The sequence below is a fragment of the Necator americanus genome, chromosome II (assembly GCF_031761385.1).
Source record: "Necator americanus strain Aroian chromosome II, whole genome shotgun sequence".
Classification (NCBI taxonomy): Eukaryota; Metazoa; Nematoda; class Chromadorea; order Rhabditida; family Ancylostomatidae; genus Necator; species Necator americanus.
The window spans coordinates 5,436,350-5,580,528 of NC_087372.1; the positions used below are offsets into that span (position 1 = coordinate 5,436,350).

Consider the following 144,179-nt stretch of genomic DNA (forward strand, 5'->3'; position numbering starts at 1 on the left):
TCGTAGATAAAAGTGCGCCAAAACGCCCGAAGCCGAAAATGGACGGAATCATCCCCCTCTCCATAATCTACTATGCCGTACACGAATACTCCACCTAAAATCTGCACCTCCTGAGATTCATGGGGTGATGACTTTAAGTAAATTGTTACCAACTCTACAAAAACTATTGTCTAGAGATTATGTATTATCACTAGGATAAATTCAAGAAGAGTTATAAGATCATATGTGTTATACTTTTTATAGTTAGGTTTGTTTATAAGAGCAACCTGAGTAAAATACTTTACTTTTGTATAGCAAATGTGTTGCGTGCATTTTTGAAACATATTTTAATAAACTCTATGATGTTTCTAATAATAACTATATAAAGAGTGTTAATAAACGTGAAATCAGACGAGAATATCAGCTTTATGACCTTGTATGGATGTCATATCTCAAGCTGTATTTGTATCTTTAACAGAGCAGGTGTTTAATTTTTATTGCAGCTTTGGCGGGTTTAAAAAGCTTTGAAGTAAATTCGGAACTCTTTTCTGAAGGAGGGAATGACGCTCATTGATTCAATTAATATATATTTAATACAAGAGGTATTAGAGGCATCTGTAATGAGTCCAAAAACTGCGCATAGTAAGCCTTTCTTAGCAAGAATTCAGTGATTTCACTACGATTTGAAGCACGTTAGTTGTGCACAATCACGCAAAAAAAAGTGTGACAGCAGAAAATTTATACAACAAAAATTAAGACAGTCGAGGCGCCCTAGCAAAAAAAAACGAACGAAAAAACTAATGGAAAAGGATTTGCTAAGATTGTCCATACATGATGATACGAAAAAAAAAACTGCAAAAAGCAAGAAGAAAAGAATATTTCCACACGCGGTAGAGAAACTTCACCAATCTTCAGAAGCTTATTACTGTTATAGAAATAAACAAGACGGAAATAAATGGTAAATGGAACACAGATTAGCGTATAGGACTTCTTAGAATTAAAAGGAACTGTTAAAGCAATCACACACATTGCGAATACCTGCAAACATTGATGCGTGTGCAACCCACACAATGAATTGCGGGGATCAACCGATGTATCGACCGTATTGTATCGATGTATTTATAATTGATCGACGCCGCAAAGATCAAATTCTGCGTTCACAAGGAACGCTTTTAAACCATCGGTAATCGTGGTCTAGTTTCTCCTCTCTCTTTATTCCACCAAAGAAAAATAAAGTGACTATATGAGAAAACAAGAAAAAAAACTTGGTGAAGACTTAACATAAGGATCCAATTTAATAAATCGCAAAATGTGGATGTCAATAGATTAGTTATTTGAGGTTCCGCTTAAAACCTAACGAACCCTTCCAGAAATACGAAGAGACATCCACCTCACAGTAAACGAAGAAAAATATCAAGATGTTTTGGCAGGTATTCTCTCAATCTCCAACTCAGAGATATTTTTTTCACTTGTTTCCTTTCAGGGATTCATTCAAGAGATGTTCTTTCCGAATGATTTGATATGGGGAAATTTTCTTAGCCAGTTGATAGACACGAAGTTATGGTGGTTCGTGTCAGGAACGTTAATGTGGGAGTTGGCACATACATTTGATGGGTACCACTTTGTACTTCAAAAAGACTGTAAAAAACAGTGTATATGGTAATGTTGTATTATTTGGACTTACTTTTCTAATTTTCGACGAGAAAATACGAAATTCGCTGAGGCACTCATGCACTTTCGTTGCTCGTCGATCACCCAGTCATTTCGATCGCTCATCCACCACTTCCGCCCATGCTAGAATTGTCATTAGGGTCGTCAAGAAGTAGCTGCTGATGTCTGAATATAGCACAAATTTGATATGTCTCTTCACTCGCTTTGCGTTCGTTTATTTATTGTTATTTCATCATTTTTCTCCATAAAATGCAGCTGAGTAAATTATAAACTATAGGTGGAGTATTCGAATACGGGATGGGAGACTATGGAGAAGAGGGTGATTTCGTCCATTTCTTCCTAATTGCCGTAAAAAAACGGCCCGCAAGATGCGGCGTCGCACAAGGCTGGCGCGCTCCAATCGAACTCCCTGTAGAAAATAGTGCTCCAGAACGCTTGAAGCCGTATCTTCCGGGCAGTTTTTCACGGCAATTAGGAAGAAATGGACGGAATCACCCCCCCTCTTCATAGTCTCCCATCCCGTACACGAATACTCCACCTGAAATCCATACCACCTCAGATTCGTGGAGTGATGCCTTTAACAAAAGTCAGTGCCTCAATTGTGTATTGGAGTTTGGATATATCTCTATGTAAGGCAGCACGAATCTGACGAAGTGGTGAGCGAGTTCATGCAAAAGCCAGAGAAGGAGTTATAGATTGTGGGATAAGGGATGTTTCTGGTCATTTCTTCCTAATCGTCCTAAAAAAAAGGAACCGCTTTAGTTCCTACGAGGTACGTTAGAACGCTTCTCTACGCACACGTTTCTATTCCCTCACCAACCTATTCAGTGGTTTCACTGGAATAGGCAGTCGAGGAAAACTCACTGGGTTTCGACCGCACCGCAGCTGGATGGCGCGTACACAACTGAGGAGCGTTGCAACTGTAATCGTCGCGAAAACCCGAGTTCCATGCCTTTTTTTTATTACAATTAGGGAGCCTAGAGATGAGCGGAACCACCCCTGATCGCGCAATCCACGACCCCGTATAGAGTTTGTCCATCGGAAATCCATACCACGTCCAATACGTGAGGTGATGCCTATGAACTCTTGAACTGGATTTTGGAAGACTCACTGCCGAGTTTAGAAGGGCAAAGTGCTATCCCTATGGGGATGCGCTTGCGCGTTTGACATTACCTTACAACCTTTTGAGTACGAATCAAGCCTTACAGTGACCTGCGGAAGCTAACCGATGTGTCCAGTCAGAGATTTTATCCTTGCAGACTCATCTGGTATCAATTTATTGACTCCAGAAGAATGAAGGATTCGTTGACACTAGGGATGTTTCGAAACAACGATCGATCGTGCAGTAGCAGCGGAACCTCTCACCAAATGTGCTACACCCACATTTACTCACAAGTTCTACTTATTCGGGGCGGGTGTAGCGGAGTCGCCAAGAGGTTTCGCTGTCTGCACTGTCGATCCGAGGCTCGAACCCGCCCTTGTGCTCACCAAGCCTTTCATCCTTCGAAAAATTGGTAGTGGACTTGCCTAGGAGGACAAAAACACTGACTTCACAGATCTCTAGCCCCCGCAAGTGATTGTATAGGCTAGTTACACGTTCGTAAACCTCAAACGATTCTGGATTTAAGTGAACGTAGTGGTGTAACCAATCCCAAGCGGATTGGTTAACGGCAGACGACTTATTCTTTATTTACTCATTCCAAAATAACACGCATACCTTCAGCTGAAATACTTTGCTCTGCTTTGTTTCGAAGAAAAATAGCAGCCTGAGTCTGTGAGCAACCCCATTTAAAATAGAGGCGACATCTTTAAGAGAGAATGTGATTTTAAAAAATTTTTCTATTGATGCACTCGTATCGGCACAAGAAAACTAAATAATATTCCAGTGGTTACCATGGGATTACCATGTTTCATTGAATTAATTTCGAGGGAAATGAAAACTACAAGAAGTCATTTAGAAATTTAGTTCAGCTCAAGAACTGCACCACAATAGGAACCGTGAGTCATGTCAGTTGCCAAGGCCGCGACAGGATCGTATCAATCTCCCTACTCTAGGAAAAAACCCCAAAAGTCGAAATCAATTTAAATGTGCTCAATATTGCTTGAAATAAGAGAATCCCCTCATTGTATTTCGTTTTGAAATTTTTATTCGCTACCTTCACTTCACAAATACTAAACAAATATAGTGTTTTGTGCTAAATAATCCCTCTAGAATATTTTAACGCATTCAGAATCATTAAATGTTTATGAAACAGTGTTATACCGTATACCGGCCCTATACAGTGACTTGTGGTAGCCAGTTGATGAGTAAAGTCAACATTTTTATCCACCCGGACAAGTAAACCACCACATTCCTTGACCCTTGAAAGATGAAAAGTTAGGCGGACCTGTAGCGGTTTCGAACTATCAACCGCACAACTGCAGCGCAGCCTCGTGTCACTACGCTACATGCGTTATTAAAAGATAAAAGGCGGGGTGTTTGGTGTTAATCAATCCGCTTTAGCTTAAACCAGTACAGTTGATACTTTGGACGAATTCATCTGGAATATTCAATTCATCTTCCAAATTATTTCGTTAAATCATGGAAAATTCCGTCCCATTTTCTCAAGAAGAAAAACTGAAAAAAGTCTCTAATAAAGATACGGCTCTAAACTCTCCTCTGCAATTTTGCATACGTTCGAAATAAAAATTAAATTCGTCTCTTCTGAAGACAGATGTTTTCGCTTAAATTTATTGAACAGAAGAATGTAATTATTTACGCAGAACTTAAAGCTCGAACTTAGAAAGAGCTTTTATTTAGCACTGGATTACGTCAAGTACTAAGCTGCTAAAAATAAGGTTGATTTCTGACTGCACAATGTTTTCAATAATTTTTTCTTTGTTTATCTCCTATAATTGCCTTAAGCGGAAACCATTTATCGTTTCATCTATATTTTCACCTGCGAATGAGCAATACTTCCATACAAGTCAAAAGCTACGGTAAACTTTAAAGTTTTTCCTCCATTCCTATATAAACACCCTTCTGAATTAGCAGTAATCGGAAAGCATGTTATATTCTGACAATTTTACCGATTTTTTCCGAAGTCAAATGTATTTGTCAGCCACTTTTGATTTTCAGGAAAAAAAAGTCTGAGAGGGGAAAGAGCTAACTTCAGATAGAACTAAATTCCAGGAGCATAGAGTATGTAGGCGTAAATCGAATGCAGTTGTTCGAGCTCATGTTGAATAATTTGTTTTTCTTTTTATAACTCTTAAATTGCCTTTAAAAGAGACGATTTAAAAAACGAATCAAAATTCAGAATCGTTTTGCGGAAGCGCAGTGCTCACTCCTCACCAAAGAGTTCCTCACATCCATTCATGTCGTCACACTTAATTCTATAATTCAGTAATCAATTGTTGTAAGTGATTCAGACAATTAGACAACAAAATTTCTTTCCTTCAAACAATTGGGTCATTCCACAGATAATGTAGAGTATTCATTAACTCCAGATTAATTTTTTTTTTGTGAAGAACAAGTGAATTTTGAGAAAAGCGAACATTGAAATTCTAAAACGAAAAAATTCTAGAAAATCGAAAGTAGAAAATAGAAATAAATAAAAGTCTAGGGAATAAGGAAGACTACAATGTAAATCCAAAAAATTTTTGCTTGTCTTGATTTTCGGATGTAAAAGAAGTGTAGAATACTGTAGTATTACGAATCGCATTCGTTACACGATGGTTACGATCCATATATAAGCGTGATCCATATATATCGTGTGGTATGCTATAGTTTTACTATATTTTTTTAAATAGTAACCTTAGTACCAGAAAAATGCACCTATAATATTAAAATGGCGAATGTTTTACTGTACTATGTAGCTAATTTCCATTCATGTACAATTTGATAGTCTATTTAAATTAGTTTTTTTTTTCTCTAAATTTAATTTCATAGTCTTCGTAGCAGTGCCTCTTCAGTTAACATACATCATTTAAAAAATTATTATTTCATGTACTTCAGATTTATTTCTTGTGTCCTTTCTTCTCATGGTGCAACATGATGAAACACGCATTTACGTCGGGCTACTGATGTTAATTGTAAGTGAAAGATTTTCAAAAATAATACATACATCCAGAATAATACCTTAAATTCCAGATTGGAATCTTTGGAAGTATGGTGAACGTTCATAATGTTATTTTTATGTATTACTGTAGAGATTTTAGTTCCTCCTATGGCTATCTATGTATAGCACGAGGAATTTGCAATATTTTGAATTTGTTTCTGTTTGTTTTCTACACTGCTCCAACTACTATTTTGTGGGTGTTTTTTTTCAAATAATTCTATTTAGACTTCTAATTTGTATATAATCCAAAAAAAAGAACGTATCTTAAAGTCAGAACCATCGATAATATTACTCGTACTGATTAATAGAAGAAAACTACAGTATCCTAATACTTTACGGTCTTAGAGCCCATAATAATGATGCATTGGATCGTTCGTAAATTATCACTCTTTCAAGAAAGCAATTAAATAAATGAGTAGAATGAGATAACAACTTAGTAGCAACTAAATAAATAACTAAATAATATAAATAAACAACTAATAGAAATCGAAACGCGTATGGATTTATTTGCATGAATTAATAAGTATATTCGAATAGAAGGATAAAATGTTACTAACATAAAAGGATAAGGATAAAATAGGACGAGTGTAGCGCAGTCGGTAAGAGGTTACTCTGCCAGCACAATCGATCGGAGGTTGGAATCCGCCGTAGTGCTCACCAAGCCTTTCATCCCTCCGAGGTCGATAAATTGGTACCAGACTCGTCTGAGAGGAGAAAAACACTGACTTGAAGGTATAACCCCACGAATCTGAGGTGGTGCAGATTTCAGGTGGAGTATTCTTATAATGGATAGTAGATTATGGAGAAGAGGGTGATTCCGCCCATTTTTTCCTAATTACCGTAAAAAAACGGCCCGGACGATGCGGCGCCGCACAAGACTGGCGCGCTCCAGTCGAACTCCTTGTAGAAAATAGTGCGCCAGAACGCCTGAAGCCGTGTCTTTCGGACCGGTTTTTACCGCATTAAGAAGAAATGGACGGAATCACCCCCTCTCCATAATCTTCTATCCCGTATACAAATACTCCACCTGGAATCCGTACCACCTCCAATTCCTGGAGTGATGCCTTTAACGCCAGACACCTTATCCTTTATCCTACATATTCAAATAATAATTAATATTTAGCAACCTTTTCCCACCAGAAGATAATGTTGGAAGAATCGCAGAGTTAGTGGTGGGTATTCCATATGCTGCTATTCCTGTTATACAGTTAGGCGCTGCATATAACCGTGTGATCGCAATCTATTTACCGTTCAGCTACGATAAGCTTTGCAACAAGAGATTAGCATTGGTTAGTCCTGTTATATCCCCTATTAGTATCTATGGTAGTAGATTGTAGCATTTTTTTCTTACAAAAATTCCAATCGCTATAATTAAGATGACGATCGGATTGGGATTATGTTATGGCACATTCATTACTTTACACGAAATATTTGGTGAGATTTTAATTCAATGGTTTTTTTTTTCTCATTTAGCCCAGATTAAACAAAATCCTTAAAGACAGCAGCGTTCACGGCTTAAAATAGTTTTCTGATTTATCCACACTAATATTCTTATATACCAGAGATGTTCAACCGTAAGAAGGGTTGAATTAAAGAAAGCAAATTACCCAATTAATGCGCTTCCAATTGTTTATTTATTCTCTTCCTCCCTTCCCGCAAAACAGCGCACGTACAAACATAACATTATTGTGATTGAAGTGTTGAAGCCGTTTATTATTACAATTTTTTCTCGTAAGCAACAAACAATTATGTTTTTCTTCCGTTATTTTTCTATATTCATTCGCAAACTTCCTCTGGGAGGAAATTGTTGCATTTCTTGTTGTAACCAGTTGCTTGCTGAATTTTATCCTACAATATTCTGAGAAATAAAGCAGGAAATTTCGTGAAATAACGGGAAAAAGGATAATAATAATAATGAAACGCAAAAGTGGTGGCGGCCAGCTTTTAGCCATCAGCAGCCAACTGGTTACAGGATCCTAGTTCGAGGATCTATCGATAGCTATGAAACTGCACAAGAATCAAATAAATAAACCAGTGTTAAAATTCTACTGAAATTCTTCCTAGTCCTATGGTATCCTTAGCAATTCTTACCTATAAATACAGAGGATAAAATCAAACACTCTTTCTTTTTAGTGTGAGCGTTGTCCTTATGTGTTTGTCCATAGTTTTAGCAAAAAAAAATCCTAAATATTCAGCAAAATGCCGCTTTGTATACAATCCAAATATTTTATCATGGAATTATCTGGATTGCAAGCGCCAAGTGCTAGAGCTCAAGTTCATATATCCAGTAGTGATAATGGCAGCGATGACGATATTGATGAATTTGTTCACAGCTACACGAGTACTCGTCGAGGTAATTATTAAACTATTTATTAATGTAATCTTTGGCTAAAATTCTACGACATTCTTGTCCAGAGTCACCAATAAAATCAACGGGATTTTGCGAAAAAAAAATATTAGTTAGAAACTTGAGAAAAATAAATAAATCTACAGTATTCAATCCTTTTTTCGCAAATATTTCTTCTGTAATATACTGGCACAGGGAAAATTGTGCAGCAAACTTTGAAAATAATACATTTCCAGAGAATACGAAAAAAATCCACTTCACAGCAGAAGAAAAAGAATATCAAATTATTTTGGCAGGTATTTCCTCTTCGTCTCTCGTTAACCCCAAGGAATCTTTTCAAAGATAGCACTCATTTTATTTCAGGGATTCATTCAAGAAATGTTTTTCGCAAATGATTTGCTATGGCAAGATTTTCTTAGCAATCTTATGGGGACGAGATTGTGGTGGTTCGTGTCAAGTACATTGATGTGGGAGCTAGCGCATACATGTGATGGGTACTACTTTTTCGTTTGAGAAAAAAAGATCCATAAAAACAGAGTATACTAGTATTTTTTTGAAAAATTTAGACTTGCCTTTCTAATCTTCGACGAGAGAATGCGAAAGTCATTGTGGAACGTATGCACTCGGCGACTTTATCGTAAATCCCAACATTTCACAGCGAAGAATACCACATTTGTTGAAACTACCCGAAATCGTACGCAATGATCTAGACATCGTTCAAATCAGATATTTCATTTTTTCCCCAAAAATAGATAATAAATCTTTCTTTTTCTTGTTCTTATGATGACTTCACCTACCTAAATATCGGGACTGACTATGTAGCTCTTCACAATGGTTTACAAATACTACTTTTCTTGTTCCAATTGTTTTGACCTCATACATTTATAGACCTCCTGTGAATAACGATCGCCTACGAATTTAAGAGTCGATCTGGTGAATCGCAAATGGTCCTGAGCCGATTCTCACTGAAACATTATTTAAAATGAATCGATGATTCTAATTATCCTGTGCAACGGGACTGCTTAAGATGGTCATGAAAAAAGTACGGTATGCCCCAGAATTTCCTCGAAATTAACACATTGGGGTTACTTGAAGTGCTAATTACAAGTATAACATTTATCTTGTTTTAAAAAGAGCCACTCTTTCCAATCAATCCAATTTTACATGACTGAGCCTTTTTTTTTATCTTTTTGCCTTAGATCTAATGATGGGAGTGAAGCGGTAATAAAGTACAGATCCTACTTCGATATGATATTGAGGGATTTATACAAAGTTGTTTCCAGAGTGTGAGTTTACTATAATTATCGAACTCACGGAAAGATTTTCAAAGAAAATCCAAATCAATGGTGAAGAAATTTGACGTTATCGTTTCTCAGACATTCCCACTACCGTAAAGAGTAAAAATAAAGTGTTTGGCGTGACTAGTCGATGTGTCACTCAGTGTTTTTATCCTCCCAAACAGGTCCGGGACCAATTTATCGACCCCAAAGGGATGAAGGGCTTGGTGAGCACTAAGGGGGATTCGAAAATTCGATCAATCGTACAGACATCGGAACCACTTACCGACTGCGCTACACCCTTACTCAAAGACAAATCCGGCACCAATTTACCGAACCCGAACGGATGAAAGAGGCCTTTGTTGGCCCAAGCCGATTTCGAACCATCGATAGATCATGCAGATACAGCGCGAACTCCCAATCAACTGCGCTACATTCACCCTCTCACATTTATCTACCCTACTTCCACAAATTTAATTTTGTTATCGTTGCCTTAAATAACTCTAGTTTTCAGTGGTAGATTATTTAGTGAGTTTTGTATGGCGATACTGAATGTCGACTTTCCCTACCGTAACCTTCGAGAACGAGAGACGCTACAAAATTTATGTGAGTTTCGGAATCAGCGGGTCAAATCACACCCATACTTCTCACAGATTTTATTCAGTTTTCTAACATTTCATATAATTCCTATATCTAATTAATTCTGGTAATTGACGGTCTACACCAGTGATTATTCTTCTTACTTCTAACGGATCCAGCCTCTAATATCCTATATATCTCCTAGTAAACTGACGGCTTACACCATTAATGTACCGTATTCCAAATTAAAACAATGAAATTTTAGAGACGTTTATTAACGACCATTGCAAACGGCGATATCCACAACATATATGCATCTGTTTTAAATTATATGAACAAAACAAAAAGGCTCTGGGAGAATACCAAATATCGGCAAAAGCCGAAACAGTGTGAGCATTATGAATCGAGTGTTTGATTTTTAGGAAAACTACGATTCAAACAAAACAATCCATAATCATATTCAATCCATAACGCCCATACAAGACAGTCTATCTATCACAGAACGAGAGATAGTGGTGAGAGTAATTACTTCGAATATGGACAAACTGATGGCTTTCGAGCTTATCCACCCATTGGCCGTTCGCTCGCTACCTGGGCCGCTCATTTTGTGGTCAAAATTCTTAGTAACCAGGAGAGAAATTTGAGTCACGATGAAACGAGTCGAACATTGCTGTCAGAAGGCGCTTAACAGTATTCCAACTAACGCATATCGACTTGAAGCATTGAGCAAAAGCAAATGCGAGGGAACGAAAAAAAATCTACAGCAAAACGGGGAACTTTCAATAGGAAAAAGAGATGAGAGAACAGAGAACTGAAAAAAAAAAATAATGGAACAGAACGACCAGTATGAATTCAGTAATGAACATTTCTTAGTGCAAAAATAGCCGTAATAACATGACAACAACTTCGAAAATTTGAGAAACGCCACGACAAGGACGTTTTATGTGGATGCGTTAGTAATAAATAGAATGAATCATAAAGGAATACTGTGAATGGGAGGATGAAGTGAACAAAGCGAGAAAAAAATTCGTGTTAAAGCCACAAAACCACTATTATCAACATGTACATGTGGAAAACGAGAGATAGAGAGAAAAAAAAACAGTCAGCCGGGATCACGTCGACGCGGGAACGACAAGGACAAGGAACGAATGAATGACGAAGAAGACAACGAAAAAAAATACCTGCACATCGGGGAAGACAGACTCTTCGGAAATATATGATACAAATAATTGAATATGCTGAGCATCAAAGTGCAGCTACTACGACTAAACGAAGAAACCATCGTCATGTCGTGTTGGCCGAATGGTTGCCGATCGAATCGGCAATGTGGTGGTATCTGGTGCACGACTAAGTGTTCGTGTGCCTTGTAGTTGACCCAAAGCACTTCGAATTCGTTGATATTCTTCCGAAATCAATCCTAGAATACGAAATGATCTTAAATACAGAAAGAAAATACAAACATGGAAAAAAAAACAGAAGAAAAAAGAGACAATTCAAGTTGTAAAACTTTAGGTCGAATAAAACTATCGTAAAGCTACTACAACAGAAGTGTAACGAACAATTTCTACTTACTATGATTACAATAGTATCTATAATATCTGTAATAATCACATATTTATAATTTAATATGATATATCTTCTCTATAATTTTTACAAGTTGCCATAGAACATACTGAACACCAAACAAAGTCCTAATCTACCATGGCACTAATATTTTTAGATTCTGTGCACAAACATATCATTTTTCATGACTATCTAAATAGTAAGGTCTACACCATGACTGTTTAACTAGCTTTCTTGCAAAAAGCTTGAAAAGAGATCCAACGATTACCTTTTTCTTGCAAAAAATATTTTAGGGACCGATGGTATTTTCGTTATCACAAATCAGATCTAATAAGGCACTAACATCACTACGGAATGCTAAATATAAGCGTTAGAAATGCTAAATATAAGCTCACCAATAGCCAGCATATCCAAATGGCTCCTTCGGGATAGGTCGGTGACCGTGAAGATGCCTTCCTTGTTCAGCTTCTCAATACAGTGACTCATATTTATGGACCGCATGAACTCATCCAAGGTGGGAAGCGATGACGGCAGCACGTTCGTCAACATTGGTCCACCTGGTGAGTTCGTTGGCTGCCCGAATGTGCTGGTGTTGATGCTGAAACAAAAATACAGCCATCATATGTACATGAGGAATTGTAGACAGAAAACGTACTTTGCTGTCGAAGTTGCGTGTCTTCCTGCGGTAAACGCAACGTTATCTATATGGACGAGGTCTGGATTTCGGGTGTATTTCTCGAGAATCGCGAGAATCTGCGCGAACGTAGGCCGCTCGTGACGATCCAATCGCCAACACCAGAGCATAAGGCGATGCAAAGCTACTGGGCAGTCCATAGGAGGTGGTAATCGATAGCCTAGCATGATCTCGCTGATGACCTTAAAAGAACAAAGCGGAATATCCGACCGGATAAAAATATTAAATTATAAAGTACAAGATAGAACTAAAAGAATAACTAACTAAAAAAACCCAATTTCAACCAACCTTCTGATTCGTCCAGTCCCAATAAGGCCGTTCTCCGAATGAGCAAACTTCCCACACAAGTACACCAAAACTCCAAACATCAGACGCTGCTGTGAATTTCCGATGAGTAATAGCCTCAGGCGATGTCCATCGGACTGGGATCTAAACAAAGCTTTAATATATAAGGATTTAATCACGAAATAATTCAGCAACGTTTACCTTTCCGCCATTCGTTGTGTATTCCTGTTCAGCTGAGTCGTCCACACCACGTGATAGTCCAAAATCAGCTATTTTACAATTAAATTCGGCATCGACAAGTACATTTCTAGCAGCAAGGTCCTGAACGAATATTAGGTCCAATACTGAACACTTTTTGCTGTGATCATGAAAATCTCTTGGTTTCGAACTTACTCTGTGGACATATCCTTTATCAGTCAAGTATTTCATGCCTGCCGCTATTCCTCGCAACATGTCGATTATTCTCGGCCATCCTAACTCCTCTCCACGAGCATCCTTACCGCGGAGGAAATGGTCCAAAGAACCATTCGACATATATTCAGTAACTGTAAACATTTAAGTACACAAATTTGGTCCTTACAAAAGCAAATAAACACAACAAAGTCACATGGAATTCCAAAAAAACTCACCAATCATCACTGGTTCCGAACGAGTGACCACTCCGATCAATCGAATCACATTTTGATGTGCGAATTGACCCATAATCGATGCCTCTAGTAAAAAGTCTGCCTTTGCCTTCGCGCTACTGCCCGGTTTCAATGTTTTGATCGCAACCACATCGATCTAAATCAACCCTTATCCAATACTATATTAACGTAAGTTTTATGAATATTTTTATATTATTTTATTTTTATATTTTGAGTTTTATGAATAAAAATTTTCAAAATTCAAACCAAACCACCATTGTATCATTAAATTCAAAGGGAGAACGGGTCTCACCTCGTTGTCAAAGATGCTGTTAGCAATTCCTCCACTTAGCATGTTCCTCTTAAGTCCTCCTTTGCAAACATCACCAAATTCTCCACCTCCGATCACTTCCGTAATGAACACTGCTGCAGGATCGATATCAAAGGTGAACTCCGCAAGTGCCTGGAAATTGGGTCTTTCACGAAAAAAAAAACTTTTGTTACAACTACAACTATAAAGTCAATGCAATTATGCAGAGCAACATGTATGGAAACGAGATCCACAAAAGTAATTGAAAAGGTTGTTCAAAAAAATCGACTAAATGAGAATGGACTGCCAAAATCTACCTGGTTCGGATCCTCATACGCAGTCGGGTCAACGTATGGTTTGAAAGCTGCCGCTGCCGCTCCAGTCACACCACTACCGTAGTACGGAGGCGGCTGCGAAACAGAACTTCCACCGTATGACGGAATTAATGGTGCATTCACTGAAATTGTAGCATTAGCTAGGAATTAATAAAAAATAAAATCCGGGGGAAATGAGTGTCTGCATGACTCGGTCACAAATATTAGCCATTCCAAGCACAGGTATGACACACTAACAGGGGAGTCACAGGAAGCTTCAGCTGATAACTTACGTTTTCCCGAACGGAACGCATCCGTGAATTGTCGATTTCCAGAACTGTAGTCGGGTGTCATCGTGTCTGTAATGATAAGAAGCACGGGTCAACACAGTACGAAAGCCAAAACAGCGAAAGCTCGGACGCAGACACATGATCTCTCCTTGCTTCCTCGTAAAAAAAGTGAGCAAGAAAACGTCACAGGAAGCTTTTTATCACACACTTTTCAAGTGATCCCATTGTTTTTAAAGAAGAAGAGATGGCTCGGATTTGAGTACCAACCTTGTTTGTAGGTGTCCAACACGTCCAAATCGCTCATCTGTTTTCGGTTATGCGTTTTACGACGACATAAAATGAAGAGAAATCCAAGAACTAGGACAAATAGCACCATCGCCATTAGCACCACCCAGCCGGGCAATGCTCCTAGTGGAGTTGTTTCAGGTCCTTGATGTTGTTGTACCTAGAAGAGAAAAGGGTCTTCTAAGTAAAATTCATACAAAGCCTGATATGTGTCTACAGAAAAACCGCAAGAAATAGAAATAGACTCACAATTCCACGTCCAAGCTCGTACCACAGAGGATCACTCCACTCACCCCATCCATCAACATAAACTCGGACCTGAAGGAAGAGAGAAATCTCAATCTGAATCGAAAAATGTCATCTCAGCATGAAATTACCTACCCGAAAACGATACGGAGCTCCAGGGCTCATATTTAGCGAAGTATGGTACGTATGTTCGGTTACGGCCACGACCGCCTTTCCAATTTTTGGCTCCATTTCAATCTGAACAGCGAATTTAGGAGGAGATGAGTTTGTCGAAGTGAACGAAGCACTCACTTCATATTTAACCCTCTTTGTCACCGCCGGCGCCAACCAAGCAAGAGTTATTCCATCTTTCTGTTCACTTTCTACACGTAGACCACTCACAACGTATCGAGTCAAAGGTGCTGTGCGAATATCCACAACCCGATACGCGGGAGTCTCGGAAAATTTTGAAACCTAAAAAGCAAAAGTATGAGGTATTTAACACAAGCTCAACTAACCAATGGATCTTTGTCTAGCTTACACTATTCTTTGCGAAAATGTTGAACGAGTACTCCGTATCTGGTTTCAATCCTGACAACCTGAGAGTCCTTGATATCAACTTTTTGTCAGCAGGAGTTGCGGTAACGGTGGAGCAATCACCACGTGAGCATTCCCACTCGTACCAAACCTCCTGGAAATAGAAATGTAAAAGGTGCACGAGAAAAAACACAGATAGTGTGAAAATCGAGAAAGAAAAGTGAATATAAACTTACTCTTCGACCACCCAATGACGAGGGCTCGTCCCATTCCAGAACAGCTGAGGATTGGTCAATGTCTTTGACGTGAAGATGGGATGGATGGTTTGGACCCTCTGAATTTACGTTTCCATTGGATTTATGACAAAATCCTATAACGACGATATGGAACATTGCAATAATCACTTACGTGTACATGCTCGGTCAGCCGATTCGTTCTCAGCCCTGTAGAATCCAGGACGGCATGTGCAGTGAAGACTTCCTGGCCTCGTTGCCTCTGAGTTCGCTGGGCACTTCTGACATGATGCATTTCCTCGATCGGTTTTGTAGCTTCCAACGGGACATTCTGAAAGCAAATATGCTCAGTAGACATTCAAATCCTAACAATTCCTCGTTAAGCCCTACTCATCGGATATCCTGACCTTATATTTACGAGCGATGCCCAGCCGCATCGTCACACAAGAACCATCAAATACTTTATGACGGTAATTAATTTTGGCACTCGAGTGCAACACCGGGACGCCGCAAATAACGGATACGGGTGTCTTCAGGTGGCAACCACCTGCTGCATACTGTATCGGAGCGCTTCGACTCTACGCGGCAAACCAGTTCGTGATGTATTTGACGACAGAAACCAAGGCAGATGTGATGGCGGTGTTTCATTTGGCTGAGTAACCAAATCAGACTTCGAGGTTCTTTAAAAATCCAAAATGAACGCGTAGAAAAAGAAAAAATTCTAGATGTCCTGTGTCTTCCTCTACTTAAACTCTTACACTCTATAACTATACCTTCCTGATCCTATAAATCCATACTTTCACAAATCATGCATATTCTTCCCTTCTCACCATTTTTTTTTTCGTAAATTTCCTCAGTTGCGCTGGAATTTTTCGATTGCTGGATCATGAACACGAAATGAACACTTTATATTATACTTCTCCGATCATAATCCTCTCCGAAGTGATGGATGCACTGTCACAGCACACAAATACTACTCGCACCCTCTTGACTATTGTTGATGCCGCCAACCACAACGGACACTGGAGACGTCCGAAAGAAATGCAAACGATAGCTTTCCAAACACAGTAGCAGCTGACCGCGACCTCACCGACACCCTACAGCCTTTCTTCTCAAATAACAAACAGATTCGTGGCGCGGCAAAAGAGCGCTGATGTGGCGTTAAGCGGATTTTCCACCAAAAAGAATACACAATGTCAGCGCATGAAAGGGGACCGCCAGCGTGTGATATTCGTTGAACCCCGACGTTCCCTCATATGCAATCATCTGATTCATAAACACTTTCCTCCGCAACTTCGCATTTTCACACGACGACTAGCATTGCGCGAGAATCATTGGCCGCATTTCCGGACAACTAATGCGTAAATTTTTCAAAGTAAACAACGATCGAAAGTAATTCGGACCCAATTCGCCGCCGCTCCGTACTGCTCTTGAATACGAACGAATGTCAGGCCATCCTCAAATAGGAACTCATTACGCGGGTCGACTTTACACGAGTGTTCAGAGGCAATATGCTGTGACCTTGCTCAATCAGTGGACTAATCATCTCTCCACAATTCAATTATATGTGATAAATCATGCGAGTTTCGTGAGGCGTCGGGGGGCGATATAGGGATCGTAAATCTCCGCTCGCGTCTACTCTCATATCAAACACACCTGGCGGTGTATCTTTCATGTAAGGCAATCACCTCGCTCTATTGCGCACATGAGAATCACTGGCCAAACTCGCTATCAAAGCGGTACCACCAAAAAGAGGGACGCCGAGCAAGGGTGTTGGCGACTCGATGTCGATGATGTAACTGACACGAAAGATAAGGGTGCTAAGTACCTAGCATAAGTATCTTCACATTTCCATAGGAGGTTCACAAAAAAAAATCTGATATTTGCCATAAACATCTTTCTACCATGAAAACCTTGAAAATCTACAAAGTATAGCGGAGGTGAAAGGGTTCTGCGAATTGCTAAACCGTATTATTATAACCGTATTATAAGGTATTGAACTAGTTTGATACCCTAGATGAACCATCTTGTGGTTCCTCAAAACTTTCTCCCTGAACGTTACGGTTTAGCTATTCGCAGAACCCTTTTACCTCCGCTATACTTTGTAGATTTTCAGGGTTTTCAAGGCCGAAAAATGTTTATGGAAAATATCGGATTTTTTTTGTGAACCTCTTATGGCGGCAGCGCCGTTAACACGAGCAATTTGCAATTTTTAAGTGTTTAGTTGAGGTACCGGTACTTATTTTAAGATGTATTTTAATTAAGAAAAACCTAAAGTTATTGTTATTATTTATTTCTTTTCTGAGCTTGTACGGTCCTTTACGTATCGATAGATTCAAGATTGCATCGAAAATAGGAAATCATTCCTTAAATAATGTTCCAGGCGAACTATAAGGATGAACGCGCATATTGCAGTGCTCAGTCAGTTTACAAAAATCGTAAACAACAACACCCAAATGTTTGAATCTACCACTCTAACCCATATTCTCCACCATCTAATTAATTGACGGCGCAACAAAAGCAACATTGCCAGCTGAACCATCATATCGTGCGTGTGTATGCCGATTCACGCCTCGCTTCAGCCGGTAAACGCAACCCCGTATGAAACACCTGTCGACCGGTCTTCTATTCTTCTCGTACGACCTTCTGTTCCTTCAAAAACATTACGGAAGCATTGCGGTTGGCATTGAAATCATCGCCATTGGTGGAAGCAGATTTGATCAAAGCGAACCGCAGATAGTAAATGTCGGCTGGTATCTTAGACTAAGGATCCGCTCCGGGCCACATCTGAAAAACCACACGCAGAGCGGCAAAGCACTTTCTCTATGGGCGTCGGTTGGTCCGTGCCATTGCCATCGCTCGTAAAGCTGCTGCTCATCGTCTCTCCAAAGTGTTCTCTGGAGAGAATCGGTCGTTCGCTGCCAAATTACTCTCTATCCAGTTGATTGGAAAAAGCACTGGTGTGCATTCGTCGTAAATGCTCTGCGACTCCCAGAAAAAAAAAAACTCCGCCGTCTATCGAGAGGATATTCTCACAATCCCTCGGGCCATCCTATCCATCGAAACTTTACGCACTGAAATAAACTGCTCGATGATAATGACCACTATGCAGTCATTGCGTCAAAACCTTCGCCGCCTCATCGCAGACACTCTGACCGCGTTGCTCATTTGTCATGACGCATCTGAAAGAATGCCGCCGCAATACGAAAGATGTGCATCTTACGGGAAACGATCAGCGGATATATACTACCTGACGCATCCATCACATATCACATTATCCTCGTTATGAATAGGGAGTACATAAAGAGCTGATATCAGGCATGAAGTTATTCTGTATCATCATTTCATGACCTAGTTCCGGAAATGGATAAATAAAGAGTTCAAAGATAAGGATAAGGACTAGGATAAATAATGAATAGGGCAACTGACTGGGAACCATAACTAAATTTCACTACTGCTTTCCGTATAAACCCCCGTCCTCTCCCTTAATTTTACTAAAAATAATCAAGTTTACTAAAGAAAAAATCGAGGATCCACCAAGACCTAACCGCGTTCCGGAAATTACTGAGAATTAAAAACCAACGAATACTTCAAATACCTATAAACCCCCTACAAACCATTCCGTTCCGTCATAGTTCCGTTGTATTGTTCTCAGCTACGCTAAACCGGTAATGTGGATGAGATCAGAAAAACGTTGAGGAATGTAGATGACGATATAGATAGACGAGATGTCGATAAAAAATTAGATCACGCTAGTAGGACGAAAACGACAGTGTCTTATGTCAGAATGACCGTGTTCGATTAGCTAATCTAGTCTAGTCGTAGATTATTTGTACGATGAATTTACTACTTCACAAAATGTGATGTGATCCGTAGATTTTCGTCTGTGTCATCTAGCCATCCACCTTTCGATTGAAAGTCGCAAATTAGCACATCTATCCGGACTAACTCGCTTAGCTAAATGGATCAGCTCCGGCTGCAATTACGAGCGACGTTAACGCTTGTGTATGTGTGTGTACGCTTCGCACCTGCCTCATCGCCTAACGCAGCTCTAAACCTCTTACGTCGCCGACCGACCGACCGATTTCCAGCATCACAAACCGACATGCACAAACAATATTCGAATTTGATGATGCGGTCCCTCGTTTCGTTCATGATAATCGCATCATGCAATTAAGCTCCCATCCACGAGTCCTAAGTTGCAAATCGTCTCCTCGCACGATGAAACGTCGTCCATCAAATGAAATGATGTGGGAAACATATATAGGCAACTATATGCTGGTTATATAGATGATAACTGAGAATCATTAATTTCTTACACATTATTTTTCATCGCTATATGTCGTCTAATTTCAATTTCTTATAAATACGCATAAGACACCAGACTAAAACGCTTCAATACGATTCAACACCTAACTTCTGGCCTCCTAAGAAGCGTTTTCGGATTAACGAGCTCTGCGCAAAGTTTTGAGTGCCCTCTATAACAATGGTTATGTCCCAGAAACGCGTGCCAATGCTCAGTAGTTACCTAAATTCCAGATCTAATAGGTCGTACACCATTTCGAGAGGATTTTATAGTTAGTCAAAAATTCACAATAATACACGCAGAAAAATACTGATTTTTTATTTCGTTGCAGCGATGAGAAGATTACGACCTAACTACAATCCTAATGTTTCGAAAATTCCTACAATCTTCCAATTTTGGAACTCTAAAATTCATTTTGAAATTGTTCAGAGAAAAAATTCTTCTATTAAAACAGGTAATTTTGGAGAGGAATAAAAAAGCAGTCTTATTAGTTTGTGGTAATTCATTCCAGACACAAAAGACCTAACAAGCATACAAATTTCACTCAGTGATTGCAATTCTTGCATTTAATTCTTGCAATTTAGTCAATTATATTTTTTAAGTCAATTTTATAAAATATAACCATTATTATTGAGGAGAACCCCGCAGAAAGATTCTGGACAAAGTTCGACACTTTGGTAAAATCTCATCATAGAACTCGCGAATTTTTACGATGTTCAACAGGAAATAAAACTGGTTGTACCTTATAACGTCTAATGTGATGGATAGGAAAAAGTTCAGAGAAATCCGATCGAAAAGATAATATCCCGTAATTTCAATGTTTCAGCAGGAAATCCCCCAACAACCACCGAAACTTTCGATGCGAAATGTTTTCTTTCGATAGCAAGGTCGAAGTAGATACTTATCTTGTTCGATAGCAGGAAAAAAAAACCTACCCCCACTTTTGCCCCCTCAATGATGCCAAAAAGAACCTGAATAGGGTTCCTTACCAAGAACAACTCGACACGCTTCAGTAACTCCCGATTACCACCCCTAGCGACAGTTGTATAATCAACGCAGTCGCGTGTTTTCTTCTCAGCCGCTGTAATTAGCCGCGCTGCTTTATGATGATCTCCGTATGTTGCGGTCGTTCGGTCATGCTTAGGTCCTTTCGGCTTCCATTAAGGCACACCGCACATGGACCCACTCCCATCTTTTGACGGACTCTATATGTGACCTCTTCGTCGAGTCCATTACTATGCCAAGACGTGCAATTTACCTATGTGTTATTAGAGAAGATTATCACATTTCTCCATTCCGATGACCTTTTCATAGAAAGGGCCGCCAAAGTGCGGCATCCACATTAGGAATTGAAACTACAATACCCCATTACCAACTACGAACAATGGCATTAGGACGGATCGCACTTCGTAATTCCCATAAGGGAAATTGGATTACAAAGGATGTCTAGGACAAACAAAGTATTTCATAAAAACAAGGCCAAAATTAGAAAAAAAGGTGGATCACTTAGCCTTTTCAAGAATGCTAATCCAAAAACCAGTGAAGTAAAAAAAGGAAATAGGCCAAAAAGGAAAAGGAAAATCCTTACCGATGCATTTGTCCTCTTCCTTGAAGGAGTCAGTAGTGTACCCCGGCTTACAGGCGCACTCTCCAATCAGATGATTCCATCGTCCAGACGATGTACAGAAGCCAGTTGGAGCTTCTGGAAAAGGATGCGATTACTCTTAGGAACATCTAGTTGAACTTTTTCGCTGTCCACTAACCACTATGTGTCGGTACAGCGTTCGCTACACATTTCCCCGTTACTTTCACCATTTCCTCTCGGGAGTGCGAGGTTACTGTCACGGGATATTTGGTGAACTTTGTTACTGTAGCATCACATACCACATAGTACACCTGTAAATAAACCACACTATCGCAAACATTTCATTGACTGTTACTATCGCAAACATTTCATTGACTGTTCCTAAGGTGTTGATCCTAAGTGCACTGGATTAACCTCCACAAACACACCGGATATTCGTAATCCGAAGGTCAATCCGCCAAGATGTTCCCAATATTAATGTCCGTGTGTGTATGTGTGCCTAGTATGCAACGATTATGAGCACAGTTGTCAATCAAGCCACCATTGTTGCGCTATGGCTCGCATGTCTTATGTGTCATCGTTCCCGGTTATTTATGTACGACTTAAGGATCAAATCACAGCGATTATTTAGGAAGATCCAGGGGAATCTGAATGGGTTACACAGGCGCAGATTATCCAAATCAGTTTTTTTATAAGTTCCAGTTCGTAGTCGACAAATAGTGTTTTTCACAGATTTCACTTCAACCTCTTTCTTTAGGAGTTCTTCTAATGAGAATGTAGATGGATCCGTGGGCCTTTATTCTGGTAATTTGAATTTTAAAAAAATCCTGTTTTGATAAATGTTTTAGGTCAATTTATGTACATATTGTATTTTGCTCGACGCTGGAATACTCAACCACTCATCCCACGATGAATGATCATGTATTTTGCTTCGTAGCAATTTTTTTTGTGCCAAATCCAACCAGAACAGCTTCGTGAATCCACTTAGTTCCACAGATTCGATCAACATTTACTGGTTTTCCACGAAACCGTGACCGACGAGATAAATTCAGTGAGTAAAAGCAGCCAATCCACCACATACATCACTCTCCCACTACCGCCACCTTCGAATCGTTTATCCACTTTAAAGACTGTCACTCATCCCGATGACCAGCAATCGTATATCATTTTAGAACATGTCGTAATCGTGCTCGTGAAAATGGAAAGCGTACGTCGGTGCGAGAGAAACACGGGGATTACAGACCCGATGTGGCAGCAGTATACACGTCAATCACACACACTCTCTCCATTACGTCCAGACTTAAACACGTACTCCCTCATTCATGTACACCATGGAGAGAGGGAGAGACCAATCACATAATGTCCATCTCCGCTGTCACTGACATCAAGTGCTGTTTTCCGGAAAGCAATGACTCCCTCAAGAGGAAATGTGTGTATAGAAGGTGGAGATCTCATGCAGATCGGAGAAAAGGCTGGATGTAAGTAAGAATCCTCTCGACTTCCCTTTGAGAAACGCGAACAATAGGGAGGAAAGAAAAAATATTCACACAAACAAACAACAAACTCTTGGATGCCGAGATTTAATAAGCGCAGAACAGCTTGTCAACTCAATCTGGGATTTTTTTTTGTTTGTTTTGAAGCTCCTAATAACGATGTTTTATCACAAATTTGTTGTTTTCAACAGTTGAAAGAGTTGTAGTCGTCACGATTATCCCGAAGTAATAATACCAAAAAACTAGTATTTCTTTCCAGTTAGCTTGACACATTAGATAAATTAGAACTGAGAACTTCACAAACTGGCTAATCTTAGAGGATTCCAGACTTCAATGGGTTCCAGACCAGTCCAAGAACATTTCGGTAAGGATTAATTCAGCTAAGTATGTTTTTTTGACTTGTTTTTTCCAAGTCACCATATTTTTTATCACATCTTTACAGTATCTTTATTTCTTATTTCCTTAGAAAAAACCAGCAAACCCAAAAATCCCTCGAAAACAAGAAAAACCACCGTAAAACTTCCTCTTCTTGTCCTAAGAAAAACTTCAGATTCCCATTCCTTGTGAGGAAAGACGTTGCAGTTCAATGACCTCGTCGTCCGACGAAGAACACGTTGATTGAAATTCACACCGTAACTATAGGCCGGGAATGTGTTTTATCCATAGGGCTCCCTGCCGATCGCAACAATGACAATTTAGGTTGCGTTACGCAATTCTATTGCCTACGTCTCCGTATGCAACGGTAGTGATCGAAAGAAAACGAGTTAATGACGATTCTAACTTCAACATTTGGCCTTTTTGACATATGCAATACGAATCGGGCAAGAAATAGATCTCGAAGCGTCTTTTTCCACAAAGTTCAAATGTCCTCATTGCCAGATGTGCGCGACCTCGATGTCGTTTGCGGTTCTGCTAATCCCCATTTACTGCCACGTCTGAACCCATTCAGTATTCATTATCGTTCTGATTGTTTGATGCCTGTACGTGTTGTGCGTGTTGCAATACGTGATGCGCTCGTAAATATACATTCAAAATGTCGCTCGCTTCGTTCACGAACAACATGTGCCAAGATGTGCATGTGACATTGAACGTCATACGTAGAATCCGCGGCGACAGCCACTAGACGTCGACCTGGACGCCGTTTTATTATCATGACCGATAATAAAACTCGACAGTCTTGGATGTCGCATCAAGAATCAAGAAGAACGCTATACAAGATTTTCATCATCCTTGTAGCGCCATAACTATGGACTTCCGAAGTTTCAACAAATTTGAAAGTTTCAAGTCTGACTGAAGGATCCATGAGCTCTTTTTCTTCGCCAAAGGAAAACCGCTGGTGAAAAAAGAGCTACACTCACATCACCATCATCTAACCACATCCTAACAAATTCCTAAGAGAATGTTGGATTTACAAGCGATTCCACAATTCTAAAAGTATTTCCAGAGAGAAATGTTCTTCACTTAAAGATATTAAGGCAAGAACAAGCCTCATTCAAAAAAACATTCCAATAGTTTCTCAGGTTAACCCGTTCCCAATATGTAACGGCTAATTAATTACCCGATAATTAAAAACTACCGTAATAAAGCGAATAAACGCTGGGTTCTCCTGATGGATCAAAAAAGAACTTAATTTTCCGTAATCTTTAGAATTCTTTGAACTTCGCGTTCGAGTTGACCGGTCACGTGACAAAAAAGTTTTTCTTCCAGAAAATACTTATAAAACACTACAATTAGAGCATATTAGTCGATGTAGCCATAAGCCTATCATTTCATTACTTCGTAGATTGTATCGTATTTAGGTCAAGAATTTAGCACATGAACCAAGGAAATTCAAAAAATAACAACTTGATAGTTAAGGATTCGAAAAATATTGAAGTAAAGTGGACATTCTTCCACAAAAAAAAAAACGCGTGGTCGTCCATAAATATAAGGAAATTAATTAGTTCTTGTTTCAGGGTGAGGTTAAGTTGAGAAATTGCTGGGATGAGAAAATTAAGAAAGTTCATTGAACGACACGTGTCCTTACCAATCAACCAATAAGAAATTAACACATTATTGCATTTAAACCATACGGTATAGACGCAATCATGCAGATGTCACAGCATTGTCACCGCCCATTCATCTCGCTCTTCAACAGTTAACTGCCAAAAGTATGTGGATGGGTGTGTGTGAAGTACACAGTCAAACATAGCCTAGCAGCAGGTGATCATTGTCACTCTCACCTGTTTACTATTGCGTAATGTGTTTTTGCAGCGTTGAAGCATGCTGTGACATTGACTTGCATGTATGTCATAACTCTTCGTCTGACCCTAGAAAACGTCTCGTCAAATAGTCGTCGTCGCGACTCTCGTCTCGTGTGTGGCGATCTCGGGCGGCGACAATCGCTGCTGACCCTTTACGTCCGGGGGAAAGCCGTCAGCAAACATCCGCCAAGCGACGCCTCGTAGCGCGCGCGTCCACTCGGAGGTGTTAAATGACCTTCTAATGAATAGAACACTCTACACCAAACATCTACACATACACGAATACAGGTCAACAAAACTAGATCAACATCAAGCTCTTCCCTTGTTCCGAATGTTATACTGTCGCCTACAAACAATCCCATCAAATAGTCTACACCTACGTCTACATCACAATAGTGGTGTTGTGTACTAGTGTGGTGGCAGGTGTGCAGTGCAGTAATCAAGACGTCCCTCACGTCGGGTTGTGACAAGAAGAAATCACCGAGAAATACTAACTTGACGAAATTGGCAGTTACAGGGTCAAGAAGATGGTCACTTAGGAGTTACATTTTTTTTTCTACTGCTCAACCGTTCAGTTCTAGTTATTCTACAACCAATCTTATCGCGATGTAACGTTGATTATGACTTTTCTATCATTTCTACTTTGTTTTCATTGATTATATTTTTGTTTATAATTATTTTTCTACTTTTACTATTATTATTCTTATTTTTCCTATTATTTTTCTGGAGTAGTTGTTCTTAAAATGCGGCTTTAAACAATGGAATGACTCTCCTGGCCATATAGAAGTTCTACCAATCTCAGTGCCTTTAAGTAGTTCAGTTCTCAATAGTTCGAAGCCAGCCACCCGGAAACGCCTAGAAATTCCAAACTCTCCGGAGCCGTTCCCACGAACGTTACATGCTGACCTCAACAAATCCCATAAACACCACGTGAAAAGAGCGCAACTAATCCCGCTGGACCTGGCCCTTTAACCCGAATGCCACGCGGAGGTACGTAAATGACCGCCATACTTAGTAGTCCACCAGCACTTCACTCAAACACGACTCAATTCGTTACCACTCCAGTCATCTCCTACACTCGTACTCGTCTCCTCAACTGCCAATCCTTGTGTCCCCAATTTCATTAGACAACGTACACATGAATTGCATAGCGCGTCCAAAATGAAACATCCTTCCATCAAATAGCAATAAAAGCCGAGATGCGCATGTAAATACGAGTACGTCCACATATTGTGTCATTTCAGCTTCTAGTGAAGTGAAGACACACTGGACCACCTCGAGAGAACTCATCAACGGCGAGATTGTCTCCAATTATTTCTCGACAACGGGAACCCAACGGACAGGTGAAAAGCGCTTTTTCGAGCGCACACATCGCGGTCTCTTAATCCGAAGGGCAAATTTCTTAAGAAAACAGAGGGCTCAAAATCGCTCTTAATCACGTTTTTGCTTCGCGAATTGGTTCCTTCAGTAGGATTTTGCTGGAATTAATCCGCTGCTTTAGAGAGATAAATTTAGCATTTCCAATGCTGATAGAGAGCAGATGGAGAGCAACAACTAAGGGCGCCTAAAATCCGTAGAATCCTTTATCCCCTGACTGATCAGACCAGTGTTTTTATTGACACTGATCTAATGAAAATTGAATTAGAATTTATCATCGGCTGGCCCCCGCAAGTCGTTGTTCAGGCCAAACTCAACGATTTTCTTCCTTCCAAAACCTCAACGAATTGCTAATTGCAGTAAAAAAACGCGTTGGCGCATCCCAAGCGGATGATACGCCAGTGACTTTATCCTCTATCCTTTTTCAATCAGATCAACTTTTTAGAGTGAAAAAGCCGGCTAGAAGTAGGAACTTTCAACAACGGGGCGCATTTAAACCTGAATTTGGATCCCTCTATGTAGTTTCCAACGAATCTCATCTTCCACAAGGTCTTCTTTAAAATATTGTTGTCCTTTTACTTCAAAAGACTGCTGATTAATCGTAGCACTCATCGCTGCTGCGTTAGGTTGCCGCTATCGCAGAGGGTGCAGCGGAGTCGGGCAGCTCTTGCAGCTCATACGATGCCGGCAGCGATTTGTCAAGTATGTTATGGTATGCTAATGAGAACATAACGTGACAGACAGCGGAGCATGGACGATGGATCCCAATGTCATGATTACTGCGCGATTCGCGCACAAGATATGCGTAGTCGGGGAAACAATTCCGAGCCGATTAGGGACACTGATCTCATAATGACGTATGTTGCATGGACGGTGTAGATGGGAACTGATTGCCATCATATAACAATTATCTGCATGTCAAATAGGTAATTATCCTAATTAGCAAAGAAAAAAAAACACTCACAGTGATGGTGAGAAGCGATACGCACACACCATTCTCTTCGAATCCAAATCTGACAAATTTGGTTGACGGTTGTAATGCTACCGCTTGAGTCGTTTCCGAAATCACTGCCGACGTATCTTTGGTGAGAACAGAAACCGGAGACCTTCAATAAATCGAAATTTGAAAAAAAAAGTGTAAGACTCTCCGAAGAAGAAAAAAAATCGTCTGCAACCTCACATACCAGGTAGAAATTGTTCGATTAAACGTTTCTTTGTCCACATCGTTCACTTTTCGTTCGTACTGTTTCACATGCAAATTGAACGTTTCTTTGCATGATTTCGGATCATGATACTGATCGCATGATCGTGTGTTGTAGAGGACGTTTATGTACAAACTAAAAATAGTACCGTCCACTTCAACTTTCCATCGAAAGTCCTCCACGGAAGTAAGATTTGGTCATACAGCAGATACTGTACAAACATCTTCAACAAAGAAGACAAGTTTACTCACATGTTTGCTGTTTCCGTCGGAATGAAAGGAGTAAAAACCCAGTTCCCTGGATTCGCAACATGAAAGCTACATGCTACGTAGGCGCGTTCGTTTGATTTCTCGTCCAAACCACGCCAAGACTCTTCTGTCCACTAAAAAAAGTGCTATAGAGACTTTGTGTTTACAACGAATACGGAGCTATTTTGCAACAAAACTGCAATCAAATAGAACCGAAAAAAACTGAATTGAAAAACCAAGATTCGTATGAGAAAAATGGGCGCTGGTTTTTTTTTTCTTTTCCTCTCAAAATAGAGGCAGTACTGAAGTGCAACAGAAGGGAAAAAAAACATTCTAACTGGCCACCAAGGGAGCAATTACAGAAGGATAAAAAAAACGACATTGGAAGTTGAGGATAATAAATGTTTCGTGTTCCACATATACTAACGTGGTTTCCAGAAGAAAAAAAAGAACCGATGTTAGCCATCGGACAGCAATCGCCGAACCAGTGCAAGAACAACGCTAGCTGATCCGTTTAATTGGTTTTTGATTGCGTTGCACAATTAAAGCGAATAGATGAGGAGAACTAGAAAACTAAGATGTACTTCTATGGAAAACACGTTCAAGTGCTTCTAGTAGTGGAGATAATCCAGGAGAGAAAGAAAAAACATCCCGAAAAACTTGTGCAATTTACTGGCAGAGCCTAGTTCTCAGAAAAAGAAAACTTGTGCACCAATCTTCTGCCTTGGAGACACTTCCGCTTCCAGGTTTCTTTCTTAGGGCGCATAAGAAAGAACTGACCTTTGTAAGGGAGGAAAATGCAGAGGGAAATGAAGGAAATCTAGTATGACGCGATGATACCTTAGCAAAAAGGAAAAAAAAAATTAGGTTTGGGAATTTCACAAAGTCCCGTTACTGAGCAAATCAACGGGACAAAGCTCATAGATTCATTACACCAATGATTCCCACACCAACCACCTTTGGATTCGTCGTGACTCGTACAGTGTATGACATTTTGGTAACGGATAACACAGCTGGAGTAATCTATCACAAGCCCTCTGCTACCAGATGGCCTTCTCAGTACTTTGCGCGCGCGCGCCAAAGAGCTCCTCCGATGAATGCACGATTTCACCCCTGCTGGTTCCCATGTCCACTTAGGCGGCAGTGCACGTTCTTCGCATTATCTCCTCTGCAATCTCGCCGTCCTCGACCACACTACACATCTTCCCTCTTACCTTTCGCGCATCCTTAATCACTTCACCACTTCGTAGCATGTATAAAGAAATTATTGGATGAGCACCCAGAGAAGCAATCAGCAGAAACTTATTGACGATGAAAAGCAGAATGGAAAATACAACTAATAAGAATAGTATGGAAGGGAGCTCATTAAATAACAAATCCAGGAAAAAAAGTCCGATGAATGCTCTGCCGAAACCAAAAACTGTACTCAAAAAAAAAAAAAAAAAAAAAAAAAACTGGCTCCTGATACCGCCGGGACTCTCGGTAAGATCCCAACATTAGCGACTACAAAGTAATATCTAACCAACGCGAGAGGCCGGAGACGAAATATGTACATGCATATTTTTTTCGTTATTGATGATTTTTTCCCATTTCCGATGATTTTGATTTCCATTCAAACATTTGCGATCGCACAAAAACTGCAGAATCGCATTATCCCAGAAGAATACAATTAAAGGTCAGTTGAGATGACAAAAATGTTTTACAAAGGCAAAGGTTCTACCATCAATAAAAAATCCTACCAAGAATCTTTTTTGTAATGTAAAACCCAGTCAGAACCCCTTCAAAACACTGCAACTTTTCCCTTCGTGGAAGTAGTTTTCACTGGGAACAATATGGAAGTATGTCACGCAATGTGTGAAACACGCGTGCTCGTACCCATACTTTCCTCCCAAATTACGTGCGTTGCTCAGAGCTCGCGGATGCCTCTCATCGTCGCTCTAATTGAATTTCAACGTCTTCTATTAGCATGTGCCAAATTAAACAATGCTTCTAGTGCGGGACCTTCGAAGGAAAGGGGATCCACCTCAAGGAATTCTTTCGTCATAGACTGGAATCAAGCAATCAGTGCAGTTCTAGTGTGTAGCCAACGGATTAGTGGGTGAGGGAAAAGAAGGATGAGAGACTTGAGTAGAGTACACAGCCACGGTGGGCTTGATCGGCTGCAAATAAGGTGCGGAGACAGGTTGGCCACCAAAAAAAGCATATCCATTCTTTGCAATGGAAAACCTATCGCGCTGATGATTTTCACAGCGCCTTCTTTTAGATAAAGTTCCATATTCTGAGTGGTTGAGTGATTCTACGCAATCGTTCTCTCCCTCTGGTTCTCCTCATCAGATCACGTTCCTCATAAAACGTGCGTCAAGGTTAGACGGCTCGTTCGTATCGGATCAACATTTACCAAAAACATACAAATGAAGTACTGACAAAGACGACAACTACGTATACGCAGCGACAAATTGGCCAGATAATATTACTCCCGTCGAGCAGAAAACGTTCTATAAACTCACACCATTTACCTTGACCTTGCAAATTACTAAGCGGATAGGAATTTCAAATGCAAGACATTCTTCAATGTTTTCTGTATAGAGGTGTGATTTTAGTCGACGACCTTTCAACCATTCAATGGACACATTTTTGAGAGATGATTGACATTATGAGCGCTATATCCGATAGCAATCCGATTCAGAATTCTCCTCTCGAAAAAGACAATTCCCCTAGCTGTCCGCAGTAATAGGCAAAAAGAGAAGTCTACGCAAGAATAAGGCAACATATAACAAGCACCTGGTGTCATGCGACGCGCCGGCGCCTACTAAACGACCAACACGCTAACCTAAAATTCTAGAACCACTGGATCTGTCTAATCTAGATCGACGTATTCATTAGACGAAACTATGAAACACTAGAATTCCCTAGTAGTAGCCAATTGTCAAGCAGTCCATGAGGAAAAAAAACAAATGGAAACGTTTTCAGTAAAGTAAGTAAGGAACTCGTAAAGTTGAGTATTCGAGAGTGCTCAATCTTAACCCATTCTTATATGCCCTCCCACCTCCACCCTCCATCACCTCATTTTACCTTTGACCATTGCGCAGCTGGCGTTGAGCAGAGGATGTGATGAGCAGAAGCGTGAAATCTGAACCATCATGCTTGGCGTGCCAGTCAATGACCATCTTGACCGCACAGCACTCGACAGCGATAAACTGACCATCGTCGTAATAAGATACCCAAATACTTCAACTCACTGCCGAATCATAACAGATTCACAGCTTTCGAGTAAACATTCTGCTAAAAGTTTCCGGTAGAAACGTTTCAGCGAATATCTTCAGAAGAATTTCTAATTTGCAGCTGTACCACCACGAAATGACCATATTGCGTCCAATTACGAGCATAATTGTATTACGACAAGACCCATGGGTACGAATGACCAAGACAAAGAGCACAACAAGAACTAGCTAACTTTTCAGAATCCAGAGGTGGAGCAAAATTCGATGAAGTACCCCCAAAAAGCTCTAAATCTTCCGACACTCGAAAGGCGCAAACATAATCATGGTTTGTCGCTGGCACTGACCCTAGGGACCAACGCTACCACCGCAAATTTCCCGATAGAAAATCGAAAATGGGGATAAAGAGAGAACAAGGAGTGACAAATAAGAATACGTAAACTTATATAACAGAAAACAGTATGATAGCAAGATAAATACACTTTAAGAAAAAACTCACGCCATCAGCATCTCCTCGCAACGACAGTTGGTCCCATTTGAGATCTGTGGTAGCGGATCTTGTATCCATGAGTATCACTAAAAACTACATTGTTAGGATAAAAACATTTTCTTTAAATCTTTCTAATGCTCATAATATTGTGAAAACCTTCGTATAGAGGGTTACACTAAAACGACTGTTCGATGTTTACTTCTGACGGGATCTCAACAGGCGGTACTCCTTTTTGAATTCCTTCATAATCCCCTGAACTCAGCATGGCGTCAATCTTTTCGAGCAGTGTGTCCTCAGTCACTGCCAAGAGGTACTTGACGTCACGAAACTCGGCCGTGGGCATAAAACCATGCGCCGACACTCGACATGATGCGGTCACTTAGCAGGATTTGTAGACAATACTCAAGTCGCCTAATCGTTTCACACGTCTACCACTTCAAGTAGACGCCAAAAGAGTCACTAACGCAAAAGCATCCCGTGCAATTGTCGAGCCATTCATTCCGTCAGAAAATGAAGTCCGCCCGCCGAATATACCCGAGCCTAGCGCACAGGCCAATGGCTAATGCTCCGCGCAATGATTTCAGACTACCACATTTCAAATGTGAGAACGGCGAAACGGCTTGCAGTGAACTTTATGCAGAACGGGTAATGTGACAACAGTGGAATGCTAAAGGAATTCTTTGGGGATATGAACGGCCAAACTTCGAGAGATTTGAACATTACTAGCAGTGGAAAGTTTTAAAACTAAAAAATAAAAGTAAATCTTAGTAAAAAAAAAGATGAGCTGAAGTCCTACATAGTGAAGTAGCGCTTGAAATCATCTACAGAAAAATATTTCTTCTTAAATACTTATGATTTTAGAAAATTACGATGGAAAATGGTGTTTTCATGAAGACACATTCCTAGTTCGCATTCATGTTGTCAACAGCTACGACCAGCTAGACATATATTTAAAAAAAGCAAGCATATCCCAGAATAAACAATAGGAAAAGTACATAAAACTGGCTTTTCAGTTTTCTTTTTAATGAACGGCATATTATATCAACGCATTCTCCAATGTCACCGTTTCTAATTATACTCAATGGTTTCTCCATCTTAAATCGGCAATATTCCCACAATTGGATACAAACATATTAGTCAAATCTTTGTACCTGTTTAAGAAGTGGTCGCCTATGTTCTAATTGTAACTATTGTTAATATTTACAAAAAATTTCGAACCACTAGGTTAGTTACAACCTTATTGCACTTATTATTAGTTGTCGGAGTATCTCAAAAATTCGGTCCAATCCCGCGCTGACCACTTCCCCTCGCTCTGCCGTTTCGCACCTCTTCCGCCATCGTTTCGTGTGACCCGTGATTGAGTGATTTTCGAGGGGATCGCTACGCTTAGCACTACACACTTTACTATTCGAACACATGGTCAAGCTCTCATAGCCCTATAATACACAGCTTAACGTCAAGTATCTAGGCAATGAAGAGAGGGAGAGAATCGGAATGGGCCACTCCATTGCTTCAATGCCGTACCTCATCACATTTCCCTCTCACACTATTCCATTTTGAGGAAATTTTATGGACAGCTATCGAACTACTCTAACCGAGAGAGATGCGTTTCTCCCCTTTACGCAATAATGCACGCATGGACGCAACGAAAGGAAAGAAAGTGAGCTAAAACACAACTGGTACTAAACCAAAAAAAGCAAACAAAAAAAGAATCCAAGAAGAAGTATTTTAGGAGATAGTATTTTTGGTGGAATGCTGAAAATTCCGTTTTTGCTTCTCCCGAACTCTCTCTCCTCTTATCCTAATCCATTCTAAACTCTCCGTGCGATCATATCTGGTAGTAGTCGTAGTCGAACGTAGTGAACGACCGTCCCGTGGTTGATTAGTGAAGCGATTACGTGAACCGAAGTGACAGCTACAGGCGGCCGCCTATAGCTCCGCATAACCTACACGGGTAGTGGCAACCTTTTCATGTTGATCAACATTGCTGGGTCCGCTGCACTGGTCGAGGCCGCCGAAACTTTCATTGGAGGATACATATTTCCCCTCCTGAATAATCAATCAAAAATTTAACCTCATAGGTGTGCGTGTTTTCGAGAGGAATACGTTACGAAAAAAGACTTTGCACACGAAGATGTGTAAAAAGTGTTGAAAAAAAGTGCTTGAATTAGTGCAAATTTTCAAGGACATCTGGAAGGTTTACAGCAGCGGAAACTTTGCTCGCACCTTGCAACGCCCGAATAGTCGCAGAACTTTGCACGAAAATTTACCGTCTCAATGAATTATTCACATCAGACTAAGTTTCTAATATGTACTTCGAACTAAATGCCACTAAACCCTCCCGGCATCAAAATTCATTAAGAACTGTGAACAAGAAAATTTTCCAGGAACTCTATCAGATCGAGGCACTTCAAGTTAAAGAAGAAGTAGCCTTCAGAACAACTGTCAAAGTGAATTCTACAAAATACAGTTGCTAGAAAACCAGACACTAGTGCTCACATATTTTGTAAGTTTGTGTTCCAACAAAAAAAAGATGGAAGCAGAGATATGCCGTTTAATTTCAAATATATTTGATGCAAAGCGGTAAAAAGAAGACCTATTGATGAAAAATTTCTTTCCCAAAAACATATGTGCCATCGACGTCCAGTCAACAACATCAATGTCAACTCCGCAACTACTCGCTACAATCTACTAATTTCCTCAATAACAATCACGTATATGTATGCCAATGCAGTCACCGTGACGCTCGGAAAGATGAGCATGGCTAATGACTAGGTTCGACTAGACACAGGTCGCGCACTAATGCGTATATTCTTTTGTTTCGGCCACATTGCCTTAGTCTCCACGGGCCATTCCTCACTCATGCATATGCTAAAATTTTGCGTTCGCACTGCGCTTAGGGTCCCGTTCATCATTTCAGGAACTCATCGCCGATATATCATCGTGAGGCGCGAAATGTATGTGAGTGGAACGCTTTTGCACATCCTCGAAAAAGAAACTTACACAGGTCTTCCCTGGTGATAAAGTAAGGGGTCATTAAGCATTAGAGGAATTGTCTATGCAAACCAATCCTGATTCTACCGGTTGCGGTAATGGAGTAAAAATTTTAATGCATAATCAGACCTCTACGATTATCTAAACGCTAGGCACAATGGTTGCTGTGGTTGCTTCAAAAACTGCTGGTGAGCTTCTTTACAGCAGCTCTTAGATAAACTGGTTTGCTATAGTTCTCAAAAGTCGTCTTCTGCTTTAAAATCACTTTTTTTTGAACCACAGTAATCGCTAGTAGTTTACAGTACTCAATGAAACCCATATGATGAGAAGTCTAACAATTTCTATGTGGAGTGGGACTTAAAAATTGACGATCAATTGATCAATCGATCAAAACAGTCAATTTTGAGGAGGAATCGAAAGTAATGGAACAGATGTTCCTGTCACTTACGGATTCCCTCTTCAAACAATGTCATATCGATATCGCTTCCTTTCGAAAATCTTAAAGTGAACTGGTGTTCGCTAGGTAGATGTGTTTGTCTGTTGGTATTGCCAGCGCCATCCATCCTATTTTACACCTCCAGTTGAGGTGAGAGCGACAGTTGTGGCCTATCGAATATCACTCGCCAATCAAAATCGCAGCATTCCCCTACGCACACCTGATCTATTCCCCGTTCACATGCATCATCAATCAAATCCAAGAACAATACGAGAACTATGAAGGTGAAATTCATTGTGTCATTGACTTGATCATTTCATTTCATTGCCACCACAACTAAAACGACACCTAATAACCGAGCTGGCGCCAAGAAAATTGCCTTGGACCTTCGGAAGAATATACACACACACAATGCCACAAATAGCCGTCATTAATTTGAATGCTATATCTCTAAGAGGCCGTGACCATTCGACCACCACCAAAATGTCAATCTTAAGGATGATGTGATGATAGAGAGGGACAGGGACACAGTAACAAGCCTATAGGTAAATACATGCACATTACGCAATTAGCACTAACATGAGCATATTGATTGAATAGCTGTCATACTTAGAAAACTGTTATGTAATGAATAGAAAGAGAGGAAAGAAGAAAAACACGAAAAAACTAAACTACATAAACGTAAACAAAAATATCTCACCTTGAGTGCCTGAACATGGTAGGAATATTGAGGACAAAAGGCTTAAAAGCCCCAAAAGCCTCATAACTACAGAAATAATAGGAATAATCTCGTTGAGCAAACTAGCAATAAAGCATATCCCGCAATTCGAAGAGGAGCACAAAACGTCACACGTTACGATTTCGTTCCCTGGATTGCTGGATTGTTTCTAAAAGAAAAAAAAACAATGACCGAAATTAATATTTTCGAATGAGTGGCCGACGAGACGAGATAAATACGAGATTAATTAACGTTTATGAAAAAAATATGACGGAAAGATAATGTTTCAATACTGTGTTGTTGAGGAGGTGACAACGAAGATATTTCACCAAAAAGACGGCACACACAGGACGTCGAGGTCTCTCCTAAACAAGGCGGAGCCGAGACGGCGCGGACCCCGGATGGGTCGACAACCCCGCCCATCTCAAAAGACCGTTGGTTACGTTCAGCAATCCATTAGGAGACAAATAAGGATGGAGAAGAAACGTGCACTGAAATTGCATGCACTACGAACGTTACATCAGGATCTTAATGAGATGTATAAACAAAGGGAAAAGGAAAAAGATACGAGAATTGAAGTGAAGAGGAAACGGATAGAAATACTAGGAAGAAAACAGTTCGTATTGCCTAACACATGCTCCATATACCTATTCCTACAATCGTACAAAACATTACCTTTTCATTTGTATTCCATCTGTCACTCAGACTAAAAGTGCATTAAAATTAAATAAACATGCACGAAAAGTGCAATTAATTTCGCTTGTGGGAAAGAAAGACTGAACAGAACAGATGTTGAAACGAACCGAGGACGGACATCGAAAAGGAAGCGCAAAAAAAAGACAAAAACAAAGAAAAAGTAAGCTCGGAAACAGAGATAAAAAGCAAGAGCAAGAATAAAAGCAACAACAACTGATCGTTCGATCCTAGTTTTTCTTTGTGCGCTCCTCAAGCTCAAAAGCAACGGTTTGAAAGTAATCGAAATCCCGACACTTTGGAGCAAATCACTGATGAAGATGGATGAACGTGAACTGAACTTGTAATGAGAAAAATGAGAAGAAAAAAGATGAAGAAAAAGCCACTGTTTCCTTCACGACGTAAAAGAAAAACAATGGATTAAAAACAAATAAAATGATCCAGTGTTCTCCACTGGAAATAGACTTAAGTCTGAAACGAGTAAAACAATCTGAGCGTGGATCATTGCTGGACAGAGTGCCGAAAACGAATCACTGCGCCAAGATCAAAGTGTGCAACAGATAATCAATCGATGATCTACATATGTTCAACTAAACTCATACGATCCATTCATTTCAGGGGATTTTAGCGAATGTTAGCCAATTTTGTGCACTCCTCAAACTGTTCCCAAGTCTAGGTATCAACAAAATAATCTTTGGATTTTGTTACACTTGAGCAGTAGCGTAGTGACGGAAGCGTCCTCCTCGTTATTCCCTAACTATATCACAATAAAAAGGGATTTAATGTCGTAAAGTATTCATTCGTATTTATAATGCGAGCGAGCGAGGATTGAGGTATCGGACATAGTATAACAGAGCCCTATTAAACATGATAAAGCAATAAGCCGGTTGTTGAACGCATAAAACGTTCTCTCACACACCGGAGCACGTAATTCGACAATAAGTGTAAGAAATGAGGAACGCTATGAGATGAATAGATCATACACGTGCAAGGTACGTGCATCGAACGGTACGAACCAAGCACTGAAAGAAGTGTACTATTAGAGGCACCAGAAAGATATGTCGTTTTCTTGTCAAATTAGAAAAAAAAGCAGAAAAAATATGTAGTTTTGATTGATCTCCTTAAGCTGCAGCCAAGATTGGTATTGATCTACTTTATTAACAAGTTAAACCAATCTTGGCTACAGCTCAAGCAAATCAATCAATTAAATCATGCCAAGATTCAAGGATAGTCGAACATGGGCACTAATTAGAAACAAAATACCTACTTGTTACGTTATTTGTTATTTGTTTTTATTCTTTGTCAATGTCATTGTAATCACCCTCCTGTTATCTGTTGGAGGCAAATTTTTATTCCGGATCTATAGAATCAGGAATTTAATGGCGAAAAAATTGAATGTGCTAAAACCACATTACTTTTAGTCATACGGACAATGAACTACACACTTACCTATCGTAAGACTTGAATTAATATCATATGCATTAGATTCGGGACAAAATCTCCTTCAGCAACATGTAGCTTAGCACTTTTCACAACTACACTTCAAACTTTTACACTTTTGTAAGTAAAACTTCTCAATAGCTTGAAACATAGCAATAAAATGAACAATTACGGACTATAATAAATACAAACTATCTCTCAAACAATTAATTCGCTTCAGAATGCTAATTTCAAAAAAATAGAATACAGCAATATAAAAGCAACCAGCAGGTGAATTCTCCAAAAGAGTTTTCCCATTGTGTGTCTCATTCGTAGTTTGATTAGATTGAATTCTTCCAAAAAAAAAAAAAAAACAAGGATCACTGTAACAAAACTACTATAGAATCGTTAAGGATAGCAACAACACATTTTTCGTTCTTCCGCTCTTTTTTTTTCTTTCATGTTCCTTCACTGAAAACTAATATTATATTGATTACTCCCACATATAATGAATTTTAATATATTTGGACAGAATTTTGATACATATATATTATGTTTTGACTGATATTTTGATTATATTTTGACTTATATATAGAAATATAACAGAGATTTTACTATATAATTGTAGAAACACCCAGACAATAAGATAACAACTTATAAAAAACGTACCTTGCGCTACTACAGGCTGACGCATTACGTACCGTTATGCGACTGGTTCACCAACGGAGCATTTATTAATTACCGTGTCCTCGAGAAAAAGAAACCATGCCGAAACAATCACCTACATTTCATTGTGGTAACACATTTAATTCACGAGGAATAAATGCACCGGATCTGACCGACCCGAAACGAATCGAGTTCCAAGCCATTCGAAATGTCGACTGAAGAAAAACGCCGAAACCGAGTTACACGAAATGTCGAGCACTCTTTTAAATACTGGTCGAATGCAATGTACACGAAAGAAGAACAAGAATTCAAATTAAGCATCTCTGCAATGGTTTTCTTCTTCAAAAACTAATGCAGTGAATTTTCCCAGACTAACTCGGTCTACGCGTTACAAATTTATTCAGGACGAAGTTTTCCTAAGTCGTCTACCTGAGTTCTGGTCCATCGTGGATCGGATATATATTAGCTGCATTTAGGCACACTGTATTTCGACTAAAACAGCAATGATCACTCATGACAATATCTCCGTTGCCATGTAATACTATTCCTAGGAAATACTGTAGTTTAAAAAGAGAGTACTTTGTTTCTGCATAATTCTATTTGGTCTTGGAAGGCTGACGCGTCGCGCCTTCTTAATTGAACATATTCGGCGCCGACTATGTTTCATTGCGTATTATCCTACCTTATTCTTAATGAAGAGTGGACAATGCAGAGGTTCTTCGGATCTCCCCACTCAGGATTGTTCGAAATCATGTGCCGGGTTATCATATGGAAAGTACCCATTTGTAGGGTAATTTGTTGCTTTTCTTCTAATCGTGTTGCCCTCAAATGGAGTACCACTTGTAGCAAAAGAAAAAATACCCATTCGCTTTTGCTGAGGATCTGATAACGTGGTGGCTTACAAGCTCAGCTTGTCGTGGAGACTTGTCAGTTTGTTTTTCTACGGGGGCTGTTACTTAGTATAGATTAGAGGATATCAAGGCTTGACACAAGGAGAGAGGAGTCAGAGGTAAACGCATAGCATCAGAAACCTCGAGCCATCTTGAGGTCTTCGGTAAAAAAAAGGCTGACGAAACGGTCATGTCATAGATAAAAAATCGTCAAGAATTAAATTTTTAAAAAATAAAAAATTATTATCTCCGTGGCAAAATAGGAAAATATAGATTCAATACCGTGTAAATCTTCAACCGCCTTTCTTACAGTTCCTGACAAATTAATAGATCCAGGATGAAAACACACGAATCCTATGTACTGTGCTCCTAGAAAACAATGAAAAGAGGTAGGATTTAAGGTTATACCCCAGAAAGCTTTCATTCCCTTACCAGTTAAACTGAATTTGAAATAGAAAATCGACTACTTTCTATATAGATTCCAAATCAAATCAGTTACAACTCACCTTCATCAATATTAAGAAACGCTCAAGTATTGCTGTGAAATATCGCATAGGGTCACTCGCTAGATCGACTATATCTCCACCTAGGGTCCTGGAAGGATACTTCACAGCTAGAAGTTCATTCAGACGCACACATCAGTACGCCATTGTGAGCAGAGAAATTTTTACGAACATTCAGCAATTCTAAAAGATAAAGGCATCGACATCGAAACACCTTAGAAAAGCGCTGATTCAACGAGTTCCCTATCATTAAAGGTAATCCGGATTTATATTTTAAAAAAAAAGACGAAAAAGAAATTAAAAAGGCAAGATCACTTCCTAACAAGAAAAAGGAGAAGTTGTGCGCTCTTTGACAATGCTTGGAACTGTCACCGAGATGATGATTCTGCGGGGAAAGCCTGATCTGGGGTGTGATATCTATTTGGCCAACTGTTTTCCCTGCAGGACCAAAGGACGAAGCAAACACCAATAGGTGGTTCGTTGCTTTTTGTTTTGATTTGTTTACTGGGAAATTGCGATCATCTTTTCAAGCGCTTTGTATTCGAGGTGTAAAAGCTGAAAAAGCGTCGACGTCGGGAAATGATATCATTTTGTCGGAGGCCGGGAAGAATGAGTAAACACAGTATGTTTCACCTCTCGTGTATATCCACACACCTTTCATTAAATAAAGAAAAATGCTAGCACATGTAACGCGAAACTCTCGCACGCGTTTCCTTGCGTTTTACAAAATCGTTCCGGGAAAAATTCGCACATGACCACCCGGCGCACTTGAAAGCGGCGATGGTCATGCGAAAATCGCTGCCTCTCACGCATGTCTCAATCGCTAATTACCGATTCCACGATCGCTCGTGCCTTTAGGTAAAAACATTAGAATGTCGCAGGACCTCTGCTTTAACGCACACTTATTCGACTAGGAAATTTTCCACCTATCAAGGTGATTTAAGTTACACGACAAGGATGAGAAAAATTATAATTAAAAACATTAGTTCACGTCCTTCTCGGAGATGATTCATTCGTGGACAACGAATAGGGAAAAAAAAAAACATCCGACGACATTATTTTCCGCGACGGAAAGTTCGTAAAATGAAACATGTTGATTCCAAAAATTACGTGCTTTAGATCCTAAATTAAAACCGTAATGTTCGATCGGATCGGCAGTTATGAAAATGTCATCGACATTAAACGACAGTTGACTAGTCAGTCACCATCAAGGTTGCCCCGTACTATCACTGTGACTCATTCGACCTCGATGTATGGAAAGGTCTCGGAGGACGAGAATGAGCACGGAGACTATAAAGAAACCAAATTCTTTTTTTTTTTCATAAGCTGACCATAAGAATATAAAAATAACGGAAGTATTCATCTCATATTGAGCTAATCAACGAAAAAAAAACACTAACATGAAGTTAAAGGGATGAGGAGTGCGCTCTTTTTTCGTTGCAGGACCCGGACACGAAGAAATTGTTCCTCTGTGTCCGAATACATATTTGATTTGTTTCTATGTTGTTATTGTTGTGTTTTTTGTGTTTTTCTTCTTCCCAGAGCTTTACCAGAACACACATTCTTTGAAGTGTTGACGTGTTCCAAGAACTCACGAAAGAAACACATTGAAATCCATAGAATGGCTGATTCCACCGCTTCTTCCCTGCGGCTTTTGGAGGAATCCAGAGGAATTTCCCTGTCCAGGAGTTCTACTGAAATACGTCAGGCAGTTTCCATCTTAAGGAAGAAAAAAACCCGTCCTATTATCCTCTCTGTGACATCTTCCATACCAGAGAAAAAAAAGTCGCCCACCACACACTCTGCACTTGTTTCGTTTATTGCTAGCCGTTCTACTCCTTATCTATCGCTGAGTACAATTTACAGTCTCCCTACAGTATATGATTAACTGAGGTTTACGATCAGCCCACGATCAGATCATGGAGCTAATGTCGATTATCTAACACCAGTATCATCATGACCATTACTATCAGCACTACTATCACCATTACTGTAACGCGATTTTATTTAGTGTGATCACGTAACGCTTACGATAACATGCTCGTCCTGTACGCAATATCACGTTGTAACTTATGCGTGAGAGATTAGGTTAGATATGGAACTGTCCAGATTTATGACTCCTCGATGCTTAGTGGTCAACAAACTGAACAAATAGTTCGTAAGTGTTTCCGTGGTCATCGTGTTTGTGAGAGTTGGTTGGTTGGTCAAGTGCCCCATCCCGTAGATGTCTTCGCTCGGTAAAATCTTGGATTTTTCCCCCTTCCTAGTTTAAAACAGATTTTTTGGAAACACTGGATGATATTATATGCTGTGAGTACAAAAACGTCTTGAAAAAATCAAACACGGAAACGGTAGTGCCGCAAGTACGTAATGCAGACTCATCTAAGTACTAGTAGAGAAACAAGCCACGAGCGATGCAAGAAATGCTGACGACTACAAACTCTACGTGTACTGCGCTACTTCCGTTGAATTCTCTGCTAAGGGATGCTGGATTGGTGCATTGGCCTCTATTAATTGAGAAAAAAGTAGTAAATCTGCCATATTAGTACTTCTTCTTTACAATTTTATCCTAGAAAATACGGAAAAAAAAACAAGGGAAATTCAGAAAAATTCGAGAGTTTCAGTCGGAAACAGAAATGGAAATGGGAAAAGAGGATATTACAAACTTTTAAAATCTTGAGGAATCCTTCAGTAATAAAAATTTCTATGTGGATCAATCCAGGAATAAGGGAAGGAGTAAATGAGGGAGATTCCTTCTAATACTACCGACCGATGAATAAGCTTAAGGAAAATATTCCCGTTTCTTCACGATTATTCAAGGATTTAACCCGAACCGCTCGCTACTGGATGGTTCCAATTCCTCAATGAGCAGGATTTGATTTTTGTAGATGTTTTTTTTACGCCTTAGTGTCCCATAGAATAGTCCAGAAAAAAACATTAGTTGATGGATTTCGAACAGCTCATCGCTATTAGCCGAACAGAATAACCAGCGCGAAAATCTGCAGAATAGAACTACCAATGGTTGAAATAGCTCCATGGATGATAAAGTTACTATTACTTCTGCAAAAGTTGAGAAAATTCTAGAGAAAACTAGGAAACTTCTCCATGTTCCTTTTCTCTTCATTAGGAAAGCGTCTTTAAGAGATTCAGAAATTAGATTAAATTAAATCTTTATTATTTTTTATTTTTTATTTTTTTCTTTTTTATTTTTATTATTTTATTAAATTTTTATTATATATTCACTTTCTCTGGCTAGAATTAAAATTTTACGGAATGTCTAGATTCGGTACATTCTATTTAATAATCTAATTATGCAGATTCAAATAATTTAGAAGAGTAAAAATTTGGTACGAGGGATTGAAACTAACAGTTTCCCGAAAGATCTGCTCATATCTACCTCTTGCCGCCAGTACATAAATCTGGTTAGTCCAGTTTTGGTATATTATTAACCTCTGCCATAACTCAGACCTTACGTGATTACTAAGTTCTTGGATACGAGAGCTGTACGGATCAAGTGAGAGTTGCATAGCCGTGGAACATACCAATTAAATCAAAGATTCAATATAGAGCAGACTTTTGAACGAATTAAATAAGTTCAGGGCACTTATTCGAATAATCGAATGATCAAACCAGCACCCAAAAAAAAGACCAAAGAGAAAGATGTCAGATTTTTTTCTGTTTGAACAAAGATTCAAAGTAAAGTGTGAGTGAGATTCGGATGGTGGGATAAACAGAGAATTTGAGGAATAATTTTAAACGCTGAAATTATGTGGAGTAAATTAGTGTAAAGTACAGCAAGCAAACACCGAGAAGAGCATATCATGAGGAGTCGTTACCTTTGAAGGGAAGTTCGCAAACTCATAAAATACCCCCATCATCAAAGGATTCGGCCGCCGCCGTGATAGGCTAAGAAATCAACCGACAGGTCATTACATCATCGTGCACTTGTGTTGATAAGAAGAGCGGACACATTCTGGGAGGTCGCGTACGTGGATGGTGGTTTGGCGGTGATGGTGGTGGTGGTGATGGTGGACGGAGAAAAATTGCACCAAGAGGTAGTCCTGATTAGTAGTCTTCCGGAAACAATTCCGATAAAATACAGCGGACCTGGCTCAGTGTCAAAGCACAAGCATCAACATTGTTTCTAAACATGTAGTTGCTTTCCTCACCACGTACACGAAGGAGACAGTGCTTTTAATCCTCAAAAACTAGAAGTTGTTGGGAGAAAAAAAAATCCCGTAAAACCCACATTTCCCCGCCCGTAAAACGATGTGGGTGGTTGAATTTTTCGGCAGACGAGAAAAAAATCTCCTTAAGCACCTTTAAATTTCACGCCAATCACCACCCTTAGAGAAATGTCGTCGAGGACACGTAAATCACCCCGAAAGAATTCCCGTTAATCGGGAAGAAAAAAAATGAGAGAGAAATGTGTAGAATGCTTGAGAAAACCACACTCGATCTACATATGTGTGCAACGTTACACAAACAATCCCTTTACCATATCTTTTTTGTGCTCACGCAAAATTACACATAAACATATGTTTCCTCAGAGAGACGAGGAAGGAGAAGAAGAGGGAGAGTTGTAAATTCGTTTAAAGTGGTTTTCTCGTTTTTCTTCACCGGATCGTTATTAGCGTTAATGATCCCTGAGCGTGCGCATTATGAGTGCGCCGGCAATAATCCGGTGAACTTTAAGGATTTCCGTCGATTCTTCGGACGGATGGATGCACGTATACGGGTCAGAATTTCCCCTCAAAACACAGCGGTCAGGTTTATATGAGTAAGGATATTTTCTTCAAGTATTACTGCCCGGTAGGCCCTAGGAGCCTGGAATTTTCAGCGCTCCAGCTTCACTTCTCTCGCCACACTGCCAGACAGCTGCTTCCGGGTCCGACGTATGTATTATTAAACAGAAAATTTCCAAAAAATAAAGTGAAAAATATGGAATATAGGCTTGTTGACATCAGGAAGCATATTAGTATCAAAATTTAGAAACATAAAACATCCATAAAAATTAAATAATTATTAGTTACAAAAATTAGTTACGTAATTATGTTCGAATGTAGCCCACCCTGTATTTGTGTAAAGTAAGTTTGATTTATTACAATGTCACTGTTGGTGCAAATTAAATTGATTCTCTTAAATTCATTCACTTTTTTTAGCAACTGAGAATAACAGAGGGGATTTTTAGGGAATTTTCACAGATAAGTACTACAGAATAAAAAGTCCTTCGGAAAAACTGTAGGGAAAGCGAATTCCGAAAGCAGTGGGTTTTTTTTTCTCTACCAGAAAAATTTGCAAAAATCTCAACCCAATAGTCACCTAAAAATGGAGCAACGTCTTCACCTACACCTCTAACCTATCAAGTCCTTAAAAATAAATTTAACAATAAAATTATCCAATCAATTATAGTCCTCGTGTGTAGTGCACTTTTTTGTGCATAATCCGTCGCATGCCCCAACTCTTTACCCTCAGGCAGTGTCCACCCATGCCACCAAAGTCGAATTTATCAGGGGCACTTTAAATTGCTTATCCTGAAGCGGGGAAAAGTACGTGAATTAGTGGAAGTATTTTGTACCAGTGGAAGTTCGACTGGAGCGCGCCAGCCTTCTGCGGCGCCGCATCTTCCGGGCCGTTTTTCACGGCAATTAGAAAGAAATGGACGGAATCACCCCAACCCCACCCCCCCCCCCCCCCCTCTCCATAGTCTCCCATCCCGTATACGAATACTCCACCTGAAATCTGCACCACCTCGGATTTGTGGGGTGATGCCTTTAACCGCAGTCAGTGATCACCCATACTATGATGATCCAGGTACCAAGGCCCTCGTCCCCATTGACCATTTTAAATTGTCTGTGGAGCGGGAAAAATTACGTTAAAATTTGTGGAAGTGGATATTTATTTTCCATACGTAGTCCATTATGAAAATAACGAGAAGAACATTAGAAATTTAGCCTTGAAACCCAACAGAATTAAATAGAATTTTAATTTAATTCGTGTTGTTGTCAAAACACCATGCAGCTGGATTTTTTCGCTGCGATTCTCATGCGAAGCATTTTTGAAAATTGCCAATTATTCAGCTGGAACTCTTTCGAAAACTTCTATTTTTCTGGTCCTAGATAGTTTTTGGAAACAGAAGGAGTAGAAAACGATTTTTGTTAAATGAAAAAAATTCTCAGCGAGCCTGTTGTGATGTACAAAAAAAAGGATCAAGATAGTTCAAAAGTTCTTGTGTCTTAAGACGTAGGCATACATCTGTTTATATTTTTTTATGTGTTTTCCTATTGTTTTTTTCTGTATTTAGGCCACCCATTTTTCGTACGGAAGTTGACCTCCGTTGTGTTAACAGTACAATAATACAATACAAACTACACTGAAATATTATATATTATAATATTATAGTTAATATTAATATTAGTAGAATTTGGAAGCATTCTGGTTAATTCTATAATTCTATAAATATACTAATAATAATAACTACACTACATACTAGTAATAATAAAAAAAAACTAGGAAGGACCAACTTGTGCAGTTAAGAATATTTTTAATAGTTGTAAACTATATAAGTACGAAACATGTTTTTTTATTTAAAAAAAAGAGCTTAAGAAATGTTAAGGTGGCAATTTTTCAACGAAAAGCGTAGCCAATTCTTGCGATTCTTTTATTTTCTATTTTTTTGGATTAAAATTCATCTACCAAACTTTCTAATGCGATATATTATCAAGGAAATGTCTCCAGATAGTAGGTTAACGAAATGCGGCAACTTTTTGATCCCAGGAAACTTCTTGTACCCCGCAGCACCGGTGATAAGCGCGCGGCGGTTGCAAAAGACACCCGTTTCGGTGCGGATCTTATCAAACCACCGCCACCACCGACCACAAATCATTCCATGCCATGGGAAAAGCGGTATTGTAATCTTACATAGTAATAAATCTTCGGAAAGTTTTTTTTCGCTTGCTCCAAGCACGCTCACTTCCCAACGGAATTTCAGATAACGGACGTAACGATACCCGGAAGGCACGTCAATTCCTGAGAAAATTTCGGATGACGCCCCGCAACGATTGGTCAGGCCAGGCGGCACGTATCAAAGGCGACAATAATTGCGTTTCGGCTACGAGGGCAGCCGTTGTCGGACAAGCTGCGCTACGATCGTAAAGCGGTACGTGAAACAACCACTAAATCTTATTAATCGAAAACATCGAACATTGTCCGGTCGCTTAATTGCCGGAGGTCAGATGTTTCTTCAACGGGAAATGTGCACACGAAGCTGTTAACATTCTAGGCATAAATTCAACTTCTTGACAGATGTTTTAACGATAGAAAGAAGCCTTAGAGGTATTCAGAGGAGTAGAAGCTTCACCAATTGAAAAAAACACCCCCTTACCCCATAGACTCATTATCTATGAGAAGAAGATTCCACCCTTCGTGCGGCGAACTTCAGATCCCCTAATTTTTCGTTCTTAATATTAATATTGCGAGCACACAAAAGCGGAGCTCAGTTTGAAAGCTTAAAAAACCATATTTCGGGATTACTCGTAGAAATATATTGCTTCACGTTCGCTTTTGCGTTCCTCAGTGGCGTTTAACTCAAATGAGGAGTCTAGAAAGACGGATTTGGAGAACTAAGCAAAACTGACGATTCTTATTTTTTTGAAAGAAATAGCAGATCACCGTAGAACTGAAGAGAAAGCACCTGGAAGAATGTCCAGTGATATTTCTCAGAGTTACGTGACTGTTTGTTCCGTTGTAAAATCCATAGACCGACGAGAAATCACTAACGAAAGCTCGAATATGATGATTCAAATTCAATTTCAAGCACAAAAGGATACCGGGATAAGGAAAGGAGCAATGGTCCAATAGTGGGAATATTCTATATACCAATTAAAAAACCGGAAACGGATAAAGGAACCAGCGAAATAGCAAAATATTCTTGAAGAAGAAAGAAAATATTGTTAGAAGGCGGAATCACAACTTTCACCTTTACAAGGCTGTTTTAAGAAAACAACCAATTGATTTTTTAAATTTCATCTTCAAATGTTCTCAGAATTTCTAGGAAGGTTTTCTACAGAACTTAGTTTGGTCAGAAATTGATCAGTCAAAATATGCGAAAATTATGAAGTTGAGGAGCGAAAAATAAAATAGAAACGAGAGGAGGAAAAGTGGAAAGTCCTTGTACATTTGTAATAAAAGTTGAATAGGAAAATAAAATAAGATGAGAAAAAGGAGAAAAATCAAAAATTGGAAATAAAATAACGTGAGAAAAAGGAGAAAAGATGAAAAATTAACTGCAAATGAACAATGTTGGAATGACAATCACTCGTTTTCCCAGAAATGCTCTTTCTAAATTTATATTTATTTATTTACTGCATTTTTATGGATGCGAAGAGTCACGAGGAGGGAAATGAAATCGGGGGTGGGGGGTTCATAGAAAATTCAAGTGAAAAAGAAACGTCGAACGATGTGTAGTGGTGTGTAGTGTCCGAGGGTAACAATAGATGAGTGAGTCCATTTTTTTCGACTTGTTTTATTCAGGCGCCGAAAATACAGTTCATAGTAGTATGAAACGATGACTCAAATATCTGAACGTGTATCAAACGTTTATGGAAATCGGTAAGGCAAAGGAATGGGGACGACAGCGATGTTCATGTCATTTTATATTACAGATATATATGCATGATATTTTTTTAAAATTTAAATTTGGTTTTAATTTTAATTTAATTTGAATTTTTTTTTATTTTTATTCCAATTTTTTCCTATTATCCTGTCATATATTTACTACCGTTTATTTTGTTTCATACACAACTAATGTACTCTATATTATTTTTTATTTTTCCCTATTTATTTAACTTCAATCCTATCCATACCTTTGCGTAAAAGGCGTAATATTTATATTAAAAATTTCTATTATTATTTATTATTATTATTATTTTATTGTTATTTCGGAAGTGTTTTATTTTTAATTATATTATCTGTTACTTATTTGTTTATTTACGTACTTATAAATTCGCATTTTTAGCGCGTAAATTCTACAATTAATATGTGTAGGTATCTTCCATCTATTTTTTTGCATATTTTTTACCTTTCTCATACTTTTTTCTGTCATTTATACCTTTTTTGCTCTTTTATTTTTTGTGTTACTCCACACTTACATTTTAGAACTACGTTTATTGTCGAAATTCGCGGTTCCCTCTCATCAGAACACTTAAAACTGGAAATATTCGGGATGTTTCTCGAAAACATTCTAACATTAGTAGTTCTTTAAGAATTATTCTTCAATGAAATGTGAAGAACCCACTTAAACTTTTCAAGATGGTGGAAGATGTTAGTTAAAAGGTCAAATCCGTACATTTTTTCCCACCACGCAATTCTATAGTTGTACTTATGGGGCACGAATGTGGAAAGAGGACCTTTTTTCGTGCAATACACAAATAATTTATGATTGCTCAGAGGGTTTCTGGAGGATTTATTGCTAAAAGTATTTCATGCAATTTTCCAAATCCTTTCAATTCCCATGGATTTCAGGAGACTTTGTGTTCGTTTAAATCTTAACCCTATGATCAAAAAAAAGTCACTCTTTGCAGCTTTAGACTTTGTGTATGGCCTGCAACAAATGGTTATGCATTTTTGAGGATTTTATGAGAAATTTCATGAGCTTCACTCCACAAAGGCAAGGACTTTTAGGGGATTCTTGAATAGAAAATAAATAGTCACAAAAAAAGGAAGAAAACACAAGAAATCCCACAGGGTCCTTGAGAGAATGAAGAGTGGAGAAATGAGAAAAAAAAACGGGGAAAGGTTAGATAATAGAGATTTTACAGAGAGATGAAAAGATGAAAAAACGAAGGTGTGAACCATGAGAAAAATTAAGGAAAGAATTCGATGATTTTTTAAACTGACTTTTAGACTTTTTTAAACTGATTTTTAAAGTAACTCACTAAGTTACTGCCGTTCCATGAAAAAATGGAGGTGGTAGAAAAATTCGCTAGGAATTCTGCACTGGATTTACGTTGAAATAAATTTAGGGTAATTTTAAGATTAGTAAGTTGTTCCTATAGAAAGTAACAAAAAAATCTAAAAAAAAAATAAAAAAATCTAAATAAAAAAAAACAAAGTCTATCCTAAGTTCTTAATTACTTTCATATACATTTATGTACAGATAAGCAGTTAGTAGTCTGTACAGGTTTGAGTTTGAATATTCTCGAAAATTTCGTAGGAGGTATTTGCTGTAGCAATTTAATTAAATTTCTGAAAAAAGCAATTCTCAATTTTAATTCTATAACTAATCGAGAAAGACGAAAAAACACTCCCATAAAAACTGCGTCAATCATCTGTATAAAAAATTCGACAACTCTCGCGACTTCACGCTGAAAAACAACATGTGTTTTCACGTGATACTTATGAATTATTCCTGTTTTTCGATGTATTTCTCATAGTTGTTGATAGCCGACGGCTTCGAAGAAGCCTACAAAATGCGAAAAATGATTGAAGTAATTAAACACAGAAATAATTGACGCAAAAAGAAGACAACTGTTTTGAAATAATGCTATTATAACACTTAAACTGTATTTTCAAAAGTGGTTTGAATGAGTAGACATGGGGGCAGTAGGTTATTGAAAACGTTTCGGCGGAACGTTTCGCAAATAAAGCACTGGAAATCAGGGCAATGAGTTCGGCGAAAAATTTTTCTAGGATCCAGAAATACTACAATGAAGCTTTTTTTTTCGGACGCGTATCATGTCTCTTCAACAAAAAAACCGCTTTAGAATTGGTGCCGAATATTTGATGGAAAACATCCACGCCGATTACAAAACTCATGACTACATGAGATGCTATACATCAGTTACGTCGTTTATTCTTCTGAAACGATCCTTGCAATGAGACATCCGGAAACTTGCAGCACATAACATAAAAAAAGGATAAATTTACTGGCGTATCAATCGATTTGGGAAGGGCGAACGCGTTTTACTGGAACTTGTAATTGTTGAGGTTTTTGGAACGTGTATTGGCCTATACAATGACTTGTTGAGCCAACCGATGATCAAATCAGTGTTTTATCCTCCCAGACAGGTCTAACACCAATTTATCGACCCCGAAGGGATTAATGGCTTGGTTTGCTCTAGGGCGCAAAATTTTGTTTGATTTTCAGCAATTACCTTCAAGGACACGATCCATCCGGATGTTGCAATACTTGCTTTTCTCATTTCAGTTTTTTTTCTGGAACTCATGTAGCTCTTTGAACTTTTTAAGCAAAATCTGGCTGATTTATGTGGTTGCTAATAGGGAATCTGCGACGAAGTGCTGCATTTTATAAGCTTGGAATTCATGCCAAAAAGAAGCTGGTAATGATTTTCATTAGGAAAATCATGGAGTAGACTTTACAACATAGCTGTGAATTTCTCGAACATATTTGTACTGGAATTTTTTTAGTCACGCCAAGAAATTGTTTTTGACTGAAGCTTTGACTGACCATAAGACAATCCTATGAAATATTGATGTTCACTTGAAAAACCTATTACGATGTGAGGCACCAGTGACTCACTGCTGCTTAGCAGTCTGTGTGTTACCTCTTAACCTTGTAAATACGTCTTCAAAATGGCCATGACTTAGATATTGTAAGGGATCGGTACAGTCTAAAATATCCTCGAAAACATTTGCTTTTTGTAGATCTCTTTGGATAGAAAGTTATAGTTATGAAAAGATCGAGTCCTTGAGGTTAACTAATCAATGGATGAGGTAATTTGAGTAATTTGAATAAGAGGGAGAGGGTAGTGGGCAACTTATTACTATTGTTACGGTAGGTATATTAGGTGTAGCACAAGAACCATTAGAAGAACGTTACCATAATATTTCACAGATTTCAATGAATTTTCTTCAGGATTAGAGTGAAGAATCAAATGAAACTTCATGGATTCTCGAGAAATTTCCAAATGTTCTGACAAAATGTGACATTAGAGGAAAAATTCCTAACTTATGAAGCTCTCAAAAACGACCTCACGTGAGAAAATCGTATTCATCCGCGTAATTTATCGAATTCGCTTGGGATTCGCAGTGGTGTTAACAAGCCTAATGGAGCGAAATCGACTGGATGGTCGGCTTCAATGTTCTTCTCATTAGAGACGAATACCGGTTATGAGATGACGACGAAGGCGACGACGACGACAATGATGGCGACGAGCCATCAGCGTATTGTCGTCATCAGCGTAAAAGGTTTGCTAACACACACACACACAAGAAAACAACGTAAGAACAGGACCACTCAGCCCCTAAGGACAAGAAAGGTTGCGTTACGCTCTCGACGCTTTGGACGCATGGATGGATTCGTGGAATAAATAAAATTCTTCGGCAAGTATCCACTATGAACAGACGGCTGTTTTCTACTTATTATTTACTTTTTCTTCCAGAAAATTCGTAGAATTTTTAAGTACAAGAGAAAAGCTCGACTTTTTCTCCGGAAATTTCCTCAACTTCATGAGGATTTTCCAACAGGAAATGCGTGTTCGAGTCGAAGTGTCATGTGATCATAAATTAGTACGTAAAACATTAATATTACGACTTTAAGTAGACACGCTCACTTGAAAAAAAAAGAACATTTCGCAAATGATTTTTCAAACGAGAAAATCAAAAACAGCTGCATATTTTAGCTGGAATTATTCAAACTTGATGCCGGATGCTCACTGACGTTGCTCGTTTTTTTTTTCTCGAAAACCAAATGGTTCGCACAAATTTGTACTGAAATTATTGGAAGATCGTGGTTTTTTTTAAACACTTTTCTTTTACTTTCGAAATTTGATCTTAACTTTTATGATTAAGCGGGCAAATTAATTTAATTAAGTATTTCACTATTATGCATAATTTATAATTTAATTTTATAATGCAATTACGGCTTAATTTAATTTAATTTAATACTTCAAAAAAAAAACTCCGTACGTGGACAAAAATTGCAGCTCCATCCTTTAATTTGCTTTTTGATGAATTCACATTAAATATTGTGCTCGATGAAAAGGGCACGAGAGACGAGACGTTGGTGGATCACTTGAGCGGAAAAGGTCCAGTGAGAAATTCTCTAAAGTTAATCCCCCGCCCAATGATAAAATCCCTAAAAATTAGGGACTCCTGAAAATTTTACAAAAATGAGCTAACAAATTGACAACTCAATAAGTCCAGATATTTAGGTGAAATTATAAAATCATTCAAAACTCTGAATTGAATTGAGTTGAAATGACCGTTCACCTTACGGAAACGCTCTTTAAACCGGATGCATCAAACAAATGAAAGTGAAATTGGGAAATTGGGAAATTCTAACACCTGGATCTGTAAAATTGAATTTATCCTGTATAATATGGTTTATATTCATATGAGTCTAGAATGAACCGTGCAAAACTGCCCATAAGGAATTCTCCGTTAAAAATGTCATTAGTAGATTTCTATAATGAAGGAAGGTCCTTAAGGGCTTCACTCTAGGCATAAGAATAACTTCTTAATAATAATTTCTTCTTAATAATCTTAAATAATTTCTTCTTAATAATAATAATAATAATTCTTAATAAGAACTCCTTTGACGTAACATTGGGAGAAGCTACAAGAATTATCTTTAATGAGAGCGAGAAAGAAGAAGTCAACGATGGATGTGAAGCGTTTGACCTCGATTGAACCTCCGCTTAATGAGGAACGGACCTGAACAAATTTCTTTTTGATGACATTCTCATTCGCCGATCGACTTCAAAGAAACATTCGCAGCCAACCGGAATCGAATCGAATCGAATTCGAGGATAAGAATATTACTCGAGGAACGATTGACTCGTAGGAGTTGCTTGTTAGTAGGGAAAAATTTAGAGGTTTATTCGAAAAAACCGTTGAAGTTGTCATTTTACTACCTAAAAACCTAAAAAGTAGCTAAAAAATAAGTGTAAGTGTACCTAAAAAGGGAAGTAACTTATACATTCATGTATTTATTCATTTATTTTTTTCTACAATTAACACCTTAAAATATTAATTATTCACATTACATTATACAATTACGTATTTTAATAGTATTTATTAAAACAGTGGTTTGCTTGGAAAACGCTAAATCATTAACCTAATCTATAATAAATAATACTAATCAATCGCATGAAATTAAAACTGAAAGTGAAATTTAAATCCGTTAATAATGAGTCCCATTGAAGTTGGTGAGCAAAATTCTTTAAAAAAAAGCTACATAAAGCCAGATGACGAGTAAAATAGAGGGAAGCAGTTGAAGCAATAAAATTCACGTAAATGTATATGTGTAGATGGATTGGATTTTTGGAATATTAATAGAAAACAAAAAAAAAAAAGCAAAAATTCTTATAGGTGTAGATTTGCGTTTCACATCATGTAATACAACAATTATATCTGTTCACAAAATTCACTGACCAATTTTTTCCCTTATTTAATTTATTTTCTTGTCGATAGTCGAATTTAGCAACAGTCAAGATTGTTAAAAAAAGAACTTTACTATGGTTAATTTATTTTCTTTATTTTCTTTATTTCCTTTATTTTTCTTTATTTTCTTATTCTTATTTAATCTTATTTAATTTTTTTGAAATTATATAAATTTGATTATATTTATTTTCTTATTTTTCCCATTATGTATTATTTCAACATGGATCAAAAATACCGTATATATACAGATAAATTCTAAAAATAAATTTAGAAATTAAACTGTACAGGAACTTTACAGCAAATGGAAGTCATGAATTAAAGATTGACAGAAAATCTATTCACCTCACTCCGCCCTAACGCAACACAAGTTCCGTATACAACAAAAGAAAGTGCACCAGAAAAAGCACGTAAAAGAGGGTCAAGACACAATTTATGGAGACATCGGAGGTTGCAAGGAGTGAATCGAAATAGTAATGTACTAGCTTTAAAAATAGACATTCAACTTACCACTTCAACTAATAAAAAAAGTTTCGCAGAAATAAAGAATTAGAGATAAAATTGGTGAATTTTTACCTCAACGCCTCAACTACTGTATGAATAGTACTAATAAAATTTAGACTTTATTACCTCATTGTGAAAATGTAGTACATACGGTAAGGTAAAACATAAATTTAAACAAGACTTCAAAGAAAAGTATGCAAACCTCTTATTCACAAAAAAGTGGTTGTTTTCCAGGAGAAAAAAAAACTTCGATTTAACCGAACGCAAACAACTCTGAAATCAATATTTGCAATCAGCTGATCTCGAAGGAAGTTGAAGTGGTTGAAGAGGGAACAAAACTGGCTTGAAAAGAGGTTAGCCAGAATATTTCTGGAACCATTCTCTTCGAGTACCTTAGTTTTAAAATTAACATACAGGTGTTCCAGTCTTAGGAGGAAAAAGGGTGGCCAAGAAAAAAAGAAGAAATCCCTCCCCCTCCCTCCCAAAAAAAGCTCTGGTATTAGTGTTTATGTCGATATGGAAGGGATATATTTGAGCGGGAAATTTCCAGGACTAAAAATACGGCCTTAGAACAATTTGAGGTAACCAGGATTTTGTCCTTAACTGCGGATCGAAAATTGGCTAATATTAGCCTTAAAAACTTCATGAGTTTGCTACAGTAACAACAAAAAAGACAAATAAAAATAGCCTCGAATTCCCTGTGGATTTTAAACGTGAGGTCCATAACACACTACATAGAAATCCATGTCAAAAACTGCTGGAATTCGGTCCAATATACTGATCGCAGCACGATGCGCGATTTAGCGCCGATGCGATTTGCCACCGGTGGAGCCGAGCGTACGCGATTTCGAGGTCGAGTGGACCGACAACGGGGCGCAACAAAACAAAACTTGATCTGTTCAACGTTACGCCGCGAACAGAACACTTCCAGACCAGCAGAGGTTCTGGTGCCGGAATTTTCCGAGCGGGCAATCACCGCAGGGTTAGGGACCAGTCCACAGCGCAGCAGCCTGTACACCCACTGTATTGTGTGATTACACAATGTGACCGTTGTTTTATGGTGGACAGCAGCAAATGTTGCCTACCGAAGAGTTCCGGAATGAGGAGAATGTCGGCCGACCGTAAAAAAGCAAATGTGCCAAGCGATTTGCTTCGATAGCGATTTATAGTCGGACATATGGCGTCAGCGGTCGGCTGGATGCGGGCAAGAACGTGTGAAGTTTCCGGATTAATTGAAATAACATCCGAGGACGTGTGACGACCACAGCGGTGCTAAGCCTGCATTTTGCTGTAAACAATTCTGGGCAGTGGCGTATAAAATACAGCTTTTCGACCAAAGATTCCAAAGAATTTGCCGGAATTGTTTTTTTTTCTGGTGTTCACAAATTCTTTAAGTTAAATTTTAAATCAAAACAAAATAAAATTTGCCTCTTTGCTTGAAACTTTACTCTTTACTTTAAAACTTTACTCTTTACTTCTTGTTCTGAACTTAGCCTCAAAACTGTTCCAAGCGAATAACGTTTTCAATTTTTCTTTGCATTCTTTTTTAAACAAAAATAACATCCTCCTACTCAGAGAAATCACAGGAAATAAATTCAAAAAATAAATTTTTATTTATTTTAAATTTATTATTTATTTTATTTTATTTTTTTTATTTTAAATTTTAGGGATTTAATCACAGAAAAGATGGGATCTCCTACGGAACTTATGGAACTTAACGAATTCAAAACTTTTGGATGATATTTAGGTTCCTAGGCCTAAATCATAGTGAGAAATAGTTTGAGATTTACAAACCAAATTTTTTTTTATTGGAAAAACCTTTCAAAAACTAACTTTCAACTGATTTTTACTAACTCAAAACACGATTTTAAGCGTTTTTCTTTATAAAACTTTGATTTTTATCCGACTATTTTCCAACTGAACAAAGAAATTCCGTTTTTTTTTTCTCCCGGCACAATAGTTTGTGACTCCATTATGGTAGTCATCCTAGCTGCACCAGTTACGGCTCATAAAACACAAACACACCTGGATTTAACCCTCCTTACAGAAAAAAAGCCACTAACCATCTGCTAAGAGATGATCGCCTTTGAGTGGAGCCGCCGATATTTCCGCTGTCGTACGACAACTAACGACTCTAACGGCGTCGTCCTTGACTTCTATGGTGGTTTGAGGATGCTCATTAACCTAGTTATAAGGCGTCAGTTCATTCACACCACACACACACACAAAACACACGGCTCTGGCTACGACGACGGCGGACGGAGGAGGACGGTGAACGATGGCCAGTTATGTTGGGTGGTACAGTCGCAAGCGCATTTCACAGCACATTAGCTGCGTACGTACGAACGAACGAACGAATGTCGTTGGCTATCGTGCGCGCCGAGGCACTGCACAGTGAGTTACGAGGTCGGTTTCGTCTTTGGTTAGAAACTACACGCGACCGCGAGGACAATGGACCTCCGCTCACACTAACAGATGGTCAGATCTGGTGGTGGTGCTGGTGGATCCGACAGTGGGATTGGTAACCTGGTAGTAAACGTAAACGTTTTGTTCGAGTGAAAGAAGAGAAAGAAAGGGAGTGTGTTGCACAGGTACCGTATAACAAATATATATTGTATCACTAAAAAACCATAAAGGATAAAGGATAAAGTTTCTGGCGTTAATCAGTCCGCTTGGGATGCGCCGTCACGTTCACTTCAATTCAGAATCGTTTGAGGTTCACATAGCTGGCCTATACAATGACTTGTGGTGACTAGCCGATGTGGTAATTCAGTGTTTTTGTACTCCCAGACAAGTCTGGTATCAATTTATCGACCCCGAAGGGATGAAAGGCTTGGTGAGCACTACGGCGGATTCGAACTTTCGATGAATCGTACAGGAAGCGAAACCTCTAACCGCTACACTACACTAAAAACCCATATAAATAAAAAAATCTGTTTACAATAATATAGATAATATTTAAAGTGCAGTATATTAATATAGTAATAATATATCAATATATAATAATATATGAAGAAATATAAAAGAAATAGTAATATATAAATCAATGTATAATACTATACAAATACCAATAAAAAACTGAATTCATCGAGTCCAAGTGTGGTTGTCGGTTCAATCCAAGAGTACTTTCATCCCTTTCATATATCCTATCAACTCTCAAAAAAGCGGGGTCATATTTTAAAAAGTAGAAAGAAAAACTGATAGGTTTTCTGTTAAAAAAACAAAAACAGTGCTACACAACTTTTTTTCGAACATTTTTAACTACACCTTACCGTTAAAATTTAAAAAAATTTCCGTTAATGACAAGTTTCTCAATAAAAGAATTTTTCTCTGTACTTGGAAGAATTCAAGGATCTATGTAGATAATTCTATCGGCCAGAACAACGAGACAATAGCGACAAGAAACTCCGGAAGTATACAGATTTTCCTTTTGATGATCTTTTAGGCATTAATATTACCCTCAAGCAATAGTTTTTCCAAAAATATCAAAGATACCATAACAGGAGATCAAGCTCACCAGTAGAAACAAAAATTGTACGAAAAACGCAGGTTCCTATTTGCTTTCGATAAAAAAAAATTCTCTTGTTTTTTTTTCCTTACCATTTCATTTCACTTCAATGGTTCCCGAGAAGCATTTCAGGAAACCCAACAAATCAAGCAAGTACAATCTAGTGAAAAAGTGCAGAAATATGTTCCTTCCGAAACCTCACCTCACTTTTTTCTTGCACTCATTCGTTTTCATACGCGTCTGGTTGAAACGGAAGATGGTACCGATAAAAAGCACTTGAGTAGAACGGGTTTTTGGGGTTTTCCGTAAGTGGAAAAGCACGGAACACATGAAAATCCATTAAATGCAACGCTAAAATTGTATGGAGAATGGAAATCGGCCTTGTGAAGATTCTAGAAGTCTTTCGTTTCCAGGATTTGTAAATTAACTAAGTCTAGCGGGAGAATTTCGATAAGATCTGTTCCGAATCCTAATAAAATCGATGTATAATTAAATCAAATTAGTTTCAAGAACTTTAAACATCCAGAAATTTCATGAAAGTAGTAAAATAGAGTAAATATCAAATAAAACCTTCTCGAATGGAGCTAGGTAGAATTTAAATAGCTACCAAAGTGTTTCCAAAAGTGCTTCGAGTCGTCCTTTCCTCGGAGTCATCCTTTCCTTAATCCAGAGCAGTTTCTATTTTTTCTTCCAGAGAAAGAATGGGAAAAAAATGATGACATAGATGTTTTTCAACGTAAAAAAAAAAAACTCTTCTCAAAGCAAATATCACCAGCGTTAATTCAGAGAGGCGACGACAAGAGTTGCTTGTCCCCCCAATCCTCATTGTTGTCGATCGACCGTCGGAGCCGTGAGGATGACTTCTCGAAAATTTGCGATTGAGATCAGAGCGTTGCAGCTGAAAGAAAATGTTTTTGTTGACGTATCTCATCAAATCCTGTTTTTTTTTTCCTCATCACATCGCACAGCACAGTTCCGGAAATCCATAACCACAACAACAAGCGCTTTTTTCCATTGAGATAAGATGACGCCATTCGGACGATGGCCACAAGTGCTTGAAGTGTCCCTCCTCGTCTGCGCGAGACTTTTGCGCTGAATCCGTGACGGCGATAGAAAACAAGGTGAGAAATAGAAAGAGAGGGCTCGAATTTCCCGAAGAGAAGAATGATCCACAGATTAATTTAAGGATCAGTAGTTAGAAATGCAGTGAATCCAGAAAATCCAGAAAAAAAAAACGAAAAAGAAGCAGAGCTATCCGCCACTTCGGACATAAATATAGATTGAATTGAGAAAGATGTTATTTTTTTTTCTGAATCATAAAAGAAGGATCATAAATACCTTCATTAACGTCTAACAAACCTAAAAATAGGGCGCTGCGAAAAAAATTTCTTCCCATAATATTTGACTGGTATTTTATGATCGCATAAAATACACATAAAGGAAAATGAAAAGGATTTATGTGATGAGTATTACTAGAGTAACCGGTTCACTCCGATGCGGAATCCATAGAAACAGAATGATCGAGAAAGGAGAAAAAAACGACGAATAGGCGCAATGAATGATCGTCAATAGCGGAAAAATAAAGCAACAATATAAATGGAAGGTTTTTTGAGGAAAAAGTGGGGCCAGACAAAGAAATCGAGATGGAAACACGACGGAATGAGTTGAACAACCTCTTTATTTAAAATTTCTTCCAAAAAAAGAAAGCAACGAATTAAGGACGACTTATGTATAGATGCTGGAGAATGTTTTTTTTTCAAACATAATTGTCGTGACAAGTTTACTATAAATTTTCTCCTTCTTTGTATCTTTGTGTCTCTTTCTGATACGTACTCTTACAGCCCGAAGTGAGTAGGCGACGCGATCGCGATGCGTCGCGGTCCCTGGGTTCAACATAAGCCATACAGCAGGAGTGAAAAGGTGACCAAATGATGGGAATGTGCTCAAGAGTTACCCTCTGCTTTGTTTAATGTTTTTTTAAAAATCTTCTACTCCTCTCAGTTCCCGAAAAAAGTTGGAAACTATTGACAAAATGTGCCTAAGACACATAAAATTTTCAGGTAAATACGAATCAGTACCGGTTGGCTGACAAAAACAGTACATGGGAATAGAATATTTATGATAGCAGCCTGTACAGGAACCTAATCCCATCTCATCAGTGAAAATCCTCATCCTTTTGGAAAAAAACGAGTGCTTTATGGATGGAAATTAAGTTGGGATTAGGTAGGACCGAGATATGTACAAATAATATCCTGAAAGATAAACGAACACTGAAACTTCTCAATTTAGTAAGAGTATGATGAACAAGCTAGGAAATAAAAAGCATAAAAAAGTAAGAATTGAAAGAGAGAGAGGAAAATTGAACATGGATGCATGCACGACGGCAAAAGCTTAATGAAGAGCAGATGAGTTGAATAAAAACTGCGAAGCTAAGACTTGTAAAAAGCTCTGAATCCCTCAGGAATGAGGAGAAAGAAGAGGGAAGAACCACAAAGAGAAAGGTCTGAACGAACAGAATGCTCCAGAAAAGAAAGAGAAATTAACGAAAACTCTGAGAATTTAATCACCCTTTCATCCTAATCATCTTCAAAACAAGGTAATTATTATAAGCATAGTATAATAATAATAATAATAATAATAATAATAATAATAATAATAATAATAATAATAATAATAATAATAATAATAATAATGATAATAATAATAATAATAATAATAATAATAATAATAATAATAATAATAGTAAGTAACAATGATGATCAAAGTAGTAATAATAAGCAGTAATACAATTATATATAATATATTATAAAGGAAGAGTTCTATAAAGAAAAATCTGCCTTTAGGGATAATAATGAAAACAAAACGTGTTTTTTTCAGAATTCATAATAATAAGATAAGAGTAATATCAGCTATTTCTTAAAAATCGTTCCTTATCTAAAATTCTGTTATAAAACGGAAGAAATATGAGAAAAGTGGAAAGGAAAACAGTGAACGAGAAGAAATTTCACTGACCGCCGCAAGATGACGTCGATGAAACACTCCGGATAGATGTACTCGTGAACTGGTCCGGAAACATGATTATTCGATAATGGAAAGAGGCATTAGTCGTAGTCGGCGCTCCTCGATGGCTGTGGCGATGACGATGGTGGTGAAAGGCGATGAAAAGTGCACGAACGGTGGTGGTGTGTGGTTGGTTTGTGTTGTAGAGAGAAATTGAGAAAAAGTTTCCAAATTTGTCCCGGTAAGAAACCAACCGAAGAATTGAAAGCAGCAGCAGCGGCAGCGAAAAGCACTTTAACTTCACACAACTTGTTCTTTTTTTTTCTTTCGTTTGCGTATGAACAGGAAAGATTTCGACGGAAATGGGAATTGCCGAGTTCTAGGATCGAAAATGAAAGAGTTTATGGAGGTTGAAGAAGAAAAGAACAAGCGAAGAACGTCTAAACTACCCGTATCTGATCCTTTCTTTAGTCTCATCTTACGTTTACAACTCTTTCCTTCCAATCCCTGAGAATCTTAATTTTCATCCGTAATTACTCATTTTAATCTTAATTATTTTTAATTATTTATCTATCCCTTTTCCATTTATTATATTTTTGTAGACAAAATGTATTATTACGAATCGTCTTCGATAAGAGGAACCGAAGATCTCGCAGGAAGACCATTCACCTTCTGTAAGACTAGAATGTTGTTGTTTATGCGTGTGTTTATCTGTTTACCTGAAGACTGTGCCAAATTCCTTTCAAAAACATTAAGTGGAAAATTTTCTCCTCCTTGTTTTCTTTAAACTCGTACAAAACATTTAACATCTCATAGCATTCGTTTTCTTTCCGTGCACCATTGGTGTATGTGAGTAAATAATAAATAAATAAATGAATATCCTTTCTCGTGTGGCACTGGTGTATGCAAACAAAAAACAAATAAATAGGTAAATAAATAAATAAATAAATACAGGGTCTCTCAACTCATCTCCCTAGAAAGAGCCTAAACAATCTTTGAAAAATGTTTAAATCATCGCCCACACTGGATGCAAACACAAAATAAATAAATAGATAAATAAGTAAATAAATAAATAAATAAACAAATAAATAAATACAGCGTCTCTCAATGCATCTTCCTAGGAAGAGCCTAAACAATTTTTGAAAAATGTTTACACCATCGTCCACACTGGAGTGACATACGGCATGTATCCATATTTAATGTCACTGCCACAGCCGACACTGGCAATTAGGCGCACTGAGTGAGATTGTCAGCTACCGAACCGTGAACACTAAACAGGATTACACGATGTTTTCCGATTAGGTAGGGAGGGAGGGTCAAAAGGTCGGCAAAATTTGAAAATTTGAATGAATATAATGGAAAATTCGAAAAGCACAAGTAAAAAAGTCTTTTTTTCAATAGGGAAAGACTGACAACTGCTCAAAGCACCTATTTTTAACAGGTAAATCCGGAAAACTCCTACATTTTCCTTTTTAAAAGGGAAAATTTAAATAGGTTCAATGGAAAAAAGAAATTTGAATGATTATAATAGAAAATTTAAAAAGCTCGAATAAAAATCTGAAAAAAAAATTATTTCTTTTTCAATAGAAGACTGACAACCGGCATTTTTATGTAGACCTGAAATCATTCTCTATTCAAATCCTAGAAAATTTTCAAGAAGTATCAGAATGGTGAAAAGTTTACTAAAAGCGAAGACTACGTGAAAACATAAACCCAGTAAAAATAATAAGAATATAATAATAACAAATAATAGTGACTTTTTGTAACTTCCTTAATTAATCGGCCAAAATTTTAGTGATTGAATCTGAACTCACTTAATTTCCAAAAAAAAAAATGAAAGGTCAGAGAGACATAAAGCAAATATTTGTAAAGTTGAGTTAAGATTTTGTTTTGTTCTGTTTTATTAAATTTCTGGGAAAAAATCACTTTTTCTATGATTAAAAGTGAGTTCGTAAATGGTATTGGCATAAGGCAATTGTTAGATAATGTAATTGATCAAAATTTTGATGAAAAAATTGAATTTACCTTATTTCCGTTGGAAAAAAAAATGCAAGGATAAGGAGACAACATAAATCAAATAATTGTGAATTTGTCTTAAGATTTCGTTTTGTTCTGCTCTCACTAAATTCCTGGGAGAAAACTACTTTTTCCATGAGTAAAACTGAGTTTATCCATGACGTAAAGCCATTGTTGAATAATGTCCACTTTAAGGTGATGAATAGCATCGGATCACGAGAACAATTTAACCGTGAAATTTTCTATGGACCACTCGATGCATTTTAAATGTGTACGTACATGAAAGGTGCATAAGGTATGCGTGTATGTGAGTGAAAAACTCCACGAAACGATTGGAAATAGCTAGGAATCAGTTTTTTTCTCAAACTGGAACTTTTTCACGAGCAAAAAAGGTCTACCAAAATCTCATTTTGTCCATTAATTCACCTAAAAAATCCATAGGTTTATCATTAAAAAATAACAAGAAAAGACAGAGCTCAGCACAATTTCCTTTAAATTATATGAGGCAAACTTTGTCTCTTTTTCTATCCGTGTAAAAACGAGACTGGAGCTGACAGAAATATTTTAAAAACATATTTAAAGCTATTGAAGTACATATTAAAGTTCGAAAATGTTTAGAGTGACCGAATTCTTTTGGATCCTTCTTAGTAATTACTATTAATATTAATAATTAATAGAGATATATGTACTAGATACTGTGGAAGTGTCAAAAGATATTTCTCGAAGAAAATTTACTATTTTTTATTATTCTTATTCTTATTTATTTTCCATTTCATATTCTTCTCATAAAATTATCATTTGAAAGTTAATCTTTGAAAGTTCCTAAGTCTATAGTATATTTCAGGAAGAAAATGTGTTATTTTAGTTACATCCGGTAAAAAATACTACACAGATTTGTTAGCGCATAAAATATGTCAGCTTAAGGTTCAGGAGGAAAAAAACTTCTGCCTCTTCCCAAAGTGATCCGTGAATAAAAATTTAATTTATTGGAAATGCAATTCCAGAAAGAAAAAAAAACTCAAGAAGCTTTTGCTACCCCTATTTCTTATAACCACATGTTCCTCTCATATCGCAGTAAACGTCTTCGTTAAATATGGAGAAAACTCATACGCGCATGTCCTTCTTCATTAGTTTTTCATTTTTAGCACCTTTCAATTTTTAGAATAAAGAAATACTGATGGAATGACTAAATTTGCTGCGGTGATTCCGAAAAGTAATTTTGTTTTTGTAGATGTTAATTTCTTCCTTAAGAAGAAAAACCTTTTTCCTATTTTAATATCCATAGGATTAAAAATTTTTCCTACAGTTCGTAGAGTTTCATTGATAATGAGGCAGATCGTATTATTGAGTGGTGACAAAAATATATGTAAAAAAATACTTCAAAAAGCAATTAATAATTATTAGAATTAATAGATTATTAGATTATTTAAATTAAATATATTTAAATCTAAATATTATGACTAAATATAATGATTATTTAATTTATGAAATGGAATTAATGAAATATAATGATTGTTTAGTTTAAATAAATTTAAATTATAATATTATCAGATTATTTAAATTAATTATTATTCTAATAATCTAATAATTTAATTCAATTATTAGAACTAATTTTAAAAATTAGAAATCAAATATTTAAGATCTACTTGGGAAAGAAATCATTTATTGGTTCTAGTAGATTTTTCTACTAGATTATTTCAACTTTAACGCACATAATTTGTGAGGGAATTCTTGGAAGAAATCGAATTTTCGATCGTTTTTTTTTCCAGTGAAAGCCATTGTTTTTTTTTCTGCTGCATTTCGCAGCCAGCAGGGTAGCATGTGTGGAGTGTGGAGAGAATGAAAACGTGGTGGTGGTTGCATTTACAAAGTGCAAGAGTGGTTCATTCGTTCAGCTAGTGGTTGTTCCGGGAGAAACTGTGGAGAAAACCCCGGGTGAATTTTCTAGTATTCAGGAATATGAGGAATACGTGGATCGAGAGGGAGGTCGAAGCATTTTTTCCCCTCACAAACACATAGAGTCCACTTTTTTCTGGCAACGAGTTCAGTCAACGAGTCAGTGTCGGACCTGAATCGTTGAGGTTAACTGTTATGGACGAGTTTTGTTTACAGTACAGGACTCGATGAGATCATAACGCGGCGAGTGAATGGATGTTGTTATTTTGACGAGGACGACGAGGACGACGAGGACGACGAGGACGACGACGACGAGCCGAGCCCGAAAACCAACTCCATACCTCATCCTCACACAATGAACACTCAGCACCAACCCGATAGACGGACACCACTGGCGCCCCCTCCCTTTGTCCCTATTCAAATGGTATGTTTTTTTTTTTGTGCTGGAGCGACCGGCGCCGAGTCAGTAAAATAAAATTCTCCTCTATGACTGCTACTGGCTGGCTGGATGGCTGGCTGGCGGCCGATCGCGTGCATTCTTTTCCGACAACGAGTCCCGCGAGAGACGCGCCGCCACGCACGCACGGACGGACGAACGAACGGAAAGTGCATTTCGTGGAATTAGCGTCATATTAGTTGCGTGGAAAAAGCTTCAAAGCACTCCTACTCTGCACACGACGAGCCACATTCAAAGCTCTCTGGTAATTATGCGCTTAGCAAGTCAGGAGAGAAAAAAATAACATAGGAAAAATCGGAACTATTTCTGCAAGTTGATGGTTCTTTACAGTTTTTCCAGAAAATTTCAAAAATAAATTATGTGATTCTATTACAATTCGCAAAATTTCATCTCCGTCTAGCAATTTACCTTCTGGTGGAGTAGAAAATTAAGAATTGTTCGATAAGCGGGAGGATTCACAGCTATTTGGAGGAGGAAGTGGAAGTGTACTGTAAGAACAAGTACCAGGATTTTTCCTCATATATGTGAAAGATCTCAACCATTTAAAGGAGGAACAAAGTATTAGTGAACTGCCAATCTGCCCACACAGATTTACGCTCCATATTTAAACAACAGCAAAAAAAATAAAAATATAAAAAGAATAAAAACCATTAAAAAAATATAAACTCTGGTGAGGGACCCTTTCACGACTTTCGAGTGACTGCGGTTGTTTGGTGGGTCTCAAAACCCGCAAATCCACGAAGTTCTAGAACAGAAACCCCCAATTCGCGACAAAGATCAGCTAATTTGAATATTTACACAAATCTACATATATTTACGTATATAAATACATATATACGTGATCCGTGCGAGGACTACGGTGGGCAACGGGAACAGAAGGATCAGAATTTCATGATATAGAGGTAATGTCTTTAATGAGGTTAGTAACTCATACAGATAGAGACCCATCGACTACTTGGAAGGTAGTTGTTGATGTTTTTCCCCCACGAATATTTATTATACACGTAATTATAGAAATAAATAAAATAAATAAACCGAAATGACCGACTGCTCCACTCCCGCTCCAAATAAATAATGCAACCATTTATTTATTTTGAAACACGAAGCGACTGAGCGTAGGGTATTGCAGTGCGAGGACAGATAGGGCCTTAAGGACTATCATGGATCTTTGTTGGTCCATCAGACCCCAGCTGGTATTGCCAAGATCTGAACGACAGATCTAGAAAAAATGTAGAAATTAAATTAAGAAAAAATTTATAAAAATTGCTACGAGGTCAAGAACTGCACGCCCTCTTTTTTCCAGTACACCACCACAGATTACAAAAAAAACCAGACTTCTATAAATTTTAGGCACCTATGGGTTCCGTTTCGAAAAATTTGCACGCAGACACTGATTGAAAATATAGACGGAAACATCGAAATGTTCTAAGACACAAAAATATTTGAACAACTCATCTTTTGTACTTTTTGTTACAGTCAACAATCTTGGACATTATGACTTTTATTTTGTGCGGGAAGGAATCGAGTTCCAGAGGTGACGAGACAAAAAAACGGTGACGAGAATCAGCACTAGAGTTTCTGATTTAGTAGTCCGGATTTTAGATTATTTATTTATTTATTATTTATTTTTCAACATCTATTACCAGATACAGTATCCTGCTGATTTAAAAGCTTAAAAAATAAAAAGGAAAGAGGATAAAAAGAAAAGGTGGATCGTTTTACCTCAACGCTAACTATAACGTAGGTTAATATAAGCATAGTCTAAGCCTAATCATCTGGAAAATTCTGTCACAAACAAAAAACAGGGTTTGCGTATGGAAAAGGATTGGGAAGACTTTGATCGGCGAATTGAAAGGAATCAGTTGGGAATTGTGATTTTTTTGGAAATGGAGGGTGAGAGGAAGAGGGGAGGTATAAAAGCACCTCTGAATCTTCTAGTCATTCCTTCTTTTTCTCTCTAGCGGTATGTCAATATGTCAGCCATTAATATTCTAATAACTTTCGGTTTTACGACCACAAGGGACATAGTAGTGTAATAGTTTCTGTGCACCAGCAGGTTGTGCTGTGGAATCCCAGAAATCCAGAGGTCATAGGAATGCAAGGACGAGCCGCGCTTTTGAACGTTTGCGCAATTCCATACCGAAAAAAAAAACATCACTGCCGATATATATGCAGACACATCATTGACGAGTGTCATGCGGAATTTTTTCAGGATACTTGGTCTCAAGTGGAAGAGTTTATTGGTTCAATTTTAGTGCGACCGCGTTATTGATAGAGCTTCCAGAGAAAAAAAGAAAAGAAAAGATGCTAATAAGCCAAGTAAACGTACTCGGGAAAAATTCCAGAATTCCCAGGAGAGAGTCGAGTTTAAGTCTCCTTCGGCAGAGATTCTGGACATCTCATAATAAACAATATTCTTGTTGTTTTCGTCTTAACACACACAAACAAACAACGTCAACGGCAAACAAAACAGCAGCAGCAAAAGCGTACTAGATGAGAGACTAGGATTGAGTTTTTTTGAAATAACTGGGCATACACGAGACGGGTAACAGAATAGTAGCAGTACGAATCCCGGTAAGGGAAAAATGGAGATATTCATGTGAAAATCTAATTTTTTTTTCATAAAAGTTCAGTTTCATGATTAATTGCACTTACGACTGTACTTAATAAAAAAAAAATTTCAATTAATTTTTAGTACGACTGCGACTTAGAGAACTTGTTTCGATAGGACAGTAAGCTATCCGCGTAAGTGGATAGTGGCAGGAATAAGCTGATGGAAAAAGTGAAAGCAGCCACCACCGTGATATCCCATAACTCGTGGAAAAAGTGAAGTTTCGCCCTGGAATTGCACGAGTTTACGCGCGCGATAAAAAGCGGTTAAATACGCGCCCCATACAGGATTATACTTATGCGTATCCGTGAACGTAAGAACAAACCACTCAATGAACTTTCTAATCGTAAGACGTACGGATGATCGTATGAAACGCAATGGCCGTGAAGGAGAACACACACGCCTTGTCGATATCGTCGTCATCGTCGTCATCGTCGTGAACTGTTCACGATGAATGGGCGGAGTTCCCGGCAATTCTTCTGATTATTCGAGGGGGTAGAACCATGAGGATTCTTGGAAGAAACATTAGAATGAAAAATATAGAAGAAAGAAAGAAAGAAAAAGAAGTATAGAAGAAAGAAAGACAGAAAACCAGAAATGTGGAAACGCCAAAATTCTAGGAAGCAAAAACACGCACCCTTCGAGTACGGGCATGGATTTTTTGGACTCAATTAACTCGATACGGAACTCTAGAACTTCCTGTAAATACATTTTCCTCTGAAATTCGAAAGATTTTCCGAAAAAAAAATATGAAACGTTGAGAACTTCTTGTAAATCCATTCTCTTCAGAAATAGCAAGTAAGGAATTCTACGCGCAATAATAGGATTTAGTAGGATTTGTTAGGATTTAGCAGATCCTGATGAATCTGACTGTAAATCCGAGTCAATGTCACTCACGAAATTTGCGTCAACTTCCTGAATGACGATTGCGACGGATAGAAATGACGGGGAGAAGCAAGTAAGGAGTAAGAAACAAGTAACAGAAGACCTGACATTTAATACTTTCGCCCGAGCCGTCGTCCTCAAAACGGGTCTGGATTTCTGGAATTCCATAGAATTTCACCTCTCACTGCACAGAATTTATTGCGCTATTATTTTGTGGTCGTAAAACATAAAGTTATTAGAATATTTTTATGGTTGACATACGTTTCTGTGTTATCGCTAGAGGAAATGGGGGAACTGTTAGGATATTCAGAGCTGCTTCCATATCTCACCTCTCCCCTACCTCTCCAAAAGACCACAACTTCCAACTGATTCCTCGAGATCCTCGCTTAGCATAGCAAGCAAACGGAATGGAAATCCGAAGGGCTTACTTACTGTTGTTTCGGCCGTAAGCCTCTCATCCTTATGTACATAAAAATACACAATCGATAGCAGAACGAAAATGTTTCTGAAACAAGCACAGCAGCTTATGTCGAACCAAACAACCGCGACGCATGTGCCGTAAATTTGACCGCGGTTAGACCAAAACAACCTGACTTCTAATGCAGTCCCAGAAGCATCCGTCCTCAAATAGGAGTGGTGGGGCCCTCGCTCAACATCGTAACTAAATAGAGCCAATGAGGGTCCCACAGCGAGTGCGTCTCCTCCCAAATCACAGATTCATTGCATGTCAGATCGTTTCGACGAGACTTCAGCTGATTACACTTTACTTGTCCTTTTGCGCAATGCGACCGCGTCGCTTATCTCAAGCTCCAACTCAAATAGTATGTGGGAGTTTGTATGTAATAAAAAGAAGGCAATTCTTGATTAATTTTATTTCATATCAAGATTTCCAAAACGTAAAAAAAAAACAAAAAGGAGAGTTTTGTGATGAATAAATAGTTGCAGTCAAAGGAGTGACGAAGAGGAAAATTCTCAGCGAGAATTTAGTTTAATTATTTTGCTTTTCTGTGTTTTTTTTTTTTGCTAATCCTCCTTCGAGGGGAGTGTTGAAAACAACATTCATGCTAGAAGGAAAATTTAACGACACATGAAGAAATAACACATGGAAGTTGCACAATAATATATATAGTAGTATAGTTAATTAATAATAATTACGCAGTAATTTCATAATTGGTTAATGAAAAGTTAAATATCAAAATTTTTAATCAGAAGAGGAGTTTTTTTTCTCGACGAAATTTTCACAAATTCTTCTCGAAAAGAAAACGAAGATTTAATTGGAAGGGATGTGTCCTCGTTTACACAACGCGCTTTCCAATTATCCACACAAATTCGTAAGAAAAGAGAAGGATTCATTAAGAAAGGAAAGAAAGAGTTAAACTTTACTATTACGATAATACAAATAGGCAAGTAATCCTTGAGATTTTCGCAGGAAATTTTCACCAAAGAGGAGGGTGAAGAAATTTTATAACTGTTTATAAATCAATAACTGAAGGTGATGACCACTTAGAGGTGTTATGGCTTACTTTCAGGAAATGGGGGAATGAGTAAATTCCAGAAATGCAACCTTTAATTTGAAATCCCAATAAATTGGAAGTACTTGAAGCAAGGGGAATAAGTATTGACCATAAATGACTCATAAATTTCCAAAAAAAGGCGTATTTAGCGTTTCTGGAAAACGATTGTTCTAATCATTTCTAGGATCACTTTTATGTAATCCAACATTTTATTTCCATAAATATGAGACACCAGTTTCTGGTTAAGTTATGTTCAAAAAAATCTTCAAAAAGAAATTTCACTGCCAAAGTACATTTTTTTTTTCTCCTCTGAATCAAACTCATTCCTGAGCAGTCAAAAATTTCCTTTTTCAATTTTTTCTTTTTGAAAAGTCAAAAAAATGACCTTGTGAAATGAATTGAGTTCTCTCGAAGTTACGTAAGTGTCGTAGGGGGGAAAAAGTTTGTGATCGCTGCTGTTCTCGACTAATTATCACATTAAATCCACGGTTAATTACATATGTTATTCTGTGTGAAGTGATCTCTACAGCAAAAATCCTCATTTCGTACGAGAAAAACATTGCGAATGTCAGCAGATCATCCTTGAGAAATCCCTATGAAACTAATCATGAACCACGTTCGTTTTTTCCCCCGACGATTTCGTCCAACGACGGATAATTGACCTTCGCTTTCTTCTTCCGATCTCACATGCTTAATAAGACGAAAGAATTGGAACATGCAATTCCTCGCAGCGACAGAGACGACAATGACAGGATTTTCTTCGTTCATTCAAAAATAACAATAGAGAACAATGGAAGCATTGTTCCAAGAGTAGTAGTAAAATTTTTCAATGGTTTTTTTTCAAAGAATAGCTTTACTTTTTAGAATGATTTTGCAGCAAAACACCACATTTTAGTAGAGTTATCTAGGAAATGATCTACTTGGGAAGAATCCGGAGGTTTCCAACTGCTTAGTCATGTTCTCGTCACTTAAAAAAATTGGCAAAAGATTTCAAAAAAAAAAAACTCGTGAAGAAACCCCAAAAATTAGTCATTTTTTCCCCTCTTCTAAAAAACTATAGAAAAATTTTGCTTTCAGATAATTATTCTGGATCATTGTTAAATCTCCTCTGAACGTTACGCTCCCGTCGCCCAGTTCGATGATGGATTCAAGCCATGAAATTCATAAAATTGCGATCTCATTTACACGAAAAAAGAAACGAGATCAGCGCCTTTCCGGAAAATGTTTTGCAGAGGAGCATTTGTTTGCCTGAGAGCACATCAGATAACATCTCTCAGAGTTGTTCGCTGACCGGATCAGCTCTGCTGTCCCGCGTGGATCAAGAAGTTCGGGCAGTAATTACAGGACATAGTAGTGACAGTCGAGTAAGCTAAAAATTTTACATTCAGTGCATCTTCCCAAAATAAAGGTGTAAATGAAATTGTTTTGAATAAAAGTAAAAGAGTCATTTTGATTTGCAGTATAATTCCTACGTTTTTTTTTTCTTGGAAATACCGTACCACTTCTCAATTAATAGTTGATCGCTTCGTAAAATAGTTGGCAGATAAAAAATCAACACATCAACGTAAATTTTTCGTTTTCTTATTCTATGCACATTATTTTACAGGTATTTTTTTATGGATAGTTGCTTACGTCGTGAAAATATGTTCATAGCACCTTTTTTATTTGAAACTTTTTCGAAAGCGCTTTTTCTACCTAAGCAAACATTTTCTTCCCAAGAAAAATAATCAAAAATATCTAAAAAAAATATTTGCATTGAAAATCAATTGTAAGAAAGTGAAATACTACTTGATCTTTTCAAAGGAAATTTTTTTTCGAGCTGTTTCCCATTTTCTTCCAGGTTGATTTTGGGATGAGAGCAAAAGCAACTAACCATAAGCAAGGTATCTGACCTTTGCAAGTGAGTCAACCCCTTTAATGTGCTCGCTCGCAATGGGTTTGAGTGCTAGATTCCCGAAAAAAAGAGGGAAAGATTTCAGGCTCACGGTTTTTTTCTGAGCTGCTTTAGCGAAAATCCGTATCTGTCGTATATTTCTGCACCATAATGAGATACATAGTTACTCAAAAGTACGAAAAGACATACCGTAACCTCAGCGAAACCACAAACCCCATTTTGATCTATTATCTTTGGCCGACGAGTGCATCTGGAAGCTTTTCGCAGTCGCTTTTCAAATGATTTACGTTGTGTCGGCGTGCGGTCAGCGAGCGACAGCTACTGGGACTCCTCGGGGACCATTTCGAGTTCAATATGGACGAGTAACTCAGTCACTGACAAAGTAAACTCGACGTGACAAATGTGCGTATCGAGTAGCACGCGGCGGACAGCACAAAGAGCAATAAAAACCACGAGCACTCCACGAAACATTATAGATGTACATCTGCACAGCTGACAATACAAGGGACGAGTTTTCCATCCGCAAAAAAAATATGGATGATGATGAGGAATGTGGTTGTGAAGGAAGGAATTCAGGTTTTCATGAAACTATGGACATACTTACCTTTTGTACCACCATAATGGCTATCAAAAACAAGGAAAACACTAGGAAATTGGGCTGGGAAGTCTGCAACCGGCAAAAGAACGAACTCGTAGCTGACTGACATGTCGTAGTCCGCAATTGCACAACTTCCAAGAAATTGAAGGCAAAAAAAAAAATCCCAAAGTGCACACATTTTTGTCATTGTCACTGCAACAATTTGTCATTACAACGCTATCATTTCTTGCAAACTGACACCTCAGAGTTTTGCCAGTGAAATATTATTGTTGTGCAATTACGGAGATGCGGCATCGAGTCGGATCCCAGGAACGAATGAAGGGACGGATCCGATGTAGGATTCAAGTGGAAATAAAAAAATGGTTATTTGGAAAAAAAATTAAGACTAACTTTGTTAGGTGACAATGGAAGAACAATGGCGAATTCGTAACCACGGTGTGGTGAGAATGTCCGGCAGCAAACGACAAAGGAATCCAGAAATACAGTTGTGAAGGCGGGAGAAGAGGGGCAGAGAGAGAGAAGGCAGAAATTAATACTCGGATAAAAGTTGGCTGTACCAGTTTAATTGGGGTTCTTTATCATTCCCAGGATATTTCACATGAAATTTCCTACGAATCCTAGTAGTATATTATCTCTTTTTTTCCTTTTCCATCTCTTTCCTTTCCATTTTTTTTGTGCTGCATTTTCTTATTAAAACCTAAATGAGTTTTTTTTTTTCTAAAATAAAACTATATCCTACTTTTCACTGCATGCCTAATTTGCAGTTCTTCCATAAATTTTGTTTTTTATTTCTCTATTTTCTTATCTATTTTATCTTTTTTTAAATGAATACAGTTTTGACGAAGGGTGAATGTAGGGAAAATAAAGGGAAATTTCAAAAAATGATGAGCACTAAGAAAATCAACAGACAAAGAAAGAAAGGCAACGATCGAACTCTTCCAGTCTTTTTTTAGCACTTGGCTGACAAAAACTCTTTCAAAAAGAACTCTCTTCCAGAAAGTTGGCATATTTTTGATACCCCAGTTATGTAGTTCCGAGGAAATGAGGTTCAACGCATGAAAAAGATTGAACTTGATCGATTCGGGGCGACATCTCTCAGAGAAACGTGAAATAACTGCTCATGTAACTCAATAATACAAACTGCTTTGACGTGAAAGAAAAAAAGCAGGTAAAAAAACCTCTTTTTCCTAGCTCCTTCTCAAAATCAACCACCAGACTTCCCACAAAAAATTGTAGAAAAACCGCCCAGCTGGAAGCAGCTTTCTCACAGTTCCGCGATCGCGCCAAGACCGTTAAAACCTGAAAGTATCCATATACAGTAATCCGTCCTTGCTGTTAGTATATTTAATCGATAAACAGAGGAAACACGTCTGAGAAAATGAACGCTAGACCTCCAAGAAGTGTAAAAATTGAATGAAAAGAGATAAAGAGGTAGTGGAGAAGGAGGAGTGAGAAAAAAAAAACAGAGTGATTAATTGCAAATCGTAAACTACGCATCTTCATCAAAAACGTTTTTTAGACGTTTTCTGGATGGCGTGAAATGAAAAATGATCACGATTAGTTCACACTCTTACGAAGAAGTTGATGAGGCCGCTAAAGAGAATATCAAGGGGTGAAATATTTACGATGAGTTTTCTCATCAAATTCGACAACCAACAATCTTTACCTCATAAATTTCCTCTTCGAAAACAAATGTGGCTAGTGGTGGATTTAATAGAAACTTTTAGCGAATGAATCTAAAAAAACGCACGGAAAACCGCTGAGAAGGGGGTATCCTCTTCAGTATTAAGGAAATTAGAAACGTGATTGAAAGAAGTATAAAACGACAGTATCGATCAACCATGTATATGTAGAATGGGAAAATAAAAATAAAACGTTCAGAATTTCACTTATTTTATCTTAGAGATGACTTGCATAGCCCTTACACAAAAGAAAAAACTATGACTATTATGAAAATCATGAAAAATTATGAAAAACTACGAATTATAATTATGAAAATTATTATTGTTATTTATTTATTATTTTTATTTATAATATTGTTATTATGAATTACCATGATAAAACCATCAACTAGTTTTAGATGAGAGCAATGAAAATGATTTTAATCTTAACTGATGATAATAATACAAATCTAAGAATGACCATAGAATTATTGAAACTATTGGTATTATTATTACTATTGGTATTATTTTATTACTAGAACTATTGGTTCTTCTGATCGATATTTCCTTATTTAAAAAAGTCAAAGGCAGAATAAAAAGGCAAAAGGTTGTAGTGAATGAAGTTTTCAATGAGGAAAGTTTTAAAATTTTTTGTAACATTTTGAGTAAAAGAAAAAGCAGAAGGGTTTTTTCTTTAAGCAATTTGAACAATATTTATAGTCACAGAGAAGAGCAATCAAAATTATTGATTTTTAAAGTTCGTTTTGGAAAATTTCAGAGGAAATTCGTAGCCAAAATTTTTATCACTTTCCCTTCCTTGTACCAAAAATCTTAGAATCCGTATGGAAAGTCAATAAAACAAATTTGAAACTAATGTAAGAGGTAAGATCCAGGTGCTGAAACGAAAAAAAAGCTGCTTAAGAACTGGAACATATTCGTACTTTGGTAGTAAATCGTATTTTGTCGCAGCCACAAACACAAAAAGTTAATCGGATGATCCATTTGCACTCTTTTATCCAAGTAATTTGGTCTCACAACCTCCTGTTGCACGGCTCGGCTGAAGAACAGAGGAAAAAAAATAAAAAAATAAGAAGGACCATATTGCTGAAGCATATTAAAAATAAAAATTGGCATCGCGTTGTTGCATCGTTCGGGCCAAAACGATACGAATTGAATCTAATTTGCTAAAAAAAAACCGTATTGTTCAGGGATTATGTGCATGAAACTGGTGAGCGGGAAAAAAAATCATTGAAAAATTGTATTAATCTAAAAATTTTGCACCTATTTGGGAGGATTGAAGCGAAAAATTAGATCATATTCTACTCGAATAATCAGTTCTCATAGAATCACGCTTAGATAAGCACTGCAGCAAAATAAAATAATGCTCAGTGAGGTGGAAATGTTCTGGGTAAAGTGTGTGAAATTTTGAGAAGAAAAAAAAATAATAGAACGGGATGACCATGCCTCAAAATTCTATCGATGACTCTTCCAGAATATGCGAAAAAAGCGCCATGTTCGATTTCATATCCGCCGCAGCCACGGGCACGGTGGACGACTACTTTTCACGGTCATAATGTAGTTCGGATGCACTCATGCGAAGAAGCTCGCATGAGTTCGATGAACAGATAGCTGGATGTCGAAGAAGATGGTTTTTTTTTCTGTTCTGGATGAAGAAATGGTTCGTCAATTGCTGGGAAAAAAACTCACATAAGGTTTTTAGGTTAAAATATATTGCTTCTTCGGCTCGAGAAAAACCGAGCATATAAATTCTTCGGAATTTCCCGCAATTTATAATTTTTACAGGAAAAAGACTCGGCGGATGTGTCTGTTGCTTAATTTATATTAATTGATTTATTATTATTAATTTAATTAGGTATGCGAAAAATATCTTTTAAAAAAGCTTAAAAATACACATGAAGTGTATAATACTGCTGTAGCATTTTTCATATTTAAAATAATCAGGTTCTATTAACATTGAAATTTTACATATTATATATATATAATATTTTATTTCGAATATATTTTTACATCTTTGATGAGGAGATGAAAAATTCCCATAAATGTTTACCTAGGAAGCAAAATGAAATTCTTTCGAAAAATTTCAGACTACTTAATTTAATTAATTTAAACTTAATTGATTCAAAAAATTGCTCATAATACTAATATTAAAATCATTATACACAATTCCTTGGATCTACAGGATAGTAACAAAAAATTCCTTTAAAATGAAGCAAATTTTGAGGTGGAGAAGCCCCCATAATGTTTAATTTAAAGTCAACGACGTAAAAATTATAGGATTCGACGTTCGTACTGGAAATTCGGATCGTTTCCATCTCCATTTTTCCAAAAAAAACGTCCATAAAAATACTGTAGTGACTAATGAGACCTGTTGCAGTTGCAATAAAATCTCTCTACATATAAACCGGCCGGAGATTAACGACATTCCACAGTACAAAGCAGTAAAGTGGCATTATGTCGTAAACTATTATAAACGAGAACCTGAACTGCAAAATCGTGAGGAACGAGAATTGCAAATAGCAGCTTCAACTACTTATTCTCAATCCAACTACCCAATAGAATCTGAAACTTATATTCTTTTTGAAAAATTTTAAAAACCAAAAATTAAAAAATAATAATAATAAAATTAGAAAATTTCAAAGCGCCGGATCCTAATATATATTCATACAATATCCGAAATTAGAGGTTTGAGAAAAGAAGCGCAGCTGCCGGTTGACCTTAACCGTACCGAGTGTGACCCGTCGTCGTCGTCGCGCGGAATTCATTTCACCGATTTCAATTACGATCACGACGATTACGGTAGCGTACCGTATTGACGCAGCTGCTTGTGCTGTGTGATGGCGGCTCTCTGTATTCCTACAGATGTCATCAAATTAGCATACGCTAACACATATACACGCACACACACGATGCAAATCCATGCAGCTGTCAATACAGGTGATGATAGTAGTAAACAAGGGGAACTCGTCCAGGATTGGAACATCTAACGCTGCTGAGTACATAGAATTTTGTAAAATATGACAATAATATAAAAATAAATAATATAGTATAATACTATGCAATAGTGGTATGATATAAAATAAAATTAAAAAAAATAAAATAATAATAAAATGCATTTGATTTTCAAATGAGGAATCAAGGTCACTCGAGCTGAGCCGCTATTTCTAGAGTCCAAGGACACATGAAAAAAAACGTGTGATCTGTAAACATTTGGCGTTTTGTGCAATTACACAAAAAAAAATCGACTGCGAAATTGGAGAAGAGGAACACGAAAAGAGTGCGGTTTGAGGTGGACAAATCCTCTATTTATTAATTTTTAGAAATCGTTGAGCACTAGCAAGGTAGTATTAGAGGATTTAAGGATTAGTAATGACATAGTAGCAGAAATTAGTAGGAAAAGAGCACTAGTAGGCCAAAACCTATGGAAAATTCCAGAAACACTTGTGAAAAGTAAGATATGGACGTGGAACAGGATCCAGACCAAATATGGTACCGAATAAATAACAATATAAACAAATTATATAAATAATAAATACATATAAATAAAAAGAACTTAGAAAGAGAACAAATATACGAAATATGGTACAAATACGAGCCCAGCAAGATCTGGCTATTGCTATGGATCAAAAATAATTGCCCTTAGCCGCAAAGTTGCAGGAAAATTCCCTGGATTAATGACTATGCATAGGCAAAGGCTATTAATAATATGTTTGTCCATTGCCTCATAATTCACAGACGTCCGGAACCGGAAAAGTTTCCCTGACTTGCACAAATCGCTACCCTACGAATCATGTTGTGCACTTTCAGAAGGTAATACTTTGAGTCGAACGATCATCCGGTGTCCAGAATAGTTTGGTGACCAATTCGCTGGGAAAAAAGTGAGGTAAGGCAGGAAAAGCAGCTTACGGAAATGTAAATATGGGCCTCAATCTCACCCCGAGGTGCCCCGAGGGATCTTTCGAAATACACATGGTGTGTCCTTTAGTTAAACTGACGCACTAGGGTACTATTTGTCATAGTGACTCAACGTACATACAGGAACAAAAAGTGAAGGAGGACCTGAAGGGGGGTCGTTTAGTGGGAATCCGGGCGAGATCTCTTCACAACATCCCCCAGATCACATTGTTTAAATTAAATCATTTATTTTTTTAATTAATTTTTAATTGGGATTTCTGGAAGTGACATAAAGAGAAATGAGGTAACTACGTAACCACTGATATCGACCCTATTTGTACTAGTTAATATAATTCATTTTCATTTTAAAAAGGTTAGAATTTCCTTAAACATTGGTTCTTTGTGGTCCTAGACCCATCACAGGTTTCTACAGCTCTGTAGCAATTTTTCCTCGATTTCTCTCTTAAGAACTGCGTTATCTCAACTTAGTTAACTTATATATTAAGCAACTACTATCAAAATATTATATATAATGTACTATTACATATTAAGCATCTTTAATTAATTAGGCAAATGCCTTTAAACCATTCGGAGCCCATTTTCAGGTCACAAACTATGCAATTCTATCCCGTTCATTTCGTCATATCAAAAGTACTGGTAATATTTACTAAAAAAAACACTAAGCTGAAAAATAGAAAGAACAAAAGCTCAAAAAGGTTATACGAATAATAGCAAGACATTAAGAGAAATCCTAGAAATTTTTCAAAAGAATTTAAGAACATTGTGAGGATGCATAGTCCTTCTTTCGCATTTCTATGTGAAAGATGTAGAGCTAACAGAAACTGTGAGAAATTATAGAATTCTCCACGATCTGAAGGATTTTCCTTTACTGTCCTAGATCCTCTCAACAGTACTGGCGCCTCGGATAAAAGACGAAGAAATAAAAAATGAAACTCTTTAGAAGGCGCACACCATACGGATCATGATCAAAATTTCAAAAAAATTTTCTTTCTATCAGAAGATGGCAGATTGTTTGGAACCGTCCTTAAGCCCTTTCCCCGTATTTTTTACGATGGTCCCCCGCTCACCTGTACATCATTCCTCACTCCTCACGTTTCAACAAAGGAACACTCGAATTTATCTGTTCGAAAGAAATTTGCCTACTTTCAAAATATAGAGTAAAGCTAAAAATAAAACGAATAAATAAAAAATAAATGAACATTCGGATAAAGTAGACTTTTCAAGCACTCTTAGATGAATTCATGGACGGACAGAGGTGTGCTCTCAGTATTTGAAAGTTCTTGTTATCCTTGAAGTTACAGTAACGTTCCGACTTGAGCCAACATATCGACAATGGTTAGAGCGGGTGATTTGTAGCGATAAAGATATTCCGAATATGTAAGCTCAATAATAATGGCATTAAAAATGGAACTGAAGATGAATAGATCGTGTAGAAATTAATCCTCAAGGATGAGGTCAAGAAGAGGAACGAATGAAGTGATTAATGCTTATAACGAGCATAAAGTTGTAAAATTGACTCTGCATACAAAAATTACTATTACTACTATAGCATAATCTAGAAAATTGAACTAAATTTTGCAATGGTGAGTATTAAATAATTTAAAGTTTAAAAAATTCGAAAAAGTCTAATTTTAATTTTTTTTCTATGCAATTTGCAATCTCATGGCACAAGATATGTGAAAAATTTGGAAAAAAGGGTACGTCGGAAAATCTAGGCAAAGAAATAAAAATATAAATAAAAAATAAAAATAAAAATAAATAAAAATAGGGAATATAAAAAAATCTAGGCAATGCAAAAACAAAATGTTTCAAAACTGCGAATGAAAAAAAAAACGGAAGATAGGTAGTATCTTTGGTCTCTCGAAGAAAATATGAAAGATTATGGGAATTTTGGAAAATTCTTTGGTCTCTCGAAGAAAATATGAAAGATTATGGGAATTTTGGAAAATTAAGAGACTTACATAGGTTTATTTTTTGGACCTCTGATAGTGCTAGAAATAAAATTCCACTGCTGAAGATTTGGGCGTAAGTTTTGGATTTGACGCTCTCAGAAAAAAAAAACAGACCCCACCAAGATCCTCGTAGCACGATTAACGTCACACTGACTGCCACGAACAATTAGCAGGTCGTAAACACGATTCGAGCCCGATTTTGAGAGAATCATTCTTCGGAGGTGGGCCCGCCGGCCATAGACCTTAATCGCTCACCGCGACTGCGACCGCGTCCGCGTCCGTCTCCATAAACCATTCACATGAGGGTAGCCGTGGCTAAAAATGGGTGAACGCTTAGCAGCGAGTCCTACTGACGTCTATTTAGTGAGGCTAGCAATGAGCCGAGACCGCCGTCAATAAACCAACTGAAACTGGGTCATAATTCATGCTCTAGGATCCGCAGAAAAAAATCCTCAGCAGCCAGATTATGCACTTATAATGACCTATACGAACGATATAAATAAATAGAAAACCCGTTGTGATTTATTCAGTAATTTTTCCAGGTGAAGCCTGACAGAGAAAGTTAGGGCAAAGTTCTTTTGAAAGTTTAGAGCATTGACTGGAAATGCACTTTTAAGAAATGCTACTATTTTGGAGAAATAAAGGGATTAAGAAAATAAAAAATTGGAGAAATAAAAATAAAATCAAAAAGAACTAGTAACAGCAGACCATGAATCCTGGGAAAACAATCGAGATCATCAAAAAGTGGATCTTTTCAGACTTTAGGAATATGCACCAATTCCGGGGAACACCATGCGATGAATTTTGAAGAAATTAATTTTTTACGTACAAAAATCTATAGAAAAGTTCGAAATAAAGTTGGAAAATGATGGCGTTTGGTGGAGAGGTGCTCGGAAGGGGATTTCGAGAAGCGGCCGTTGTAAGCAGCTTATCTGGAGCTACTTCACAATATTCGAACATAAAAAAGCTCTAAGCATTATCCAGATTGTGGAAAAGCATCAAAAATCCTTCAGTGTCTCCTCGAGTATCACTGTATCGCTTCAGAAACGAATCAGGCTTCTTCTAGGTTTTCCCTGGTACTTGGGGCTAAGGAAAAAAGGGCTTTTTCTCGCTGATGCGTAATTTCATGACGTCGACTCCAGTTATAAAAACATAGGGTCAGTTGTTTACCAAATAATCAGATTAGTGTCCTCCCTTCAGTAGTGTTTAATATTAAGGATTACAAGAAAAAGGATATAAAGTAAAAAAAGAGTTGTCCTAATAAATTTTCCACGTCATGTTCAATTTCTGGTTTTTTTTTCTCAAATTTTCACCAAAAATTCTTGATGATGGTCTAGTAATGTGCATCGATTTGCAAAACCTCTAATAGATTTCACAGGGTTTATTCTCATGGCTTTGTAGCTATATCTATAAGATGCTCATCTACTTTGTGCAGGATTTTCGGGTTTTAAAGGTTATTTAACCTCAATTTTCTATTTCTTCCACACACTTGTAGTACAATTTCGGACATCCATACTTTCTTCATTACAAAAATTATCGTGAGTGTAGCCTTAGGTTATAATTCTTCATCAGGTTTTGTTTGTTTTGGGACGAAGAACAATGGAAGAAAAGCATTCTACAGCGCAATTATGCTACTTCTTCTTAATTGATGATTGGTTGATACTATTAGCATAGCTATCTAAGCTATTTACACCATTTAATTTAAATTACACCTACTTTTGTACTTTATTTAAATGAAAATTTACACTAAATATTAGACATTATAAAAAAAAATTACATTAATTTTAAACGTTATCCTACAAAATCTCATACGTCAATTTCTGCTTCTGTTTGAGTGGATCTGAACCTTTCACATTTAGATATTAGAATACCAATAATATCCCATTTGCAAACATAGTAAACGTTACTGTTAATGAAAATGAAAAAAAAGTGCACTTTTCTGCAAACTCTCCTGGATATATTCTATTCCTGTGGACTCCTAAGAAGTGCAAAAGCAGGCAGTCGAAAACGCTGAAGAGCACTTTTCGGCTAACGCTAAGTCTGGATGCTCATTTAGAATGCCCCAAAATGCAGAATTTATGAGCAAACGAAGCTCATGCAAGAAGTTGTTCAGACTCCAACACACCATTTCCAGAGACATGCAGTCGGGGAGAGAGAGTGATTGTTCATTAGGAAGCAATAGGACCAACGTAAGATTATGAGGTGAGCACTCCATTACTTAGAAGTTTGTAATGGGACACTTTCTATACAAGTTCGTCGCTGATGATATCATGCGAAGAACCGATGAGCAGTGTCCTGCCAGTGTGGCTCCAGCACAGGTCCCTTTCTTGACCTCGAATACGCCGACGCCGGCAGTTCGAACACCAGCCGGATGTACAACACCGTTTCAAGTGGTAACTGGAGTGAGACAAAAGGGCAGTGGCAGGACCCTTCCTGTTCAATTTCGCCATCGACGACATTATGCGAAGAAGAGTAGATCAGTGTCCTGCCAGTCATTCTAGCAAAATCAGGACACCCCTTAACCGATCTCGAGTATGCTGACGATGTTGTTATATTCGTGGAAAGCAGTACGAAGCTTCAACATGTTGTCAACTTTGTATCGAAGCTGGCCGCAGCCTATGGGCTACGTCTACGGGCTGATAAATGTAAACAGGTGTGGATCTCTTCGAGAGCATAAACGGAAATTGGGGTGTGGAGACAAGCGAATAAACAGCTGGATGAGTTCTGTCATCTGCACTGTATGCTGTAAAATGACGGCAGTTACGGGAGGTATATTCAGCTGACACGCGGTAATGTGAATTCAGCATTCAATTCCTTTACCAAATCCCTGTGGTCAACTTCCATCGCCAATGAAGTCAAGCTGGGAGTCTACCTATCCGCAATTCGCCCTATCATGATGTACGAATAATCGAAGACGTGGGCAGCACTGCTTGCGGTGATGTGAGACTCGTTGACATGGATAGGAAGTTCTTTATACGACTGTTAATTTTTTTCAATCATATGTTATAACAAAGACTTTTAAGCAGAAGTGGATGTGGCGCACAGGACGTTGGTATAACACAGGTAAAAAACATCAACATTTTTACCCATCTCGTAAAGTAGTCGCAGAAGAGCGTTTTCGCTCGCTCTCTTCATCACATTAAAAGAAGACCAGGACATTTTTCAGTTGACTTGAAAATTTCTCCAAACAAAAACTTGGAAATGTCACATTTACGTAAGTGGGAGTTCCGAATGGCAAAGGTGAAAGAATAACTCAAGAACCCTGGCATCGACGGGGCAGTTCAGGCGAGACGTGACATTTCGCAGAGTATGAAATAGCGACGAATGGACAGATTTCATGCAAGCTCTAGCTGTAGGTCGAAGTGTAGATATGCTCAACGACTACTCACCTCTAGAAAACAGCAGTAATCCGATTGCGTTACGCCGTTACATTATTGCAGTTCAGGTGAAGTAAGTCACCTATTCCTTGCATCAGAAACAAGGACACTAGTCTGATGTAGACCGGAAGCCTAATATTTTATCACGAGATCACTATAAATCAGAATTTAAGCAAGGTTTTAATCCGTAAATAGACTATATTCCTATCAAGAAAGACGGAAAAAATCTCGTCCAAAATTCCTTCTCGAAAAAAAAAAACCTAAAAAATGGACGACAGATACGGCACGGCCATTCATTTTCAAACAATTTGAAGCGAATCCAACTGGGATCTCTTGCCACGGATTAGCTGGAAGTTCAAATATATTCGGATTAATAGTCTTTGCTCATAAAGAAACAAATTGCAAGCGGAACGGAAACGTTGCTCACTATCCGACACTGCATCCATGTCTCCTTAGTTAAACAGAAACATCCCCTTCTTCTTTACTTTATTGACTATGGTGTGGTAGTTACTTATTACATTACTTACTTAATTGGTGAACTTGTGTCATCGCATCATTGCCGAAGCGTGTCCTTCCTGAATATAGCTCTGCCCAACCTTCTCAATAGATCCCAAGACTTGGTGTCTCGCGTGACCTGCCAATCGACGATGCTGTGCAACCCAAGTACCTCAAACCGACAATCAGCTGTTCAGCGTTGGAGAAACGGAGAGTTGTCACAAAGGATTCCACGCTCCTGCTGGATATTTGACCTACTTGAGTTGGGAATTGGCAGTGTGCTAGGCGGCAGTACTTTTTTGCAATATCTGAGTAACTTTAGCTAAGTAAATGTACGAGTTATGTAGCCCGTACGTGCCCGTATATTCATTCGAGTACGTATATGCTGAAAATCATTTCAGTAATGCATACTGAACAGGTTGTTTAGTTAGTATTTAGTAAAAGCTGGAAGACTTCGAGCATTTAGATATACGCAGCCATAGTTGCATATATAATATTTAGTGAAAAATAGAAGCATACGGTAACTTTTTACTACCAACATTTCGTCCGACATTCAGTATTTCTTTTCATGATTCCGTTTCTCTAAAAATGCTGGACTATTATGAAGTGCGGAGACAAATGTCCTGTTGCTAGGAGATTCCTTCTTTATGATGGAGTCGTTAAATAGGTCTTTTCCAAGGAAAATCACTCAAACGACTGTCGTTGGGGAAAAAACGACGAGCTTAATGAAAATCTTGTACAGGATGCATTATTGAAAGGATTTTCATCATATACGCGTAGTACATATAGTCGACTGTGAAAGCACTCAACGACGCCAGTGCTGGTGCCCTTTTGTTTGGGGCCGAGCGTAGGCGTACTTCAAGTTAGTCAGGACTGACAGTTGGACAGACCGAACAGAATGAAAAAAGGAGGAAAGATATACAAGAAGTGGCAGAAAAAGGGAAAAAAACAGAAAGGAAAAAAGAAAAAGAGAAATAAAAAAGTGAAGAAGAATATAAAAAAGCAAAAACCAGAGAAGCACCAAGAGAAACCTGTTCAGAGTCTTTCATTGTGGAATCACCGATCATTAAGTGGCAAAAGAGGAAAATCTGACTGAGTTAGGAGACCATAACTCGGCAAAAAAATGCAATAAAATTTTGGTAAGATTGAAGCGATAGCACACGATAAGAAAAGCTTCAAAGAAGAAAATATTCCTCATTTCTTCCTTCTCCCTCTCCTTTTTTTTGGGGAAAAAAGGTTTCTTTTTTTTGTTGACATCTTTGCAAGTAGAATGTGTTGAAGGGTTTATCGATAAAATTTGGAAATCACCCATACTTCTTCATGAATTCCCTCAAAATATTAGATGAACTACATTCAAACGGAACTCTAGAGCCTTTTGTTTGACAAACAAGAGAAACAAAAAGTCAAAAAGGAAAAAAATCAAAAGAAATAAAAGTGAATACGTGCCAGCCTCAAGCTAGAACGAAGCAAACTTGGATGGAATTGAATTCCAATTTTGGCCTAGTAGAGAACAACAAAGATTTGAAAAAAAAGAATTTGAAAACGCAAATGTCCAGGATTGGTTATATATTGTCATTTCTTGAGTGGAAATCCCATTTGAAATGACTTTCCCGCATCCCGTGAAACGATTGACGGATTGGATGGGTGGTCGGCTTTTCAAACTATGAATGTTGACATCAAATATTCATCAGAATGACTGAAAGACGTACATATATATGTACGTGTGTATAGCCGTCCGCCGATGCGATGAGGTCCCGGATGAACTCCCGGAGGACCGGCAAAACAAGCCGTTGTCCTCTGGGCAGCGTTGTACGAATAGGACACGCATGTGGAATGAAATGTTTCGAGAGCATCCATTCACTAAAGAACTCCATAATTGGGTCCTAGCCTGGACAAACTCAACGAGCAATTTTAACTAGAAATTCCTCGGCAGCAAATGAGTCACTTACTGCCATGTTGTTATATGTGTAGGTGACTTAGGCAGGAATTCCTAGAAGGATGTGGTTTAGTGGGAAGAATTTTGAGGATAAAATAGTCCCTTACATTGAACGCTGGTAAATATTCAGTAAGAAAAGTCCATCAAAAACTTATCTAAGCAAAAATATTTTAAATAAATTATTAACAAAAATTTCACCAAACAAATGGACAATTGGACAAACAATTGGATAAATCGAATAACCGTTACAGGAAGTGAGGAATTTCTCAAGCTAATGCTAAAACACTAGTGCTAGAATACTATAACAGTAATAAATAAAGTAAATACACTTCACTAGTGCTAAAATACTGTAATAGTAAAATATAGTAATGCTACAGTAGTAGTGTAGTATTTTTTGTTGTTGCTATTTATGTACACACCATACAAAGGAATTTAGCAGAGGATCAGGTTTATTAAAAGGAACTTTAAAGGTAAAAAGAAATCCTCACAATATTTGATACTGCTCTGGATTTGGAAAGAAAGATCCATCTGAAATTTAACCAAACAGAGTAATTGAACAAACAATTTGATAAACTGCATAACCCAGCAGAAAAAACGGCACAAAGAACAATGGATTCCATATTGAAAAAAAATTGAGGAAAAAAGTTTAAAAAAAAAGAAAAGAAGAAATTGAAAAGTAGTCTGGTACAGTAACACTACTGTACAGTAGAAATACAGTAGTTCTGTAGTATATTCTAAGCAACATGATCAGTTAACTGAGTTAGTGGATTATGACGACGTTATTAACGCTGGAACAGATTTATTAATCAATGAATGAAAGAGTTCTCTTAAGTGGAAGTTAAGAGATTACAGTTAAAACACTCAACAACATAGTCCTTAAACTGGATTCCGGATGAGAAGTTCGGATAAAATACAGTCATTCAACACTGAGTCAAGCATGTCTTGACTTTAATTTCAATGAACTTGAACTATTTTTTCCCTACAACTTCAACCACAAGAAGAATTACGAGGAACCAGTTCATAGAAGTTCATCTGAAACGTTCTTTTTTTTTCTCTCTCTCTTCTCGGTGCCTCAATTCCTCATTCCACTCTACCGTATCGGGTTCTTTTCACACGTTCTTTTTTTTCACACTTCGTGCATTCCCCTACTACAACTATATGTACTCATTCTTTCATGCATAAAACATTCACAGAGAACGAGAGGAGGTGTATGGATGTTCCCAGAAAAAGCTCGTAACGTTTTCTTGTTATCATTCACTATTAGATTCCTGGACGTACGAATAATATGTGAAGTATAAAAATTCCAGAATTTTTCATTTATCCGAATTCCGATATGAGTTTATTCGAAGCACTCAAAGTGCAAAATAAGCTCAGTGTTTTAGATTTTTATTTTCTAGATTTTTTTTCCGAAACTCCAAGGAATCCTATCGTTTGAATAATCGACTAATTCGAAAGGTTCAGGTGCAGAAGAAGTTCTACATTCGAGTAAAGAGACCAAAATAGGTCTTTATATTCAAGCAGTTTTTATTATCTAGATTTTTCCCTGAAACTTAAGTAGTTTTTTATTTTCTAAATTTTTTCCGAAACTCCAATGAATCCTATCGTTTGAATAATCGAATAATTCGAAACGTTCAGGTGAAGAACAAGTTTTCAACATTCGAATATTCGAAAGAGGCCAAAATAGCTCGGTATATTGATTAACTACTAGTACTAGGCTAAAGTGGAATAGGAGGAATTTTATGAGAAGAGGAGAATATAGTACGGTTTAGTGGTTCTCAAAAAAAAATAACTGCACGAGTTTATCTTTGAGAAAAAAAAACTAAATTGTTATTTTTTATTACCTTCATAAAAGCTTAGCTTAAAACAAAAAGGAACAAAGCTGTCAAGATTTATGAGTCCTTAATGCGGCTATTAGCAACCGACGAAAATTTTCTGAATTTACGGAAAAGCGGTAGAGAAATGTGGATAAATTCCACGAAAGAGAGAATTTTTAAATAAAGCACTTTTTAAAAGAATAAATTTAAATAAAGAAATCTACTAACGCACTTTTCGAAGCTGAGAGATATTTTGTCTTTTTTTAAGGCTACTAAAGGTTATGGGATCGTTGTTGCTCATACATGTGCGTTGAAGAAAATATCAACGGCTCAGAGATGATGTTAGGAAACTTTCTTAACCATGTTATTCTGGTTAGGAAAGTTTCCTCCTAACCTTCGCGTCCTTGCGTCCTTGCGCGTGTTTCCTGATCTCTTAAACTCTTCTATATGTGAACTCATAGCTGATCGATTTCTATTTTAGTAAGCTTTAGTTCAAAAATTCACTTCCATACAGGAGATTTAGACCTAAATTTAAAGTTCCTTAAGCTCCATCGTGTCGTAAACGTTTGCTCAATAACTGAGAAAATCGATAAAACCAACCGCATAACGTATAGTAATAAGCAAGTTTTATTAGGTGAAACTTTTCAAAGCATCCTTCATCAGTTTTTGTAGAGAAAAAAAACTTAGCAAACTCTTATATTATGTACATTTGTATGTGATCAGATTGACTTTTTTACGATTAGAAAAGTTTTTAGTCATAATTTAAAAATGCGAAGTACATAATTACACCATAGACATGATGGCGAAAGAAAAAAATCGGAAATGCTCAGGAAAAAATAGACGACAGAAGAGAAAAAAGCAAATTGTCAATGCTTAGAATCAGAAAGACGTTATAGGATAAAGAATAGTGAAAATCTGCACTGATGGAAAAAGTACCGACATCAATCCACGCATTGATTGATTGACCTATTCTTGATCTAATGATCAATGAACTCATACAAGTGATTGGTTTCAAAGGGGAAAAAAACAGAGAAAAACAAAAGTAACAGCATTTTTAGTGAACAAGTAATCAGAAGAGCACTTGTACCTTAATAGTTATTCAGTTTCTTTAAAATATAATTTTTAACGTGCGATTAAAATTAGCAATTAACTTCAAAGAACCATTTCGTTAATAGTATAAGATACGTATTCAAAAAGAAGCTCAAAACAAGTCTATGAAAAGCGATAATACTGAAAATTTTCCTATTTTCAAAATCATAAGAAAATCCTAAAAAAAAAACAAAAAAAACACTGCATACTAGATCTGTTATATATTTAAACACCTATAGTAAAGGTAACATATATACATATATGATAAGAGGCATACATAGTTGAATATTTAATTATTTCATTAGTTATTAAACAGAATAATTTCCAGAATAAGCAGCATGACGGAATTAGATAGCAGTTTCAGTGGATATTGGTTGATTTTATGTGCTTTAAGGTGTTTATAGTTTAATTAGTTAATTTAATAGTTATCCAGTTTCTTTAAAATATAAGTTTTAATGTGCAATAAAAATCAGTAAAAAATAATAAAAGTAGTAAAAGCAATAATTAAACCTGTAAGGGTTGGAAATAAGGTGATACAAAGAGAAGCTCCCGAGATTGTCTGGATACTTGATAAGGAACGGTAAGAGAGCAGAACTCACCGTGATAACAAGGTTAGTGAGCAACGTGAACGCCAATGAAATCCCAATCGTACCGAGAAGGAACGTGAAAATCGTGATGAAATTTAATCCGGGGATTTTCGAGATAATCGTCATGACTTCGTTGCATAACACTTTCAATAGGGGTTTGTTTAGGCGTGGGCGGAAGAACAAAAGGCGATCACGGTGCATAACGGTGTTCGACGCGCGTAACACTTGAAGACTTGAGCACATGTTGCTGTCGTCAACAGCGGAAACAATAGCGACACGGGTTCATCTAAGGGCACTCCTATGCAAATATGAGCTGCGCAAAACGGTTTCTTACGGACTTCAGGGATACGTAAGGGACGGATTAAAACCATTAAAATGGTTGATATAAATAAGGAAATGTAATTACGGTAATTTATTTATTTATTTATTTATTCGCATACACAGATAGTGCACCAAAAACAAAAAAAAACACATTTGTCTATGTCAGGATAGTTAAGAAAAAGTCATCAAACTCATTGTTCAAATCATTCAACAAATTTATTATTCTCACTAACGAGAATAATAAAAGTAAAGTAAAGTAAAGTGAAATAATAGTGTGTGTGTCACAATAATATAATATACAATACATAATATATATAATAATGATAGTAGTATAATGATAGGATCTTTCTAATAAGTGTATGGCATCCACTGTTATCACCAATATTATTATTATTATTATTATTATTATTATTATTATTATTATTATTATTATTATTATTATTATTATTATTATTACTATTACTATTATTATTATTATTATTATTATTATTATTATTATTATTATTATTATTATTATTGTTATTATTATTATTATTATTATTATTATTATTATTATTATTATTATTATTATCAAAAAGGATAAAGTCACTGGCGTATCAATCCACTTGGGATGCACCAAATGCGTTTTTTTACTGGAATTCGTAGTCGTTGAGGTTTTTCGGGGCGGGCTGGCCTATACGATCACTTGCTGGGCTAGCCGATGTGCCAAGTCAGTGTTTCTATCCTCCTAGAAAATTCCAGGACCAAATTATCGACTCCCGAGGCATGAACAACTTGGTTTGAACTGGGTAGGGGGCGGGGGGCACGGTTGTGAAACCACCGACCGTGTGGCTACAACGACATTTAACCGACTGTGCCGCATTCACCCTCATGAGAATAATGATAGAATAATTTTTTTTGATTATGAGATATATATATATATATATATATATATATATAGAAGCAGATGTGGTCGGTTAGAGGTCCGTTGAAGCCACACGGTCGATGGTTCGAAACCGCCCTAGTGTAAACCAAGCCTTTCATTACTCCGAGGTCGATGAATTGGTATCAGACTTGTCTGGGAGGATGAGAAATTAGACTTTGACAATTTTATGTGCACGGAAATCCACACGGGGTATGCAGGAAATAGTGGAAAAAATACAAATGTGTCTACGTGCAAATTTTGAAAAAATGCAAAAATAAAAGCAAATACACTTACTGCAAATTATTAATTCTTTTACCAAAACAACACAATTATCTGCAAAAATTAAATGTCTACTGAACATCTTGAAAAAAAAGCAAAATTTTTATTTCTATTACTATCCGCAAAAACTTAGTATTAGCAGCAAAAGTTCCAGATGTGATCGCAACAGTGAAGAGAATTACCGTAAGATCACATCAAGATTACTGAAGTAGGAGTTCCTTCCGCGAATTTATATGATTTCCCCGTAATCACTACAATTCTCACTAAAAATGTCCTTTCTCTACGTGAAAGGGAAAAAAGAACGAATAATCACATTGTACAGCTGCGGAAACATTCCAAGAATTTTACGATTTCCCGTGGAATGACCCTGAATGTTCCCAACATGATATGTGTCGACATATGTCGATTAGACAACCGGAAATGAAAACAGGATCGATGTGTAGCATCGAGAATAAATGTCAATTTAATTAGTGAAATTTTATCGGATGTATCAGATAAACGTTTTTGTGTTTTTAGCGGTCTGAAAAATGCCCAGAATTTTCTGGAAAATCTAGATAGAGTTCTCGAAAACTTTTTCTTTAGTAAATATACTACACACAGGTATATTTCATATATATGATGTTGCATGAACCTCATAGAGTAAGCAGAAAATCTTGGAAATGTCTTGAACATAGAAAAATAAAAAATCCCAGGAAATTTGAAACTTTTTCTCAGCACATGAATTACGAAATAGTGGCCCAAGTTTTCCCAAAGGAAAGAAAAGCTAAAATTTTCCAGAAAATGTTCATTTATCAATAGTTTTGCGTTGTTGTTGTCTTGAACTTGGAAGAATTGAATTGAAAATTTCAGCAAATCCGTAACATTTCCTTCGCAAGCGCTTCAATTTTTAAATTCTCAAAAAAAAACAAGATAGAACTTTTCACGAGGTACATTCCCTTGCATTTACAGTAGATTTCATGGAAGAAGTCGTATGAGTTTTATGAAGCGAACGCAGAAAAGAACCTGTCTTAAAAACTTGAAAAATCATGTTCATACTTGTTCAGGATCGTTGTACGTACCTGTACGGATCGTACATAAACACGTCTGTGTCTCGTTAGAATTTGCTAGAACATGCCGGAGCTAGCGAAGAACTAGTTCTAACATGGATTTCCCAAGCGTATTATATACGCGTTTCGTAGTCGCAAATATCATAATCCATAAAACAAACTATAAATGCTATGCGATTTGAAAATTCGAGAAGAAAAATTAAAGAAACTTTGATTTTTGCCAATATTTTAGAAACTTTCAGAAGAAACAAAATAAGATAATTCAGCATGAAAGAGCTATCTTAGTCATTGAAAAAAAATCAAATATTTACACTTGAAAATCAATTTCAAAAACAATAATTCAAATAATAATTGAAAAAAAAATAATAATGGAATAATAACAACACATAATAATTGAATTTCTTATTTTGTGTTCTTAGAAGTTCTTAGAAGTTTCCAAAACTTTGGCAAAAAGCAAACTTCCCTTAACTTCTTTTCAAATATTTAAAAAAAAACTACAATTCGAATTTAAAAATCAGAAAGTCAGTCAGATATCACTCCCCTCGCGTGCTATTTTCTGCTATTTACTACTATTTTCTCAAGAAGTATTGCACCTTATTTATATTATATTATTTATTATAATATTTATGCTCGTATTTACTTTAGGATGAAAGTGAATAGCTAAGAGATGAATTGAAGCAAAGAGCGCTGAACCGGCACAGAACGAGCTGAACTCAAACAAAGAGAGTTTGTTCAGGTTTCTCTTGGAGTATCCGTGGTGGCCTCAAAATATTTCCGATCGCTACGAGATGATAATAACAATTTTCTTTTTCAAAAAAATCCTGAAGAATTGGTCGCGCATAACTTTTCAGAAAACATGAAGTCAACAAGTAGCGACCGAATAGCTTCAACGACCTTCATCAAGCACTTTACTGTGGTGAATTCTAGAACTGGCCAACAAAGTTGTTGTTGTCAAGTATGTAGTTGTTAGAACTCAAGTGTGACTGCCTGATGTTTTGGTTTTACGATCATTTTCGATCTACACCGCAGTATTTTGGCGGTCACAAAGAAATAATTCATAACTTACTTAAGAAAGAGCTAAAGCTGGTTTTTTTTTTCTGGCAAGCAAAATAACAAAAACAAAGGACAATGGAGGAAAACGAATGTCAAAATTGGAAGTAAAGAGCTACGTATTACAATTCTAACGCCTGATTTTCTAATGTTTCATTATTTTACTTAGTTTTATTATTATTTTTTCTTATTTTTTATGTTAACGCCTGCTTACTGCTTGGTATTTTATACTCTTATTTCGTTTATTGCGTTAATTATATTACAATATTTTATTGTATTCATTTTGTATTATGGATCTTCTGTAACCCCAGTTACAGTCCCCATAATTCAATAAAGAAATATTCGCAATATAATTTTTTTAACGTCTTCACAGCATTTTTATGTTTCCTTCATAGTCAGAACGTAAGCGAATACTTTTTAGACTTTTTGATTTATTTCCCAACATTCGCGCCTTTTTCTTCTCGAAATCCTAAGATCGAACACTTACGAATCCCAGAAAATAGAAAGGTTCGTAGCTGGGAGCTCGATTAGCGAATGTCCTAGATTCGACCGAAAATTTCCCCAAAAGCTCTTTTTTCTCTTCTCTTTTTTTCGCTTTCCGCTTATCACTATCTTTTCTTAATCCCACAAGCGACATGAGCTCAGATTTCGATATCTGCTCAGCTCTCAGAAATGAACGATAAAAATCCTTGCTGTTGCCTTAGTAGGAGACCTCGAGGACTAACAGGGTGATAACTTTTCCTTGGGCCCCTATCGGTACAACTTTTTTCCCCACATATCCACAGAGCCATAAAGGGGCTTAGCAATATCAGTCTTGAAAAGTGTACACAGTGTACGAAATGCTAAGGAACTATCTAAAGAACCTCGTTCTGATCCTAGCGTTTTGTCGAAGTTTTTTTTTAATTCAAATCTTCTCCTCATAATATCACATGGTCCCCATATGGGGTATAAACTTGTCAGTGGAAGTAAAAAGAGGAGAGGTAATTTTCTATTGAAATTAAAGCAAAATAAGAAAGGTTCAGTTGAGCTACCTTCGCGTTTCGATAGAGAAATCCTTAACGCCTTAAGGTGAATAAAAGCGAACAAAAAAAATAACAAGTATTTTTTTGAGCTTCTATGCAAAAGTCAGCAACAACAGCTTCACATTGCTGGTTGTCGTAAAAATTTTACAATTTCTCCCTAGTTCTTTGCTTTACTCTCTAACTTACGTATGTTCATTCAATCAAAAATTTGTAAAATAAATAAAAACTAAAGATTATAGAAAAATAGAGAGAAGAAATACGGCATCATCATTGCAGAATCACAGACAAAGGAAAAAAGCAGAAGCCGAGAAACCAGTTCTTCTCTTGCGATGCCCATTTCTCACAACGCGCTAACGCTTAGGCATAGATTAGTCGAAGAACTCCTCTTTCATCGAGAGCGCCACTTATTTGTTCTCTCTTCCTCATTCAGACACACATACATACACACACGCACGCAACATTTTTCCCATATACGAGAGGTAAGAGTTAATGGATGCACGCAAGGAACTGGTGGTACTTGTTAGGCAACGCTAAGCCTCATTATATGCTTTGATGCTTACTGAGGTATTCGAGAACATGGTTGATTATTCCGGAGAATAGCCCGGTAGAAGAAAAGAAATATTCCACTACCAGGGAGTCTCAGCATAATTACTCTCTCTTTTTTTTCTTTTCTTTTTTTCTTCTTCTCATAATTTCTCGTAATTTTTACTCCCTCTGAAATGCAATTCTCCTGCAAAAAAAGAAGTAGCAGGTAAAATTAGAAGTTTAGTAATTTCCAAAACAAAGTTTGCGACAAATAATAAAGTTAATTAGAATTATAAAGTAATATTGAAGCTGAAAAGAATAGCAATAAACTCCAGAAACACCTATTCCTAGATTCTGATGGAACTATGTAACTAATCTTCTACGTATTTTAGCTTAACCAAGAATAATAATAAAACAAAATAAAAGCTACTAATAGCTATCGAAGGAACTACAAAAATTTCTACACATTGGTATTTCTAATGTGATTATGTACACCATTAAACCCAGAAATAAATAAATAGAAAATAAATAAATAAATAATAAAATAAATAAATAGAACTAAGAAACTTTGTATATAGTAGCACTTTTAATATGCATGTGCATACCATAAAACATGGATTATCAAATAAAACATAAGTTCCTTTCAATTCAAATTTCCTCAAAAAAAATTATTTAAATATTAAAGATATTCTATCGCTCCTTCACGGGGTATAAGAAAGCGGATTAAATGCTGTTTAACTCTATCCTGAAGACTTTTCAGAGGTACAGAGCGGACCAGAAGCTCTCGTTGAATTATTCACTGCATCCTCAATGTATCTACATGGAACAAAAATAAGAAAAGAAAAGAAAAATTAGGAGAAAAAACGGAATAATTGAATGAAAATGAATGAAAAAAGGATGAATTAAAAATTGGTCTACGAGGAGAACAAAAAATATTACTATTTTTTCGATTTATTTTAGTGAATTCTAACCTAAAAATTCATATGTTACAGTAAAGTTTACCGAAAAATTAAAAAAAGAGGCAACAAACTAGAAAAAAAACACACACAAGTGCATAGATGTGAAATATGCAACCAGTGCGCAAGGTTTAGCGTTAAACAAAAACAAGAAATAATAAACAATCAAATATTTTTAGAATCTGCTGCAACAACACTTCCCAAACAAGTACATGCGTATATATGTATGCTTTTAATGGAGCATTACTGGCGTTACTGTAACAGAACGGTACTAGAAATCGCAGCTGGTACATGAACCGTTGTACATACAGAAGAATCATCCATAATTCCCTTTGAACAAGTTTTTTTTTTTCTTTTTTTTTTGTTATAGAGAAATTTTAGAATATTCCATTGTGTAAGACGCAGGTGTCGCAAACTTTCCGAATAAAAAAATATATTTTTCGAATTCAATGTTTCAGTATTACTATTTACTGAAATTAATCGAGTCGGATGCCCTAATGACCTTTTATTCCAGAATTTTGGTGCTTACGCCGAACGATACATGTTATCCAGAGTTTAAAAAGTTGAATATGGAACTTAGTTCTGGAAATTTTCCCAAACTTCGATTTATATGTGAAAATAGAATTGAAATAATGTGGAGAATCAGTAAAGGAATTCAATATTTGTTGACTAATGATTAATTAAAAAAACAAACCACAGCTATCAACAATTGTAACCACAGTATTCAACTTATGCATTTACTAATTAGTTTTGTTTTCATATTTTCCTTGTTTTACATTGTTTTAATTATTTAATTATATTTAAATTTTGTTTTGTTAGGATTGGCCTTCCTCCCCTACTGAGGAGCCTCAAGAAAGGTTAATCCAAAAATGGATCGCCTAGATAGAATGCGAAACGATCCATAATTCAATTTTATCCTGTATCTTATTTATTTTGACTTTTTAACTGTTATTATTAATTATTTATTGTGTATGAATGAAGTTATTATGTATGAATAATTTATGTTTTATTTGAATTACAACTACAGTATTTTCTGGTACCAATTTTCTCAATCATTTTAATCTTTCACCTCTCCCTCATCACTCTTACTTCGGTGAAATCTTAGTACTTCAACGTTGATCACAAACGTAAACATTCTCCTAATCTTTTGGAGATTGTTATTCGAACTGAAGAAGGCTGAGACGTTCTCTCAAAAGGGGATTAGAGTTGGTTTTGCAGGGGAAATAGGTAAATAATGGGCAGAGTTGAAGTTGGAAAACAAACAATTTACTCTTTTATGCGATGGAATTACAGACAGAGGGAGAGAGGGGAATTTTTGGGGAACAGCGGTTGCATTGCGTTATTTTGTGATTGTCAGAGATAAAAAACAGCGGTAATTTAGCGAAATTACTGTAAAAGGATTTTTTTTCGTTTTTAAAATTCATTCTCTCGTCAGAAAACTATTTTTGCTAGGACAATTTCCCAACCACATTATTTACTCATTCAACCATGAATGATCATTTATTGTTCTGTTCGGAAACGGTAATCGGTTAATTCAATGTACGCATCCACACCACCTGTATGCATACATGGATGGCCTTGTAGAGCGAAAAATCACAACTCCTTATTTAGGGATTAGTGCGCCATGGTAACACAACACTCGCCTCGCCGGAGGTCATTGCACCGATTAGGTTCACTATTGAGCGTAAAGAATCCAGAATAACAGGGACTTCCCAATTTCCTCAGTGTTTGATGGGATTCAGCAAATAAATGACAGTTATTCTAACTTATTTTTTTTAAATAAAATAGCGAATAAATTACCACCTTATTTTTAAGTATTAATTATTTTCTTTATTTTTAAGAGATATTTAATTTTCTTAGACAATTAACAAAGTAACTTTCGGTGAACATAAATAAAACAAGTAGAGATTTCACATATTTTTTTATGGAAAGTGTCCAGTGCTGATACGAGAAATAGATTTTAAAAAGTTACCTCTGTTAAAAGTGTTGTCGTTTATGTCAAGCGGCTCATCGCCTCCAATCCAGCAAATTCCTCAAGGATTCGATCTGTAAACAATACAAATTAGATAAGACAAAACAAAGTTGTAAACACGTTACGCTTGTTTACAACATTAATACCAGGAACAGACAACTCAATGTTTATATCCAGAAGAAAACACATCCACAAATGGAACGGCAGAACGAAAATATAGAAATAGAAAATAGAAAGAAATAAAAATAGAGACATGACACAACCTTGGAACGTTTGCAGTGGAAAAATGACAAAATATCGACCACGAGTTGATCTACTAAAACGTTTTCGTGATCTGCGCCGAGGTTCTGTCGCTGGTATCGTCGCGATAACTGCTTGGCGGGCATAATTCAATATGAAAACGGACCTTTTTCCTTTTTTCATTTTTTTTCTCATGTTTTCTGTTATCTATTATACTAGCTATTATTTACTGTGTTGATTCTTCTCTTTCTCCCAGCTCGCACTGGGTGGAATCAAACGGTGCAAAAAATCCTACAGAAATTAGGAAAAATTGTTCTGTGCACGAATTTTTCAACTCGAAAGCCATTGGAATGGCTCAGCTGAATGATGTCCAATAGAAAGTAAAAAAATTAAGGAGTAACTAACTATTAAGGAATCGTTTTGAATGCTAAAAAGTGTTCCTACGCTGAAAAAAAATCTTTTTTTCCCTCTCTAACCTTGGATATCATAGAAATTTTTTTCTTCTGTTCTAAACAAAACTCTGATAAAATCTTCTATGTTCCTCTTTCATCCATGTAGTCTGACTTCTTTCCTGAGAATTTCTTCAAAATTGTTGAAATTTTGCTCGCATAGCAACAAATATCCACTGGAAACACCTCGTCAATTCCCCCGCTGTTTCCTCATACTTCACAATAACACGAATTTGAACAGAATAATCAAAAATTTCACTCCACAGTAAATTTTTTAAATAGCTCAAAATAACACTAAACGTAGAGGCACATGACGTAGCATTGCTTCAAGCACTAGCACAACTTGCTTTATTTATGAAGTTTTCTGATTCTTATAATTTTTTATGAAAAGCATTTATGTTATACTTACGAAGAAAGTTATGAGAAGTTTTCATATGTATACTGCCCATATCGCAACACACTAACTCATTTAAGAGTCCCTATCTCAGTTTGCTCAATTTATTTCATTATTACTATTATTATTATTATTATTACTGTTTTATTACTTTATACTTACTACTTTTTTATTACTTGCTATTATCACCATTATTATTATTATTATTATTATTATTATTATTATTAATAGTATTATTATTATTGACGTTACTACTACGTTACAGTCGTAATCTACTATTATTAAATTTTTATTTACAGCTGCTTACTTTACATGTTTACGCAACTCTTTTTGAAATTTGATTGTGCAACCCAATGATAATAAATCGGTCCCTTCCACTTGAATTGATAATGGAAACCGAAGTTCTTTTCTAAAGATCAACAATAATATCCTGGATTGTTTCGTCTGCAGTGACAACACGCTCTCACATCCAGTAAACTTAAGTCCTAAACTACGTCGCGCTCGTACTCTAGTCCCAAACTTCTAATCATATGTGGTCCTCAACACGGCCCATTTGTAAAAATCCAGATCAACAAAACAGAACAATGTAAGATTTGTCCACAAAAATACTCTTTAAAAAAGTAACAAAATATATTCTAACAACAAAAAACAACGCATTATTGAGAAAAAGGACAACAAAAACAAACAAATCGCTAAGCAATATCAGCAGTTTCACTAACAATGCTAGTCTATGGGAGCTGTACACCAAAATATTCAAGAAACATGAAAAAAATAAACTTTTCAAAAAACCCGTACAGTAATAATTAAAAGTTGGAGCATTGCTCAGAGCACACAAACCTAGAACTCTAAGAAAACTAAAGCAAAGTGATAATGCATCGAGACCTCCTCCACATCAAAAATGATTGTTAGTAAACAAATAGAATGTTAATGAAACACTAACTGAAAAAATAGACAGAATCCTTAACATCATTAATATTTAAAGAGCCCGGTTTTACTTGTAGTGTGAATAAATTTCTGAAGTGCGCTAAATCTTCTGGTGGCATTAATTCTATGTGAGGCCCAGTCAAATAGTGCGAGTGAAACCAGTCAGAACATCTGAAATGAAAAGGACAAGTTATCCAGGAACAGATATCAAACAAGAAAAGACCAGAACTTACTGTTGTACAAGAGGTTCTTTATGTAATCTAACGAACTGTTCACGACACAAACGGCTCATTTCGTCAACATTGCTTGCATGAGTCCAAAAGCAGTCATGTACTGCCGCAAACGTGATGCCCCTGGAATGTTCACAGCTTCATCCGTGCACGAAAATGAATAGTAATACTAGTTGAACCACCGCTAATATAAGTGATGGTGGTTGCTCGAGTTTCAAAGGACCAGATCTCATTATCACGATTCTTTTCCGTTTTTTTTTTCAGTGACAATGGATGTATAATCAGGTCAAAATGACATCAGGCACGGTACAGTTGCGAAGTGGTGCGATGAAGACAGTTGTTGGAACCAACGTAGAAAGATCGCAAACTGCATTTTCATTCTCGTGTACGGATGAATCGAAGTGACAAATTAGTGGTGCCACTAAGGGTCCCACTCTATCCTAACCGCTACGCTCCGCTGCGCGCAACCGCTTACACAACTGCACTGTGCCTCATGTTCTTTTGACCCTCCTATATTCATCTATCAAAAGTGCTCGACTTAATGACAGGCACCAATCTGAACTACTAAATTCACATGAAGAAACTCGCGTTCCGCTTAGAATAGGATGCTTACAGAAAAACAGAAGTAGGTAATAGAAATTTGAAAATTGAAAACTTCTTTCTAAGAAAACACTTTAATTTGCTTCATTTCACACCTGCATAAGGAAAAGAAATTGCAACAAATAATCTGCATTCAAAAAAAAATACCTCCGAGAACATTCCAGCGAAGTCAACATCATATGACAGGAATCTAGTGAATGAACAAAGTTGGGAGGGAAAGCGCCAACCTGAAAATAACCAGCTAAATGATAAAATAAAATGCAAAACTTAAACTAGAAACGAGAAATGGAATTAAGAACTTCTGCGAGGAATGCACGTCAACGTATTTTATCAGCAGTACCGTCACCATTTCGTGACGAAGATCAAGTAATTCACTGCAAAGTCCCTAACCGCACCTGCTTCGTAGATACGGGAACGTGTATAACTCGACCCTGTTTCTCCTTTGCAATGACATATGGTTGAACCACAGGGAGTCCAAGTGGAGTCACCCATTCCATGGTGCGCAGCAGATCAGAAACACCCTTAGCGCAATCTCTGAACCAGTCCTTCAGTTTCCTAAAAAAAAAAAGTTCTGGAACAAATTACAAATCAAATAAATTTTATACGGATATTTCCAAAGAATTTAGGGATACAGAACCGGTGAGAACTTACATTGAACACGTAAACGCATCATGTAGACTATCAAACGTCTTAAACGTAAGATATTGTGCAAATTTAGCTGTCTGCAAAAAAACCATCCAATTTTTAAATGACATCAACAAAATGAACAACAAATAAAACCAACGTCATCGTTATCAATGTCGAGAGCTTTGAGTTGACGTTTTATTTGTAAAGCGGCCCCGTATAAGGTCACACCATAGACCGTAGTCATAACCGTTTGTTTGATAACCTATAACTCGAGGAAATTTAACTTATCCCCCGAGTACCGATGAAAAAATTGTGGGAGCTTACCTTCCTTGGAACCGGCTGCGGCATAGCTTCTCGTAATCGTCGTGCAATTTCCATATTTGGCCCACCTTTTTCATCCTCCAATCTTTTTTGTTCAACTCTATAAGAAACAAAAAAGAATGGGAAAAGCGTGCTAAGTATTAAATGCTAGGAAACAGGTTATCTAGCTTGACTTTCTTACTAGTATTTCTGAGTCTGAGAGCAGAGAGTGAAAAACGACTAAAAAGAGAATAAAAACGAGGAGACAGTGATAGAACCTGAATAGTCACCTTGTCGCAACTGATGAGTAGACATCGTTCGGTGTTGAGCTTTTTAGAAGGTTTACTTCTCGGCCACCCTCTTCGTCTCGACCTAGCGCAGCATAGTGTTGTAGTCCATTGCAGCTTCCATCTTGATGTATAGCTAAATGACTGTAAAGGAAAAAATAAAAGTAGAAACAACGTAAAAAACTGTAAAAATCTTCAAAAAAATCCAGGATTTAATCAAATTAATGTAACAAAATAAAGGACTGAACACACAGCCACCAATTCAAGCGACGTACCTCACAAAGTTTTCGATGCTTCCAGGAAATGCCAGCGCATCACGCACTTCCATACATGCAGCTAAAGTTTGCCACGGCTCTTCAGATTCTAGCCACCATCCGCGACCTGAAAAAAGTGGTAGAATTCGAAAAGAGTCATTATCGAAAACAGCAGAAAGTGACTCATAATTCGTAAGCATAATACAAGAAGTGAAACTTTTCAATTAGGCAAAACCATACCATCAAGAGGATGATTAGCTGAGTCAACCATTTCATCCAGAAGACGATCCGCCTCAGTAACGCGATCCGCGATGCTGTTTCTCTTCATCTTTCCAGTTAAATTTATGCAATGAAGTTTGAGCCAATGAAATCCTCGTTGTCCTAGAGGCCGCCCTAAAAACAACGTATCTCTTCGACCTACAAAAAGCGCTTAGACGCTTTCAATGTTGAATCATGCTAATTCCGTAGGTGGTGTTCTTCTCTAAAAAAATCCTCTCGTTTTCTTCTTGCACTTGTCTTTCCAAACTGAATTCAAAATGCACATGAAAAACCTCTTTTGTTGTTGCTTTATTACAGATTCTGACATTTTAGCTACCCAAAGGAAGTAATTCATATAAATTTAAGATCAAAAGGAGCATGCTATGTTACTGCGGATGACTTGGGAAATTAGTAATACCAAACAGTCTTTGAAATCATTATGCAGTTTCGGAAAGAAAAAAAATCAAACCTTTAGCAAATTTCAAAATGCAGCGATTGACGTCGTCGCCCATATGACTAAGATATGGTGATATAGGGTAGACGCGGCCTCGAAAATCCATATTGTGAGGAAAAAATAGTGTCTGTCCTCTAAAATGTCTTGCAAGCACTATGCGATACTTCATCCAGTACCACAGCGAGTTTAATTCGTTCCTAAAATACTGAGAGACGAAATCTCCAACTACTTCATAAGAAGAATATATGACAACAATAACTTGATTGAACTAGTAAACTCCTCAATTTTTTTTTACAATTATAGTTAGGCCGAAACTACTTGTAGCTTGGTGCAGTTTCGTAGGCGGCTGAGCTAGAAGCGATACGGTGAAGGAAGCGGTGGGGATCGAAGAGGATTGCAAAGGTGAGTGGAGCTAGCGAGGGTTTCGCTTCAATCTTCGAGCGCAGCCAAATACGCAACTGCACCGAGCTATAGGTCATTTTGATTCGACCATACCAATATTTACAAGTTACAAGAATTCTTTGCTTAGGAAACAACAAACAAAAAAGGAAACAGAATGAGTTAAAGATTTCATCTGGCAGGTTTTTCTTAACTCAAAAGAAAGTTAATTTGAAAAAAAAAAACCAAGCATAGAGCGTTCTTTCCTACATTACGCTCACAAGATGGTACATTCTGTTCCACTTCATCCATGAATCTGTTTTTTTTTTTTTTCAAAACAGTCAAATCCTGTTCACGTTCTTATAAAACACACGTTCAATGTTTTGTGTGCAATTAAATAGAAAACAGAAAGGTACAAAACAATAACTATGTTTGAAATTTTTCTCCATAAATATGTATATCACGCAAAACTGGCATCATTCACTACTGCATAGTACTATTACTGTTCCATACCATTAGAATTGCCTTTCTAACCCTCATGAATTTCAAAGAACCTTTAGGGAAAAGAACGTATTCCTCAAACCAGAGAAATGAAAATAAGGGGAATACACGCGTTCATTTAAAAGAAAAATAAGCAAAGAATTTCACTGCAGTATATAACTAACCTCTTCTTGATGGCATCCGCTTTCCTTTTACTATATTCTACATATCGACCCTTATCAACTTCTTTCACTTGCGCTTCTTCACCGAAAAAATCCTATAAAACAGCGAAACAACAATGTTCGCATAGAGATACAGATAAACTAAGACACATGCCTTAAATTCTGGAACTTCAACCGTATCTGCCCTTAAAGGAACTGAAAGTGTGTCTAGCAGTTCTGTTTTAGAAGCATCTGAAGACATCTCGAACACCTGAAGTGTTTAAATTTAGGGAGGAGCTATTATGTTTTAGCAGCGCATACAAACACATAAAACCACCTTGTCTAAAATGGTAATAAATACTATAAAAGTCATACCTTACAGAGCACGTCCAGCATAGGTTCGTTTATTTTCCATGGAGTAGATCCAAGCTGGTTTAAAGCATCAAAAACAGGGCGAGCCTGAACGCTGAAAATAGTAAAAGAAATCGGATGATATAGAGAATGACACAGGTACGATAGGATTGAGTTGCATCCTTCTAAGATGAAGAATTTATCTATTATTTTGGACATGTTCAAGTGAAGAGAGTACTTCCTAAGCGACTGAGGTGCATGTATCTAAGCACTAGTTCTATCCACTTCGTCTATGAACATATCTGTTAAATTTCCTTGTTTCATAGAAATTCTCAAGAACTAACGGTGATTTCAGCCTCTTCTGCAACTGTGCATTTACATCAATTTCCTTGTACTCAGCCAGATTCCTAAGTATCTGAGTATGACGAGTATATCCGGGACCACCTAATCCTCCGTCGCACCATGGTCTCGGTGGAACCTGAAAAATCTTTTTCATTCTTCTTTTCATAGCCCTCAGGTGTAGTGTTCCAAGCCCGATAGTATCAGTTTCTTCCGACAGCGCCAGCGTTCGATGAAAACAGCTTAAGTTACTTTTCGCTCACGTTACAAGTTTATAATAGATATGCAGCAAAATCCTCTTGAACTCCTCTTAAACTGTAAGCAGAAAGCTCAAAATGTGCTGCTAACTAACCGTCATTGGAAGTTGGTGTGTCGGGAAGACAATAAACTCGAATGGATGCTCATCTAACAAATTGATAAGTCTCGTATTGATCGCTAACATTTTCGACAGCATCACACGTCCATCTTCTGATATACGAGACTCTTCTTCAATTGCTACATTGCGTACTGAAAACGCGTCTACCATCTGCGCTGAAAAACAAAGGAATAGAATAGGGCGCATTAGTCTGAAAGCTTTTTGGTTGCTCAAATGTATTCTTCATGAGAAAGCTATGACGAAGAATGAAAAAAGAGAAAGAAGGAAAAATAGGAAGTGTACAGTGAGAAAATTATGTCCAAAAAGCATCGAATCACTCACTGGATCCATGTTTGTTTGTCACAGGGAACTTGCAAGCTTCTATAATCACCTGGGTCAGAAATGTTGAGATTTGTTGTCTGTTTCCGCTGTGAAATTCTTCAAAAGGGATCTGAACGACACGGTATTTCATGATTACCTGATTCTTTTGAAAAAAAATTCATTGTCACAGCCACAGGAGGTGAAATGAGCGCAATGAGAAGACTTCTGTATCATCTCGTGTTTAAAAAAATGTGGAGATGGTAGTATTAAATGGAAGGATAAACGCTGATTGTATTGGAATGAGAAGAAGAAGTAGGAGGCTCCAATATTTTCTAAGTTGCCATAAAGAAGACTGAGGTTTAGCAACCTTCACCATAAAAAAAGCTCAGCATCTTAGTAAAATGAACAGAATGAGAAAAGTTATGCTCTTTTCAATGCCATTCATGAGACTTTAGACGCCTGAGTACAAAAAAAAGAAAGAAAAACTAATGGGTAATGAATATGAATAAAAGAGTGATGTGCTGCCGATCGGAGAGATACCTGGATAGAAAATGTACATGACACTCACAAATGACCAATCTCACTTGGTGTGTAGGACGAATTCCTGCTCTCCTACAGCACTTTATCCACCATTCACGATGCGTGTGTAGACGAGAAATTTCTTCATCATCAAACAAAGCAACGTAGTCGGCAAACACTGGAGACCACATCTAAAATCTCATATTTCGCAAAGAAAAAGATCTGTATAACATGAATAATCTTTCTACTCACCGCAGTTTCATCAACTCCCAGCCTCTCCGCAAATTTAGCATGGGCCTTGCGCAAAATCGGTGCAACTAAGTCATATTGGAAAACAGTAATCGGAACTAAGTTCTGACCCTGAGAGCATATGGCTTTTATGGATTCCAAGATCATTTTAGCTATTTCCGCACTCGATAATACGCCGGCGACTGTCCTCACTGAAATGATGTTTGAAAAAGTCACTCGTAAAAAACATCATACAAAAGACAAAATAAGCATCACATACAAGGATTGTGCACTCTCTCCTCCATGAATCGCTCAAGAGTTTCCTTAATTTTGCCATACCACTCCCAAGAGCCTATCAATCTTTCTGCCGAGGTGCGAGATGGCTCTTTTCCAAATCCCATGTAATTCTCCACATAGAGCCAAGGAGATTTTTCCAGCGCAATTTGAGCAGGAAATCTCTCTACGTAGCTATCCTAGAATTAAAATTTCGTTCGCATTTGAAGAATGCGAGAATACAAATTCCCTAAACCATATTCATTATACCGCAACTCACTCTTGCAAGAAAAAAATTGTTTACAAAAAAAAACCAGCCGCTCCAAAAATACACAAGAGCTTTTCTGACAGTAAATTTTTAGATAGGATAACTGTGGACTTTTACTTATTATTCATTCTCAAATATCAATTTCGAAAGGCGAAGGATTTTCTACATGTAGGACTAAGACCTCCGTAAACTTCTCAAGGTCCTTTCATGACAAAACCTAGCACCCTTGCACAGCAATTACCCGACACTTCAGATTTTCTATCGTACCAAGAAACGAAGTGTCAATTTTTGCCCTGGAAAAAAAGTTGGAAACGCAACGGGCACAACTTTTCGGCCACTAGTAACGCGATTTATTAGAGAGAGGAATTCGCGGGATTTAAACCACCTCTTCAGAAGGCATATGCTTTTTGATCCTGTAGGACCAAGAGAAAGTAGTGAAATAAAAGTGGAAAAGTCACAAATATACGACACTAGCGCGTCACCATAAAAGATATATGCTACCTTTCTTTATAGATTCGTTATGCCGAATAAGAAGAATTAGATTATGCTAAGAAAGACGACAAAAAGAGAACACAACAAGAAAAATTGAAAATAGTTTACAATAGTGATATCGAACGAGACAGAACTCTAGAACATACCTTAGTTATGCCCTCTAATTGATACTGATTTCCATGGTAAGACGTCTTAGGCAGGGGGATACGTAAATGGTCCAAGAGTCTTGTATTCTGAACATTCAAAGGGTAATTTCGAACAAACAAAAAAGAAAATTAGATTCTACCTCGTCATACGAAGTATTATCGCCCAACAAACATTTCTTTCCGCTTAAGTCTGCTCCTAATTCTATAAACAGTTGTGTTAGACGATCTCGATCTGTAGCAGAAAACCAAAGATGAGAGTCAGTATTGGAAATATTCCGCACCTGCAAAGAGATATAAGACAAAGGAATAATTCATTTCTACCAACCAATTTCGTTCGTTTTTGAGCTGCATAAAAGAAAAGCATGAAAGTAGTAGGAAAGTGACTTCAAACTAACGAATTTTTTTTTGTTTTCGGCCGAATTAGAAGAAAACTACTGCGTGGTTCAACAACGTAGAGATAAAGAACGCATATGAACTCGGTGATACGTAAAAAGGTTAATTAGTACAGCATTAGATGAGGTAAAGCAAATATGGTTCACTTCGCGGGATCTTTGCAAGCTACTCGTTATTTCCTCTCTTACAAAATAAAATGAACGAAGAATTCAAAAAGAAAAAGACTAAATGCTTGCTGTAAAACGATTTGAAAATATGGATGTAAATGGTGATTGAAAGAAGACAATCCCCAATAAACAAAAAAGGAAAATTAAACACAAATGTTTAGTATCTCCTATACTGACGACAAAATTAGATCTTTCACGTGATGACGATGGTCATATCGTGAAGTCAAGTAGTTATTTTTAAATTTTTTAACCATCCGTGTTAGTAATCCACAACGACAAATACGTTGGTAATGTTGACCAAGGAACTGGTGGTAAAAAAGCATGTAGTTTTCTCAGTGACTGTAGAAAAATAGCAGAGTATTTGCGAAAATTGTCTAGTATTATTATTATTAATGCACAACAAATCGTGCTTCGAAGTCGATAACGCTACGAGAAAACAGCAAAGGGGAAAAAAGCTAAAGATAGAAAAAAAAATCAGAAGAATATTGTTTTGAATGCTCTCACCAATTTCCTCAGTCGCGTTTCCATGCCAACCAAAATCTTATCGATTTCGTTAGAAGATTCATCAGCAGTTCGCAGTTGTGACCATTTATCGAATGTTTCAAAGAGAAGTAGAGAAACTAGCTTCATGTCATTTCCAAAGAATCGCATGCGATCCCAAAGATTTGCTAAAAGTAGTGAAAAATAAGAAAGCCATTGTGTAAACAAGTACCAGATATGGTGCTGTCAAAACGACATGAAGCACGCTGCAGTTGCGCAAACGGCTGCGGTGCGGTATAGCGCAGCGATTAGGATCGATGGAGGACCTCCGGGAGCACCATTTTTCACTGCAGTTCACTGATTCATGTTTCTATGGACCACCAAAGAAAAACAAGGTAGGAGTCGAACCGATTATCTCAACCGCTTTCTACACCGCGCTCATAAATGCAAAACAGAGGACAATGCAGACCTTCTTAGGTGAACGAGGTCAACCTCATGGGGTGCAGCCCAAGTAATGGTTCGCCCTCAGCCAACTGTTCAAAAGTGAAAAGGGTCCCTTCGCTAGCCGTCCAAAAGTGAATGGGTCTGAGCACAGACTCTAACTATCGCAGCTCTGACCGCGCTTCTTCGTGCGCAGCCACTTACGCAACTACACCGTGGTTCATTTCGTTTTACTATATACATGAGATAGCAAATAAGCAGTTCGTACGACTATTAACGTACCGTATGTGAAAAAAGCTGAGAGTATATCAGTAGAATTCAACTTCTCCTGATCTTCCAGAACACGATCTACGCTACGTTGGATGACCATCATACCAGTTGATATGAACTGAAAGCTAGGAAAAAATTTGCATAATAAAGAAATGGAAGTGGAAGAAAACAAATAGCCACGGCTCCAAGTGCATTTCTCCCAGAAGTCACCACAAAGAAACAAAAACGGACCTCGTCATCATCTTGGTTCAATCTATTTCTGTTTACAATCTCTTTGACTCGCTGATGAAGGACAGATATTACGGAAGAAAGGTCCTCCAATATAGCATATCTAGAAAGAACAAAAACGAAATTAATACCTAAAAAATCAATAAAGGGAATCAAAAAAATTCTAGGACAACCTTATGAGTTGTGCATGTTGAGCCCGATGTGTTTGCATAACACTATATCGTTTATGCTCAGTTTTCAGTTCTTTCTCTAGGTCGGCTATCAGTGCAGTTCGCCATGTTTCACCTCCTTTGCTGTACTTCCAACCTTTTCGTTGTGGTTTCACGACAAAATTGGATTTCTCTTAAGCAACAGGGATAAATAACATAATACGAAATAATAATAGAAAAGCACAAAAGAGAAAGAAAAAGATAAAATAGGCAGATAAATAATATATTTCCTTAAAGTTCACTCCCAAGTACATCATCAGAGAAAGAAAAATTAAATCTGGTCCGAGAGGAGGAAAAATATGTCTTTGCGGAATATATGCAAATGATAAGGTTCTCAGTACCTTTGTAGGGAGTACACTACACAATTTTCCCAAAAACAAGAAAGAAACAGGTATAGTTCTTTAAAATCTACAAAGTCCTCAACGTTTTTCTTTTGAATGAAAGAAGAATGTTCTGAAATAAATAACAGCTACGTTCATCCCAACAAGAACCAAAATACATGAAGGATCCATTGGTTAAGGAGATAAATTGATAGATGGACAGTCTATCTACAGTGAACCACCAAAACCGGTAGCGGATTTTGTAGTACCAGTGAAATACAAAACCATGCTAATAAACCATGAAGAGGTTTAAAAAAAAATGGGCGCGTAGCAGAATAAAGCTACCTTTTCGTCGAACTAGATAAAGAAGGTTGGGTTCATATTACAGGAACATCGCCAACATTACCACTATTTTCAGATATTGAATACAACATAAAAAGGCCAAGAAAGACAAGAAATGGGCCGTGATCAGGCTGATCCGTGTAAAACGAATGAAACATCCAGTAATTTAATGGAAATGTACCAAATGGAAATGTTCAAAATGGATGTTACGTTTAAAAAAGGACTGCTTTAAAAGAATACTCGCATACCTTTTAAAACAGCGGTCAAAGCTTTGGAGGAGAATGGAGAACTGCTATTTCTACATCCTTCGCAGAGCTTCCAATTCAAAAGAAACAATCGTAATACCTTCCGCCGAGGAAGCATCTAAAAACAATTTAATAGGCATGAATGATTGCAATCATTAAATAAGTCCCACTCACATGTATGTAAATCACTGCAGTGAAAAATCGCACCTAAACGTAGACAGGTGAAAAAGAAAAACTTTTATTCAAACGTAGCTAGTGCAATTACACACAAAGTCTACAAATCCGCGACGAAAGTTGAAGGTAGCCGAAGGTGCGCCTTTGGGCCGATGCTGACGTCCTATGGATTTCGAGGTCGTCCTGAAGATTTAAAGGACGCGCAGTAGATATCTAGCATGTTCTTCTGGCAGAAGGTAGGTAAAAGCAGTTTCTACAGAGTTTGTTTCCGGGTCTCCACGTACAGGTGGAGGTTGCAATCTCTTCATTACTAGGTGGAAACCAACATATAATATTGGAGCACAGGGATTGGAAAAAATGCACTACTTTTCTCCTAGGTATTCCTCATAGGTGTGCGTTGACTCAAGAAGAAAAGAAGTTGAAGAAGTTTTGGAGTAATTCCACGGTAACATGCAATTCAGAAGAGTTCGAACTAATTAACTAATTCCGGAAGAATACTGTATTTTTATGCGAAGAAATGTGGAATAAAGGACAAAGTTTCTGGCGTTAATCAATCCGCTTGGGATGCGCACCCCCGTTCACTTCAATTCAGAATCGCTTGAGGTTCACGAACGGGTGTATCTGGTCTATGCAATGACTTGCGGTGGCTAGCCGATGTGTCAAGTTAGTGTTTTTTTTTTTTCCTTCCAGACAAGTCTGGTACCAATTTATCGACCCGGAGGGATGAAAGGCTTGGTGAGTACTAGGGCGGATTTGAACCTCCCAACTAGTAGGCCAACTCCAGGACCCATAAACAGGGTGACACAGGGAAACGAGAAATTTTGAATGTAGTGGTGGCAGCTCTGAGGAATTGGTAGAAAGGTGGTAGTGACATTTTTCTCTATACAAGTAATTACCATTTAGTAATCACGAACTAGTGGATCAGCTCAGAACGTGCATTTACTGTGAAGGAAAAAATAACTTTAAAAAAACAGTGAATTCACAAAAATCGTGATAGTGGAACTGCTGCTCAACGGGAATTCCGACGTCATTACAATTTGAGGACGTCAAGCACGCGTTCCAACATCCCACGCTATCAGTGGACGGGTTAAGAATTTCGAGGTTCAGCTCTAGAAAGGAAACCCCTCCAGGGTATCAACGTACTCAACGAAGCCCAGAAAACATTGAAGTAATCCGACCCTCACTTCCAAGCAATCTACAACAACCTACAACGATTGTCGAAGAAAAACACGGGAGCATTGATTCTAAACGAAACAAGCGTCCGTCGAATTCTCTACAGCGATTTCCAACAAAATTCAAGCGTATCACTGGAAAACGGGAACTTGACATGACGTCCTCAAATTGTGAAGACGTCGGAATTCCCGTTGAGTAGCAGTCGCACTATAACCATTTTTTTAAATTCACTATTTAAAAAAGTGATTTCCTTTTGTGTTTCACAGCAGATGCACGTTATGAACCGATCCACTGATGATCCATGATTACTCAATGGCAAGTAATTGTAGACCGAATGATGTCACCCTTAGCTGTCTACCATTCCCTCAGGGCTTCCCCTACTACATTCAAAATTTCCCCTTTCCCTCTGCCACGCTGTATTAGGTGTCATCGGCACTTAGTAAACCTGTAGTCGTTTCGAGATCAACATGTTTCTTTGAAATAAGCCATATGTACACTGTTTCACGGATTTTTCAGGATTTTTTTTGATAGTGAAAAGAGCAACGAACGGATGTCACCGGATGAAATTCTACGCACTACAGAATGTGATTCGATCAGTAGTGCAAAGATTAAGTTCACCTGCATATAATTGCGTGCAATTTTCTAGCGGAACTCTCAACATTTTAGTGAAATTCAGCCATTTTTTCCCGTTTTGAAGGTCATCGCATGGAAATCAGTCACATGAAGATCCATTTCGAATATTTTTGGTGAGGATCTCTTTGCTCACCAAACACTTGCTTTTTCCTCCCTAATCTCTTCTTTCTTACAAGTTTCCCCCATACCTTCTACCTACATCCTCAGTGCTGCTTACGGTGTAATGATAAGATCTTTGCCATAAATGTATGACATCCATTATTATTATTATTATTATTATTATTATTATTATTATTATTATTATTATTATTATTATTATTATTATTATTATTATTATTACTATTATTATTATTATTATTATTACTATTATTATTATTATTATTATTATTATTATTATTATTATTACATTGCTGAAGCTACATACGATTCCTGCTCATATCCAACATTATTTATCCAGCTCTATGAACGTATAAATGGGCCCTCAGGAGATAATTTGCTGTCCAATAAAATTAAATAAACAAGTAAAATTGAATAAAATCCAAAGTACAAAAATTCCTCGCGGATAAATGCATCTCTCATCGGAAATACATATCCATTAGTCGTAGCATTGGAAATATTTATCCAACAAATGGCTAGATCTCGCAAAGGTGTCATTACACCGAGTCTGTGTAAGGAAATCAATCAGCTGTTAGGACACTTGGAAAAAGTTGTCGTTGATAATTAGATTTCCATCGTATCTATACTCGCAATAAATAAATATATTCAAAGCGGCTTCTGGAGCTCAAGCTTTATTGATTTCCCAGTCCTGGTTGATCCTTACTGTAGTTCAATGCATTTTGTTGGTCCCATAAATTCTCGAATTCATTCAATCATGCGTTAACAAATAAAAATAAAAATAAAAACAAAGTTCAAATAAAATAAAATATATTTAGATCACGGAATAAGACTAACAGTACAAATAGGGCCGAAGCTTGAATCATTCCGCACCTATGGCAAAATTTATTCATTTATCTGTTATTTTGTATTAATATATTGTTCAATTATATATTTGTTTATTCTATTTATATATTCTTTTATTCGTCAGAAGAAAATCAGAAAGCTATAAACAGAAATAGAAAGGTACCGAGGAGTGTAAGAAAGGAAATACAGAATATATTTCCAGATGATACCGTTATAGAAAAGTTAACTATGTTGTGACAAATATTGTATTTTTATGGTATTTCCGGCATTTTTCACTCTTTGTTTTTTTTTGAATCATTCTTTCACGGTTTGAGTAGACCGCTGAAAAAATACGATGCGGTTCCGTTAGAATAACGAATAAATGTCCAATTAAATAATTTTTAGGGATTTCTATTCCTATCAGTATTTTTCAAAACATAGAAACCCTCCTTAATATTCCCCAAATTTCTAGTTAAAAAGGAGGAATATTCTCAATCCTCCTTTTTTTACACAGGAAGAAAACCTCTACCAATACCTCCATTAGTTCGAAAATGTGCTTCCGACCCGAAAACAATCCCGAGAATTTGTGGCGTTTCAAATATTCACGTTATCTACCGTAATGTCGCTGAGACAACGGCTTGTTTGCCGTATTTGTTTGCGTTCAACATCAAACCACATCACCTTTATAAACGTGTGGATTTTTTCAGGTACATCAACATTCTTCTCTTATCTAGTTTTCTCATCGATGTGCTTGGAAAAATTTTTCAATCAAGGACATATTGTCAATATTTCCTAACCTTTCATAACTTTTTTTCCAAAGAAAGATGCTTCTACATAGAAGAGCATCGAGAGAGAGGACGCGGAGAATTTTTTTTTTGAATTTAGTTGTTTTTTCTCCACCAATCCGCGAAAATTTTCAATTATAGGATTTAGAAGACTCAGGAGCACTAGAAGCATCAGTTCACCTAACGATGCAACTCTTTACACCTTTACAGTAGAGTATGCAAAATGGAAGTTCGTTGGGTAGTTTTCATAACTCGTACAGTAGTTAAACTTTAGGTAATTTCACCGTAGATGGATTTTTCGTTGGACATGAACATTGGCTATGAACTGGTGTTTGGAATTTGTCTAACTAATCCTGGATAGAGCCGAACATCGGGATCCTCCTTTTTCCTTTCCAGAGCCTCATTTGGGATCCTAAATTTTATACTGCTATTTTTCTATCTTCTAATTTTTCTAGTTCCTATAGCAGCTAAAAATAGCCATTAAATATCCAGAAAGTTGAAAAAAGTATAGTTTCGAGACTTTTTATTTTGACAAAAATATTGTAATAACATAATAGCATATAGATTGTAGTAATATTAAAAATAACAGAGAATGATGCAAATTTATCATATTTGAGGATATATTTCTGCGATTAATCTTTTGATTACAGTACACTTTGGCCTCGATAGTTTGAACTGGCTCAGTTCCGCCGGATTAGCATAATGATTGCACTTTGTGTGAGATTTGCTGTTAGTTGCACGAGAGATCCAGTTTTTAACCATGGATAATCTGGTTATTCCCTTGATCTACGCTCAACATAAAATGAAGGCTCCCGAGCACACTGTACATGTTCTATTTCTTCTGCAAACGAGTACTAATTCATTCATTCAAGGATCATTTCACTTCCTTTTCCCAATTTTCCTTTTCTCTTTGATTTCTCTTACTTTTCACAATTTTTAAACTTTTATAATCTTTTTAAACGCTAAAAGACAGTAGGTCGGAAGATCGTATAAAATCCTAGTAATTCCTACCTCTGTTGACGGTAAACTGAAAAAGTACTAAGGCTAACTAATTGGGGACTAATAGTAGTAATAAATAAACAATAAACATATATAAGGTACCTATAGTAGATGAATATTCCTAGAATCCATCTATATAAATTTTGAAATTTTTGCTTTTTCCTATGTTGCTATTATTTTTGCTAGATTTTTAAAATTTGATTTATTTCGTTGTGCTTAGAATATCGGTATGGCGCAACGTTAAATAGTTCCCCGTCGTCTGCACACGGTCGATGGTTCGAAACCGAGCTTGGCCTACCAATGTTTTCATCCATCCGATGTCGATAAATCGTGTGCGAGACTGTCTGAATGAAGAAGGAAAAAACACAAACTTGACAGATTACAGTACCCGTTGTATCGTTAAACTGTACCTGAAAGAATGATTTCATATTGAGCATATAATCATGTATCGAGTTTCTTTCAGCTACAGTTTAAGGACACAACGGGTACTGTAAACTGTCATTTTGTAAATTATCTTATTAATCACTAACGATATGGAATTCACTTGATTAGAAATATGATAGTAAGAAAATTTCTAACACTAATTTGATATCTTAAACGTCCCCTGAAGCCATTTTTACATGGATCGCACACACATTCATAGATCTCTGTACGTCTTTTGAATTGAAGTGGAACGTGTTAGCGCATCCCGATATGATTGATCGACTACAATCACTTCATGTGATATCAGTTCTCGTCTACGAAAGCGATGTGTTTTCAAAGATTTCCCGTCTTTTGTAATGGGAATTAAACGAGAGAAATTATCTGGATTTTAAAGGCATCACCCCACGAATCTGAGGAGGTGCAGATTTCAGGTGGAGTATTCGTATACGGGATGGGAGACTATGGAGAGGGGGGTGATTCCGTACATTTCTTCCTAATTGCCGTAAAAAACGGCCCGGAAGATGCGGCGCCACACAAGGCTGGTGCGCTCCAGTCGAACTCCTTGTAGAAAATAGTGCGCCAGAACGAATGAAGCCATATCTTCCGGGCCGTTTTTTACGGCAATTAGGAAGAATTGGACGGAATCAACCCCTTCTCCGTAGTCTCCCATCCCCTATACGAATGCTTCACCTGAAATCCGTACCACCTCAGATTCGTGGAGCGATGCCTTTAAGCCAGTACGGATTTTTCGAAATTGTAATCGAACAAGTTATTGAAATTTCCTGAAAATCATAGTTCTAGGACTCTACGAGTGAGCAAAATTTAGCGGTCCCACTGTTTAACGTACAAATAAATAATAAAAATAATAAATAATTGCTTTTTGTCTCTTCTTCCAATTATCCTCGTCGATTAGCACAGTATCTTAAGGCTAAGAAGAACTGGACTGTGGTCAGAGTCGAAAGTAACGTCTCAAACAGCTCTGGATATCCACATATTCGGAGGAGATTTTTTTACTCGTTATATATTTTCGAGAATAAGCACCAAGCATTTTTCGAGAAAAATAAAACCTCCAAAACATAGAATCGAAGCAAAAAGATCTACTTTAGTTCGGGTATCCGACTGAGGAATGTTCCTCGTATTAGCTTTTTTGGTACCATCACAGATAAATTTTTCATCTTTCAAAGTTGGTGGATCTGAACCGCCATAAGGGCGGAGGGGGAGGAGTTGCCGCCGGTTTCTTGACATCGTGAAGGTGCAAGGACCGTTACACGCTCTCGTCGAGGCCACACGAACCGTGCTACCGTGCTGTGCCATAAATCGCGCGTGCAAGCGTTTGGCGATGTTTTCGTCAACGACAACGATAGCGTCATGAAAGCGTATCATTATGTGATCGCTATATATAAAATTCTCTGACAGTTGGTACGGTAACGCTACTGTCTGGAATGTACTCGATTATGCTAACACTTCGCATCACAGCATTAGCTAGCATTTCTCGGAGTTTTTTCTTTCCAAAAATCGTCTCCGTAAATCTTCGATCCTGAAAGATTTTCAGTTTTCAAAGATCCCTTATTTGTTTTTTGTTCCCTCACTTGTTTCATTTTTAAATTGATTGAATCGATATGATTTTTCGTCCTATTTTTATTGAGAACAATTTAGTCCTTGCATAACTTGAACAAATGTTGAACGTACGATTTCTACCTAGGTAAACACAGATTTGTAATCTTATCACAAAATTTTCCTAAGATATTTTTTTACTTGGAATTTTAAAATCGTATTTAGAATGAGTTCGAAAACGTCATTCTATGGAAATTCGAGGATAATGTATTGCCAAGATGTTCCATAAACGTAGGAATCCTCTGCAATGGTGAAATTCTTCGGATAAACTTCTCTTGGTCGCCCTGGAAGTGTTGGATATTTCCTAAAATTTTGGGTTTACCATTTTGCCATTTTCCCATCAGAAATAAAATATCCTAAAATTCTTTTCCATAGCGAAATTCTTTGATCGAAATCGATCGAAAGGTTGCTGTGCACTCATAGAACAATGTTGTACATATACATTCCTAATTTCTTCGTTGATTTCCATTACTTGTAAATTTATTTCCTCTAAACATTTTTAAATTACACATGTAACTATAAAAACCTCACAAACTATTTAATTAACAAACCAATTATGTTCGTTTTCAAGTTATGAATTATGAAAAAAATTGAAATTGAAGTTATGAACGAAATTTTGTGCCAACAACTCAATCCCCAACTAATAGCGGCTGGCAAAAACATGGCAAATATTGAATTTTGATGACATTCACTGGCAAATTCAGTCTATTGTTCGAGATCCAGTGACGGGAAATTTCATGTGATATTATTTACTATTTTATTGATTCCTCTACTTGTCACCACATTTCCCAACTTGTTATTGAACCAAATTACTTAAATTAATATTAAGAGCACAAGAGATGAACCTAACTGTCCTTACTAATATTTTTTCTCGGCCATATTCTCCGCTATCAGATTTTATCCGTTAAAGTTAGCTAACAAAGGAAATATACAACAGACCACGATAATTTGTAATTTTGGGTTTCTCTTTATTATGACAATCGGTCATTTCTTTATGAAAATATTTTTTAATGAAAATTTCCAATTATTTTTAACTATATTCAAAACCAATTATTTTATGTAACAGATATTTTTTTGACAAAATTTTCACTTATTTTTCTCCTTTCTACATATATGTATTCGTCGAAACATTTGTCTTGCTTGACTTATGTGCTAGAAAAATTCTACTTAATAGAAAGGAAGGAAATACGACAAGAAAACGATTTTTTTAAACGAACTGAAAAAAGAACCCAGAAGAATTCTCCGAAGCTATTTTATAGACGAGAGTTTATTTAGTACTTTGTGTTGTGTAGGTTTTCAATCAACAAGATTTTTTCTGGATATATCCCAAAAAAGATGGCATGTCCTATTGTTTGGGGGGCACAGTAGCCGTTTTCAGCTTATTATTATTCAATTATGCACTGTCTCGGACAAACTTGTCATAAGAATTCCATTAATGCATTAAGCGAAGGGATTTTGCTGGTTCTAGTATTATTAAACTATCAGAACGATTAGAATAGGCGTAGTTCACTACGTCTTCCGTTGTTTTCACTCCATTTAGGACTGAAAACTCCTGGAAGCGTTCAAAATTTCCCATTTATAAGAGGTTTTTGTCATGGAACTCATTTGAAAAATATGTAAGTGAGAACTAGAACTTCTACTTGTTCTCTCCAGCAAACACCCTCAAAATTTGATTCATATTCGAATGTAGATCAAAGTATAACTTAAAGACAAGTGTTTACTGTAGTTTAGATATGTGCCTGACTCTCACGAACACGGATCGCTATTTTTTTAGAAAAAAAACGAAGTGATAACCCTCAAGTGAAAATTTATCGCATCAAGTTGAACCATCAGTGGTCAGCCTTTTTTACCTCTCTTGATCTTTCTCATCTTTCTTTTCTGAGGAAAAAAAATGAGAAAAGTTTCAAGAGAGCAATAGACAGTACCTAGTTTCATGTACCGGCGCCTATCTTCTCTGGAATCTCATCCGGTGGGTGGAGTTTACGTTCCACTTGTAGTCACGGTGTTGTGGTCATAAGCAATTCTTCTTCCATTACGCTCAGATCTTTGTGTCATAGTTATTTTAATTATTCTCTTGGGAATTTCAAATTTCTCCTAAAGATAATATAAAACAATTCTGAACCATCAAAAGGAGGAATTCAGCACTTTTTAGTGGAGGAGTTGTATAGTCAACACGATAAATATCCATAGACTTCACCTTAATAGAACTTAACTCCTTCTTCCCAGATTAGAAACATTCCTTCCATACTTCAGACGTTAATAAATCTCTTAAAAATTTCCCATCTCTCTAACAGTAAATGTTTATGGCGCACAAATCATTCCCGAGAAAATGATCTGTTGCTGGTCAGAGAACAATCTGTTATGTCTGGATGATGAACTTTTTAAGAGAGAAAGAAAGAAAAAAAATGTTTCTCATTAGATAGGCCGGTTTATTCCCGCATCTCTGTACTTTTCGCCGATAATCTCATTAATTATTGGGACTGAGACACTATCATTCATCCTATCGCAGTTTTTTTTTTCATGTGCTGTTTTCGCTGTCTTCGAGCGGTGTTTAAGGTCATCCCGAAAACCCATCCGTTGGTTTTTAATGCTGTTTTCCTACCTAGAGTTTTTGCTTCAAGAAGAAAAAAAAAAACTTTCACTTTGTTTTCGAATAAATTGGGGAAGCGAAGTTCATTTTTAATTTTGTTCCGCTATTTCCTAGCTGGCAATAAATTACGGGTGCATTTTCTATTGATTTTTTCCTGGTTTTTTTTTCTGTTCGTTTTGAATCAGACAAATTCACTTTCCTTTTTTTTGTCATTCGTCATAGCAACTTTTTTTTTCTTTCGTACCATCTCTTTTCTTTTGGTTTTCACCATTGATGTATCTGTGATTAAATAGTTGATTAAAAAAGTTTTCTAACTTATTATTCGTGTTGGGGAGGTTGGAATAAATGTGAATAAAATGAATAAGTTTTTTTTTAAAGCGTATAATATCTAGAAGGGGATTCCTAAGGTTACTAAAATGATAGAAGGATAAAGCGTCTGACGTTAATCAATCCGCTTGGGACCCGCCATCACGCCCCCTTCAATTCAGAATTGTTTGAGGTTCACGAACGTGTAACTGCCCTATAAAATGACATGCAGTGGCTAGCCGATGTGTCAAGTCAGTATTTTTTATCCTTCCGGACAATTCTGATACTAATTTTTCGACCCCGGAGTGATGAAAGGCTTAGTGAGCACAAGGGCGGATTCGAACCTCCGATCGATCATGCTGCAGTCACAGCGGAACCTCTGACCGATTACGCTACACCGCCACTAAGCTTACTAAGTGGTGTTTATCTGTGTAGAGATTAATTTCTTCTCATTTTCTTAATTCTCTCAATTTGCAATAGCACAATGCATCCATTTTTATCCTATCAGGACTTACTTTCACTTTCATATGCTTATGCAGCCACGGCCCCTGGATCACCATCATAAATTGTTATTTAGAACATGACTATAAACTGGTGATTTTGCAATTCTTCACATTCTTCAAACACTGAAAAACTTTAACTCAACTTTAATTCTAATCTTATTCGAACTTTTGTTTTTAAAAACAAATAAATAACAACCGCTCAAAATTCCAGAAATCACGTTTTTGACTTGAGATCTTCATATTCTTAAAATTTTACCCCTTTAACTTATAACTTTAACTCGACTTTAATTCTAGTCTTATTCGGACTTCAGGGAGCATCTGCTGAATAAACGTGATTTCTGAATAAATGTGAATATATAATAAATAATAACCGGGATAAGAAATATTAATCTTTCCTCAAAATATGGACTTTTTACCATCCGAGGCCCTCTGGTTTTTCACTCCCTGGATGGATCGACCAATTCTCCGTAGCTTTCACTGTTACGCAGCCCTCAGTTGCGTTATGTAGGCATGAAGAAACAGGGAATTTCTTTCCAATTCCAGTCTTTTCAATCTTTCGCCTTCGCCTGAAATCCCTTACAGGAGCTAATTTGACAAATTAGTCTCGATTGGTCTCGGAATCGCTTGGTATTCGCAATATCAGATTGTAAATTTTTGCCTCTATGGTTAGAAAAATTTTTGCCTCAGACAAAACTTTCAAAGAGCTCTCCGCTTTTTTGTCTTTTAGATTTGAAAAAAAACAGAAAACAACACAGTTTGTTTGTAAACACAGGAAAGATTTTCCTTCCACTGTTTCATTTTAAAGTTTTTTTTTTAACTCTAACTATGACTTTAACTATAAGTATTAACATATCGGTTAATTCTAGTTTAAGTGATATCGGTAGAAGAAAAAAGAGAAAAAAAAAGAATTTCAAGAAGAAAGCTATCTCTTCTTTCTTTTCTATTCGTCTTTAATATCTTTTCCGTGTCCATACTTAAATGCATCACCCCACGAATCTGAGGTGGTGCAGATTTCAGGTGGAGTATTCGTATATGGCATAGTATATTACGGAGAGGGATGTGATTCCGTTCATTTCTTCCTGATTGCCGTAAAAAATTGTCCGGAAGATTCGGCGCCGCACAAGGCTGGCGCGCTCCAGTCAAACTTCTCGTAGAAAATAGTGCGCCAGAACGCTCGAAGCCGTATCTTCCGGGCCGTTTTTTTTACAGCAATTAGGAAGAAATAAACGGAATCACCCCCCTCTCCATAGTCTCCCATCTCGTATACGAATACTCCACCTGAAATCCGTATAACTCCAGATTCGTGGAGTGATGCCTTTAAGATAGATACTGGTTTCTTTCTTCGCCGCATCAATGTGGTTTATCTATTTACATACATGTCTTCCTAGAAAGTGTTCTCTGACTTCTTAAGAGAACAATACATACATCACTTTTGTCATCTGATTAGAAAGTGAAAAACTCTCATGATTTAGTGCATCCATGCTATGGATGTACTCTCATAAACAGTCTATGTATGTGAGAAATGACCCGTACTTTACAAATGTTCCCCGTGTACTTTACGAAAAATGTTTCTGATAACGCCATTTTTCGTAATTCCAATCATCTACGACCCCGTATGACCAGTGAACAGCTTCGCTTTCAATTTTCCTCTTTTATTGTGATTTGCTTTCGTTCTCATTTCTTTCTCGATAGGCAAAAATGGAAAATTACAAAATTACACGCGATTGCGAACGTGTATGATGAAAATTCTGCTTGGCTGGGACCTCGATCCCTGTAAACTCTTCAAGTCCCAACTGAATTCTCGGACATATAAAGTCAAAAGAAAAATCGAATCAGAACGCCAATAAATAAGAATACAGTAGGATGGAAAAAATTTACTACAAGCTCACTCATTAACTTCAAAACTCAGAATTTTCCGGAAAATTCAAGTAATGGCAGTAAAATAAATAAATATTTGCATGAATGGCTGCTGTAGCGCTATTTTGTTTGCTACTACTTGCTAGGTTTTAATTTTCAAAGGGATACTATTCATTTCCTCACATAATGGTTTTTAACTTCGTTTATTATTTGTATTTATTTATAAATTTTAATAATCATTCATATAATTTTATACTTAATTATATATCAAGTATTTATGCCCTAGAACAGATTTCTTTTTAGTACCCATTTTTATTCGTTAATATACACACAAAAGTTTTACTTTTTTACTTCTTGATTTATCATTTTGCATTATTTATTTATCATATTTATTTTATTTTTTTACGTATTTATTACCTTCCCTATCTTATTCTTTTGTTCACAAAGGTTTCTTTTTCACTATTTTTCACACTTTTTCTAGATTTTTCTCGTCCATTATTGGTTTCTTTCTTTCATGCTTCATGAACATTTACCGTATGGATTATTCCAAAGTAATTACATCCCAGAATTCGCTACAACGACGCTTCTGCTACCTTTTATCTTTGTTCTTTCTTCTCTTCCTTTCCTTTCTCTTCGTTCTCTTTCTTTTCTTTTTCTCTTAACTCCCGTTCTTCCTTTTCCACTTCTGATCTTTATTTCTTAACAATTTTGTTCTCTCTGAAAAATTCATGAAGTGCTCTATTTCTGTTTTTTTTTCAAGTGAAATGAAAATCTATCGGCCAACCCTTCACTTTTTTCCTGTTTTCTTCCAACACATTATCCACGCACATCCTTTGTATTCTTATTCTCTTCAAGGAAAAATCAATATTATTTCGTGGTGGACAGAAGGAACTCCTTGTTAGAAATTCTCTTTCAGATTTTGCAATGACTGTCGCTGCTACACCAAAGAACAGCCCGTACAGGAACCTGCTATCGTTCTGGTGAGTTTCTTTTCTAAAATGCCATCTGTCACCTTTTCGATCAGGTTACGGTAACCGCAAAAGCCTCACGATTTGCTATAAACAACGTTGTTATTTATCAAACCTCTTTTTCGTTGGTTTTTTGTTCAGCTTTTTTTGTTTTTTTGTTCAATTTTTGTTGCATACCGTTAAGGATATAATTTTTTTCAGGATATTTGGACTCTGTAATAATTTCGCATATAGTGTTATGTTGAGTGCAGCACAGGATATTTTAAATAAACATAAAGGCGAGGATCCTATTGAAGACAACGTTACTGATGCTAGCTGTGTGGTGAGTCATTTCATTTCGTTTATTTCAATTATATTTCCAAAAAAGTTTTCCAGGAACTAAAAAAAAAATTATCACCACAAAAGGGCATAACTTCTTCTCATTCCTCTTTCCAAATATATACACTACTTGAAAAAAAAATTTAGTCACATGATTTCATCTACATACAGTGAAACACACAGAAATACTATGCTAACTCTATTTATAAAAGGATGTTTATATCTGCTGTTTATTTTATTTTTTATCGTATTATTTAATAATTTCGTATAATAGTAAGTTCATAGCATTGTATTATTATTATTATTATTATTATTATTATTATTATTATTATTATTATTATTATTATTATTATTATTATTATTATTATTATTATTATTATTATTAATAAATGTATAATATTGTATTTTTGTAACACCAACATTACTTTTTATAAATTATGTATTTTATCTGGAAGCACTGTGTTCAAATTTTTGAAAGCAAAAAGTGTGCTCAACCGCAATTTTTTTCGTATAAGATATGTGTCGAGCCGAGGACCAGTTCTCGCAGTCTTTCTCCTTTAGTCTCTCGTTACTTTTCTCTGAGTCAAGGTGAAGGTGATAAGATATGTGACAAGTTGAGGACCAGTTCTCGCAGTTCTATTTCCTTTAGTCTCTTGTTTACTTTCTTTGGAACTGGGCAATCAAAATAAAAACTCTTCTCTCCTAGCACCTACTATAATGCATTCCAGGTCGAGATCACCACAAGGATCTGTACGCCAACATCCACGGGCATCGTACTGCTTTGTAATATTATTCCGAGTCTCTGCGTGAAGATGCTTTGTCCTTTTGTAATGCATCGAATACCGTATTGGTAGGGGAATCCGTTGATATGTTCGTGTCGACTGAGTTGAATGGATTTTTCTTCAGGGTTCGACATACTGTAGTATGTGTGGCCCAGGCGTCCTCTTTACTTATTACTGCCTTCGCGGACTCGGTTCCAGTGGCCCTTGGAGGGGTGTGCCTGGCCTCGTTTTCAAGCGGTCTCGGAGAAACAACGTATCTTGGCTTAGCAGGTCACTATTCTAAGTAAGTAACGGTGCAATTCAGAAAAAAAAAACCGGATGATTTGGAAAAATGACAAGAAAAAATCCAAACTCTTATAGGAATATTATGTTTTTTTGCGATTTTCTTGGATCTCTTGGAACTAAGCAGAATAGTTTGACACCATCATTTTAATGTGTTTTAAGAGTTTTGAAAGTAAATTTTCGGAATTCGAAACAAGTATGTAGCCATCCATAGTTTAAAAAAAATCCAGGAATTTGTGTAGGAGGAAATTCCGTGCAAGCATCTACTAATCTATATCAGGGTTAGACATAGTGTGATTTTAGAAATCTATATATAACTAATAAAATTTCAAGTATTCTTTTAAAAAAAAGAAAGCTACACAGTGATCTATGCACGCACATTTCAAACATTGTCGTCCAAGCATTCTTCAATGGATGCCAGGATGACGATGAACTTTAGTGGACGTCGTTGGCAAATAATCGGAATCCTCAGTTTATTTTTCCTACACATATGATTTTTTGCAATTCAAAAAAAAAAATCCGCAATGAAGATTTCGAAGGTTTACGTCACGATATCCATCAGTTGGAGAACGTACACCAAGTTTCCGACGCATTTTTTGCTAATTGCTGGTGATTTCTAATAGTTGATTTTTGAAAATCTTAAGGATAACGTTTGAAAAAAAGAAGAGGAAAAAACGTTTACAATTTTTGAGTTGGTCTAGCGGTTTTTGAAGAGTCCTGGCATTTTTTTCAAAAAGTTCACTATATTCTCTTTGATTCTGTTTGCCATATGTCCTCTTTATTTTTTTCTTTTCTCCATATTCTCACAAAAAAAAACCTTACCTTTTCCAAAGGTGCCTACAGAATCGTTTGTAGGATGAAGGGAAGTATTTTTTTCGATGATTTTTTTAGACATACGATTGCCACTTGGTCCTCGGGAACTGGCATGGCCGGTGTGGTTGGAGCATTTTCCTATGCTGGCCTTACCGATCGTCAATTATTGGCATTGAGTCCTACTGAGGCAATGCTGGTGATGTTGGTTGTGCCGGCGTTATTTATGTTCACGTATGTGTTGATTGGAATTATATTTTTTCCTTTTTATCTTTTAAAATTATTCAAATTTCAGTTTCTATATGCTCCTTGAACATACGGAAACGATGAAAAGAATAACGTTCTCGAAGCCGAAAAAGATGTCCGAGCTGGAGAACCCGGCCACGTGAGTCCGATATCTTGCAGAATATGACATATCCAAAAAGAAAACTTGAGGAAAATCTTTGTTTTTTCAGGGAAAATTCAAAGAAAACACAGTCTGTGGCCTCATTGTCATCGATGGATTCAGTAGAAAAGGAAAAAACGCTAGCTCAGCGATTAACAGTTGTGAAGGTCAGGAAAATTTTCTCAGTTTACAGTAATTAAGTTATTTAATTTTTTTTTGCTTTTTTCTCGAAAAAAATACAATATTGCAGAGTCTATTACGGTACATGATTCCATTGTTTCTCACCTACTTCGCTGAATATCTTATCAATCAAGGATTAGTAAGTTCTAAAGTTATAGAATTGTTCTCAGGATAGAATTTTCTGGTGGATGGAGCACAGTGCGACTGCAGCTGAATTCTCTTGTTCTTTTGACACCAGACTATCTGGTTTCAGCTCGAATTAACAGTTTTCGACTGCTCTCATGGATTTGGAACCAGCCCCGCTTCACAGTACCGATGGTATCAGGTAACCACTAAGTCAGATTCAATTTTTTCCCCTAGGTAATTTTAGCCGTTCTTACCCCGTTCAAATCTGAACTGCCCATAAAGAAGGTGTCCCTGCTCCTAACAAACCTTTTTTTTTAAATAAAACAAAATAGTCGTAAAAAACAGAGAAAAAAATGTGTCAAATTAAGGAATAATTAGATTATATAGCAAATAATTAAATCATATAATTCAGCAAAAATAGAAACGAAACATTTTTTTACGTTTTTTGATTTTTAAATTAGAATATTTTCCTGTCTATCGTTCATTACCGTTGTCATCCCTTGCTTTTTCGCATTTTCTCCTCATACTAGTAACGTTTCTACTAAACAACGTATTTTTTACCCAATAAGGTTAAATATTTTCTTAAAATTTAACTTTTACTAACCCAATGCTTTAAAAAAAATATGACCACAAAGCTTAGTATTAAACGAGTTGGCTGTGAAACTTTGAAACCTAATAGATGGTGGCTTTTTTTTTCCTCGTTCGTTTCATGTCTCATCGATCAATATCTCGGATTTTCTTTTCAGGTCCTATATCAAGTAGGTGTATTCATTTCACGTTCATCCATCAATATTGTACAGCTGAACATGTTGTTCATAGCGTTGATGCCTGTTTTTCAAGTGAGTAAATCAAAAATAAATTTTTGAACTCAATTTCTTTAATTTTTTTCTTTCTGAATTTTTGTTGAATTAAATTACTATTGGATATCGAATAGAATTGTACCAAAAATTTTTCTAAATTTTTCAACTTTTGAATTTTCACCACTTCTCAACGCCATATAATCACTTTTAAGCTTCTCAACACTATTTTCTTCCTATTTAACGCTATTTACGCTTTCCTACCAAATTTCGGTATTGTTTGCGCCATAGTGCTGTACGAAGGACTTATCGGTGGCAGTTCATACGTGAACACATTCCATCATATCCATAAAAAGGTAAGGGAACGTGCTTACATTTAGATGTTTCCTCTAGAACGAGAGATTTTCTTTCCAGGTGGATCCATCCGTACGTGAATTCGCGTTGTCCACAGTTTCACTGGCCGATTCTGTCGGTATTATGTTGGCTGCATTTGTGTCAATTCCCGTTCATAACGCTATTTGTGGAATGCAATGGTATCGATAGGAAATATGTAATTTCAGGAATTTTTCTCATGCGGGTTTGACTCTTTAACTCTGAAGTCCATGATCAGGATTCATTAAATATTACCTATAACTTTAGCAATATTGATTTATTTTTCTGTGCATCAGGTTCATACCTCTGTACTGTCCGAACATTTACAAATATTTAGCGTGTTGTTAATGGCCAATAGGAGAAGAGTTCGGCCACGCCCCTCCCCCTTTAAATTCCATTCACTTTTCCATTTACTCGTGATTTACATAGATTCAACGTCTGTTGATTTATTAGCTCTGCACATTTATCGTTCAGGTTTTTTTTGTTGCAAATTTTTGAAATGTTCCGAAATATTCGGATGGAAAAATGTTCTCATATCTACGTCCTATCCTTAGAGTCATCCATGGAAAGTCGTAGACAAGTCAAAATATGGGATTTATTAGGAGAAACAAACACAAAAAACCCACTGGATGTTAGGCTCGAATGTCAGTTTAAAGGTCACGTATCTCATAAGTCCCAACGCGAATCCAATAAGGAAAATCAAGCGATTTGCAACAGCACATGCAACCATCACTTGCTGGCTTTTTTCGCTTAAAAAATTATTTCTTTTGGAACACTCAACGATTTGCAAAGTCGATTTTCTCCGATTTTTTCTCTCTTTTCTATGCGTTTAAATAAGTTCAGAAATAAAAGAGTGTGTAAAGGAATTATACTAATTATTGATGTAACTTCTCATATTGTACATATCTTTGATCGTTTTTCTTTTTTTCGTTTAAATAAATTTTTATTTTCCATTGCCTAGTAATTTCTTTAACTACGACACACGGCGACAACATACACATTTAAATAAATAAATACAAAAATAAACAAACGAATAAATACATAAATAGGTCGTACAGTAACTACTGCATACCTCGAAAATGAAGAAAAAATCGTAGAGAACATTGGAAACTTGTTAAGAAGTGCAATAATGACTATTTTCTCATCTTCTACGCAACAAACAATTTTCCGGATTCCGGACTATGCACTTCCTGCAATGACACTCGTTACGTTTTATTTTTTTTTCACCGGTCCTCACCGGTTATTCAGAAATTTTAGAACGATTTAGAAAAAGGAATTTGCGAACAATTTATTAGTTTTTTTCGTTGTGTCTTGATACAAATAGAAATAATTAACTTATTTGTTGCGATCTTTAGAAATTTTGCAAAATTCTCAATCTGTTCCAGAAAAAGAACTGTGTCAATTATGAGCGTTGCTCTGGTTACCAGGTTAATCTTCTTGGATCAGTTGGACTCATGCGTGACAGACCGATGATCCCCTTCCCCATCACCAGTTTTTGGTCGGTCCACATTCAATTAGTAGAGTTTAATTACGCAGAAAAGTAACGTAATCGTAGGCGTGGATGTGTAGCGTAATCAGGTAAGAAATTCGTCTACGAATGCGTTGATGGTTCGAAACCGTCCCACGTCAACTAAGCTTTTTATGCCTTCGGGATCGTCAAAAATATGGATGTGACACAGTGAATGGGCCCCGAATGTCACTGTAATTCCCAAGACGTTCATTCGTAACCTTATGAGGATTTTGTATTGAAGCCGAACCCGTCAACGCATCCGAAACGGATTGATTGAAACACCGTTCGTTCACATTATCCACCTAATCCATCAAACCTCCAGAAAAATAAATTAAACAGATATATGTGTGCAAAGCGCTGTTAGTCGCAATTCAATGATATTCTGAGTAAATATTGATCCAAAATTACGACCACAAACGATCACATCGACGATCTGACCGTAATCGATCAGATCAAGCACTTTTCTACGATCAAATGAAAACCACCACCAGACCATTTTATGTGGACTCAGCGATTATTAAAAATACAAAAATGGAGGTCAAATTGGTCAAATTCGGTAGAATTTCCCATAAATTCAAATCTGAGAAAATTATGAAGCGTTAAACGTTCACCAGAAAAGGTTTTCTGCTTTGTTATTGAAAGATTTAGTAAGGTTTTTTTAAAGAATTAATTTAAAAGAGTTTTAGTTATTGTTGATGACTTCTCGAATGAAAAATAACCGCACACTTATTGAAAAATTCCATACATCTCCTCAAATCCAATTTGCTCCCGTCTCAATTACGTCAGGGCAATCTAATGATTTCTTGGAGGAGAGCGAAAATTGATGGGACTTTTTCGTAAGGTCCCATTTTCGGTTGCTCTCTTAAGGTCCCTGATTACTGTGTTAGCGCTTTAAGTTCTGGTCTCAGTTCATAAGAACGTGTTCGTAAGGTCTTGAAGAAGCACCTACGATCCGTATGTTCGTACGCTTCCAGTAGGAGAGAGACTGGATGTAATCCACTTTTATCATTTTATCTTGAGACAGTATAAGAATTTTCTTTATTAAATATTAGCATAGAAATCAATACCTCTTTTTCCCAAAAAGGCTAGAAAATTGCACTTGTACAATCGAAGAAGTTCCGAACAACAACACAACACAACGTAAATAAATTTCGCTATTTAATAAACAATTTAACGATAGTGAATATAATTTTTGAACCCGATTTGAACTAGATATTAAAAAGAGGGAAAATACAGAATTAGATATGGAATCTAGCGATGATCTAAAATCAATAACGAAACTTCGTGTTGGGATTTCGGGAAGACACCGACCGCGAGTCACTATGAGTACCATTGCATTGCACATATCGCGTTATGAAGAGGGATTGCGCTGAGAGCAGCCACAAGAATCCCTACCGTATCCGCAAGTGAAACGGTGGATAACGCAAATTCACGTATTGACGGATCCACCTGAACCATGTGAACCTCGTGTAAAGATAAAGAATTCCAGAAAAAAAAATCATCAGGTAAAATGTACCTTTTTATGGATATGATGGAATGTGTTCACATAGGAACCACCACCGATGAGGCCTTCGTATAGGATTATGGCACAGAGGATACCAAAATGAGGTACAATCGAGTAGATCGCGTTGAATGTGAGAAATATTGTGTTTAGTAGCTAAATGCTTAGAGTACTTTACTGTAAAATACTATAATATACTTTTAAAAAAAAAGCCTGGAAAGATAATTTCTGGAATGTTTAAAATATTTACTTGTTAGCAATAATTATTCACTTCAATTATTATTTATTCACTTCTTTTTATTTCATTTCTTTTTCAACTATTAATCTATTTCAACTGCATTTTTTTTCAATTTTTCAATATTATTTCAGTTATTATTGTTCACTTCAATTATTATTTATTATCCATTCACTTCATTTTATTTTATTTTTTTCAATTATTAATTTATTTCAATTTAAATTTTTTGTCAATTTTTCATCATTATTTCAATTATTCACTTCAGTTATTATTTATTTTTCTAATACAAATTAATATTTATTTATTTTGAAAAAAAAAATCAAAACTTACTTGAAGTAGTGGCATTAGAGCAATTGAGGTCATATTGAATTGTATGAGTTTCAGCGATGAACGTGAGACGAACACGCCCACTTGATACATTACCTAAATTAAATAAATACAGGGTTTAAACAAAATTTGAATGGTTATAAAATATACATAATATCTATAGATTCGTTCATAGATAGGTACTTAAGAAATTAATCGAAATAGAAGAATTAAAGAAAAAATAGAAGAATTAAAGAAAATTTTGCAAAAAAAACCCAAAAATCAAAGCATATATTTAAAAAAGAGGAGGTTTATAATTAATTGGATAGTATACGTATACTATCATTGCAATTTTGTATAATTATTTATTATTTGTTATTTACGCAAATCGTCTTCACCTGATACCACCGATACTGACTTGCAGGACTATTTCCAAAACCATGCGCACAATCGAAGATTGTCAGCTCCAGCTTGAAAAAAAAGAAAAATATTTGCAATATCAACCACAAAAAGCAAAAAAAAAACACTTACCAATCCTTGATTGATTAGGTATTCGGCCACATAGACAAGAAACATTGGAATCATGTATCGTAATAGGCTCTTAAATATTTTGTCGATTTATTTTTGAAAAAAAAATTAGAATTACCATTCAAAACTCGCTAGAAACGAAAAACTAGATGTTTACCTTAACTACTCTCATCTGTTCCAATACACTATTCAAACCAGTGAATTGTACGCTAGAATTTTCAGCATCCGACGCAGGTGGTGGGACCTTTTTTTCTGTTTGCCTGTAAGAAAAAAAAATCCTTGGAAATATAGAAGATTCCCCGTTTTCGATACAGAATACGTTTTTTCTGGATGAGAAAGGACTTACCCGTTCATGAACCATTCGCTAGGACGATTCGCGCTAATTTTACGAACAGACGGTGGTTTTATGAGAACCATATAGTACCTAAAAATAATTTCAGGCATTTTTTGTTTACGATAAACAAAATTAGGCAGCGTTACAAACAATCGAACTTTCAATGAACTACAGCATAGTAAAATAACGCATTGATTTTTTATTTGTTCTATGTAATTTCATTTTTATGTCACAGCTGATAAAGAAAGCAGTAAAAAAAGTAAAAAAATCTCAATAATTAGTTACAAGCGTTGTCCATGCGATTTCTAAGACATATTCCACAGAATTCAATCAATAAACTTAAAAATTTACGTGAAAGCGAAAATTGCTGGCATAACCAGCATCACAAGCATTGCACCCGTTGAGGTTAGGGCAAGAAGTCGTGCATCGGTCATGCCCGCGTACGAAAATGCACCGATCAAGCCAGCCATACCGGTTCCGGATGACCATGTGGCAATTGTGTGTCTAAACTCGACATTGGTTAAAAATCCAGACGTTAAAAAATTCAATTATTTACTTGGAATAATGTCCAGCTAATCCAAGGAATGTACTTTCACCCAATCCTCCAGCAAGCGACGCAACGCATACTCCTAGAAGTGCGGCCGGAACGGATTTTGCAAATGCGGTCATCAGCAGCGAAGTCACTTGAAGCGTACAGATAATCAAATGTCGAATCCTAGAAATGAAACTCGCAAATTTGAATCGTACCGTATCGTACTCGTAGAGGATTTCTCACTCACCCGTACGGTACCCAGTGCATAACGAATGGGCACATTAGCTTAACCATAAGCGCTGGGACAATATTACACAATAGAACAACACCAGCAGAAGTAGGTGAACAGACTCGGTAGGTGATTTCAGGCTGAAAAATGTGTTTGTAGTTTTTTTTAGCGAAATATTTTAAATATTTTGAAGTATTAAAATAACCGGAATAAGTCCTACTTTGAGTCACTTCGCACGTATGATACCTCTCTGACCCCTCAGGACCAAACCACCTACTACTCAATTCATATCCAGTAAAATCTCCAAGCCTTCTATCTTTCCGGACTCGAAAAATTGGTATCAAACTTCAAGGATAAAAACAATGACTGGACACATCGGCTGGTCCTCGCAAGGCTAGATATGGATCCTTTATCCTTTATTTAGAGCGGGTGTAGCCCAGTCGCTTAGAGTCTCCGTTGCCTGCTGATCGATCGGAGGTTCGAATCCGCCCTAGTGCTCACCAAGTTCTTCACCGCTCCGGGGTCGATAAATTGGTACCAGACTTTGCTGGGAGGATAAAAACCGTGACTTGACACATCTACTACCCCCGCAAGTCATTTTATAGGCCAGTTACACGTTCGTAAACCTCAAACGATCCCTGAATTGAAGTGACAGTGGTGCGCATCCGGAAGCGGATTGATTAACGCAGGAAACATTATCCTTTTTATTTATCATTTATAAAGTTCCTACTGATTCTTGACCCATATACAAAGTTTTTCTCCTTAGAAGGAGCTCAAGTGGCCCATCAATTGATGGAGATCAAGGAAATCATGATCGATGGCACCTCGATTTCTTCCCGGAATCAATCGAAGTTCCATATCATAGCGGTAAAGAATTAGGATGCAAAAGCTAAGGATTGTTGAGGAACTACAACAAACGTTTATTCAAGGTTCATGGGGCCATCATCTTCGACTCAGTCGGTTTTGTACGGAGCTGATACGATCCAACGGAATTTTCTACAAGCCCGAAGAAGTACGTCCTTTGACTTTTTTTGTTCTCCCCTTGATCATTGATCGATTCGAGCAAGGGCCACTGGAGTCTTTTCTTGTCCTTGTCATGTTTGAGATTCGCTCTGCCCGTTCTTGTCGTTTCATGACCGCCAAAAGCATCATATCCTTATTTTTCGAGAATTTTCGTACAAGTCTAACTCAGTGGTTCCCTTCTTCTGCCCTCGTTTTTCACTGGAATGGGACCCTTTTGGTCACTTGGGCTCCTGCACTATGCGCAACTTACCTAATTTTATAACATTTCATTTGTTGATAGCAGTGATTATATTATATTGATTATATTGATTGTGATTATATTGATTATGCTATATAAAAAAACACTTCCTGAAAAATTTATAACCTTTTCTGGCCAAAAAATGGAAGACTTTCGTTCAGTACCAGATTTCTGCCTCCTCCTTTCCGAACAATGTGATATTCACATTTTATTGTATCAGTTTTGCTACTAAACATTTTAATAGTGCTCTGATTGGTCAGACTTGTCTGACCAATCAGATTTTTCTGCACATCATCACGACTACATGCACCTGAGGATAGTCCTAGGTCTGCAGGAATAATAAGTAATTCAAAAGCAAACATACGATGCAAAGATCCGTCACATTATGACTGAATTGTGTTGAATGTTGTTTCCTAGCGAGAATATCCTGAGCTGCACTTAACATCATGCTGAACGTGAAATTGTTGCAGAGACCAAATATCCTATAACAAAAACAGAAATAATCATCTTGGATCTTTTAAGGATTTTCTGGTTATGAACGCATTTATTTTTTTCCAAATTGATGCAATTTCTGTCCCAATGCAGTTAATTTAAATGCTGTTCATCAAAAATATTTTAGAAAAATTTAGTGGCAACCTATGTTTTCTTGAATCCACGTTTCATAAAAGTGTAGTTTTCAATATAAGGGAAAAAATCTCGGTACAAAATTCCTTTTTGCGTTCAATTAATAATTGCCATCAATTTTATTTTTTCCAATAATGTAAGATGTTCAGAAGTATAAACAAAAAGCTAGCTTTAGCTCGAAAATCTGCATCATGAACATTCCTAACTATCGATTGGCGTCGAGACAAGATAAATCATCAAGGTCTTCTTTATCATCAGCATTATACCCACATATGTAATTTATAACACCGAAATCCAGATTTATGCCAAACCCTAATGATCTCCACAAAGGCAGCATACCACGAATCTGAGGTAGTGCGGATTTAAGGTTGAGTATCCGTACACGGGGTCGTAGATTATGGAGACGAGGGTAGTTCCGCTCATCTTTCCCTGCATCACTGCAAACAGCCGCCTCCAGAATGCTGTTTTGTGGGACGCCATTTATTGCAACGCTCCACCCCTTGCGCCGCCTCCGCCCTGCGATTCGTCGAAAGTCAATTCGGACTGCCCCGATAGGCAGTAAGGGACGCTATGCGTGCAAGGGTGGCGCGCTGCAATAGAAAGCATCGTACAAAGCAGCATTCAGGGGCCGGGTGCTTGCAGTGATTCAGGGAGAGATGAGCGGAACCACCCCGGTCTCCATAATCTACGACCCCGTATACGGATACTCCACCTGAAATCCGTACCACCACAGATTCGTGGGGTGATGCCTTTAAGCAAAGCACCAAACGCCAAACTGTACAGTATGACGGCTATACATGCATATCCACATTAACTCATACACTAGAAAGGAAAGAAAATAGAAAATACGAAAGAAAATAATTCAAGTAACATACCAGAATGATATTATGTTTCTTGCTTCATGTTTCTTTTTCCCTGCATCAAATGTCATCGTACGTGGACTGCAGAAGTTTCAATCAATTGGAAAAAATGGAAGATTAAGAACTAAACGTAATGATGATCAATGAAGAGAAAAAAGAATAATTGGAAGAAAAAGGATGGTTGCGGTAGCAGTAAGTACTGTAGATAGTAGTATTATAGTACTTTGGTAAAAGAAAAAAATTGAAGACTTTGAAAACATGAAAATTTGTATTAAAGAAAAAATTTATCACCAAATAACAATAAAAAGCGTGCTATTGTGGGTTTTTATATATGAGTGCAGCAATTAAAAAAATATATTAGCGGCAAAACTAGAAAATATATTTATAAGCTACGTAAGCTGGGAGAAAAACCAGCAATAACGGATCGGCTGCAATCAACCGTGCGGGAGATTTTGTTCGTTACGCAACAATTCGTACGCGTTCACGTTTTGTCCATGACATGTCCATTTTTTCGTGAACTGGAATTTACAGTATGTACTTGTTCTCGGGGAAAAAAGATTGTGTTCGTTGTTTATAGAAAAAAAACCCGAAGTTTTTTTTTTTTGGTATAAAAAAAGATGTTATTTGAACAAGAATGCTATTTGCTGCTCAATGAAAAACTCTCAAAATTTCTAACCATCTAGTGATGGAAGCCAGAGTTTTGAATAGTCGAATTTCGGGAATTTATTAGACGTTCCACTTTTCTGGATGGGCATAATTGATGAATATATTCAAATCAGACTCGATGAACGGTTTTCTATTTACAGGGGAATTTTAAAACGTTTCTTTTTTTTCTACGGCAGTCCATAGGAAGACTAAGGCAGCTCTGCCCAGACATCTGACTCGATTCCTCTCTAAAGGAGAGGGAACGAAGGTGCTATCACTATTTATGTAGAAGTAATTCCTTTCAAACTCAAATTTTCCTGTGAGGGTTCAGACTGAGTGTTCAACAAGATCGACGTAATGTAAAACCATGTAGAACACAGAATTGACATGCGATAATAGTAGAAAGTTAAGAAAAAGAGGAAGAAATGCGTAATGATTGCGAATTTTTCGAGGCTATCAGATCGGATTGTTTCCTGGATTCTTCCTATTCACTGGAGCGAGTTTTCTACATTTTTTGCGTCTCTATTATTCCTTAAGTACATTATTTTACAGCTTTCGCGTCTTTAAAAACTTCCAGAAAGCTACTCGGACCTCATCGGATGTATTGATTTGATCGCTCACATGTTCTGGATCTAATGCAAGCGACCATCTCTGAAGTAATCGTGGTGTTCGTCGCAAAAACGCGATAGATTAGGTGAGATGGGAAGTAGGGGAGAATTAACACAATCCTTCAGGCACATTATCGTCTACCAAGCGCTTGTTTACTTTCAAAAAAAAACATTATTACATTATTTTATTTATTATTTACATTATTTTCAAACTATAATTCGAATCTCTACTCGTTCCATATGAAATCAATGAGATTATTGTCACCCCATCGAAAACAAAATTTTTCACTGAACTAATTTTTTGAGTATGCAGCGAAAAAAAAACTTTCCTAAAAATTTCTATATTTGGGGTGATCATTCTAATTCATTCACATCAGACCCTAACTATATTGAGTAGATCAAAAATGTGGAAATATCAAAACTGTGCTGCAAGTGGAAATATGGATCACATATTTTACTAATTGTAAAAATTATTTTTTATCATTATTTTTGTCAAAGATCATTAATTGATCTAAGCAATTTATCAATCAGTTAATTAATTCCTCAAATACATGTTTTCATTTTTAACCCTAAATTTCTCATAAACTTTTTTTCTAAAAAAAAATTGGTTTGTAAAATTTTTCTGGCTACATTCTAGAGATGTTATCTATATTGTCTACAGTTGGCTTAGAATATGTGGGCACAGAAAATCTAAAACCTAGAAATTTTCCACAACCAAAAAACGTGATGGAAATTTATTCAGCGAAGTTCACATATGTACAGACCGTATGTACTGCTGCAAACGACGTATATATGGGACTCTTTAAAAAGCGTCCCACAAACATTTCCACATTGATAACGGGGCAATTTACATCTTTAGTGGGATCCAGTTATAAGTTAAAATTAAAACTGGTTCTTTTCAAAGTTTTTTTCTCAAATTTTCCCTTGAATTGCTCTAGTGATAGTGCAATTTTTCACGAGGAACAAACCAGATTCACTGAATAATTATTGTCAGAAAATTCCCTGTACAATACAACACTACTGAATTGAATGGATTCAATTCTAGAGCATAAAATCCATTCAATGAGCAGAGATCAAATTTCTAAACAAGAATTTTTATTCGAGCGAGCCCAGATGTCGATAACTACATATGTGTGCGGTCAGGTTAGAGATTGATTACGGTACAAATCAGAAAAAAAAAGAAGGAAAAGGAAAAGATTTCAGATGATGAGCCGTTGTAGAAACTCGTGGAAGAAAGAAAGAAAATTCGAAATACAGTACTTTTTTTAATTTTTAATTAATTAATAATTTTTTGACTTATATATAGAATACGGAAGATGAGAATAGTATAATATAAAATATTGCGTTTTTTACGTTTTTTCCACACCAAAAGATTTTATTGCTCCTGAATATTGTATTTTTATTTTGTTCTGAAATTATTATTGTATTATTATTATTATAGGAGTATTCATACAAACTCGTCATTGAGTTAAATTTAATCCTACAAGATGAGAAAGTCATTGAGAAGAAAAACATACGGTAGCACACATGATCAAGCGTTCAAAATGGCAGAACCTCAATGATTATCGCAAAAAGATGGTTGGTATTTATATTGGTTCAAATTTTCGAAAAAAAAAATTGTGGGAAAATTGCAAAAATTACAAAATGTTTGTCAACTAATCAAGAAGACATCATGAATAAGAAAATATCATTTCCGTTTTGAATAAAACTGTTCTAGATCCTAACTTATATATTCTCATCTTCCGTATTCTATATATAAGTCAAAAAATTATTATTTAATTAAAAATTAATTTATAAAATTATCACGTTCTCATAGCAAAACTTTCAACTCATTTTATAGTAATAACAGTTAAATTTAGCATAGCCGTTGTAATAATTGTTAAAATAACAAGGCATTCAACTGATTGGAGATTATATCGATAGTTTCGACGAGAACTAGTCCTAGGGATGATTGTTATGCACCTCGTTAAAGGCCGACATAATATTTCATTTACGGAGACGAACTTGTCCAGAACATTTTTATTTTCGTGATAGAGAACTGATCTGCCATAATATGTATGTAGGTACGGGGTTTCGTAAACACCTTATAGGTTAGGTTAGGTTTTTTTTAGTGTACATTTGAATTTCAGACCAAAAAAAATTATTTCTAAAACTTTATTCCTTCAGAAATCGAATTCTCATGCAGTTTTAATTCCTTTTGAAAATGTACAGACTTTGTTCCGCTTGAGATAGACTTTAAACCAGAATCGAAGCAATAAACGGGTATCTAAGGACTTAAAATAGTTCCCTGAAACGAATCGAGGAGTGAAAATGATTTTCACACAGAAACATATCATTTCAAAGGTTTTTAAAGGCAAGTTTTCAATTATTCAATTGTTTTTCTCTCTGCTGCTCTGTCCACGAGTAATTATGAAGGCGTATTCGAAGAAATCAAGAAACTGAATGCATGAACAGACACATTCTTCTTTTAAAAATATTTACGAAACAAGTAAGTTATCGATTAATTCAACCGTTTTTTTTCTACTGCTCTGTCCAAAAGTAACCATGAAGGCATTTTCGGAAAAATTAAGAAACAGAATGCATGAACAGACACATTCTTCGAAAAGAATCCAAGTTTTTACGAAACCAAACAATTATAAAGTTTTATCCTAGAACTTTAGCATTGTAAAGATTATTCGATGCTATAAAAGATCATAGGAGCCGCGTAAATAGATGTAAATATATCCGTAGCCGTATTATAAGATCTTTACGGCAAGGATACGATGGCAATTTCATGGAAAACGTTGAAGGTGTCGCGGCGAATAGTTGACACAACCATGACGATCAGGTTCATCGCACCGTTGATCGGCTAGATTGTTTGAATCTCGTTCGAATCTCCGTTGAGTAAGGGATGCGATTAAGTAAGGGATGTTCTCATAATATTGTTATGACTGAGAAAAATAATTTTTTCCCATCATAAATTAGTAATAGATAGAAGAATGTGAGAAAACGTCAGCAGAATTGCATTAAGCACCGCCATCACTTTCCACCATTTATAACAACTTGGTTTTCTGCCGGTTCTTCAAACTTTACACACTTCCTACCGTACTAATCTGGTTTGGTACACTTTGAAAGGTGGTCCGATGATGACGACGACATGTTCCAAGAGTGATTTACGGCTGGGGTTCTAGTAGCTCAGCATCATATAGAGAAGGTTTCGAGGAGGTTTTGATTGAGATCAAGTCGTCACTAGGGAAAATAGTAATTTTCCTACAACCTGTTCATACTATTCACACAATCGATTACAGTTGATTAAGATGGATTATTGGCACATGTTTAATCGGTTGCGATCAAGGGCAAAGGTTCACCGTATGGATTAGCAGCACATAAACCGCATGTTTTATCCCCTTTTCAATCGACACTACAATAAATATGAAATGAAAAACGACTGGAAGGAATAAATAAAAAAAAGGACGGCACGGAAGCGATATGAAAAATTCAAGAAAAAGCACAACAGAAGGTTATAAAAAAACACTAGGAAGGACCAGACGCAAGTGAAAAAACGAAAGCGGCGAAAGAGAACGAAACAATGACGAAGTTGTTGAAATATAATAGAATCCCGAAAGAATGGATGATTGGATGAAAAAATGAATGGATCAGTAGTATTCAGGCAGATGTACATATATGTATTCGTAGATAAAATTGGAAACGATTAAGCGAAAGGAGCGAATGAAAGGATGAATGAGAGGATTTGTAGGAGTTATGCGAAAAATATGTACATATATTAAAATAATAAACTGATAATAAACAATTGAGAAAATAGATGAGTGAATGAGCGGGTTGATGACCAAGCAAATGTGTACATAGCTGAATGAATGCGTTGATGAATAAACAAAAATTTAGTTTAAATTAATTAAATTTAAGTTTTTTAATTGATTGATGAACGAATGAGATGAACGATGAATCAATGAATGAGCTAACAAGTGGAAGAATGAAAAATGAATGATTGATTGGGTAGGCAAATGAATGAGTGAATAAATGAGCTGACGGATCAACAAGTAATTAAATGAATGAATGGACGAATGAGTGAATGAATGAATGAATAGGTGAATAAATGAGTAAAACGAGTGAATGAGTGAATGAATGAATGAGTGAGTGAGTGAGCGAATGAATGAATGAATAAGTGAATGGTTGAGTAAGCTAATGAATGAATGAATGAATGAGTGAATGAGTGAATGAATGAATGAGTGAATGAATGAGTGAGTGAATGAGTGAATGAGTGAGTGAATGAATGAATGAGTGAGTGAGTGAGTTAGCGAATGAATGAATGAATAAATGAATGGTTGAGTAAGCTAATGAATGAAAGAATGAATGAATGAGTGAATGAGTGAGTGAGTGAGTGGATGAATGAATGAGTGAGTGAATAAGTGAATGGATGGATGAATTAGTGAATGAGTGAATGAGTGAATGAGTGAATGAATGAATGTATGAATGAATGAATGAGTGAATGAATGAATGAATGAATAAATAAATGAATGAATGTATGAATGAATGAATGAGTGAATGAATGAATGAATGAATAAATGAATGAATGAATGAATGAATGAATGAATGAATGAATGAATGAATGAATGAATGAATGAATGAATGAATGAATGAATGAATGAAGTCTTATCAGAAATGGTGAATAAAATCGATAAATCGTCACTAGAAATAAACAACAACATCGTTTTTCAGCCTGTTTATCGCATAACATTTCACGTTCTGCAATCTCTCAACTGCAAAAAGGCTATTAAACAAGGAAACCATTTGCGGGCTACGAGTAAACAAGAACACTTTGTAATAATAACGGAAGTCATGCTAAACATCTCGTGAGAACATAAACAATGTGAGAATTTATGATAATAGGGGAATTACTACAGAACGGTGAAAGTTGTCAACGTATTCCCATATGTTTGTCGATCAATCGATTATTGTATAGTTCTGTCATAATATTTATGTTGTTCTTCTTCGTATAAGATCACATACATATGTAAATCTGTTTAAATCTAAACATACAATAAACACAAATAAATAGAGGGGATTTGCCAGAAAATCATGGAAACATCACTAAAGCTAGAATTCCTCTAGGAATATGTACGCTTAGATGAAAGGGAATTTCAGAAAAAAAAAGAGAAAATTTGGAGGCGAACAACAAAAAAACCCTTTGAAACATCTTGAACCTAGTTTCTTGGATTTGTAAGTTAGTTTCTCGATTGTCGGATAATTTTTTTCTGGTAGGAGAAATTGAGCGAAAATAAGAGTGGTTTATCAACGTGAAAGAAAGCAGCTTACAAATTATAACGTTAACCTTAAGCGAATTAGGAACTTAAGCGTAACTCTGGTAACAAGGGAAAATAATCGGTTAATGCATATGTAGCTGATCCACTGTAGTGCACCCTATTTACGAATATTTAACTTGGATGCTGTAATTTGATGCTGTAATTTGTCGGGAATTTCGTTCTTACCTATTCTCCCACTTCTATCCTTAAACTTTTGCTATTCAAATCCGTAATAACCTAAGCAACGATTAATAAGTTGTCTTCATCGTAGAAGGATCATGATTATCGACGCTACGATAAAAACAAAATATAAGACATTTCCAAATTAATGTTAGAGTAAAAAAAATCACAAAAATTGTTCGAAAAGACGAAAAGGTTCCCCAACAAGGAACAGATCAGCTAACGTTCGTAGCGTGTTTACTTAACCAAGGAGAAGGTGAGTCTAAGGAAAATGTTGGATCACATGAATCCTGTGAACTTTGTTACTCTTCCATTTTATTCGAGAAAAAAACACTTCAAAAATCAGATGAGATTTAGGAAAAACATAGCTGGGGAATTTGACCTAAGACCTGAGCAAAATAAATGGTTTCTTATTTTTCTTTTTTTTTCTAGAGCAGAGCTGAGTTATCGTAAAAGATAAGGTTCACTTAACAAGGAAACGAATCAGCCAAGTTTCGTAGCGTTTCTGCCTAACAAAGGTGAAGGTAGGTCTAAGGAAAAAAGGAAAAAAAAGAATGAATAAACAAATAAATAGGTAAATAAATAACGACATGAATCCCTCGAAATGCAAACATTTCCACGGACAGGACGATTTTCAACCAGATGTGTACTTAATATTGACCGATCCATAGTACGGAGAACAACTACCCTATGTTATCCATACGTTTGACGTTAAAGAATAGCGAAGAACGTGTTCTCTTCCGTAATAGTTCACTTTCTGTCTGTTTATCACAACAACAAAGGAAAACTATTGAAAGGAAGAGAGCGAGTGAGTAGATTTATTCTGATTGTAGTCCGATTAGAAGGTGAATAACAGTTTTATGATCTTTGACACCACTTGAAGGATAAGGCACAGAATCCATAAAAGAGGAAGAAGTTATGTATTAAGAAAGAAAATTGGCTTTTCTTTAAATTAGACTCGTCCAGACGATCCTGTAAAGGTTTCCCGAGGTGTTTTTTTACAAAGAATTCTATTTAAAAATTTAGTGAGGTAAGGAAGCTACAAGGAGCTGATAATGCTAAAAGCAGAAAATATTTCATTAATTGATGCGCGAGGATATTTCACCTTCCTTAAAGGCATCACTCCACGAATATGAGGTGGTACGGATTTCAGGTGGAGTACTCGTATACGGGATGGGAGACTATGGAGAGAGAGGTGATTCCTTTCATTTCTTCCTAATTGCCGTAAGAAACGGCCCGGAAGATGCGCCGTTGCACAAGGCTGGCGCGCTCCAGTCGAACTCCTTGTGGAAAATAGTGCGCCAGAACGCCTAAAGCCAGCCTTGTACGGCGCCGCGACTTCCGAACCGTTTTTTACGGCTATTAGGAAGAAATGGACGGAATCACCCCCCTCTCCATAGTGTCCCATCCCGTATACTATACTATAATATATACCCGTACGAATACTTCACCTGAAATCCGTACCACCTCAGATTCGTGGAGTGATGCCTTCAAGCAAAGCAATGAGGACCGGTCAACTCACCACACAGTTCGTTAAGAAACAGTGAAATTTACTGCATAAGAATTCGGAAAAGTTCCAGCCAGCTCTATACATTCTTGTTTTTCTTCTTTGGCACATTTGTGTGTGTTTTCAAGTAAAAAATGAGTAAATATGTATGTTTATGATCCCTACTGTCTTATATAGAGAGCAATAGTTTTCGCAAGCCTCTCTCTTACATTACAGTAACATTTAATCGTAGTTCCCTCAACTTTTTCAAAAGAAATATTTGATGATAACTGATAACTGACATCACAGACCTTTTCACCATTATAAAAAAAGTAGGATTCTCTCGAAAAAAAAAATTCCAAAAAATCAAACGAGATACCAAATTATACCTGTTCTAGAGACCGAATTACTGTGCCAACAATGCTGATTGGTTGATCAGACGTGTGAATAACAATATATAAAAACTTTGTAAAAAAAAACCTTTAAACAGTAGTTGGTTCCCTAAAGCATGTGTTTCACTAAAGCACCATTCGTAAAATGATAGGCCAAGACGAAATACGACAGGTTGGAAAAAAATTGAATTGGTAGTAGGCGTGCTTAAAA

The 144,179-nt window shown here is 36.8% G+C and overlaps 8 protein-coding genes across 10 annotated transcripts; 5 read left to right on the forward strand and 3 right to left on the reverse strand.

Moving 5' to 3' along the window:
• Nucleotides 1-6,535: 6,535 nt before the first annotated feature.
• On the forward strand, nt 6,536-9,724 carry RB195_016928 (uncharacterized protein; the record flags this gene model as incomplete). Its single annotated transcript, XM_064183683.1, has 5 exons — nt 6,536-6,561; nt 6,874-7,039; nt 7,127-7,184; nt 7,946-8,103; nt 9,644-9,724. The coding sequence occupies 5 exons, from the start codon at nt 6,536-6,538 to the stop codon at nt 9,722-9,724; spliced, it is 489 nt and encodes a 162-aa protein (XP_064039564.1).
• A 1,494-nt stretch (nt 9,725-11,218) lies between these two features.
• RB195_016929 (uncharacterized protein) lies at nt 11,219-35,671 on the reverse strand (the record flags this gene model as incomplete). The annotated part of the gene is made up of 24 exons (XM_064183684.1): nt 11,219-11,370; nt 11,912-12,114; nt 12,172-12,392; nt 12,499-12,639; nt 12,697-12,816; nt 12,889-13,040; nt 13,125-13,278; nt 13,435-13,584; nt 13,749-13,888; nt 14,039-14,104; nt 14,303-14,480; nt 14,570-14,638; nt 14,702-14,803; nt 14,858-15,019; nt 15,087-15,236; nt 15,319-15,416; nt 15,491-15,646; nt 21,210-21,323; nt 21,385-21,517; nt 27,284-27,425; nt 27,504-27,656; nt 27,773-27,903; nt 31,487-31,563; nt 35,608-35,671. The coding sequence occupies 24 exons, from the start codon at nt 35,669-35,671 to the stop codon at nt 11,219-11,221; spliced, it is 3,228 nt and encodes a 1,075-aa protein (XP_064039565.1).
• Nucleotides 35,672-61,296: 25,625 nt separating this feature from the next.
• Nucleotides 61,297-67,982, forward strand: RB195_016930 (uncharacterized protein; the record flags this gene model as incomplete). Of its 2 annotated transcripts, none has more annotated exons than XM_064183686.1 (3): nt 61,297-61,397; nt 65,337-65,544; nt 67,833-67,982. In XM_064183686.1, the coding sequence occupies 3 exons, from the start codon at nt 61,297-61,299 to the stop codon at nt 67,980-67,982; spliced, it is 459 nt and encodes a 152-aa protein (XP_064039566.1). The 2 variants fall into 2 exon arrangements, with proteins under 2 accessions (XP_064039566.1, XP_064039567.1); XM_064183685.1 differs by having other exon boundaries at nt 61,333-61,397.
• A 14,874-nt stretch (nt 67,983-82,856) lies between these two features.
• RB195_016931 (uncharacterized protein) lies at nt 82,857-83,126 on the forward strand (the record flags this gene model as incomplete). Its single annotated transcript, XM_064183687.1, has 1 exon — nt 82,857-83,126. One exon carries the CDS (start codon nt 82,857-82,859, stop codon nt 83,124-83,126), a length of 270 nt encoding a protein of 89 aa, XP_064039568.1.
• A 7,038-nt stretch (nt 83,127-90,164) lies between these two features.
• Nucleotides 90,165-90,889, forward strand: RB195_016932 (uncharacterized protein; the record flags this gene model as incomplete). The annotated part of the gene is made up of 2 exons (XM_064183688.1): nt 90,165-90,301; nt 90,586-90,889. The coding sequence occupies 2 exons, from the start codon at nt 90,165-90,167 to the stop codon at nt 90,887-90,889; spliced, it is 441 nt and encodes a 146-aa protein (XP_064039569.1).
• A 9,127-nt stretch (nt 90,890-100,016) lies between these two features.
• On the reverse strand, nt 100,017-110,903 carry RB195_016933 (uncharacterized protein; the record flags this gene model as incomplete). 2 transcript variants are annotated; one of them, XM_064183690.1, is made up of 29 exons in its annotated part: nt 100,017-100,176; nt 100,239-100,358; nt 100,983-101,062; nt 101,231-101,390; nt 101,487-101,557; nt 101,620-101,724; nt 101,787-101,883; nt 102,053-102,193; nt 102,325-102,430; nt 102,544-102,696; nt 103,031-103,212; nt 104,059-104,150; nt 104,210-104,305; nt 104,410-104,500; nt 104,730-104,863; nt 105,077-105,255; nt 105,422-105,530; nt 105,985-106,110; nt 106,172-106,359; nt 106,428-106,620; nt 107,327-107,413; nt 107,467-107,607; nt 108,391-108,554; nt 109,090-109,195; nt 109,309-109,408; nt 109,479-109,647; nt 110,425-110,539; nt 110,596-110,628; nt 110,880-110,903. In XM_064183690.1, 29 exons carry the CDS (start codon nt 110,901-110,903, stop codon nt 100,017-100,019), a joined length of 3,522 nt encoding a protein of 1,173 aa, XP_064039570.1. The 2 variants fall into 2 exon arrangements, with proteins under 2 accessions (XP_064039570.1, XP_064039571.1); XM_064183689.1 differs by lacking the exons at nt 110,596-110,628; nt 110,880-110,903.
• A 12,438-nt stretch (nt 110,904-123,341) lies between these two features.
• RB195_016934 (uncharacterized protein) lies at nt 123,342-127,608 on the forward strand (the record flags this gene model as incomplete). The annotated part of the gene is made up of 12 exons (XM_064183691.1): nt 123,342-123,397; nt 123,587-123,707; nt 124,432-124,553; nt 124,610-124,768; nt 125,659-125,811; nt 125,873-125,962; nt 126,033-126,129; nt 126,213-126,281; nt 126,396-126,467; nt 127,015-127,107; nt 127,281-127,421; nt 127,480-127,608. The coding sequence occupies 12 exons, from the start codon at nt 123,342-123,344 to the stop codon at nt 127,606-127,608; spliced, it is 1,302 nt and encodes a 433-aa protein (XP_064039572.1).
• Nucleotides 127,609-130,267: 2,659 nt separating this feature from the next.
• Nucleotides 130,268-135,428, reverse strand: RB195_016935 (uncharacterized protein; the record flags this gene model as incomplete). The annotated part of the gene is made up of 12 exons (XM_064183692.1): nt 130,268-130,396; nt 130,464-130,604; nt 131,014-131,106; nt 131,388-131,459; nt 131,521-131,589; nt 131,675-131,777; nt 131,864-131,941; nt 132,203-132,355; nt 132,408-132,566; nt 132,631-132,752; nt 134,238-134,355; nt 135,373-135,428. The coding sequence occupies 12 exons, from the start codon at nt 135,426-135,428 to the stop codon at nt 130,268-130,270; spliced, it is 1,293 nt and encodes a 430-aa protein (XP_064039573.1).
• Nucleotides 135,429-144,179: the final 8,751 nt, after the last annotated feature.